A 144,179-nucleotide genomic window follows, 5' to 3' on the forward strand; every position below is an offset into this window, starting at 1 on the left:
GTCATCAATTTTTGTTTTAATATTTATGTACATTTTTACAGTGAATACGACTAGAAAAGCACCATCCGTGTTTTTTTCAATCCTTCTGGTGAAATTAATTAACACAATTTTAAGAAATTTGAAGGTTCATGTGTTAAATTAGGCTTGTTGAAAATAGGAGATAAAAAAAGCAAAACCTGAGACTCGAACTCGCGATCTCATGCTTGTGAAGCCGATGTTCTATTTATGCACAAAAAAGACTCATTTTTATCTTTATTATGTATTTTTGGTAAATCATCTGGTTTCGACTGCCAAAAGGAGGAACTTTCAACTTAATTTGGGATAACGGAGTTATTCTTTGCGCATGCGCATTGATTGCACGTGAAATTCCCCATATGCGAAATGTAAACAAAACAATTATGGAATGAACAATTTCGAGTTTTCTTGGAAAGTTTTTACCCTTTGTTGCTGAAATTTCACAGAGCTCTGGATTGCAGGGTAGCGTTATGGAAACAATCTCGACTTCGTTGTGAAGAACGTCACGAAACGTAAAATAACGAGTTGACGGATACTACTAGCCGACGGAATCTGCGTCGAAACCAGTACTGAAGCTTTTTAATAACTCCTTACTCTTCAGACATACAAAATATTGGAAAGATGTATTTGATATGAACAAAACAGACTGAAACCAAAAGATAAAATGCAAAAATATAACCGTTTAAGATCACAAATTTATGGTAGGTGCCGCGCAGCGGGTAGTGAATATGAAATATTTACAGTTGCAAGTCATGACGTATGTTCCGTCTATTTTTATAAAACAAATTGTAGTTGGACGCTTTGCTTTCTTTTTTTACGGTGAATGAGCTATACTGATATTTCAGATTACAAATTTATGGTAGGTGCCAAGAAGCGGGTAGTGAGTATGGAATATTTGAAGTTGCAAGTCATGAATTGTGTTCCGTCTATTTTTACGATAAAAGCTGTAGTTGGAAGCTTTGCTGTCTTTTTACGGTGAAAGAGCTATACTGATATTTGCATTGAGGCCTGTGTCATCGGTGCCTTAACAGTGTTCCTCTTGTTACTCTTCGATCTGCAAAGTCTTTGAGTACATGCACATTTCGAGCGTTAGATTTTTATTGGTTTGAATGCATTAATACAAGCATTAGAATAATGTTTGCGTACGTGTAAGTGTTCTGTCCATGTCATGTTCAAATTGTCATTCTCATTTTTCGCGGAAGGACCCAGAATCAATCAAACGTAGAAAACATGAAATGCAATATACTAGTATAGGTATGGACTTCACAATAAGATCATGATTATAAGCTCATACTGATCCTGTAAATACCAGGGCTAAGTATCATTCTGTTTCCTATAGAATGTTGCTGCAGAAAAAAAATATTTGTATGTTTGTTTCATTCTACTTTTCATTCAAACATGAATGGCTCTGTATTCGTTTCATTGACAAAAATTCCATTTCTGAAGTTGATTATATCTTATTTGTCAAGCTGTATAGTTAGTAACATGTTTTATTTTTATGATAATTATCTGACATAATTTGCATTGGTGTGTATTACCGAATTCAGACGTATTCGAAGTATTAAGACCGTAAGACTTATAATGTGTCTACCACATAGCATAGGACTCTACGCACAACTAATATTTGCGGGTGTCTTTCCTATGGCTGAAAACAAACATTTTTTAGTTAGTACTAAAGGCTTTATTTTCAGTTACATTAGACTCTATTTCTTCAGCAACAATATTCTTTTTGTATCTGGCCCTTTGTGTCTTAAAACGTCCCGGCTCTATCGCAATCTCTTTACCAAGATGCAGAGGCTCTTAATGTCAGAGAAATCACGATCATTATATTTATGTCGTTCGCCAACAGTAGAAAAGACTGTTACATAAGCGCAAGGACACATCTTACCACCGTGCGTTTAACATATCATATATAGTTTTCATGTTGTGCAAGGTTTTGTTACTTGGGCTTAGTGTCGGTGTTATCAAACCTTTTGATACATCTTTACGGGTATGGAACAAAATTATTTAAAAACAACAATACAGAGAAGATATTTACAACAGAAGAAACAATTTTCAATAAAATGTTAGAAGCAAATTTGTTGATGTGTTTTAGACAGAGGCTAAGCATTTCTGAAACGATTATAAATGTTTCGCAGACATTTATTCACTTCATGTCAGTTTTCACTGGGTGCTATATATATTTCAAGGAACAGCAATATTTCAATGAATTTACACACATAAATGTAAATGTGTCAATAGCGCCGATGTATGAATGTCACAACAACAACAATAAAAGTAGAAAGTAGCTGTTAAATGTCAAGTATGTAATATTTAAACCTATCACACTACCGTTTATACTCAAAATATCTTTATTTAATTAAAACATCGATAATATTCGAAAACTGTTCATACAATCAAACATGAAATTTGGGCATAATATATCTTTAATATCGTATAATTGACGTTCTTTCATTTCAAATAACATAATGCGAGAGAGTTATACATGTGTATGGTGTAAACTACATCAAAATCACTTTTAGCATCAGAAACAAACAACTCCTATCAATCATTTGAGGATGATAATAGATTTAATTTTAAAAAATGGCCGCCCTTTTGATGTCCAGTCGGCGAGATGACTTGAAAAGAACTTCAGACATTACTAAACAGATTGGTGTATGTTGGCATTTATCTTTTTTTTATAATCGCACGGGACACAAAATCTGGCTCTAAGCAAACACACTATTAGCGGAATTTATCGGTCTTACTGCGAAAATGCAAATCGTTAAACAAACACAAGTCTATTTGATAACAAACACTTATTGTGTCATCCATCACAGTACCGCAAGAAGTAGGACAACCATTCTTGGACTTACGCAAGGATATGTATTTTAGATTTCCCAAGAGAGTTGTCCTTCAAGTTGCTAAGTACAGAATAATAGCATTGATTTGCAATACAGATTTACTAGGACTCCTGGCAATTGAATTCTATTTGCAAAACCATGCCGAAATATTCAAGGCAATTGGATTACAAACACGGTCCTTTGGCCGATAGGTGAAAGCATCGAGAAAAGAGTTGGCAAACTGATAGTTTGTGTTTGTAGATCATTGTTTATGGATCTAAACATTAGCATTAGTAGTATAATCAATTTATTCGTTGAAAATTTCTCCAGAGTGTCAGGGTGACTTTTACAAGAAAAATGTTTTTCGTCTCGTTATCATACAAAGCTAAGGTATAGAGAACGACAGCTTATGCATATAATGGTGGGATAAAAAATTATTTTTATACATGTATATCAGTTTTAACAAAATCCGTCAAATATAAATCTTTCATTTCAGTACATATAATTATTCTATGGCACATATATATGCAAATACTTCACACTAGTCTTAATAAATTTTCTTACTGGTCATATTAATATCAAATTTTTGTCCTAGTTTATGCATTTATGTATATGTTTATTACATTCGTGATTGTGGGTTTTGACTGAGCATTTTCAAAATCCTAGTTCTTGATAGAATTATCACTTATTTTATTGAAAACAGAAAATAGTCAAAATCATTTCTTAAATAGGAAAGACATACTCGTTTATTGTATTATTACAGAAAGCATTTACTGGGGAAATTTGAAATGCTACATTTTCAAATTGCCTTCCTTTTATATAAAATAACACTTCACATTTTAGTTGGCGCACCGCTAAATCTGCATGGTACATGTAATACTGAGTATATACTGAAATAACCTTCAATTCATTAACTAGCTGGTAACTACTTACTCCCGAATAACATTAATGATAAGTTTCTTCAAAGATGTGTCTGTTTTTAATTAACCAAGGGTGGTCACATTGGCAAAGTGGTAACACTGTTTGATCACGAAACAAGGTGTCGTAAGTTTGATTTCTTGTTCTTCCAGCTTATAATTACAAACATTTGAATAAAAGTTTCGTGTATACATAAGTGCTTTACACGCTAAGGAGCAGGGTACCATCTGGAATTAGAGCGTCTTCTATATCTTGCACTATCCTCCCACTAACATTACTATCAGTCTTCTGGATCAGCCGCCCATATGGTTTACCTGTGGTTACTATAAATAAGCTAACAAACAAACATAATTACCCAGAATATCATTGATGTTAAATTTGGAATTGTTTGAATTTGGAGTTGTCCGCAAATATCCTCGATTTCCGGTTTTATCCAGTGAAGTGATCAATAAGTACATTTATTTAATAAATCTATACAGTGGCAAGGACGCATAAAGATATCTTCGACTTGAAAACACGATACTTGCAATAAAATGCAATTGGATCCAGTACTTATTGACAGCTAAAATCATGAACAAACTTACAGTTTATTTTTCATATTCAATAATGATCAAATATGACATAAATTTTACGCATTGATTATACTCTATTCAATCAGAGTGTTCCAAACCAAATAAACGAAATACTGTTTCAGCAAATTCCATCTGCCTACGACGGGCACCTAATTGGTTTATACAACAACTATTCCTTTAGTATGAATGTCACCTAAAATGTGTAAAAGAAAACGTGTGATGAAACATAATCGCGACTTATTTCTATTACATTTACGATAAATATATAAACACAGAACAAACATTTTACCTAGCAATAATAATATTAACGTAATAAGAGAAACTAAAACAAATATTTGTTTGGCTCGAAAAAATGAACATTTTACTTTTTAATAACATAATATTTCAACCATACTGATAGGAATACAAACCTACTGAAGTAAAACAAATAGAAAGATAAGAGAAAACAGTATCAAACGCCCATTATATTAACATTTGAAAGACACTTCAAATGGCAAGTATCAAACAAAAAGAAATATAGAGTTTCCGTGACATGTTGTGGCACGTTATGCGTGCCGTTGCGAAGGTAAATCGGAAAGGAATAGTTATCAAAATAAGTGAAAAGCCATGAAATCAAACTTATTTCTTTCTTTTTGGATGTAGGATTAAAATATATTTTACGCATGAACACCATTAATCGTGTAACTATATATCAAATAACTACGAATTTCAGATGATATATCAACTTCAAATTTAAAATAAACAGTTACTAAAGCTTCTGTCGTTGCTAGGAGGCATGAGGAGAGTCATGGACATACTGTATAAAGTTAAATACTCAAATATTTTGCTTTGTTGCATTCTATTCCTATAGACTTAATTAACTTTCAGAACTGAAGTCTTTGGTGTCATGTGGCGGTTGTATAAGGTCGTTTGCTTGTATCAGTTGCACTAAGTATTGTTATTAAAACTAGTAGTTTGGATTCATGAAGTCCGACACTATCAAATTAGGTTTGTTATCATTTTGCTTGGTTGAGATTTGTTTAAGATAATAAGAGACTAGATTAATCGAATATATTTGTTCAGCATTTTTAGATATACAGATTTTCGTAAGAGAAAATACACAGTAATAATATGGCATTCATACATATAAACATAGATTGTGGTTAGACGATTAAACGATTTGATATACGCTATTAAACATATTAGCAAATAAGCTACCGATTGGTCAATTTTGGCAAGGATCCAGTTAATAAAAGACAAGAGAAGGAATAGCTGATCACAGTAACGAAACATAACCTTTTAGCCTCTCGGTCATGCAATAGAGAAGAATGTTGACGAAGGATATTTAGTTGGGCTTAAATTGTCAAACAGGGCCTGTAGAAGAATAGTAATAAACACATTTATGTATTTAATAGTCTAGTGTGTTATATGATAAAGCATGCTGAAGTCTGAAAGGAACCCCTAATCGTGGAGGAATGTAGTGGAAGAATTTTCACATTACAGAATTATTATTGTCGCCCTGTCATGCAGTGTTTGTTGACTACTATGCTTTTAAGAAATGAAGTTGTATTCTACGACAGAATAATGAAAGATTTTGATGAGCTCTCTAAAAGCCTGTAAATCAATCTCTAAAATTGACAAGTTGACATAACGTTCGTGATGTTATGGGGAAAAACTCAGTAATCAGAATTGGGTTTGCTGACGATGTCGTATTCGCGGGATAATTATGTAACATTGGAAACAGTTTGATTAATCCCGTTAAAAATGCAACAGTATTCAGGTATTGGCAAAATCACTTTTTTGTTTCATAATAATCAACACTTTTTCTTAATTTAATGTTTTCGTTCTGTTATTGAAATATGGTTTATGGCTATAATGTACATCCTGATAATGATACTGGCAAATATACATAATATCACTTAACTGGAAGGAAATACTAAAAATTAGAATTAGAATTAAAACTAATTAAAAGATTTTATTATCAAAATATATGACTTTAACAAATCTGCTTAATTTATATAGTTTGTTTCTAAAAAAGCAATGTTTGGTGTTGAATGATGATAACATGTGTATTCATTTTAAAGCTTGAGAGGTTTCAAATTACTTTAAGAATCACTTTTACGTACGCAATCATGATATACTGGCTTTGAGTCATTATCTAACTGATGTGTTTGATCATTATAATATACACATCTATACTTGTTTCGATCATAAGGATTACTTCGTAAATGAAAGTACAATATCTTAGAATGTAGCTGGATGCTGTGTTTTATATTTAAGTATCAAACGCCGACCAAATGTTATAGGCCATATCTGGTGCTACTATTTTCTTTCTGTTTATATACATCAATCACAGTTAAAGTCGTTTCAAAAACTGTCTAATGCATATTCATTGATAAATGCTTTTAATGAACTCTGAAAGCAGAGTTCCTGTTATTCCATTATTTAAATGGATAAGATGGCGCAATATTCGTGATAATATGAAGACACATTCAATAATAAGAATGGATTTTGTCTGTTAGACTGTCTGATACGTTGTAACATGCAAGATGCGAATGCTACTTCAATTGTATATTTTTAGAAACTATCCAATTACTTTGGGGCATTTTTAATAAGTTAAACCAGGATTACTTAACACTTTCCAAATATAACGAAGTTTATGTCAAAGTCTAACTCACAGTAAAATGACATATTTACAGGCATCACTTCATTCGCATATGTCTCTACAAACAATAAAACCTAAGTATACGAGTATTGAGGAGAGTCTCGTCTTTGTACAAACAGCTACCAAGTCTATTTTTGGAAGTGTTAATTGCAAATGTATCACATCCAAAAAAAAAAAAAACACGGATGTGGATGTGTTTTTCTGCAGCGTGTAATGCTCTGAAGATGCACGCCGATCTGAAATCAAACTTGTTATATATATGTGTGTGTGTTGGTACTATAGAGTCTGATGTGGAAACAACATTTTTCTGGTGATTCAATCGTTAGTTTTGATTGACATATACGACACAAAACATTGTTCAAAAGATAATTTAATATGGACTGTGTACACTTACGACAGAACGGCATGACATCAGATAACACATTTTGAACTTGATGTTAACGTTTCAGTTAATATATCACTTAAGAAATATTTTGAATACTGGAATTTCAATCTTCATTTTTACTTTAAGGTTCTTGTCAAATGTTTTCATATTCAATTTTAAAGCTATTTCTTAATCCGATTTTGATGGGGATGTAGTTTACATAGCTTCATAAGATTTTTGGTCATGGTAATTTTTCAACTTTTCTTAAAATTAAAAACGTAGTATTAAAATAGGTTATGATCCCATTGTTTTTAAACACACCGCATGATTTATGTCCAACACTTTTACAATTGGACGTTATGTTTCCCTCTTTGATTGTGTCTGGCGGAAGAGTGGTTGGGAGGTACTATGGTGCCTTGGAAGAAATGGAACTGCTACATGACGCAATACCTCATTCACAAAATGCTGAGCATTCAAATTGTACCTGACGACAATAAGATTACTTTTGTTTTCCTCCCATAATTCCTTCCTAGACTGCGACATTCCTATTAACAGAACGGTCATGTTCAAGAAGTGAGTAATAAGCAAATATTTCCCCTCGTCTACGTAAAAACATGAATGCTACTGTTTGTAAATTGCACTCTTACCCATAACACAAGTATCTAGCGGAAATAGCGCCTCGCACGACAAAAACGTAACATACGACAATGTTCAGTTCTTTCACACTTCCAAAATACGGTCACCTTGGTCTAATAGGCCCTTTTCGGCTCGCAAACAGTTCAATTCTGTTCGCGTGCAGTTAGCAACCTGAACTGCCGTATCTGAAGCCGTTTTGAAACTTAATTGCGTAAGGGGCATGTCTTTCCGAGTCATTGATGCCCCCGGTTTTCCTGGCCTGGACCTGTTAAAATGTCTCCGGTTTGTCACATTTGAACAATGAGACATGAAATTGTATTAATATGACACTTTAACTGGCGTGCAAACGTCATAAACAGACGTTCTGGACACCAGCAGTACTAACGCCAGAATTATCTCTTGTTTGATAAGGCACCTTTGGAATAGTTTGTTGTATAACACTTGTATTCAAATACGCACGTATTGCGTATGATTTATATTAAAATAGCGTTTTGATGAAAATATTTCTCATTGTAGAACAATTATATGGCATCATATCTTGAAACATGAGACAGTACTATATCAAAGCACTATTTGAATAAAACCATCTTCTGTTAACTAGAAACGGCAGTTGGAAGAGATACAATTTTATCAAGATTTATGTAAGAACTATTAACCAAGTGCAGTTATATGATACAGCCATAAGTGGAATTTGATGGGTTTTGTTACAGTCTGGTATCCATAGAAACCAGGTTTTGTAACTGAACACCAGGAAAAATGATGCCTGATCTACTACTATTGTCAGACAATAAATTAGGTATGGAAAATACAAGTACAACATGTATATGTACATGTGTTATGACACCTACGACAAACTAGCCTTGTAATTCCTGTTTTTAAAGGATAGAGAAAAGAAACTACATGCGCACTTTCACAGATAAAGCAATCAGACAAACATAAAATATAAAGCAGTTAGATGTTATCACAATGACCAACGGTCCATATTCAAACACTCTCCTCATTAAATAAAGTTCGTACGAGGTGGTTGTAGGTAAATAACGAGATTATCTTCGTTTTTTTGTCGCAGCTATACTTTAGAGAAAACATCTAAGGTGAACAGCTCTGAATCGACCAATAAACTGAAGCCAATATAAAACAATAGTCAAAAGCGAAAGAAAAACTAAAAAGGACCCTTTCCAAACAACTGATCAGGCAGACAAATTTTGACCTAATCGTTGTTTTATATATAAAACATACACACTTTTCTCATGACTTACATTGAAAATTATTTTATAAGTTGTGCTGAGGCCCTTGAAAGTTTAGTCATGTATCAAAATTAAAAAGAAATAATACATTAATTTCTTTCAAGAAATTGTACGACATTAACTACCTCTGATATTTTAGTTCTGGCTCTTTAGCTAAAATTAGTTTTGTACACAGGGAAAATAACTTGGTTCACAAATATTTGATTATTTAAATGTAAAATGTATATTCAGCAATGAGAAATTACCAAAAAAAATGTTAAATTGGTATCACATATGTGTAACAACATAGGCAGAATGTTGTCATATTCATTATTCCAGTTGATCATTTTGAAACTGATTGTTATGCTTTACTCAGTTTAAAGTATTTGTCTTACTGTTCAGGAGTACTTTGCTGCAAACAGTGTAACACAAAACGTCACTGTCATCAAATGTTATTAAAAGATTTTAAAGTAGTGGATCAAAATTGACGCTCTCCAGCTTATGTGTAATTATGTATTTGTAAGCATTTCGCCATTCTCTAGACGTAACTATAGCTCAACACGATCATTGCTTTCCGAAAAGCAAAGATGTTGACGTTAGAGGTCCACTACCTTAAACAAGCTATTTTTGTTTGGTTTTAACGTCGCACCGACACGGTTCTAGGCCATGATGGTGGAGGAAGACCCCCAGGTGCTACTCCGTGCATTATTTCATCACGAGCGGGTACCTGGGTAGACTCACTGACCTTCCGTATGTCAGTTGGATGGCTTCCTCACATGAAGAATTCAAGGCCCAAAGTGAGACTCGAACCCACATCGGTAAGGGACAAGTGATTCGAAGTCAGCGATATTAACCACCTGGCCTTGGAGGCCCCTTAAACAAGCTATACGATGTTTTATTTATTGCTGTAAACAATGAAAGTGATGCTGTAAGATATTCACATCAATTTACAACATAAACTGTTTACACAACTTGAAAAAGGATTTTTGTAGGGTCCTCCCATTTAAAATTATATCAACAATTATCACCTGAATTAAGTGCATTCATCATGGTAAAATCTTGCTAGGGTTTATTTACATTAATAGATTTATAATAACTTCTTTCAGGTCACTTTGTGGCATGGCTTTGGTGAGCTTATAATAAAGAGCCTGTCATCATGGTCATCCTCTTTCACTTAGAATTTTTTCATGAAGTTTAAACTTTTGGCTATGCGTGGGTTTTGAATTTACTAAAAAGCAAACATATGTTCAACATAGGCTCTTTCAAAGTATTGGAAGTAGACTAAACTTACAATATACTCTATTAGATTTATTTAGCTGTGGAGACTTTTGATAATGACTATAATTTGGGAAATCCCAAAATCAATGAAAAACTGTCAATACAAGAGCTCTCTATATTACTTCAGATAGTTTAAGAAGGTCATTTTTTTTATATCAAATATTTCTATTTTGGCATGGAGAAGAGGTAAAAACATGAATGTATTTAGTAAATTGGTGCACTTAGTTATCATTTTATACTACGAAAATCTGCAAAAGACGAGTTTGAACCTTTTATGTACCATCTCTGATAATTACATACTATGCTGCATTTTTCAGCTTTAAGAAATTAGCCGTTTACAAACTGACTAACGCCGTGTCTGTATTATAACACCATTGTACATATGGTTATAAAACATTATGACATATTGTTATGAATGTATATGATAAAATGACTTGCATCGATTTCGAGTTGACAGATTTTTGTTAATCCATGAATTATAAAAATGCGTCGTCGCACTTTAAGGTAATGGCATCTTAATGAATATCATTATTGTGTACTGGGTTTTTGTAACAAATTCAGTGGCATACTCTATTAGACACATTAATCAGCTCTGGTCTAGAAGAACTGTCAGTTCAGACATTAAGGAACACATACTATATTGTTTAAACTACAGAGTACGGCAATCAACCATAAATATTATGGACTTTTGACATGACGTGTAGTTACTGTATTCTTAGAATCGACTTAAAGACAATCTGTTAGTTTTCCCAAGAGAAATGTTCTCAGAAATAGTAAATATGGATAAATTGATGTCATTTCTAACGCACAAAGGATATCCGATGCCTTACAAAACTGTCAAGACACACACGATAAGAAATGCAATGGAATGATTTCATGGAATGAATGTTTGGGGTAAATCAGTATGAAAGTGATGTATGTGACCAGTAAAATACAAACTTAACATTTACCAACCGGTACAGAATCGAAATCAGAATGGAACCTTTATAATAACCGTTGAAATGGTAATCAGGGGACAGGGTAACGAGTGGTAGCGACCATTATAATGTTAACACCGCGCGAGGCATTTTACCTGCCACGGTAATAACTGTTTAAACTGTATTATGTCTGCACGCTTGCAAAGATATATTGGACAGATATCATGTACATATTCCTGCTTAACGCATGTACATCAGAGAAAAGAAATGCAAAGATGTAAGCAAATGGTACAGACCACTGCAATCAAATCAAACCATTTGTTTTAAACTCATATTAAGATATATTTTTATATATGATACGCAGAACAGCTGGTACCTTTTTGCATCACATTTTAATGCGTCTGTCTACTTTACACAAGTGTTAGTGAAAGAACCTCATTAATTTCGGAGATTTTACACAAACCTAGCGGTGTGACTCTTTGATAAAAAACAAAACATTAATATGTTCAGGCTATTTTTCTGTGTATTTTTCTTAGATATTGAACATTGAACACTTGGTCGATAGGGAAACACTGTAGCGTGTCTCAGTTTATATTGAAACAAGATTTAATTGTTTTTGCAAACACATTTATTACAAGTCCTTCATCTAGGTCTCTGTAACAAAAGCATTATCTTGCCAGTTTGTGATCTAGATCTGCATGCTATTTCTCTCGACAAAGGTTATTCATTTAAAGCAATCATTTTGAGAGACATTTATGTACCAAAATTGTGAAGTAGTTCAATAAAAACAAGTTAAATTGCAAATAGATAAACGTGCTAGTTATCAAAAAGACGGAAACGAAAACAAAACCGAGGAATAGGCAGTTTCAAGAAAAACACTCTTTTGTTTCCTTTTATTCCTTTGTTTTCCTATTTACACGATATAATGTTGTTACACACTTCTTATCAGAAAGCAATGAAGTTCTTTTTATTGTATCCCTAAGAATTTTCTTTCTGAAATACAGTCTGTTACATAACCTGTCTTCAACTCCCCTTGAGTACGAAAAAATAACCGAAGATGGGAGTACATTCTTCCGTCGTGACGTCAAAATGACATCAGAAATTATGTAAAGATGGCGTCTCGACGTTCCTTGCATCGATATTGTCACTGTTTCAAACTAGTATTTCGCCTAAAATTATAATCCATTTTATTATATATAACGCTTAAACCAGGTAGAGGGGTATGATAAAAGGGGCATAAAATAATACGATGTACATTGATTTGTAATGATGCATTCATATTTTTCAGGTCTCGTATTCTCAAGGCATATCAAATTCTACTCATGTATACAACTTTGCAGACTAAGGGATGGTGAGATAATCCAATTGTATTACATACTATCAATGCATAAAACTTAAGATAACTACGGGGCTATATTTATTTCTAAGAAATTTCTTAAATCATAACAAACTGTAACTTTGGCCATTTTGTTCAAGAATTCATTATGGTCGACTATTTGTAGAAAACGTTTGGACAAACTATTGTGATGGCATTTCAATCAAAATGTACTTGAATACATTTTCTGAATAAATATGAAAATAACCTGTTTGCTTGACTATTACACCAGTCTTATGTTTTTTTTAAATGTAGCCGCAAAATAACTAGAAAATACTTTTGGCAAACATTTTCTTTTGTCTTAAACCAACAAAATTTTTAGCAAGTCTGATTAAAATACAATTTAAGTAAACTAGCTTATTTTTGTTGAAGTAAACAATTATTGTAGAATGTTCTTTCGAGAAAATGGTGAAATGAAATAACATTAATAATATTGACAACTGCCTTTTGTAATCAAATAAGAAATCTCTATAAATGTCATGGCGACTATCTTTTAAATGTCACCCTGTTTACGGAAACAATCTGCTTATTTATTAATGCACTGACGTTTTGGATAGATTTTATTCGAGAAGTCATATCTTCATAAATTACAAATGACACATTGTTAGAAAGAGTATTGTTTGACAACCATATTCATACACACTTGTGATGTCATCTTATGGCATAAAAGTACAATTTAACATTAACTCTGAGATAAATATCTTACGTTCTTGCTTACTAAATATTAAATATAACAGACAAATTACGGCAAAGCGCCTAGTAGTACAAACGAACACGCACATGCCACAGCAAGTCCACTAACCCAATAAGATTAGTTCCGATGCTGCTTTATGGCCATATTGTATTATTTGCCCTGATGAGTATAAATGAAACCGGTAGGCAAATATAATGTTACTCATGTAATGTTGCTTATTTTTTCTTTATATATATATATATATATATATATATATATATATATATATATATATATATATATATATATATATATATATATATATATATATATATATAACTTGACTTCACTCACGTTTTGCTGTTTTGCCCCATTGAACTGCTTTATTTGGCTTCGTTTGCCTCTTAAAATGCAATTGCCATCAGTAACATCTATGTGATAAATGTTAGCCTCTGATCATTAAATACTTTTAGTAAAAACTAAGGTTTTGCACGGTAAACAACATATAATAAGATTCCGCAAAGTGTTCAGACAAGAAAGCCTTTTTACAGAATAATTACTGTGTGCAAATTAATTATATGTTTGATAAATACTATTTGTCTAATTGCCAGTTACTGTCAACAGTTTTGTTCTTCCGGAGAAAATCATAATATATATCATATCAACTAGACAAGTTCACCTACGAAACGGATAAATATTGTATCATGTATTACGCTATTAACGAAAAAGACATTTCATTGCATGTACGTTCTAATTATACAAGTGCTAAACCGAGGTTATATTGATACAGTAGTGTTTTTCTTTTCTGTATAATTAAGTTATTGCCTCCTAATGTAAGGTTTCAATCATAATTGTAATCGTGTTTTGTTTGCTGGTTTAGATCGTTTAATGCTTGAACTGTAAAATTAATTTGCGATTCACTGCAGAATACAATCAGCGACATCATTGCTATTATCTTTGTTATCAACTAATCATAAAATTGATAAGAAGGAAAATAGTTTATAATAATGTTAACATGTTTTTGTTGCGTCTACCGTATAGTTTAGCCAGAGTAGCCAGAGTTTAGCCAGAGTTTAGCCAGAGTAGCCAGAGTTCAGCCAGAGTTTAGCTTGCGTAGCCAGAGTTTAGCCAGAGTAGCCAGAGAAGTCAGAACTCTGGTTACTCTGGCTAGCCAGAGTAGCCAGAGTTCAGCCAGATAAGTCATAAGTCTGTTTACTCTGGCTGGCCGGAGTAGCCAAAGTTCAGCCAGAGAAGTCATAACTCTTGTTACTCTGGCTGGCCAGAGTAGCCAGAGTTCAGCCAGAGTAGCCAGAACTCTGGTTACTCTGGCTGGCCAGGGTAGCCAGAGTTCAGCCAGAGTAGCCAAAGTTCAGCAAGAAAAGCCAGTTTCTAGGATGTTAAAATGTTCTGGCTTCTCTGGTCAGCCATAGTATCCAGAATAGCCCGAGTCACCTGGATTTTATTTGCTCTGGATAGTCTGGCTGGGAAGAGTAGCCAGTGTTTCTAGGATTTTAAGAGCAGCCAGAGTAACCTGGTTAACAAAACATTTTCCGTCTTAGCTGAGTTTGATTATGAAACTTAATATGTCATTTCTATCTAAATAGCAAGTTTAAACTGAATTTCAAGTTAATTACTTTTTTCAAGTGGTTATTTAGAGTAGCCAGATTAGCCAGAGCTCTGGTTAGTCTGGAGTAGCCAGAGTAACCAGAACTCTTGTTACTCTGGCTGGCCAGAATAGCAAGAGTTCAGCTAGAGTAGCAAGAGTTTCTAGGATTTTAACATGTTTTGACTACTCTGGTCAGCCAGAGTATCCAGAGTAGCCCGAGTCACCAGGATTTCATTTGCTCTGGTTACTTTGGCTGGCCAGAGTAGCCAAAGTTTCTAGGATTTTAACATGTTTTTGCTACTCTGGTCAGCCAGAGTAACCAGAGTAACCAGGTCCCATGTTCACAAATGCTTTTCAGTCTTAGCTGAATTTGATTATGAAATCTTATAATTGAGCCATGCAACAGACATAGTAGCTTTGCGACCAGCATGGATCCGCGCAATCTGGTCAGGATCCATGCTGTTCGTTATAAAGCGTATTGAACTTTGAGAAACTGTTAGCGAACAGCACGGATCCTGACCAGCCTGCGCAGGCTGGTCTGGATCCATTCTGGTCTCACACCCACTATGTTGGTTTTCTCATGGCGCGACTCATATGTCATTTGTATCTAAATAGCATGTTTTAAACTGAATTTCAAGATAATAACTTTTTTCAAGTGGCTATTTAGAGTAGCTAGAGTAGCCAGATCTCTGGTCACTATGGCTGGCCAGAGTAGCCATAGTTCAGCCAGAGTTTAGCCAGAGTAGCCAGAGTTCAGCCAGAGTAACCAGGATGTCAATTGCTCTGGCTACTTTGGCTAGCCAGAACAGCCAGAATTTCCGAGATGTCCACTGGTTCTAGCTACCCTGGCTAGCCAGAATAGCCAGAGAAAATACTATAATACCTATTGCGAAATGACCCTTTTGGTACTCTCGGTTTGATTTTTAGTGTTTTATATGTATCATGTATATCATCGTACCATCGTGCATCGCGGTTTAGTATTAAATAAAAAGTCGTTTGTCCAAAGTCAATTTACATTACTCAACAAAATTGATAGGTTAGACTAAGTCAGTTTAAATGATATTTAATAGTTACCATTATATATTGAATGACCCTCATACGCTATACTTGAATGTTTTAGCTCGTGTCACTGTGTGACAAGGTGAGGTTTTGTAATCAAATTTTGTCTTGTCTATCAGATTGAGTCAGGCTCCTTGACTGAACTCAGTACTTATTCCATTTTGTATTGTAAAACCTTAAAACTCTTCTCAAGTATCACAAGACCCAGAGCTTAGATATTTTGCAAGAAGCATTGGCAAGTACATCTCTTTCAAAATTGTTCAAATCATGCACTCCGGGGTCATATTGGATCTGCCTTGGGGCTTTAAGGTTCACATAGAGTAATATATTAAATCCTATAAAAATATTCTTATTTTCTTTTAGGCCAAGACTATATATATATATTGTATGTAGCATGGTCTAGTGAATGCCTCTCTTAAAATTGAGCAAATCATGTCCTCAATCTGTAGTAGTTGAAGGCTCACACTCTTTACCAGTTCCATCAGGCGGTTCCTCAAGGTTCAGTGTTGGGTTCTTGTCTCTTCCTTTGTTTTATCAATGACCTTCCTAACTCTGTTAAAGGTAGAATACGCTTATTTGCTGATGACACTATCATATACCTCAACATAGACTCGTTAATAGACTCTTACTAAGTTCAAAATAATTTGACAAAATTAGAGGAATGGGAACGTAATTGGTCTATGGAATTCAATCCTGATAAATGCGAAGTAATAGGAATCTCAAAAAAAAAGAGAAAAAATATCATCTTTCCATATAAATTACTTGATCAAGAACTAAAAACTACAGGAAATCTTAAATATCTTCGGATTACTATTAGTGATGACTTAACTTGGAAACACATATTGAAATTACATCTTCAAAAGCTAGTAACACTTTCAGATTTATAAAAAAATAATATGTACAATGTAATAACAATAATATTAAAGAAACTGCCTAAAAACATACGTTCGCCCACAATTAGAATACTGTAACACCATATTGCATCCATTGCAGAAAAAAAAACTTAGTATATGAGATTATTATCGTTATTATATTATTATCATCATCATCATTATTATTATTATTATTATTAATCCAGATTTGTTGAGCGCCCATTTAATATGAAATATACGTTCAAGGGCGCTTTTAAAACAATTAAACATGTGACATATCGCAGACATGTAGGAAAATCACAAAAACATGGCATATGCAATATTAAAACTGAAACTGAATGATTTTATAAATGGTTATTTGTACAACATTATTCGGGATGCGTGTATTCTTCTATGTTCTAGTGTCTGCCATTTAAGTTTCAAGCATTGGTGTTACGCTGCTTTGGTATGAGTAGCCGGAACATGTAAAAATCCTAATAAAGTTTTGTTACTCTGGCTGAACTCTGCCTACTCTGGCCAGCCAGAGTAACCAGAGTTCTTTTTTTTTTGTTGGATTTAACGTCGCACCGACACATGATAGGTCATATGGCGACTTTCCAGCTTTAATGGTGGAGGAAGACCCCAGGTGCCCCTCCGTGCATTATTTCAGCACGAGCGGGCACATGGGTAGAACCACCGACCTTCCGTAAGCCAGCTGGGTGGCTTCCTCACATGAAGAATTCAACGCCCCGAGTGAGGCTCGAACCCACATCGATGAGGAGCAAGTGATTTTAGTCAGCTACCTTAACCACTCGGCCACGGAGGCCCCCAACCAGAGTTCTGGCTACTCTGGCTGAACTCTGGCCAGCCAGAGTAACCAGAGTTCTGGATACTATGGCTACTATAAATAGCCAATTGAAAATAGTTATTAACTTGAAATTCAGTTTTAAACATGCTATTTAGAAAGAAATAACATATTAAGTTTCAAGATCGAATTCCGCTAAGACTGAAAATGTTTTGCGAACACGGGACCTGGTTACTCTGGCTAACATGTTTAAACCCTAGAAACTCTGGCTACTCCGGCTAGCCAAAGTAACAAGAGCTACTTTAATTAACCACTTGAAAATAGTTATTAACTTATAGTTTTAAATATGCTTTTTACATAGAAATGACATACTAAGTTTCATAATCAAACTCAGCTAAAACTGAAAATATTTTGCGAACACGGGACCTGGTAACTCTGGCTATTCTGTTACATGTTAAAATCCAAGCAACTCTGGCTGAACTCTGGCTATTCTGTTAGAAACAGCCAGAGTAAACAGAGCAAATGATATCCTAGTGACTCGGGCTACTGTGGCTACTTTGGCTGACCAGAGTAGCCAGCACATGTTAAAAATCTAGAAAATCTGCCTGCTCTGGTTGAATTCTGGCTACTCTGGCCAGCCAGAGTAACCAGAGTTCTGGATACTGGATGAACTCTGGCTACTCTTGCTGAACTCTGGCTACTCTGGCCAGCCAGAGTAACAGAGTTCTGGGTACTCTGGCTGAACTCTGGGTACTCTGGCCAGCAAGAGCAACCAGAGTTATGACTTCTCTGGCTGAACCCTGGCTACTCTGGCTAGCAGAACATTCCAGACGGAACATCTGTTGTATGCTATATACTTTGCATGTAATAAAAAGCAAAGAATGATTACTTATCACTGACTTGTTAAATTAAATATATTAGTATCCAGTTAGGCCCCTACTTTTCATCAAGGTTCTCCTTTAAAAATTGTTGTTGTACTGGGAAATAAAATCTGTGTGGAAGTAAATGTGTAATAACGTTAGTGTTGAGAAAGTCCGAATGGGCGTAAGGCATTTAGAATAATGCTTCTATATAAATGAAAACAAAAACATCGATCCCGTAGGAATAATGCAGCCGTTTTGACTTAATACTACAACAAAAGAGTTGGATGTCTGCGTACTGACTGAGAACACACAAGTACACATACACAGTAAAACGGCGATAAAAGGAAAAGCACATTTAGCACAATCAACTGGCCATTGCAATGGTAAAACTTTCACTGTGAAGTTTGTGCATTTAACCTTACTCAGTTCTCCCTCTCCTAGAGTACCGAATCTGACTTGTCATAAAATTTGTCCTTTTAGTTCTATCTTAAAAATACACCAATGTTCTAAAGACTATATATATAGACATATATATAAACTATAGACATTACAAAAGTAATAAATCTACTTGACGACCTAACTCTTATTATAACATTCCTCATGAAAGCAATTTCCTCGTAATGAAAGCCTTATTTTATTTACGAATCCCTGAAAAGTAATACGAACTTCTGTGTTTCATCCCATTTCCATCCCATTTCCTGCTGTCTAGAGATTTACGTACTCTTTAAAACGGTTTCATACTTTGAAAGCATAATATTTTATCTTTTAAGTTTTATATTTACATTTATTATTTCTAAGAAAGATGAAATAGCATATTAGGCAAATTGTATGAATATTACATTATCGTATGATATTTGCAAAATGTTATCAGTCTCAGTTTGCTTTTCCAATAATTCCTCGTAACCACAGGGTACACGTATTATCACATGATAATTAAGGCTTTTATTTTTTCAATTTTCTGCTTGTCTAAATACGTATTTTCCTTCTGTCCATAATATCACTTTTCATATTCTGCCATAAGCACTGTAGCCGAAGATGTGTAATGATGTGGAAATTATCACTGTATTCTCCATTTGACTAATTCAACAGCATTTTGCATTTTCCTTATGTATGTTATGAAAATGATAACACCATCTTAGCGATGTCTATTTCGTTTCTGTCCAATTCATTGCATGCGTCGTTTTTATGGCGGTTATGATTCTCTTACATATTTTTAGTACATTATTACAGTATTAGAAATATTTGGTGTTATCCAATATATTTTTTCATTTGCAAGAAACTATAGTACGAGTGAAATGAAGTTATTATAGAGCAAAACACGTCTGGTTCGTTCTACATGTACAGTCAATTGTGTCGGTGCGACGTTAAACCCAACAAAATAAAAATGTACAGTCAAAATATCTATTACGCGTGAACACGCTATCATACGTTTTCACACCTGCAAACATTTCATCTGGTGCTGACTTGGTTCAAGATATTTTAATTTAAACAAACACAATCGGTTATGTATTTCCTATACGTTCTTTTAAAAAGCCATGGCCTTTTCCTATTTAACGTTTATATATTGCAATTGGTTTTCTCGCATGGAAAATGCTATGAAAGCGTCACTGCTAAAAACAAGGATACAATCTTATAAATTTTATTTTACAACAGTCAGAAGTGACAGCCGTTTACATTAATTTGTTTCTAATATTTTATATGGTTTCGGAGTCTTTTTATCACAGTAATCTCTAAAGTTGCAATATCTTCGAGTGTTCGAATATCGTTCCGTAAGTTCCCTACATATAATATTAACATGCAAGCTATTCATCATTTCCATACACCATGTTTGTATTTCAACATCGAATTTATTGTCTTATGATGGTCGTAAAACACTGATCACTTGTCTTGGTAAAAAGAAGCAAATCATTGTTTTATGGATACCAGACTGTAGACATGGGCAAATTTCTGACCGTATGGTATAACCGAGTTGCATATAATTTCCAATGATTTGATACCAGATTACTGTTCAACATAAAAGATTTGCTCGCTAAAGCTTTTTTTGTTATAAATTATTCACAAAACGGGTTTTTTTATTAAGTAGTGTTGCCTTTGCGAGTGTGGTATGTACATCACAACAAACATGCACATATATGAAAGCTTTAATTTTATAATACCAGATAGTTAAGTTTAAAGCCTTGATTGTTCTTAAAGAGAATCAAACAGGATTGTTAAAGGTATATATCACCTTTATAGCCAAAAACATTCACTTAATAATTTCATACACAGTGTAGCTGAATATTGTTTTCACATGCAAAAATAAACACTGAAATTAAAGGATTAAAGATAAATGAAAACAATAATGTTATTTAAAACATAAAATGCGTTTCACCGAATGCACACCAAATGCAATGTTTTTTATAAGAAGTCACACATCCGCGTTGCGTAATGACTGCTTTCGATACTGAAAATAACAAGAAAAAACAACATTTTTGCAATAGATTGATTTTAAGTTTAATAGAAATTAGCGACTGGTTTTGGTCCATATTTCAGATGTGTAGTCCGGTCCGTTAAATGCAAAAGTAACAGATTTTGTTATTAATTACTATGCGTTATGAATACTTTCAACTATACCTTTACATTCATTTTCATATGCGTTTAATGTTCAGTACATTCGTAATTCTACCTTACAGCATTACTACTGTGAAATCATTTAAATTCGCTGGCATGAAATTTCGCGCAAACGTTAAAAAGGATTGTTTCGCGCGGGCTTTAATTCGCGTATTTTCAATTTTAGAAATGAAAAATTAAAATTAAAAAATAATAATAGCGCGGTCTTAAGTTCGCGCATCGGTCCTAGCCCGAAATACACGAAAATTCGTCCTACGCGAGTAAAAATGATTTCAGAGTATTTGAAAGAGTGAAGTCATGAAGGTGTTTATTCTGGTAAACATAGAAAACGTGAAAGTGTAACAGTTACCTATAAGGTTAGAAGGTATCAAATGTTTTGCAGACGCGGTCTGTCTGTCGGTTGGTCGGTCCGTAGAACAATGTTTGCGGTTGATAAGTCAAGAACGCTTAGGTTCATGAAAGTTAATAGGAAGGTTGGTCATGATCAGCAGATGACCCCTATTGCTTTTGTGCATAGTAGGTCAAAGGTCAAGGACACAGTGACCCAGACAAGTTAAACGGTGTTGTCTGGATGATAACTCGAGAACACTTTGGCCTAGGCTCATGAAAGCCTATAAGCAGGTTGGTAATGACAGTCAGTAGATCAAAGGTCGAGATCAAGTGTCCCTGAACATTTAAAACATTCCCGTACGATAACTTGAGAACGCTTGGGCCTAGGATCACGAAACGTAAAAGATAGGTTGGTAATGACCTCTGTTGATTTTGAGATCAGTAGGTCGAAGTGACTCGGAACAATTAAACCGTTTCCGGACGATAACTTAAGAACAATTAGGCCTAGGATAACAAAACTTTAAAGGGAGGTTAATCATGACCAGCAATTTACATCTATTTATTACGATGTCAGTAGGTCGAAGGTCAAGGTCACAGTGACCTGGAACATTTAAACCGTTTCCGGACGATAATTTGAGAACGCTTAGGCCTAGGATCACGAAACTTGACAGAGAGGTTGGTAATGACCAGCAAATGGCCTCTGTTCATTTTGAGGTCAGTAGGTCAAAGGTCAATAGGATCTAAAACTTCATAGGGAGGTTAATCATGACCAGCAGATATCATCTATTGAGTTTGAGGTTTGTAGGTCAAAGTTCAAGGTCACATTGACACGGAACAGTTAAACCGTTTCCGAACGATAACTTGAGAATGCTTGGGCTTAGGATCACAAAACTTAAAAGAGAGGTTGATAATGACCAGCAAATGACGTCTGTTGATTTTGAGATCAATAGGTCAAAGGTCAAGGTCAAAAATGACTCGTAACAATTAAACCGTTTCCAGAAGATAACTTGACAACGCTTGGGCCTAGGATTATGAAACTTAATAGAGAGGTTGAACATGACTAGCAAATGCCATCTATTGATTTTAAGGCTAGTAGATCAAAGGTCAAGGTCACAGAGACCCGGACCAGTAAAACCGTTTCCGGACTATAACTTGAGAGCGCTTGGGCTTATGATCACGAAACTTTATAGAAAGATTGATCATGACCAGCGGGTGACCCCTATTGAGTTTGAGGTCATTGGGACAAACGTCAACGTCACATTGAAGCATTTTGCCAAATGACTAGAGAATGCTTTGATCTAAGATCACATTTGATACGGAGGTCACTCATGACTCGTAAATGACCCATAATCATTGATTTGAGGTCAGAACGTCAAACGTCCAGTATACAGTGTTTGTCTTTACGCAATCAAAAAAAAATATCAAAAATATGTGGTTGAACATAATGGAGTGAAACCATTGTCATGTGACTGAGGCACGTAATGAACACGCTAATCTTCTAAAGGAAGACATCAGGAAATACCTACTTTCATTTTCATTTTACCAAACAGCTTCGACATAATTTTTGAAGCATATAACGTAGCTTCAAATCATCCGCAGACATTCCTCTTTACAATCAAGCATCAACAAAGCTTATATCTGACATGGAAATTGCCTTTACCAGGCAGGAAAATAGCACTAAATATTGATATGTACTGTACTTCATTCGAGGCATATCCGGCAAATTACTACCTTCGTACCTATAAGAAATGTCAAAGTTTTAGACTTAAGTCAATTGTCAACAATATTGCCAACTTTCAGTTTGATAGAATGAACTGTCGTCGGAATTATGCCCCTTTAACATAGGCTGTCCATTAACGGGAGTAACAGATGATTCGCATGTTTCAACTCCCGTGTGACATACAAACTACTACAATTAGTTTTAAGTGCTGTCTCGCTGCCAAAACTCATTTTGATTACTTAAGTATTTCTCATAAAAGTATGACCGTAATGTCAGCTTGTCCGTTTAAGAGATTGATTTACAGAATTCGTGTTACAGAGCTCGTCAAAAGTCTTTGTCTTTGCGTGCGCTAAGTCGTAAAATAAACGTAAAATTTTAAAAAAGCAAAACAGACGACTGACTTGGCTTAAACTATCCTCATTAGTGTAAATGTTTTGTCCTCATCATGCAGTGCCTGACAAATAAGATATAGTTTACGACTTCCCCATGAACTTTGTTGAAAGATACTAGACTAACCTTACCCTGACACTGTTTATTTTTACTACATGCTTTATTTACGGGACATGCTATAATAACAAGCCTCAGTAACGTTAATATTTTCTTCTATTGTATTGCTAATGGGTTAACAATGATCCATAAAGCAGTCACCTAAACGTATTTGCTTTGTTACTGTGTTCCACTTCTTCCTTCTATCAATTTCTTTGCTCATAAATGTTGATAAATCAGAAGCAATAATACATTTGTCTTACTGTTCTTCACAAATGTTATATAATTATATCAAATAAACGAATTCTTTGCATACAATTTATTTATATTATTCATTTTGATTATCTGAGTGAAATATATATGAAGATCTTTTAGCAATAAAGAATAACACCAAGCAAAATAATATGAAATAAGAAACTGTCTAAACTAGGAATCGATCTGTCTCATCCGAATTAAAATTGAGAAAGCATGTTTATGAACAATGTGTTTTCAGTCATTTTCATCAAGAAAGTATGTAACATATTTACGAAGGAAATTATTTTGTATTACGACACAAATGTTCCCATATTGTAGTGGTTATGACGTGATTTTTCCCCAGGAACAAAAAATAACACTGAGAACTCGTGATTCTTTTTTTCTGACATACTGTAGTAAACCATTGCTCCAGGAGATCTAGATCAAGTTTGCAATTTACATCTTTATTACTCTCGCACGTTTAATGAAATGTCAAGGAGTTACACTCTGCATATTTCTATTCAAGAACTTCTACAAATTTGATCTGTCGTAGATTAGATGTCATTAACAATACCCATCTTTGAAATTTCGCAGTTGTCAGATTGGTTATCTGTAAATAAAATCTGAAAAGTAACTGCATGGTCGCTAAATATCTCGTGTTCATTATGTACAGGACTCTCTCTAGATGGGAGACAGCTCGTGTTTATCACTTTACTCGTTTCTGTTCGTTCCGTTGAGGCGGGCCGCTTTCCAACACTATTAAGCTAGTCAACAGATGCAAATCTAAGATTAAAGCTAAAATTTGTTTGAAAGCGACCCGTTAGTCATTACTTTCATTAAAATGTACAAAACGCTGCGGTTCGACAGGTTGCGTAGACGCTTACTGACACAAAGAAAAAGCCTCTTCCAAGAAATCCGAAGCTAAACGCTCAGTAAACGTGCCCGAAGGAGTTTTTATTTGATAGCATAGTTTCATTTGGCTAGTGTGTTTGAATCGGACTCCATGAAGTAAACGAAGCAGTAACACCAACAATTATACGTCAAAGTACGGGTTAACATTTACGTTTTCAACGGACTTAAAATGTACACTGTCTTGAGCACATGCATCTTTAACACAAATGAATGCATTAATAAAAACGAGTAAAGGAAGCAAAATTGCATAAACATTCAAGAAGAATGAATACATCTGTCGTTGAATGCTCAATTGCGAACAAGTCACTGTGATGTTTAAACTAGGTTACTTCCGTTAACCTCCTTTATGTTCATACGTTACAAGACAGTGTAAATGAAATTACTCCGCGCCAGGTGAATATCCATTGGGTAATTGTTGACTGTGAACGTGACTGGCAGAACCGTGAAAACATTATAAAGTTAAACAAAACTGGTCTGTTTTAAAAAAAATCAGACACATTAATCAGATAGATTTAAACTGATAACAAGTAAATAATTATATTGATCGATTGTAGAAAATTGGATAATGCAATAGTGTTATCATAACAGTAGTTCGATCTGGAAAGCTGTATTCTATGGTGGCTGATTTCTGCCAGTGTCGTTCTTTCGTTCTTTCATTCAGATGTGTGCACTAACACTGGGCATGCTCTACCGGAACGCGCCAGAACGCCAGAACGATATTTTCACATTTGGCGTTGTTTCGTTCCGTCGTTCTGGCAGGGGGCGCCAGAACGACAGAACGCCAAGACAACGTTTATTGGGGCGCCGTTTATAAGTGTCATTCTTTCATTCTGTATGTTGCATTCTTCGTTATATCGTTTTGGCGGAGGCGCCATAACGACGGAACGAAACAACGCCAAAAGAGGAAAACGTCGTTCTGTCGTTCTAACGTGGGTGCCAGAACGACAGGCCGAAACAACGCCAAATGTGAAAACGTCGTTCTTTCGTTCGGCGCCAGAACGACATCACGACACTGGCAGAAATCAGCCACCATAGTATTCTGCTCGAGTGGATTTTTGCCTAATCGGATCTCACGAGGCGCGCAAGCGCCGAATGTTATCCGACCTTGTAAAATCCACGAGAGCCGAATACAATGTTCCAGATCTAGCTACTGTTATTATGACCCTATTATTATATACCTCTACCTTTCTGTTTGATGTTTTGTTATTGAACGAAATCTTCGATGTCTATCGATTTCAAAATGGAACTAAGTGAAGATTTTATAGGCACTATTTATAGAACTGTGTCAGGTCATGCATATTAATGAAAGTAGTCCGGCAGCATACAATACGGAAGGTACAATACGGAATTTAAAAGGTACAATACGTTTTTGTCTGCCAGTTTATATTCAATTGTGAAATACAAGCCGATTTTTTACAGAATTTATATAGGTATATAATAAAATAATTTCTTTCTGGACTGTCAAAGAAACGAGTGGAAAACAGGATGTACATTATAAAAGTACCACTGTTTAGGTCACAGTAAAAATTCAACCTTAGTTTAACAAGTCAATGTCGAAATTTTGTGTATAGTAACAAATGAAAACAAAATGATTATTAGATGGATAGAGGGTATTGTATATTAGCTCTAAAATTATACATATAATTCTATACTAAATTAAATTACCAAAAGAAAGAAAGGGCTATGAACTGTGTGAAACAGAACTATTATAATTGTTTCAAAGATAAGCTTAGAAAATATTTTATTATATGTGTTGACCATGTTGTACAATTACTAAATTTCCATCTCAAAATTATTTTACAAGACGCAAACATTGGTGTCAACGAGCTTCGAGTTGTTCGCTTTGTAAATGCATTTTTGAAATAAATATGTCAACATTCCAGTCCCTGTGCTGGTATTTGTAGCTGTATATTAATTGGCTTTCCCAGAAAAGCAGTTGAGGCATGTATGAAGATTAGAATTTTTCATATGTTTTGAAACAAAATTTTGTTTATTAAATTCCATTCAACAGATGGGTTTACAGTTTGAACATCAACTCTGCATTATTGCAGACTGATCCAATATACGTTAAAGCTACAGTTATATTGTTGCCGAAGTGCGAGATATGTCTGTATAGCACAGAGGATTTGATTAAATGTTTGCAAATATATCATACGTAATGTAGGCAAACTTCATATTGTGAACTGTTTAACACATTGTTAAAACCAGGCTTCAAGACCATCGACGAACATAAACTAATTTTAAGAAGAAAAATCTCAATAGAATTTCATCTTTTTTCACATTTGCAGAGAATGCACGAAAAGAGGTTTATATGTGATACACAAACACTCATGGATATGCTAAAGATGCAGCTTACGTTTGAACAAGATATTCGTCAAAATGACGTAATATTAAACCTAACACGTAGGACCAAGTTATATATGTGTATTGAATATTCATCCACGTGGAAATTGTTGAAACGTCCACTTATTTGCAAATTCCTATGATAAGGAATAGGGAAGAAGGCACGTTTCCGTACCAATACCGTTATATTTTGTGAATAAATTAAAACATAATTGCAATTGTGAGCACAGCGGTAAATTATATCAAGGAACATCATTTCGAGCAGATCAGTTAATTATTGTGCTATTAGGAAACGTTCCATATATAAGTTTAGAAGGGGTGCAGAACCCTTACCTAAATGGACCGACGTTTCTGCAGAAGTCATTTCATGTTTTGCAAATATTACTCTTTCGCTTAATTATGTGAAAAGCAGGCGGTGTCTGTGGCATATCACGCAACGGTCTTTTTTATAATTTAAGTGTTATTATTATCGAGGCCTTTGGGATCACGGAGTCGATTTATTGTCATTCTCTGCTTAAGACGGTTCTAGGAGTGTCACTGATGTATTACCTTTCAAAAAAGACTCTGGCAAATCTGATCAAGCTAAATATTTTGGTTTTTATCGACCTGGAGGTTTTACTTACAGATTTAAAAATCAAATCTTTCAAATTTCATTTCAAATTTCATTCAAAGAACGCAGTTGTTTTTAATTCTTAGAAAAGCAAAACACAAGAGAGACAGAGAGAGTGAGGTCATATTTTGCATCTTGCTGTAACGTATATTCTAGATAGAATGATAAATTTTGTGTTTATTAGAATAAGATGTCCAAATGACTCTGCTTGTACGTGTTATAATTACCAAAATGCAGTGAAGAGGAATTTAAGCACATTATCTTTGTTTTCTCTATATCTGTGCTTGAATAGCATTTTGCATTTCTCGTGCATTTCTAATGCGTGTTATGGTCAATATGACTCCTTCGGCATCTTAGCGTTGTTTGGTTTTGTTTCGTTATTCCTTTTATGGCAGTTATATTTCTTACAGTATACCGTGAAAATTTTATACAATTTTTAGACATTTGTTTAATATTTATTTAATAAAAAATCAGTGTTTTTATTAATTTTATGGCTCATGAAATATTTTCTGTTGTTATCTCCTCAGGCAGGAAAAATGGAAAAAGCTAGACAAGCACAGCTACAGCAAAAACGAGGATACTTTGTTGACAGAAGCGGCAAGCAACTACTACTAGCTTTAATTGATCCGAGTGAAATCTAAGATCTGTATATGTATGAAGTCCTTATAGTTCCTACTAATACAACAATAACAAGGCTATTTTTCACTGTTTCCTTACGATTTATACGTCGCGTTTTTGTGTTTTCCACACCTAATTAATTTTCTGATGATAGACACTTGTCTTGGTGTTCAGTTACAAATCTTGTTTCTATGGATACCAGACAGTAGATATTGGCAAATTACATAGTTGATCTAACGTGATAATAAACTTCTTACATAGATCTAAATGATATATTTATACAATATATGAGCCGTGCCATGAGAAAACCAACATAGTGGGTGTGCGACCAGCATGGATCCAGACCAGCCTGCGCATCCGCGCAGTCTGGTCAGGCTCCATGCTGTTCGCTTTTAAAGCCTATTGGAATTGGAGAAACTGTTAGCGAACAGCATGGATCCTGACCAGACTGCGCGGATGCGCAGGCTGGTCTGGATCCATGCTGGTCGCAAAGCCACTATGTTGGTTTTCTCATGGCACGGCTCATATATTCAAAGTGAAGCTTCTATTTCACATTTTTAGAACAGCAGTGCTAATACTATTATTACTGACTTAGTTACTTTTTAGTGCAATACCTGCACCGCAATGCACATAAAGGGGCATGAAGTCTTCGTTTCAAAATAACAACAAATGAGCCGCACCATGACAAAACAAACATATCATATTTGCGCCCAGCATGGATCCAGTTGTCTCATGGCGCGGCTCAAATTAGGTGTCAGGTCTGACGTTATGATTGATGGGAATAAAACTAAATAAACTGTATCCTTAAGTGGTATTGATCAAGTTAATAGTATATCCAATTTCAAAATTGTCTGATTTACATTTTGGTCGATAGTGAAGTTTTAAATGTTTTCTAAGAAAAAAACAACTTTTTATACTCTGCACTCAGAAACAAAGACGTATATTACTTAGTAAATGTGAGGCTTTGTTAATAAAAAGCCATTAAATTAATTACACCTTATACTTAGAAAATAACATAGTTTGGATTTATCTGATTCGAAGCAAATATTTAACATTAAATCATATGTTTTATTCCTTGCATTTCCACTTGTCAAAGGGACAGTTGATTTGCTTGAAAATGATTTAAGGCTTATCAAGATATTGATTTAACTCACTACATTTGTAGTTGTATTATACAAATACATGATTTTATATCCTTTTTATAAAATGCACAATTGACGGAAAGTTAATCAAATGATCTGTGTGTGAGAAATTAATTTTAAACACTTCTTCTTTATCAGCACTGTCAAGTAGGAAAAGCTATATTTCAAGCATTTAGTTCGTCAAAACGTTATTCTGTATCTATGTTTATATGCATATGTGCATGTCTAATATAACACAAATGCATAGACAGAGAAATACATTCAGAAAATGAAAACACGCCGATCAATGGTGGGCATCGCTTTCGGAAGGTCATATACCGAAATATCATTTAAAAGTAGCAAAATACCATTTTTAGCTCGACTATTCAAAGAATAGGTAGAGCTATTGGACTCCCCCGTGTGCCGATGTCGTCGTTGGCGTTGGCATCGGCGTCCGGATTTGGTTAAGTTTTTGTATGTAAGCTCGTATCTAAGTTACCACTTGTGGAAACTTCACACACTAATTCACTGTGATAAACTGACTTAAATTTGCACAGGTTCAATAATTCTAATTTGCTTTTTTACAATATTATGCACCTTTTTCCACTTAGATTTTTTTTCAGTTTTTGCATGTAAGCTGGTATCTTAGTACCCACTGACGGGAATGGATTAAAACAAAACTCAACACACTTATCCACTGTCAAAAGCTGATATGCATTGTACAGGTTTTATAACCCTGTTTTGCATTTTACAAAATTATGACCATTTTTCGACCTTGATATTCATCCTATTGACAAGGCTGTTGAATAGCCGAGCGTTGTTGTCCTCCGACAGCTCTTGTTAAACACAGTTCTTGTCCATGACTAAGGTAACTAGTTCGTATGTTGTATAAGTTTAAGATTACAATCTTTATACTTAATGTCATATTTCTATTCTAATCATCGCACAATATCAATATACTAAACTAATCATGCAAAACAATTGTAAGATCCACATTGACTTCGTAAGACTAATAAAGTGTATGTTTAGAAAGTCCGTATCAGGGTTCATCATTCTAAACAATGTTAACATATATACATGCATATGTTTTAACAAAACAAAACTTACACACAAATACTCAAAGTATAACGACGACCAAAACAACAGATAGGTTAGAACAATCAACTGGACACCGCCTCGCAAAAGGCAACGGCAAAACGTCTCCTATGTAGTTTGTGCAATAATCCTCACCCAAATAACCTAATCTGACTTGTTCTATCACCTCACTTTCTTCGTTCTAGTTATTCTATCTGGAAAATACATCAATATTCTAAGCTTGACATTACAAAAGTAATCAAATCTACTTGACGATTTTATTGTTTTTATAGCACTCCTCATTAAAGCAATTTCCTCCTAATGAAGGCCTGTATCTCATTTACGTTTTCCTGATAATAATACAAAGTTCACTGACTCAGAAATTATCTTCTACTTGGAAATTCAAGTACTCTTTATGACGGTTTCATATATTGTAAGCCTTTGGCAGGGCAAGTGCTATTTCATCTTTTAAGCTTTATGTTTACATTATACGGTTAAAACATGCAAAGGAGAAGTATCGTGCGACTTATGAAAAATAAATTATCGTATGATATTTCCTTAAGCAAAAATTGTTATCATTTCGAATTATTCCAAGTTACTATATGGTAGACGTATACTATTTATTATAGACGTGTGTTTTTGCTGTCTGCGTTTCTAAATATGTACATGTATATTTCATTTTAGGTTAAATTCCATTATATCAAAATAGAGACAAGTGGAAACTTCACAGGTCGCTCAAGACTTGTTGAACGGCTTTTTCAGAAAAAGAAGTAATCTAGATACCCATGGAATTCATGAAACGATTTAGATCTGGTCATGTAAAGACGCTGCCTATGTATGACTGTTGAAAGGAGTACTTTAGTTTAGATTCAACTTTAAGTAGTTGAAATAAAGACAACGATACTGGAAATCTGGGATTTCAAGAAGATAAACGACTGTTTGGTAATAGTGAGTATTTCAGTCAGATTGACCGGGATCATATCGATACATTTCAGCAAACGATGGTTGGCATCGCCTTCGAAAGGTCAGATGCTGAAGTGTGTTTAACATGTCGAGTGTGTGCAAAACCCAGAACTCCTATTCTGTTCAGCAGTTAAAGGTTAACTACGCAAATAAAAGTGATTCTTGTTAGGAGATACTCTAAAAACGGTCAAAAAAGCCAAACAAAAATACCTTTAAATTGAAACCTTGCGAATCATGTGCGTATAAACTAAACCCTAGTTAACACGTTTCAGGACCCGAAGATGCTGGACGCACGAAATATTATATTTATGATTTACTGTAAAAAATACGACTATCCAATACAATTTCTACTTTACCCCTAAAGTGACTCGCGACATTTATTTTTATCCGAAACATTTTTTTTCTAAATTTCGTCAAGAGGTAATTATATTATTTCGTAATTTGGGAATGATATTACGTTTGTGCGAAATATTTTCGCAACTACGAAATAATATTACGTTTTTACGAAATAATTGTACGTTTTGATGAAATGATATTACGTTTTTGCGAAAAAATATTTCATGATAAAAAATATTATTTTATGCTTATTGGTGAAATACTGGAAAATAGCAGTGAGATATAAATCGATATCACTCACAGGGCCGAACTTCTTTTTTTCCAGATAAATTATCTCCCTTGAAATATATTCTTTAATTACCTCCCTTTGCTGCCTTTAAAATTACTGGATTATACTAATACTCAAGCCATACAGTGATACACGAGTCATGAACTGCTAGACAATCCTATATAGAACAGGCTAGCTATAATTAAATCTGCAAAAGAAATTATGTTACCTAAATGTCAGCATGGTTGCTTGGCCTTGCCATTCGTGTATTTATGTTAATTTCCTCTACTTTTTTTCCATTGGTTCACTATCGTGTGGTAGATTTTACTGGCGACAGCACATTTAGTTGGTTGTTGTCTTAGTTAATTATCACAAGACATCAACTCAACCTTACGTAATATGCCAGCATTTTCGTCGAAGTACTTTCCCACTCCAAGCCAAGCCAGTTGTGTTCCAACTTCCATCCATTTTGTTATGCTATGCAGCTCCTAGATCAATATTTCCTAGCTATTTCTATTGAATCCATGATAATATTTTATTCTGCAGCTTGATTTTCCAAGGACTTACGCATATTCCACAGTTGTTTAGATTTTTCGTGTCGTTTTTTTTAATATGACCTTCAGCGTGTGTTTGGTAAACAAAGCAAGCTTCCGGTTATTCAACGAACTGACGGATTGACACGAAAAGTTTTAAATATGCCTCTACTTTAACTACCGGAATTTGCCAATGTCTCTGTTAGCCGCGGACTGTGTATTTTTTACACAAAATATTTAAATGCAGGTTTTTTTTTAAAAAAAAACAAAATGGCGTCGTGTTGATTAAATGAACCTAATCACCAATATTCGATATTAATGTGCCTAAGTGTCCATGGTAATTTAGCGGATGTATCATATGTAACACGGTAGCTTAAATAAATCCGAATTTCGTCATGAAATATTGGATTTATATGAACATTTATGTACGTAATAAACAGAAAATTCGTTGATCTTCACAAACTAGCATAAAATAAAAAGAAAATTTGTTTGTTTGCAGTGAGATATCGAAATATATCATCACCGATAAGGGAGACAATTCTGATATTTTCACTCAGGCTCCGCCTTCGTGAAAATATTCAATTGTCTCCCTTATCGGTGATGATATATTTCGATATCTCACTGCAAACAAACAAATATCCTCTATCTATTACGAAATTACGAGGTTAAAAGAATGATGAAAATAGATATGTTTCATAACACTTTAGGGGCACCGTACATTTCTGCAAGATATACCTGATAAAAAAGTTTATATCGTATTTTGTACCTATCATCAACTTCCTTCATATACTAACTACTAGTGAACAGTCTTTCGGAAACGAAGAACGACTATAATTCAGAAAATTTACGAAGATTTTAACATAAGAAAAGTGGGTCTGACTTGGGCTAGTTTCCTCGGAAAATTGATGGTAAGAAAAGCCCATGGTAACTACAAGTATGCGTTGAAAAAAATGTCTGCATAGTCTGTGTTGATACGGAGTTATAATGCTTGAAAATTGTAGTAAATACTATTATTTGGTGCTGGCTTAACATTTCATCATTCTATTAATGAATGACAACCTGTGGCAAAAGATGTAAAGTAGAAATAACAAATTCAAAATTTCAGCATTCCAAAAAGTATTGAAGCTTTCTTTTTTATGCTAATGTCTTTTTCATAACATGTTTGACGTCTTAGGAATGAAAAACAAACTGTATCAAATTTTTCATATTACACTATTATAGAAACATTTCGGCGCTGACGTCGTCCCGGGCTAAAAAAGACCTAGGTCGAAATGACTCTGTCAAGAAGATGTTTCAGCAGAAAAAAGTTAACATATGGTAGAACGAATCTAAGGTTTGTGTCTGTCCACATTGAACTGATTAAATTCGTTGAATAAAAATGATAAATGCTCGTTAGAGTCTCGCAATTCATCACTTCATTCAACTAATTTAGATGTGTTTCCAGTTGTCATTTATGTAATATTTGTCTTGGGTACTGAAAAAATTACCTGACGTTTATTAGCGCTATGCAGAACAGGACAACATGATGTTAAAATGAAGCAATGGAATCATAATGTAAACCGTACTTATTCCCTAGGGGGGAATGGCGGTAGAAAGCTCGGAATGATCAACACAGAACTCTCTCAAGATAACAACTTGTGTACATAAATTCTAAACAGACCCTATAATGTTACTGTTGCGAAATTCAGAGGTGGCATAGCTCCGAACAGGTTAAATACTAAGCAGATACAGTTGTGTGCCAGTAAGAAGGTGACCCTGTTTTTATTGTTATTTTGTTATTGAAGATTAAGAGCATTTATATATTGTATATCAATGGTTTTATTTTTAAACTTTTTACCGCTAAAACGTGTGTATGCATTCAATTTATGAAAATAAAATTCTTTAGAGTTTAGTCATTATGAATGTTTTATTTACGTCAACTAAAGAAAATTAGTGCCCTTTTTAAATAATTTGGTTTTATAAACTCATTGCTTAACTCTTTGTTGGCTCATACGTGTCCAATAAGCAATATCTCGGAGCCAGATTTATATGTTGCGACTATTTAAAGGCACTGACCTCCAGATTTGACTAAAAATAATCTTTCTTTCAAATTGAAGTTTTGTCATATTATGATTATGATATTAGAATATGAGTTTTTGTTTCTAAGATATTTTAAAAATTCCAAATCAAGAAAAAGAGGCCCGGACCGCCGCGGCAATAAAGACATTTCCCGTCGTCGTAACCAATAGCGCTATAGCTGAATTAGTGAATTATGACTTTAAAATATAGATATTTATAATCGAGATAGTTTACCTGGAGTAAAGCGTTATTATATTAGCTTTTCGATTTTTATCATAAAAAATGGTAAAAACAGCAAATTCTCATGTGTTTCCGTAACATATAATTTGTCAGTAATGAAGTTTTAAACCCTTCTTAAGAAATATAGCATTTATTTCCAGATATCTAAAAACAATATGTTTTGTTGTCGAATTGATCTGGAGGCAAGTCCCTTTAAGAATGCATTTCAATAAACCAGAAATAAAGTATGAACAAAAATAAGGCAGCAAAATGATTTTCCAATTACTGAAATAGCTGATATTTTTACACTAAGTATTCAAAGGAGTAATAAATTACCTACATTGTTCGAATCTTGCATGACCTAAAATTGATCAATCTATCTATGAGACACAGTTCTGCCTCGCAGACAAAAGCTATTCTGATCGCTTGTATATTTCCTCATAACGTCACGAACGTTATGTCAGCTTGTCCATTTAAGTGATTGATTTATAGAAATTATGTTCTCTGAGCTTGTCAAAAGCCCTTGTCATCGCGTGAAATCTGTCATAAAGTACATGTACAAATTATAAAAAGCAAGAAAGTCGGCCGACGAGGCTAAAATAATCCTCATTAGTGTAAACGTTTTGTCCAGTTTATGTATTGCATGACAACTACGGTATAGCTTACGACTTCTGCATGATCTGTAGTCATCCGTGCACAGTTCTTATTTTACTACCATGCCATATCTGTCAGTACAGGTCAAATTTCTTCTTCAATTATCTGGCTCTAATACTTTATTATACTTTCATATTCTTGATGGTAAATAATTATGCATAGCTGTATCATAGTGGAGATATATTTCTTATTATTCACATTAATACATTGGCGTTCTATTGTGGTTCCTTAAGACTGATATTATATAACCATGAGCGCAGTTGACGTTAGAGTCGTTTAAACGGCATAATTATGTGTGCATGTTTGATAGATCGCTAAACAAATCTGTTAAAACTTGTCCGTTAAGTTTATCAGAAGTGCTTACTGCACGTAAGTATTTAAATGTTCTAACAAGTACATTGTGCATTTTTACGGCCTTGTTTTTATTTTCTTTATGTCGACCTCATAGCTCAAGTTAAAGTGTAGCTCACCGTTACATTTCAGTCTATAAACAATTATATACAACTATAAAAAAAAAAAAATATCTATAATTGCTATAGTGGATTTTGTAACGCTTTAATACACTTTGAACAAAACTAACATCAGAACCCAGTAACCAGAAAATAAGTAGAACCTGAAACAAGAATCTGTATTTGTCTGTACTATCGGAAGAACGTGCTGATAAGGCGTAAAGGGATATTGATTTCAAAAGGTGAATTTCTTTTGGGTAATTGAATAGTGTCAACTTTCTTTGAGATGAAACACAATTTATCTTTTAACATGTTGACAATTTTATCATTAGAAAAAAATCTTTTAAAATGATTACAATTGAATCAGTGTTAATATGGTAATCAAATACATTTTGTAAACCTTTAATGAGGAAAAGCAATTTCCGCCGATGATATCCCCAGTTATGACCGAAACCACGAGACTTTGTACCAAGGAATGTTTGAAGTTTCAAATATTTATCATTTTTCTAGATAAGTCTTCTCACTTTTTTAAACTTCTAAAAAGTATTTATTTAAAAAATTGTTTCTATTACAGTTTTTATTAATTTGTAAGTCACATTACATAAAACATTACATTCATTGTTATGGTAATAATAAAATGGTTCCGAATTGCCAGTGGTATAAAACGATCGTTGCTATTTGTTCAAACACAAAATGCTCAATTTTACTTTACTTCAGACTTTGTACTAAGTGAACCTTCCAAGCCCACCGTCACAAAATATGTACCAGTCAGTCATTGGTTCATAACTAAAACTGTTCCGAGGCAACGAAGAGGTCATTTCAAAGAAATGTGTACTATAACAATCAGTTGCAGTGTGTCAAGAAACAGTCGCTACCATTAACAGTTTAATTATATATTTTAAACTTGTTTCTTCAGGTTACAAATGTAAAGAAATCAGAAAATGAATAATAAAGCTATTTTTATAAACCACATGTAAAAGATAGAGCATAGGGTATTTATAAAGCATATACATGTACTTCATTTTTCAACGACATATCTCACTCATTTCACACACAATGTTACACTGTTTAAACGAATTTAGATAAACAACCATTTATATGTAACTAGGTCAACATACACTCAAACTTAAAAAATATACTCTTTTTCAACTTGTATTTAGAATAGAAAAATATATTAATAAATGCACTCTGTTACAAATACAAGACGTATTCTCATCAAACTGAAAAGCTCTCCGAGTAAAACAAGAAGTGAAATCTCATGAATAAGAGGTGCAACATAGGTGTTCTTGTTATTGTTTATTCTCGAGCATATCGTAAGCAATTGCAGCCAAATAACACCTGTGCTATTACATCTTAGGGTGGGTAAAAATTGCACATAAAGACTTATTGGACTGATATTACACAGAAGTCAAAGACGTTAGGTTTTCCTACCTTAAAAAGTAAATATTTCACCATATAACATATGAGCCATGCCATGGGAAAACCAACATAGTGGGTATGCGACCAGCATGGATCCAGACCAGTCTGCGCATCCGCGCAGTCTGGTCAGGATCCATGCTGTTCGCTAACAGTTTCTCCAATTCCAATAGGCTTTAAAAGCGAACAGCATGGAGCCTGACCAGACTGCGCGGATGCGCAGTCTGGTCTGGATCCATGCTGGTCGCATACCCACAATGTTGGTTTTCTCATGGCACGGCTCATATATTGTTGTGGTATTTTCTAATCACCGTACTGTTTCCGAAACGTACATTCATATTTTGACGGACAATTATGGACATTTACAGACCCAGCTGCATTAATGTTGTAGAAGTAATATTTTGCGCACTTATTGTTGTTTATACATTTCGTCTAATGAATCGTCAATTAATGCGTCACTAATTTGTTTTTAAAAAGGTATATAGAGTAATACAAAATATTAACATAAAAGAAATCGTATATACAATACACTATGCCAGTAAAGAAAACAGCATAAATACCTAGATATGACTTGGCAATTCTACATTCTTAATCACTTTGTTGTAATTAGTGGTAAACCTTTAATGTGGACAAAAGCTTACAAATGACTTAATAGAACTATATTTTATGTCACTGATAATGTCCCTGCATTGGTCCGTGGCTAATGACTACGGTCTCTGTCTTGAATCACGTGATATTCATCTCTTTGGTCAGGATTGAAAAATGCTTACTTGTGAAGAAGCATGCGTTTGTTTTTCGAAAGGTCAGTGGTTCTACCCAGAGACCCTCCTCTGCCTGCAACACTGTCCGTTCAAGCGTCTAGGGCTGTTTTCAAGTAATTAAATTGTACTTTATATGTAGGGCTGTTTCCAAACATTTGAATTGTACTCAACTAACATCATTAGTGGAATATGATATTACTGGATAAAATCAGATTAATATTGTGTTCTATCTAAACTGAATTTTCGATTTTAATAAAAGGTTGTCTAAAGTGTACTTTTTCATGCTTTACTTTATAACACTGAAATGCGCATTCGGATTTAAATTTTAGCCAAAAGTTATTTACAGTATTCTGCAGGCATTAATTAAAACATTTAGATGAGTGAATGTCACATTTTTCTAAACTATCATATTTGATTTTGTGCACATCTCCAGACAGAACTTAAAAAAAAAATGAAATGTTTCTCCTAAAAACATAAGGAAATTTGTAACATAGGTATAGCGTTTAAAGTTACTACATTTTTATCAAATAAAATACACTGTTTCCCCTTCACACTAATTGGTACACTCTGTAGGTAGACTGACCTTCCAATAAACAATGAACTATATTGTGATAGTCATTAGCCCCCAACTTTGCCAATGAAGATAATAATCCCTTGGCCCACTGCCAAGATCTAGGCCTTAAAGGCTTTAAATAAAGTGTTTACAGCCTATCATCCGGAAAGTGAAGGTGCATTAGAAACAGTGAACAATATAATTATAGAACATATTGTTTTATGCGGAGAAGGACTAGAATGTAGGTATTCATTTATTGCTATTTGCGGTCAAATATCACACATATGTACACATATCAGTTGACTTCAGTCTGTTTGAATTAGTGTTTGGTCAGACTGTCCGTGGACCCTTTAAATTACTTAAAGAGAAATTTCTTACAGAATATGTATTGCGATATAAAAATAGTTTAGATACATTTTGGCATTTTTACTTATCCCTGATAAACAATTACAAGCTAGACATTATGGTCCTTATACCTTTGAAAAGAAGTAAAGTAATATAAACTGCATCATTTAACGAGTAGAAACAGTTATGTCATATAGATATGTTAGAAGAGTGCATTGGTAGAAACAGCTCTGTCCCACAACTTGTTAGTGTTATTTTATCTGTTAGTGTGGAAACTGAAACAAATTGTGATATTGAACATGATACAATGTAACAGCACTGTCCGTGGTCGAATAACTTCAGAATTCAGACATTATACAACACCTGTATGAAAAACGTTTCCGTTTGGAACCTTAGCAAAACGATGACCTGAAACAATTTACCCTTGAATATGAACAATTTTGTATTATAACATTGTAAATGGACATTGAACATTGTAAAGTGTACTCTGAAAAATATTTGTTTGTTTGATTTTGGTAAACATATTTCAATTAATGTAGTTAAATAGCTTAAATGCAAATACGCTGTATAGTTAGTTACATGGAATATGCTGTCAGGCACATTTGTTATTATTTTTCTGAACAATTATGAAATTAAATCTGAAACCAAAAAAACCTTCCCTGTTCAACTTTTATGACCGCTTGCTGTTCAATTTAATCCATCACTGTATAACAAATTCGGAATACTTGTATGAAAGAGTACATTCAGTAGCAAATCAATCCGCTATTGCCCAGAGATAACAGATGCAGTATAAGGTTTTGATACATATGTTAAGGTAATGGTGTACAATTTATTCCTGACATACCGCCATTTTTGTTTCAGTACTAGACATTTCTTGTCCAAACAACAGAGCGCCTACTTGACAGGAATGTTTAATTCCAAGGTCATACTGATGTACATTATTACTAAATGATTTACACTTCTACTCTTATATGCACCTATTGGGTAGGATTTATAGTAAAATGAGCCGTGCCATGAGAAAACCAACATAGTGGTTTTGCAACCAGCATGAATCCAGACCAGCATGCGCATCTGGGCTTTGAAAGCAAACAGCATGGATCCTGAACAGACTGCGCGGATGCGCAGGCTGGTCTGGATCCATGCTGGTCGCAAAACCACTATGATGGTTTTCTCATGGCGCGGCTCAAATGTTGTCTCATCATAACTGTTCGTAGATCAACTATCTGATATATTATATTGAAACCTGACACAGTGCTATTTGAGTAGCCATCTTCTATGAAACAGAAACGTCAATTTGAAGAGATATATTTTTATTGAGATATATGAAAGAACTATTATTAACTCTGTTCATTCATATGTAAAGTAGAATCAGGTGTTTTCATCAGTCTGGTTTCCATAGATACCAGGATTTGTAACTAAACACCCTGACAAATAATGACTTATCTACGACCCTCCTAAAACAATGAAATAAATGTAGAAATAACGAAAACTAAATACGGATATGTACACGTATGATAGACATTACGATCTTATTGTATTAGAATACACGCACTTTCACAGAAAAAGCAATCATAGCTTTTCTTAAAATGAGAAATGACCCATATTTGAAACTTGTTCAGATTAAATCAAGTTTTTGCTAGTAGGCTGCAGGTAAATAACAAATTTATCCTAGTTAACTCGTAGTTATACTTTCCATCATTTTGCATTTTCCTAGTCTGAGGAAATGTAGCCAAAATACAAATAGACTATGGCCGTGTCTGTATTCACTATAAAGTAATTACACAAGATTACTACGCTAAATGGGCTTATTCTCTCTCTAAATATGGAGTTTTGCGACGCATTTTCCCATAGGCTTATACCTTTATTGTTTTAAAAACAATGTTTTGCAAAATTCAGCTTAATCGAAATAAATAAACAAAGGTGCTTTGAGAATTCGCAGAGTGTTTAATTTGTGTACAATTTTCCCAGGCTTGTACTGCTTTTCTGACATTATTACAATAGTGAATTTAAACGTACTTGAAATACGTATTCTGTATGTAAGTTTTCAATTATTTTATAAGAAGAGCTTTAACAATATCGACAATTCCAAAGTGCGCGATTTCTGTTATGTTACAGACTTCCTTTCATTGTTGTTCCTTTTGAAAAAATGTTAAATATGAAACTGGTTAATGGTTACATCACTTGCGTCGATATCGAGTTTGCAACAATTGTTTTTATTCCATGAGCTATGAAATGAAGAATTTATCATTAAATTTTTCTTTAATAGTATCTTTCCGAATATTGTATAATCATTATGCATTTGTTACAACTTTTATTCAGTGTCATTTTCCGTGTAGACACATTCTTCAGGTCTTGACTGGAAATTAAGAAACACAAACGGAATTATTTAAATTGTCAAGTACGACAATCACCCATAAATAGCATGGGCTATTGACGTTGGGAGTAGTACGTCTTACGACTAAATAAAAAGTCTTAGATTTCCTGAGAGAATAGGCCTCTGAAATAGTTAAATCTGGATTACCTTTGTCATTTACCGCACAAAGTATATTCCCGATGCGCTAAGGATATACTGAGTCACTCACAGAAAAGAAATGGCGTAGGAATGATGTCTAAAATAATTGATTGAGGTAAAATAAATAAGAAAGAGGAGTATTCAACCATTTACATAAAGACATTAACAAACGGTAAAAAATCAAAGCAGAGTTGAACAAACACCAACTGGAACTAGGGGCAGGTTAACTAGTTATGGCATTTGTGACAAAAATTCCATAATATTGATAACGCCACCCAGTCCAAGTACGGACAGGCCTTTAACTAATAATAGCGTTCAGGCTACCTTATGTTTACGCCTGAACAAATATATTGACCAAGTATCATTTAAATATCCCTGTATATTTCATAAATGTATAGCTGGCAAAACGAAAGTCCTACAATAAGCACTAGGCACGGTTCTGAAATTGTAAAGCAAACCATTAAAAATACTATGTCTCGAGATTAACTTTAACTACTGAGGTGTTTTAAAATCAAATGGCAAAATCCATATCAAAACGATAAACTAAGCATAATGCAATGAACAGCTAATAGCTTTCTACATCACATCCGTAAGTTTACGTTGGTCTTCTTTACAAGTGTGTTAGATGTATCTCATGCCGAGTCGAACTCATTTAATATCTAAGTTTATATTTGCAATTACTTTGTGAAATCTCCCCTTTTCGGAAACGCAAACATATCAGCAATACCTTTCGAAAAATTAATGCCACACATTCAGTATAAGAACTCAAATACTAAAGTGATAACGAAAAAAAAAATCAATTCGTAAGCACAATGTTGATATATACTTTTTTAGGTATTAAGAACTTGCCACATAAGGAAACACTGTAGCGAATCTCATTTTATACTTAACCACGTATCATATTTGAAAATGTGTCTTTCTCTTTTCGAACAAACATGTTTTAACCATGTCCTTTATCTGGTACTGTATACTGTAACAACAACATAAATTGGCCAATTTCCATCTGATTTGTCTCGTCAAATGTTATGTATTTAATAAAATCATTCCATGGGACATTTATGTACCTCATTTGCGAGGCGGATCAATAAAAACAAGATAAAGGGCGAATACATAAGTGTGCTTGTTATCATAAAGATAACATGTTTCTGTGTCACTTCTTGGTATAATCCATTAAGTGAGACTTATGCGGCCAATTGTATTCATCATGTAGCTTTTGATTTTCCACTCTATTACTCTGACGCATTAAATGAAATTTACCCTATAGAAGGCGGCTGAATTAGTTCAACTGCATGTTTTGATACATAAGGCAGCGAGATAAAACTGGTTGTAATAATGTAGTCCAAGAGATCAGTTTTGAGATTTTCTCAAAGGCCATTAATTTTTGTAGTATATCCTGAATACTGTATTATAGCCAGTGTTGCATTATTTTGACGCATTGTATGAGACGAAACTATCTGAAACACACGCTTACGGCTTTAGCCTTTAATCAAAAGAGGATTAAATTGAGCGTCCGTTGTTTTCAAAGTAATTATTTCTTAATCCTGCATAGGACACTCCAAACGTTTTTGATTATTTGATTGCAGCTCTGGAAGCAAACACATATAAGACATTTGTTAGCTGTTGTTTTGAAAAAAGTATATATAGGAAAATCCTTTTAGGGTGTTGAATATGAATATACAAACTAACAAACTTGAAACTGTGAAATATGTCACGTGTAAATAAAAGTAAACAAGTTTGTAGGCGGCGTTTAATGTAATGTTTTCTAATTTGTATTTGGTTTTCTGCCATGCAAAATGCATTGCAAGCATCAAAACGGTAAAAAGAGGGTACAATTTACTAACTTATTTCACAATATTCAGAAGCTACAGCCTTTACCTAATTCATTAGTTTAACAATGACAAACCAGAGTAATGCATTTAAAAGTACCTGCCAGTTTCCATTTTGATAAAATGAAGCCTGTTTATAATGAATAAATAATGACTTTAGAAATAAAATATATCTCATTATTCCAGAAATCAGATTCAGTTTTTTGACAACACATAATCTAGAGGACGTTACAAACTACACAACTTCGAAGTTTCTTTGAATATCAGATGGATTTAAAGTTTGAGATTGTACACAGCTACGATTCTATGATGAGTAAAATGCGGTTATTACACAATTGAACTAGTATAATTATTACGCAATGTTTTGGACATGTTAAAACTATGAATTAACCTTTTTTATTTAGAATGTGGTTTACTGGACCATTTTCATCCTGGTTAAATGCTTTACCATATCTGTTTGCGTGCGAGTGTTGTTCCTGGTATCCCCTACTTATAAAAAATATCATGCAAGCTTTTCGTTATTTCCATACATCGTTTGTATATTTGCCACATCTACCTTATTATGTAATAATTATATTCATAAATCAGTGCTCGATTGTCATGGTGATCATTAATAAATCCTGGTTTCTATGGATACAAGACTGTAGCTACGAAGGAATTGTGTCAATAATACATCTTACATAGATCGTTATTTTAAGTGACGTTTCTATTAAACTTAAAAAAAGATGCAATGACGACGATAAACTAAATGGAATTTGTAAATGATATGTTACAAGATAATTGCTTGACAAAAAGGTTTGGTCGCTAAAACTATTTTATTATAAATAATATGCAAATCGTTTATTATTATTATTATTATTATTATTATTATTATTTGATAACATTGCCTTCTGAAGTGCGATTTATACATCATAATACACATGCACAGATATGGCAGCCTTTGTTTCAAAATATTAAAGATTTTGTAGATAAAAGTCTGGCATCGTTTTAAAGAAAATCACACTATTTATCACTTATATAGCCAATAACGTTCACCGAAGAACTCCATACACCGTGTGTGTAGCTGAATATTGTTTTAACACGAATTGGTATAACATACATATTTAAATATGTCAATACAAAATAGAAAAAAAAAATAGTAACTAATTATTCGTGACAATTTAACTCAAAATATGTGCCACCGGAAGGGCATTTTCAACGAGTAGCGTCTAGCAAATAGCACGTCAATGATGACTTTCGAACGTCTGACAATTATAACTGAGTCTAAACGCCCGATTATGTGAAAGAACACTATATAATGACAACAAAAACAAATTAGCCGGAAATGATTATTTTAATTGTCCACATACATTCATTTCCTTTACATATATTACCAAACCAACATATTTCTACAATTAGAAGCGTTGATAGATGTAAATGTTTCTGATAATGAAATTAACGATATACATTTTTTCTGAAGATTGATTTGCAACTAGAGGTTTACAGCTCACGGCTGAGTTGTTTCTAAATTACGTACATTGTATTTATGGAAATAAAAAAATGAGAAAATGTTTTAAATGTATAGGTTATAAAATAATATTATCTATGAGAATTAGTGTTACTTCCCCGCAAAATGATGTCAAGAATATCTCATAACATGACGAACGTTATGTCAGCTTGTCCATTGGACTGATGTACAGACATCGTGTGTACTGAGCTCGTAAAAAGGCATTGTCTTTGCGCGAGTTCAGTTGTAAAATAGACATGACATTCATAATAAAGCAAGATAGTCTACTGACGAGGCTAGAATCGTCCTCATTAGTGTAAATCTTTTGTCCTCTGTATGTAATGTCTGACAAACAAGATATAGTTTACGACTTCTGCATACTTTATTTGAAAGATACTAGACTAAACTTTACCCTCACCGGTGTATATTTCTATTTTACTATATGCCTTATGACAGGACATGCTAAATCAAAAATCCTCAGTGAAGTGAACATGTTTTCCATTGTATAACCAAAGGGCTAAAGATAACCCAGTTAGCGAATACTAAACGTGTCTGTTTAGATACTATGCTCTACTTCGTTCCTTTCCTTTCCTTTCATTCAAAAATATAACATGTTACATTTGGACAAAAAAGAGTATTTACTTATTACAGATGAATCGAAGGCAATGATACGTTTCAATTTCTTGACAAAGGATTTTGTTCTTTTCTGGTTACTTTATATCGAAATAAACGAAATCATTGTATACAATATGTTTATAGTATTAACTGGATCAAATACAAAGGAAGATTCTCTGACAGCATTGGACACAACAAAGCAAAATACTAACAGATTTAGTTTGATTGAGTCGGACTCTATGAAGCGGAGCGAAGAGTTACAAGAACAGTGATGAGTCAAAGTACGGGAAGACATTAACATGATTAAGTTTACAAATACAAGGACTTAAAAATTATAATGTATGTTTACATGTGCATACTGACGTAAGCACATGTATTCATAAATACAAATGAACACAAGAACAAAACATAAATGTAGTAAACTGGCACGAATAGAATGTCAGATATAAGGTAATGGTTGTTTTATATTTCGGGACGTCTGGAGCGTCGTTATGTAACGGGGGATTTAGTGAATAGATTTGGTATGAACCAGAAGTGTGTTGATTTCTTCTATAAAGTTCAACTGCCAACCCCCACAGAGGGAACATAACAGTCTTGAAACGATCATTGACAAAACAACTACTGTAGTGTTTAAGAGAGAGTAAGTTACTTCTCGCAAAGTAAATCCCTTAATCACGTAACTGTTCACTTATAACACTTAACATCATAACGTTTAACAATAAATGTCTGTTTTAAGGATTAACTAGTCAGACAGATTAACCAGACAATTATTAAATGATAACTGATTATATCATAGGACTAAATGAAATTAAATAATTTTAGGAAAATGGATGATACCCTCTTGACTTCAAAGTAACCAGTTGAAAACAGGATGTAAAAGTACCTAAGTTTTGATTGACCTTGGACTGTAGAACTTCAACCACTATTTAACATGTCAATTTTGAAATTCTGCTAAATAGAGAATAACAGGGTACTGTCTTTTGATATGAATGTTATCAGGTCGAGATTGATATGGTCTGGAAGGGGTGAGGGAACACGAGCCCATATCAGCCGAGACCTGATAACATTCATATCGAAAGACAGTATCCTGTTATTCTATTTATGATGAAACGCACACAAACTGCATAGAACAACACATGTCTTCATTTCTTATTTAGTAAATAATGTCTACTGAAGCAAAAAAATTAAATTTATATTTTACGGTTTTGAAAATTCATCCGCCCCTAAACATCTGAACGAAACAATTCGGCAGCCATATTGAATTCAACTCCAACAAAGTTTATTGACTTTCTGATATTCTTTAAAATAAATAACAATGAAATAAACTCTTACCAGCATAAAAAATCAAAAATCATCCTCTTGAATAAACCAGAACATGCTCTTTTTCCATATTATGAAACATTTGACTCAGACAATTACATATCCAAAGCGCTGAAAATTTCACTTCCATTTCCAGACTCAGGTCAGAGTCTCTAAGATACTTTAAAGTCAATCTGACTAAAGTACATCTCCTATTACGCTACGCATAGGATCTGACAACGAGCTATTGATGGCCTCGTTCTGACAACCCTTCCGCTAGCCAATCAAAAGCTAACTTACAACATTCTGCAAGCTTTTAAAAGCCTTGGTTTTTGATAACAACAATTTTTATGTCGAAAGTTGTCAGGTAGCAGGTTAGCTCAGTCGGTAGGGCACTTGCTCTGTAAGCGAGAGGTCAAGGGTTCGAGCCCTGGATTAACTGCAAATTTTTCTTGCTCTTTGACAATTCGAACAAGTTGTCTGATTGGTTCAAACAAAAATAGATTTGCGAAAATAAAAATAGCAATACTGGAAATCCAAAATATACAGAAGACGAATGTGAATGGGTCGTTCTCAGATCTTCGTTTAGAAGATCAAGTACTTAAGTCAGATTGCTTTAAAGTTTTTAAAATCACTTAATTTACACTGATCCAAGAATTATAATTAACTGATCCAAGAATAATAATTAACACAAATACTTTTGCTAATACTTAATAAAATGTGCATGCCTTAATTAAGGCATAAACCAAGAATAAGTATATCATACAGTGTCAAGTGTATTGTAAACCTTTCCAAGAATCGATCCATGTAAACATTGTGATGTCATGATGAACGTTTCACAATGACGTCATTCAGTGCTATTGTCTGTGACAACCATATTCGGGGAAATTTGTTGAGATTACAGAATCATTAGAAAAAAAAGTTGTGCAACATCGAAACTGGACTCTGTAATAAAATTCAATCTGGAATGATGTAAAAACTAGTCCGTCAATAGGCCTATGAGAGGGGCTTAATTTTGATATCAGGTCAATGACCTGATAACAAAATAAAATATCAGGCAAGTGATATCAGGCACTTTGCATAGTAGTTGCATGATAAAAGTCTTTAACTGAAAAAAATATTGTTCGATAAATGGATACAACTTCCTGTAAATTAGTTGTTGAAAGAATATTATCTACACGTCATGAAAATCAATAACTGAAAGAAAGAGATTATACATGTAATAAGCAAAGTAAAACAGAATTGCAGCTGCCAGTACAGCCGTAAAACGTATCTGAGCATATCAGTTCATCTGTCTGCGTTTTAGAAACTTTCTGTAGTTTTTCCCATTTTTCTATTTCCATAAAGGTTAAGAAGGACAAGACGTTACATAACTGGACCGACATGGTAGCCATTGCCTATTTTTTGCTTAAATTGTACATTAGTATATTCCTTTCTCGTATAATTACTTTAAGTTAATAAAAACAAGCTTTTGCAGTCTCATACCATGTAACGTTCTTTTACGTGCTTTAAGTGTCATAATTGTTATTTCTAGTCTTTAGGATCATGTGGTCTGCCTAGTATCATAATGATTTTATATACTTGAACTCTGCGTCAAACGGTCCTTGGGGCGTAACGGATGTTGCTTGGTTGTGTATTATGAAATTATGAATATTAATTTTAAACGTTGTTGTTTATTTCATTTTAACATCGCCGCAGTTATTTGTAATTCACAGAATTACGAAACACAAAACAGAAATATCAGCTTTAGCATATTGTTGAAACGTATTTCCTAGGATGATATAGCGTTGGGTTATGTTTCGAAATGACTCTGTTTGACGTATTAGAATTACAAAAATGCAGAGAAGAGGAGTTTGCAAATTCTCTTTGTTTCTTGCACAGGATTTTGCATTTGCGTTTCTTTTACATTTCTTACGCTATATTTGATGTAAACCCTTCGGCAAGTTGTCTGTTTTATATCGACGCATTCCATTACGTGATTCATTTATTATTATTATTATTATTATTATTATATACCACATTTATATAGCACTCTTTTCATATACATTCAAACGTGCTTTACATAAAAACATTTATATAATGTTCAATAAAACAAATGGTAATTGAACTATTATAGAAGAACTTAAAATTACGGTAATAAGATAGCAAGCATTTTAAATTGAAGGTAGGCAGATCAAAACATGAAACAAAAATACAATATCGTAAAACATTAACTGACCTATCAAAAACACAGGTTAGAGCAGAATAGAACAGAAGATATCTTACATTTTGAACAGACAGAATTAACCGGTATGATGTCTGCGAAATGCATCACAGCATGCAAACCGTCCCGGATGATTGGGTCAATCCCTACCTAAACGGTCCGGAGAACATCCATGATACATCCACAGAAAAAAACACAGCTAACATTATCCTGTCACACTAGAGTTCTTAATTAATTTAAAAGTAATTGACTGGCCGGCAAAGTACCTACATCATTTATCAGGTAATTCGTGAGATTAGTTCCCAAAGAATTGTATGAAATAATGCGTCTTTAGCGCTTTTTTGAAACTTTGCAAGGTCTTGTATTCTCTTATGCCAGATGGGAGGGCATTCCATAACCTCGCAGCTGCTGTCTGCAAGCTCCTGTCACCAAATCGCATTGTTCGACATTTGGGCACCACTAGTTTTAATCCATTATTCTGCGATCTCAGATTTCTGGATAGTGTATATATTTCCAACATGTTCACTACATAAGCTGGTGATTGATCTTTGAGTGCCTTATACGTATGTGTTATAATTTTGTATTCTACCCTACATTGCACAGGAAGCCAATGGAGTTCACGCAGCACAGACGTTATATGGTCGTATCCGGATGTTCTGGTTACGATTCTAGCTGCCGTGTTTTGGACATATTGCAGTTTGTTCATTGACTGTTTTGGAATTCCATATAGAAGAGAGTTGCAATAATCCAAACGTGATGTAACAAGAGAGTTGATTAGAGATTTGATTGCGTTTGCGGTTATATATTGTCTGATGTGACTGATTTGCCGCAACTGTGCATAGGAATTCCTACATACATGTGAATAACATGTTGCTCCATCCTCATGTTCAAATCCAGGAAAGCAACGAGGTTCCTGACACTGCCTGATTGCTTGAATCCAGAGCCGTCCACTTTCACAGATATGTTTGAAACAGATTTTGTCTTGTGTTCAGATGAAAATATGATTTATTCTGTCTTTTCTGCATTGAGTTTCAACATGTTGGTATTCATACAACTTAATCAGGGCTGTTATATTTCGATCTTCTCAGATCGTTCAGCACGGCTTTTATGTCGTGTTACTGGTACTGTTTAGTTTCTCAACATGAATATTTCGGCCTGGGTGGTTCCAATACTCTCGCTTTCATTGCTTTGGGTATTGTTTAATCACCCCTTGGATATGGTGCCTGCTTTTTAATTTTGTCTTTTGGCAGTTCCTGTGATATGCAGGCTCCATAACCTCAGATCCCCTTTCTAAATTACAGTTTGTTTAGTTCTGCTCATTGTTTTCTCGTTTAGGGCAAACCCATTATTTTAACTGGGGACCATACACCGCTTTTCATGGAATTACACGCTAGTGTAGCACTGAAGGTTCCATGTACACCGCCGTATGAGCACATCTGCGGATGTCTCTAAATTGTTTTTTGTACTTTTAGCATGTGTACATGTTGAGTTCTGCTCAACCAGGGGCTAGACGGCGTGGACGGTAGCATACATTTTAACTACCGTCCATGAACAGGCTCAATCAAACCGAGCCTGCAACATTTTCGTTTTTGTTGTGTTGAGCGCGACCTGTGGAGTTTCCACTTTTTCTATTTTACTATATCCTTTAAACAACTTTCAACGCGATGAATGGTCTCTTCAATAGACATTTTGTTTATTGGTTTGACGGATTGATATAACTGCGAATCGTCCGCATAGAAATGATTGTTCAGTCCGTGCTTTCTGCAGATAGCTCAGACTGGTTTTGTGTACACTGTGTAGTTCTTTGGCCCCAGTGCAGACCCTTGGGGTATACTGTACTCCATTAGCACTGGTTGTGATAGCTCGCCATCTATGCATACGGTCTGGTAGCGGTCACTAAGGTATGACATCATCCATGCGAGTGGCTTGCCTATAACACCAAAGTGACGTACAAGGCGATGAATCAACGTCCCGTGGTCAATAGTGCCAAATGCTGCAGAGAGATCAAGCATCACAAGAATAGTCACATTGTTCTTATCCAACGATTGAAGAATGTCATTTTGGATTTTTAATAGGGCGGTTTCGGTTGAGTGAAATTTCTTATAAGCAGATTGATTAACTTCATGGAGTTCATTGTTCCTCAGATGATTTTCAATTCGAACATCTACCACTTTTTCTAAGATTTTAGACAGAAAGGGCAGGTTTGACACAGGTCTATAGTTTTCTAGGACATTAGAATCTAGGCTTGGCTTTTTAGGAGAGGTCTTATTCGTGAATGTTTGAACGCTTTGGGCACATACGCAGAATCTAGAGATGCATTTATAATATTTGTTATCACTGGTGTTAGTTCGTCAAGACATTCTTTTAATAACCATGTTGGGATAGGATCTAGTTCAAGATTTGTTCGCTGACTTTTTAATAATTGATTTTACTTCGTCTTCTGAGGTTTGAGTAAACTCAACATAATTGACACCTGTCTATTCAGTTTCTTCGTCATCGAAATCAGATACAGATTGTGTTTGCAATGCTATATTGTTTCTGATTGTTTCGATCTTTCCAATAAAGAAGTCACTGAAATCTTTTGCGAGATGCTGTGGAGACGAATGTGATGGTAATATCAACTCATTTGTATCGCCAAGAAGATTTTTGGTAATCTTAGATAAACTCTTATGATCACTGCCACATGAGTCAATTTTGATTGTATAGTACTCAACACGAGCTTGTTTTAGCATCTTATTCACTTCAGCACATTGTGTTCGGTAAATTTGGTTATCGATTGTGAGTTTACTTTCACGCCATTTCCGTTCTAATTTTCGTTTCTGATGTTTTGTTCGTGGAGTTGCTCGGTATACCAAGGACATGAAGGTCTTAACACAAAAGTCTTGGTAGTCAAAGGGGCGTGTTTGTCTGCTATAGAAATTAACTGATTTGAATATTCTTCCACAAATTCATAGATATCAGTATCAGATGGAGTGCACTGTGTGTTAAAGAAATTTATTCTTCGTATGTCTTCTCAGAATGAGTCAATGTCGATCGAATGTTTCCTGTACGACACAGTTTTTCGTACTGGTGCTGGTTTGGAAGCTTTAGCGTCAAACATCACAGCAAACTGATCACGTGACATCTTTCCAGTTGAATCAGAGAGTCCAGGATCTATGACCTTGATATTTGAAACCGTGACATTATTATCGCTGGTTATCACTACATCCAACATATGCCCAGCAACATGTGTTGGTTCTTGTACATGTTGTCGCATGCCACATGCATCTAGACTGCTTGTAAACTTTTTTGCGTTCCTATTTTCCTGTAAATCAAAATGGAAATTAAGGTCCCCTACAATGATGGTGGTCTTGTCAATTTAAGCATATTTAGTTAAGACGTTAAGAAATTGGGCCATTCTTGCTCTAGGAAAATGTTTGTGTTTAAACCGTTTTCTTTGGAAGAGGGTGGCCGATATATAATGGCAAGTCGTAGGCCTATAGAGTGTCCGCCTGTAACTACATTGCAATCCATATACTCAGATTGGGAGAATTCGTTGTCTTTGCTTGATGTGACAATGTTCACTTATACGGCTACCTTGTAAATGATCGCTACGCCTCCGCCGCGCCTACCACTACGAGGGACATGTTTCATTTTGTAACCGTCGGGCCCGAGTTCGCCGATGCATGCTTTGTCAACAGAGCTACCGAGCCATGTTTCAGTTATGGCACAAATGTCGAATTCATTTGTAAGGATGAAGTCACATATTGAGAGTGTTTTATTTTTCACTGATCGTGTATTGACGGAGCAAATTTTGATGTTTTTCTGCCCCTTAACTAGTGTACAGTTTTCAGGTTTTATCCGTATCAAGTTGTTATTATTTACCCCATTGTAAGTGTCCCATGCTCGTCTAATCTGAATTTTCCCACCTCGAGTCCCTCTATATTGCATTAATCGAAACCCTTTCAATCTTTTTATAATCATGGGATAAGGTCTCTCTTGTGCACTTGGTAATTGTCCAATATTGTGCAACTCTGATCTTTCATAAATAATCCTCGGTGTCATTCGCTCACTGAAACACATTATTGCTGCAGGCTATGCTGATATATGAAAGTTTGGCAATTTAATTGCAATAATGATTTTTTTTAAAAATCAAAATAACTTCAAAACCACAATTATGATTCACCTTAAATTTACAACACACTAATCACGACAAGATGATATCCAATATATCCAATTTTCAGAATTCTGAACAAAGTATTAATGTCAGAAAACTATCAATATTTGAGAGCACTGAAAAATGCAGCCTACACCTGGCGCATAAACAGTTGTCTTTTCAAGGTTATATTTCTGACAGAATACCATGGTATTTTTAAATGTTTTCATACATTTGTATAATAATTATGTATAACAATAGCTATATCAAACATAAGTTTAAATGTTTTGTATTTGGTTATCTCGTTATATCCTCAGGAATAATAATTGGAATATGCTGGGCAAGCATAGCTACATGATACCTTGTTATTTATCTTGAACGGCAACCCACTATTACTTACTTCACTTAATGCGAAATAGGTCTAACTTTGGAACAGTTTTTTTCGGATTGAATCTAAAATAGTTTTATCTGCGAGTACTAGTTTGTCAACTTATACGCGAGTACTAGTTTATCACCTTATACAACAATAACAAGACTGGTTTTTTTATCTTTTCCCAAGATCCATACCTCGTTCGTTTTTCTGAATAAATTTTCTTATGATAGCTGTATATCAGTGATCATTTGTTTTGGTGTTCAGTTACAAATTTGGTTTCTATGGATACCAGACAGTAGATATGGGCAAATTCCATAGATGACCTAACTTGTTAGTAAAAACTTCTTTCATAAATCTGAATAAAAATATATGTATATTCCATATCAAATTTCTTCTTTCTTAAAACACCAGAGGTGCTATTAAGGCTACTGCTTTTGTTGTACTACTGTCTATTTGTTCATGATATGTTCTACAGAAATACAGATTGTACGAGACGATATTGTCTGCTTTTACTACTTAATCGCACGTAATAACTGTGTTTTGAAAATGCTGATTAAATATTATTATAAACTTATCTTTCTTAGTACTTTATTTACAACGACATGTATATGCCAATGATATCGCAGTCTTTCCAAGTTTCAACTAATAAGGATACAGGTCTTGCATTACTACTGATGACAAAACAAATTTGATAAACTGTACCTTGAATGGTATATATGAAGTTATATCAACATGTCTAATTTACAATGCCGTAAGACAGTGGAGCTTGACGACCTATTGTAAGGTATAATCTTTTTTTTTTTAGCTCACCTGAGCAATGCTCAGGGTGAGCTATTGTGATCACGCTGTGCCCGTCGTCCGTCGTGTGTCCGTGTCTCCGTCCGTCGTCAACAATCGTATTAAAAAAGACATCTGCTCCAAAACCACTGAATGGATTTTGATGAAACTTGGCATGGATGTTCCTTGGATGGTCATCTACCATAATTGTTCAAACGGGTTCGCTTGGTTGCACATAGGGGCGGCAAGAGCTAAAAATAGATAAATCTTCAAACGACATCTCCTTCTAAACCGATGGTACGATTTTTGAAATAATTTCACACAAATGGTCCTTATGTCACCTCCTACCAAGATTATTCAAATTATACCGATTCGTCAAAGAAAATGGCCGCCAGAGGGGGTGGTCACTTTTCCCTATACAGTATGTATATAGTGGAAACTTTAAATATCTCCTTGTGTGAGACTGTTCGCCCGATTTTAGAATAATTTTGCACAAACGGACCTTGTGTGACCCTCTTCCAAAATTGTTCAAATTATTCTGATACGTCAAAAAACAAGTCCGCGAGAGGGCGTGGTCACTTTTCCCTATATATATAGTGGAAACTGTAAAAATCTTCTTGTGTGGAACTGCTGGTCCGATTTTAGAAAAATAATTCACAAATGGTCCTTGTGTGACCCTCTACCAAGACTGTTCAAATAATTTTGATTCATCAAAAAACATGGCCACCAGAGGGCGTGGTCACTTTTCCCTATATGTATATACTGTTCTCCGCAAGTAACTGTCAACTTCCCAACATGAATTATCAGAGGTGGAGGACGAATGATTTCAGACACAATGTATTTTATCAAATCGTCACGGAGAACATACGCCCCGTCCGGGGATCGAACTCGCGATCCGTAGACCAAAGCTCTCCCTACTGAGCTAAGCGGGCGGGCTAGTATATAATTGTAGAATGTTTTCAAAGTCGGCAGTAAAGGTTGCTGACTTTGAATCATTTGTCCCTCGCGGATGTGGGTTCAAAACCCCGCTTATATTGTAGATTGCTTCGGCAAAAGAAGTCATCGAGTAGGCTCAATAATATTCTCCTGCAAATTGAGAATAGAAATTAACCTTCCTATCTGTTTCGTCGTTCATAAAACGATTTATAAGCCACCTGAGCACGAAGTGCTCAAGGGTAAGTTTTTGTGGTCAGTGATTGTCCGGCGTCCGTCGTCGTCCGTAAACACCTCCCAGTCTAAACCACCAGTCCTATTTTGACAAAACTTCACAGAAATATTCCTTGCATGATCCTCATTGAAAATTAGTCAAAGAAATGAATTCCACAGAACTCTGGTTGCCATGGTAACCAAGGAAAAATTTAAAAATCTTCTTGTCTAAAACCACAGTAGCTAGGGCATTGATATTTGGTACGTGGTATCATCTTATGGTCCTGTACAAAGTTTGTTCAAATTATCCCCTAGGGTTAAATATGGCACCGCCCTGGCGTGGGGGGTGGGGGGTGTCACATGGTTTACATTGATTTATATAGGGAAAAACTTATCCTAGGGTGAAAAGAGGCCCCACCCTGGGGGTAACAAGTTTTACATAGACCTATATAGGGAAAAACTTCTTGTCTGTAACCACTAGACCTAGGCCTTTGATGTTTTGTGTGTAGCATAACCTTGTGGTCTTCTACTAAGTTTGTTCAAATTATGTCCCTGTGGTGAAAAGAGGCCTCGGCTCGGCGGTACAAAGTTTTACATAGACTTATATAGGAAAAAACTTTAAAAAATCTTTTGTTCTGAAACTCCAAGGCATAGGCTTTTGATATGTTGCATTGCCTAGTGGGCCTTTACAAAGATCATTCAAATTATGCCCCTGAGATGATAAGTGGCCCCACCCAGGGGGTCCCAAGTTTTACATAGACTTATATTGGAAAAATACTTGTATAGGAAAAAAACTTTAAAAATCTTCTTGCCTGAAACTGCAAGGCCTAGGCTTTTTATATTTGGTACGTTGCAATGCCTAATGTTTTTTTTTTTACCATAATTATCCAAATAATGTCCCTGGGTGAAAAGAGGCCCTGCCCCGGGGGCACTCAGTTTTACATAGAGGTATATAGGGAAAAAATCTTCTTGTCTGAAAGTTCAAGGCTTAAGCCTTTGATATTTGGTATGTAGTGGTTCTCTAACAAGATTGTTCAAATTATGCCCCTGAGGTTAAAAGAGGCCCCCGCCCCAGGGGTCACTTGTATATGAGTTATATAGGAAAAATACTTCAAAAAGTATCTGATCATATTTCCTAGATTGTTTAATTATAATTGATGACCCTAAGTAATAAGGGGTCGCTTGACTGTGACCTTGACCTACTGACCTACTTTCTTGTGTTTTTCATAAAGATACAGCCTTAAAATTTGGGTGACATGTACAGTTTTGCATACCGATCATAAGAGCATAGAAATTTGGACCACGTCAGTAACTTTCGATAAATATTTCAATACTCATCTTTAATGTTCTTAGCACTGACCAACTGACCTACTTTCTTGTTTTTGAAGCTTTAGCAAAGAGATGTGTATATTTTTTTAACATCTTTCATTATTTCAGTACTTATCTTGAAGAATCTTTACCATGGCCTTCTCACCTAGTTTTTTTTTTTTTTTTTTTTTTTTTTTTGAAGCTTTAGCGAAGAAGTTTGTTTAAGCAAGCAATTAAGAACAGGTGAGTGATATAGGGCTATCATGGCCCTCTTGTTTGATTCATTATTAGTTGGATTGTAAACAGACTTTTCGATAAAAAGTTATTAAGCTGCGACAGTGCTTGTCGTATATTGCCTACAACCTGACATGCTAAGTAGTTGCCATGATAGATGTGAAAATCTTGTTAAACGTTTAATAGTAAACAATCAATTATATGATTTTGTAATACCGAAATTGTACAACGGAGTATCGGCATTATTTAAGCTGTAGTTATAATCTAGGAAATGTATTTGAAATAACTGTAAAATATCGACCATCAGTTTTTCAATGACGAATTTGTGCCCATTGAACATAAAAATTGCATCTACATTATATTTATGTATTTATTTGGGTTTTACGGCACACCAACACAGTATAGGTTATATGGTGCCAAACAGGACTACAAATTTTGGTTCCACATCTCATTTACATCGAAATGAAAACATGAGGTATGGAACTTTATAAGTCACCAGTTTCAAGCCAATAGAGGTATATTGCAAATGATTCAAATCATGATACCTTATCAGCTCTGCATTAGATTGGCAGTAAATTACATATGTTAACATGCACAAGACTATTAGTCCATCTTACAATTAATGTTAAAGTCAATTATATAAACAATTAAGATAAACAATGCATGGTTCATAAAATTGACATATTTTGAATTAAATTTTATATAAATAGCGATTGTAGCTGAGTGATTGATTAAATGAAATCGTTATTTATAGTGCTAATAAATGTCGTTATCAATGCGTTAGCTCAGTCGTATGGTATGTGTGAAATGTATAAAGTCAAGAACGGTTTATGAGATGACATTTAAACTTGTGATGCAATAATTATGATGTCAAACTGATAAAAAAACAACATTAGAAATAATCAATAAAATGTTGTTGGCTTTTTTTGATGAAACGTACAAAACAAAATAATATAGTATTAAACTGCCTTCCTACGTGTTTTACATTCAGTCATTGGGTCTATTCAGGAAATACAACATAATCGCATGCATGTATGGAATCTGCATTATATTGAATTGACAATTCTACAATTGATTACAGTTAGATCAACTTTTTTATCAACCTTTCTGTTCCTATTAACTTGTACAGTGTCTATCCCTTGCTACAGCGTAAATGTTAACTGAACGCTTTTCATCTTTATAACTTTAACTGTGAAACATTAATGTTCTTATCATTTGATTGTCATGATACAACCTTAATGCTTATGTGATACAGATTTAGCCTATCGGTTTAACAGTCCCTTAGAGTAAGATATAAAATGATTCGGCAACACAGTTTAACGATTCCCAGAGTAATTTAAAACATCTCAGATTCGAAGTGAAATTCGTTTGTATCACGCACGGCTAGATGTAACGCGAACATAGAAAATCAGTACAAATGTATTGTTAATGCCTATTCAAAGACAAATTGTTTTTCATATTCTTACGCATTTAAAAACCATTTAAAATCCATTTCCTTGCCGTTAAGTGAAACTTTCTGTTAAAATACAGCAAAACTATTAGTATGTAACCCAAAGACGCATGTCAATAAACTCGGATGAACAATAATGAGGCATTAAAGCGTTGAAAATAGCTACATGTAACTTTACTCTATTTCTTGATTTCATTTTTATATTCTTGATCGTTTATGTGTGCATCTATTTTTATAGAAGTACATTTTTGAGTACTCATTATTAATAGTTTGGTGTTCTATGGAAGTTTCAAACTAGTGCTATTATATTACCATGAGCACGTGTGGTATTAGAATCGTTAAAAATGTACTTTTGATCGATCTCTTAACTATTTCTGTTACAACTTGCCTCCTACAAGTGCAGTGTGCTCGTTTAATATTGTGGCTTAATTTTCCATGCGTTTTATTGTTTTCTTCTGCATATTGACCGCTTAGCTCAAGTGCAAGTCTAGTCCCCCGAATAAACATGAAACAATCTATAATTAGTTTTGGGAGCTTTGTAACGCTTTAATACACTTTGAATTTAAACCAGTATCTGAACCAAGTGATCAGAAAATGAAACCTAAAAGATAAATCTTGCTTTTTATGTACTTTTGGAAGAACTTGTTGATTAGATGAAATATAATATTGATTTCAAAAGACGAACGTCTTTTTGGTAATTGAATGCTGTCAACCCTCTTTGAGATAAAACACTATTTAACTATAGGCTCATAATTGTATAACAATGGTATCACAAGAAACATTTATCAAATGATGAGAATGTATCAGTTTTAAAAGAGGGGATCAAACTATTTTTAGTGGAGACGTTAAGAGAAAAACACAAAAAAGTTACGTATTGTACAATGATGCTTTCAAAGTTTCTCTCTTGGAAATTTACACTTGTATATATAATACTAAATTTTGTTGTAACCAAATAATTGTTAGTAGCGGGACACTATTTTAATGGTTTTTGTTGTCAAGTTTATTCGCAAAATTAAGTCCAATGAGGAATCGCAACTTCCATTAAATTAATGTTATCTTTGATTTTTGCTTCAACCATGAAATTTTATATCAAAGAAATTTCAAAAGTATCGGTTACAGGGTACACAGGACTGACAGAAAAGTAATTTGTTACATTAATGTTTGATCTATAAGTATAAACATATAAAAGTCCTTGGCTATAGTTGCACATTGCCCTAGGCAATTATTGCCGTTATTTGCACGGTCTTACCTACTTCCTCAAAATTTGTTCTGAGGGAATAATCCTTCACAAAATATTTAACTATCAGTCATCAATTCAGAGCTTAAACTGTAAAAGACTTTTCATGACAGAGGGCTTTTTGCAATGAAATTTTAAAGATCTTGTTTTGTGTATTTTTTTTTTTTTTTTAACAAAATGGCAGAACTGAAATGATTAATGTGACTGTTAAGGTTTTATTACTCTATATGACATTATTTCTTAGTGTAGACACCAATGTAATCAAAGTATAGTTGTCTCAATAATTTTGAGGGAAAGTGTATTGCCCGTGTAAATCCTACATTATCCATTAACTATGGTTTCTCCTTCTTTTTCCTGAATATCTTTATTTTATAATTCTAAAGTACTTCAAAGTCATTTCTGTGTTAGATTCTGTTTTAATAATGAAAATCAGGACCTTTAGAGTAGATGGTTTATGTGTACATATATAACAAGTCATGCATACTTCTTCAGCACATACAATAAAATTTACCATGTTTATAGAATTAAATAATTAAAACCAAAAATAGAATTTACATGCAAATGTAGCCCTGATCATGTTGATTTTTATGAACTTTAACAATCATTTAATCATATATTATCAATGCCTGCAACACCAAATGGAAGAAAAGATGATTATTAGAAAAAAATCAATATTAACAGCAGATTAACAGATAAGCTGCTTAACAGCGTAAAATACGCAGAAGAATTTTTTTAAAACTCATATACATAAAGAATCAAAATACTCAATTCTCATCCCGATGCATGTGTATCATCATAGTGACCCGCGGACTTAAAGTTGTCGTTCGTAGTCTTAGACACTCACTTACCACGATGAAGTCCAAAAATATCCAAACTGAGTGATCTGAATCAAAATGCATTTAAAATAAAGCGTCTCTGTGTACTATTGTGTAGATATGGGGAAGGAAAGGGGCAAATTCATAAAGATTTAAAGCAAATAAAAAAACAAAAACAGAAAATGTCATCATAGTTGTCGGCTTCGGTTGGGGAACAGGATGTAAAAAGTATTTTGAATGACATTATATCGAGACGTAAATATAATTGTTGACATTCCGGCGGTGGTGTCAGTCAAACACTTTTTAGTGAATGGGCAAGAAGGAATCGGTGGCTGCTCAAAAACTGTTTACAAACCATGTGAGTAGTTCAGCTGAATACACATAGCGATCAGGTAACCTTTATTTGATTGTGCTACAGTTTCATCCCTGTTGAAAGCGTGAAACATTAATCAGCTGCTTCTGATTCAGAAATGAATGAATACCAAATTACTTTGAAAAAAAAGGGATAACGTGATTTAAAATGCCCAGTTCAGTTTAGCCAATATCCAATTCATACTAAAATTATGGGGCAATACCCAAATCGTTCTTGCTCTGTTTACAGACCTTTTAAGTTTATGTTTCTGTGACAAATAGTAACAGTGTCATGAAAATCATTTCCTAAAAGAACAAATATATGCTAAAAGAAACTCAAGTAATGAAAGAAACAGATCGTTATCAGGTGCATTGATTCCTGGTACATTTACTTCGAAATAAAATCTAAAACATTGCAAATAATACTTAAAACTTGTAGTTCTAAGTCACAAATTAAAACACAATCAGCAAATGGGATATTACAAATTCTTAAAAGGCACTACATATTCATACATGTATAACAATAATAACATTTATAACTATCAGTAACGATTTTGGAAAATTGTTAGAAATTCAAAACTTATTAGTCTTTTTTTTTGTATTAATGGGTATTAAACTATATGTACACAACTTGTTTTAAACTGCTGAAAAATTTGCAGTTCCTAGCAAGCCCTTGACGAACTGCATAGCAAAGCTGGGTTCAAATCTAAATTAATCTCTTTCATATAAAATTGTTCTATTATCCCAATATTCTCTCACTACACAAAACCTGAGGTCTTCGGACATTACAGATTGTGGGTACTACATTGTTCCGTTTAATAATAAAAAAGACATTCAATGAAGTTTTAGTACTGTAGGTCCGTGGATGTGGAATAACATACCCTTGAGTGTAAGGTAGTCTGAATCCTTAGATATTTCAAGAAGAATCTGAAAATATTTTATTCTAGAGTTTTTCATGAATGTTTTAATACACACCTCTTGGGCTTTGTGTATCCCAGAGCTATACCAGCAATATTGTTATGTTTTCCTTTCAATGTAGATTTATGTACCGTTTGTACAAACTAAAGCCATCTTATTGCTTGAAATTGACGCTCATTATGAATGACCTTTAACTTTGCAATTACTGAAACTGTAAACTGTCTTAATTTATTAAACAACCTTTTCTACAAGTACTAGTCAATGTCGTAACACAATAAGTTTTAAATCTAAATAAGTCATTACGATGCATCTTGATAATTATAAAGGCAAAAAATAGCTAATATCTCATGGCATTCAAATGCTGGTCAAAGCACTTTGTTTCAATAAAACGTCTCAGAATATTTCGACATTGGATATAGCAAGAGCGGCTGAATTGCAAATCAATGCTATTGTTCTGTGTTGAGAAACTTGAAGGACAGTTCTCTCGGGAAATCTATAACTATTGTTCTTAAGTAAGTTCTAGAATGTTTGCCCTGCTACTGTCGACATTGTGATGGATTGTGTCGAGCTGTATTTAAACAAAGATACACCTTTTGTTTGTTTAGAATAATTGATGACAGTTTTGTGTTATACGGCAGATAATTAGGTCTGCATATAAATGTTTAAATAACATGTAATAATTAAATCAAATGTATTATAATCTTCAAGCAACATTGATTCAAAGAAGCAAAATCGTTTAAACTTAAATATTCTATGTCCAAACAATGGTTCGAACGTTTCTTTCTGTGTTCATATAATGAATTACAGCTCATGTCCCGCCAAATGACAACTATGTTAGATATACGTTATTCAAAGCAACATAAGCAGACTTTTCATATTTTGAATCAAACTTATTTTGGTCTGTTAATCAATCGAACTTGCAAAACGCTTATAGTTTTAAAACAGTAAAAAAATGTAGTGAGCACTTGCAACGGTATGCACATACCTTATCAGAAAAAAAAACACACACAAGAATTAATATTTGAAAGCTAAGATTCACACAGATCCTTTATAGACAGATTGTGAAACTTTCCTCTACAATATAAATTTGATTGAAAAATGGTCTACAATACACATCATGCAAGTGTCTGTGTACCTATTTTGTAATAAAATGTCCACTTCCGGTTCTATATTTGATGTCAGTTATTCGTAAATTCTACAAAAAATATAAAAAAGAAGGTGTAGAACACGGGAACTTCAATACAAACCATCCGACACAGCGTCTTTCTAAACACATGATTTGACATTAAACCGATCATTTGTTTCTTATCTGTACATATCATGTCCTGCACATATTCTAGTACTAGCAGTATTACAGGTTTTTACTAGTTTGATAATATATAAACATTTTTGCGTTGATATTAGTGGTTGAGGATTGGCTTTGATAAATGCTCCCGCCAATACAAACGTTCCCAACAATTCAATGGAGTGAGTGGCATCGGTTTACGTCTTTCTGGAGTGCCTCGTAGCAATGGTAAACTATAAAAAAAACTACAATATTTCCCATTTTGCGTCATAAAAAACGGGAACTCCTTCAAATAATGGAAGATCTAAAATGAATGAATGAAAGTCGTTCGCTCGTGATGTGAACGTCCTTTCTCTTCTTTTATTGGAAGGAGATACACCCTAGTCATTCCCCGTATATGTAGGCAAGACAACTGCTTCGTGTGTACGTCTTTATAGTAAAAAGCAACGTTATCGTATATCAGTTATAATATACTATATAAAGTAATTAAAAAATAAAGTTTTTTTCAAAACAAGGGACCCATTTGACCATCGCTGTCATATGTGAAAATAGACAAGTTAAATAAATATAGAAAGAACTGATATCGTATAGGTTAAACAGCGCTTTGTGTGCATAATTATGCCACTATCTTTGGAGTATTTACGGCCATGAATACATGTATAGATGATTGATAAAAGACAGCAAATCGTTTCACAGCCGAAGGGCCATACATACGATTTTTCATAACCGTATATATTTTAACGGGTTTGACATTGACGTCATAAATCATTAAATTTATGACATAAAGTGCACACACCTTTTGAAACAATGGTGTCGTTTGGAGAGACTTGAGAGCTCTGCTTATTGTATTTGCAATTGTTTCCAGACGTGCAGCAGGATTTAAAAATGCAGTTTTAGTTTCCCAAGCAAGATTAATACAAAAATATTTCCGTAATATGGCATCCCAGGCTAATCCAAATTAAATTGAATTTCTGTAAAAGGATTTATGTTAGCTGTGTGCTCATAAAAGAAACTTTTGCAGCATTAAGTGTTTAATCAAAATTGAATACTACCAAATGTATTTATGTCTTATTTTCTGGCAGATACTAGTATGGTGACAAAAACATCTCAGTTAAATAGGACACACTATCTGTTAAATCGAGAGATAGCAAAACATTCAACTTTATTGCGTAGCAAACATTGTACAGATATCAATGGTATACAAACAAAAATAAACAAAATTGCAAACTAAAAGCAAAGTAAATCACAAACGTATAACAGAACACAGTAGGAGATGCGCAGCAAAGGTTACAATCAAATTTGATGGTATAGAGTATGTCTGTCCGACCAATCTGGTTAACATCATTTTTTAAATTATGATATGCATTATGATGTCTTATAATACGTTTTCATATATTGAAGTTCAATATCTCTAGCATTTTTTCCAAAAAATCTGTTTTAAAGTTGATATCTATATTTTTTTATTTTCCCAATAGACCTACTACTACTGACGACGCCACACTTTCTTACATATAAACAATATGGCGGTACCCTGTAATGTTTTAATTAAGAGCCAACTTGGAAACGACGTAAATATATTAGAAAATTCCTAGTTAACAATAGTAGCGATACACAAGCTATACAGTTAGAAAAAGTCTAATCTCAAAAACAGTTAAAAATAACCAGGAAAGTAGTTGGCACGTATAACTTCCAGTGTTATAGACCAATTTAAACATATGTTTGCTCTTTAACCCTTAGCATGCTGGCGGCAGGTGATTCTGCCTTAGCGACCAGTGGAGATCAAGATCATGGTACTGTCCAAATTTAAAGATAGACAAGTTCATTATAGACATTTAGTAAGGTAAAGGTTAAGTAATAATCGAAAATTAAAGGCACTGACCTCTATATTTGGATAAAAATAATCTTTCTTTCAAATTGAAATTTGTCATATTTTGAACATTAGATTATGGATTTTTGTTTCTAAAATATTTTGAAAATTCCAAATCATGAAAAAAAGATGACCGCGTCGGGAATCGAACCCCGTTGAACATTTTCCCGTCGTTGTAACCAATAGCGCTATAGCTGAAGTAGGAATATTGACCTCAGAATATATATATTTATAATCAAATCAGTTTACCTGGAGTAAAAGCGTGACAAACGCTTTTCGATTTTCATCGTAAAAAGTAGTAAAAACAGCAAATTCATTGAAATTCTCATGTGTTTCCGTAACATAAAGTATGTCAGTAATTAAGTTTTAAAGCCTTCTTAAGAAATAATGCTTTAATGTTTGTACTAACTTTCCTTAATTTGGTTTGGTTTGAAGACTAATGTAAATTCTCGTCAAGTGAATTTCCTAACACGAATAAAGGCAATAAATCAAGGTGTGTAAACACCAGAAATGTTTTGGAAATATATATTAACAAACGAACCAAATACTTATGAATTTTTGTCCAGAAGGCATAACAAGTTTACAGCAATACACGAAACAACACCATATGGTCCGTCGAGACAATACAAAAGACAAATATCAAATAAGCGAGCTTTGAGAACTGCCTGCGATGGGGTCTGTCACTTGTCCAATCAGACACAATCACAGTTGGACTCATTCAAAGTGAAACTTGGGTTATCTGAATTTTTATAAAGGGTATAATCTGAAGTGGTTTTATTTGTATATAATAGCATTTATATATACATATAAAAACAATGATATTTTGATTAAATAAATTATTTTACAAAGGAATATTTGGTATTTAAATAATCTTGGTTGATATGACTTAAAATTTAAGAAACGCCCACAAAGTGTATTGGTAAAACGTTTTTTTGTTGTTTTATTTTCGCAAGAGGTAAACATAACACACAAGTTCAAGCATAATTGCACTTGCATCTTTTGTTCTTTAATATATTATATCGTATGTTTTGTGTTTTCGTATTGTATAAACTTATCTGGCTAAACATTTTACATGACATTTTGTGATTTTTATTCGCGGCCGCGATTACAATCTCTACTAGTGTTCAGCTGTAGATGATTCGCTTAAATTTTTATCGACCTAGACTGGATACTGGAAGTCGACTAGAAATTAGTTGTTCTGTTCACAAAAAGTGGACTTTTGTCGACGCAAAACAAGAAAGCTTTACTTTTTCTCTTTTAACTTGATATCCAGTGCTGATAGATCATTATTTAAAAGCAATTGCATTTCAGGAGGAAGAGGGACGGGGAATACTAACTTCTTAATTTTTTTCTTGTTGCTGATGGTATCCCACACATAGTAGATAGATAGATAGATAGATAGATATCTTTATTGCCTCCTCATAGGAAGAGTATTGCTGCAAATGCAAAAACCAGTGTACTCTTCTCTTCTTGTTCTTTTCTAAATACGTTGTTCTGCATCTAAATAAGGACACAGCCTGAATTCGCCATGCAATATTACGAGTACTTGCCTGATCCTTTAATCAAAACATTTCATACCGATTGTTTCTATCTTTCTCAACGGTTTAATGAGACCTTAAAACGAGGGTGTTGTATGAAAACAGTGTTATCAAATAGTAATTTTAACTGCGTAATTCATTCTTTTTGCATAAACATAAAGATTATTTCCTCCAATATGTATTCATGTAGGCATTTCCCCTTAATTGGACAAACGACGTCAATCTTAAGTTACTGTGATAAATGTCAAAAACAATCTGACCATAACAAGAAGTATGACAATTTCCATTTTTATGTATGCACTAAATAGAAATCAGTTAGCTGTACCCGCGAAAAGTTTCGTGGACTTATACTGATGATACATTTTCCATTCTGTATTCTGTGCAGAAAAGTTCGTGGATTATTTGAAAACGTAATGTCTTTGCAAGATTAAACCAAATGGTTTTTTATGATTTATCGATAAAATTACGTTCAATGATTTAGTCTATTATAAGAAGATATAGCGGCATTTAATAGAGAAATTTTAATTTGAAATCATGTAATATCAAATTTTCAAAAAGAAAGTGATACAGGTCGTTGGGAACTCTTAATAAATATACTTAATACTAATAAAGATACAAGCTTTAATAAAACACTGCTTATCTATGTATATATATACAATTTTACTATACAGACTGTACGTATCAGGTGTGTAATTTTCAGCAACGCGAAATTTCAAGGAGTGCAAACACATTGAGTTTCAGGTATTTCGAGGTACTATATAAATAAGAAACTGTATTTAATATTTCAAGTTGTATAGGTTCTGGCTAAGATTGTGTACCATGGGTAACCCTCCAGTAGTCATTGAGAGCCACAGAAGATGACCGCGTAGCATTCGTTCTTACATATCACTATGTTAGCCATGTTTATGTGAAGGTGTTTGACCGAATTATAGCCGATGGGGCACAGAAATACAGACCAACCTTACATGAATGTGTAATATCAGTGATTTCTAACCTTTGATAAATGAATCAGGTGCTTTGGTAGATCCGGAGGTTTACATGAGGCCATAGAATGTGACCAGTTTATAAATTTTGACAATATCTGGAAGAAGTTTGACCTAGTTTGAGCCCCTACCACAGCATAGGCGTAGGAGCAGAGGGGGCCAGCGGGGGCCAGCCCCCCCCCCCCCCCCCCCCCCCCCCCAAAGCTAGGAGTATAGTTTGGCCCCCCGAATATTTTGGAAAAGAGATATAAATTGCAGTCTAATATAACATTTACTTAGCATCATATAATTCTTTTCAACCTGATTTCTGATTTGCATTTGGCCTTCCCTTGTATTCCGACTTGTCTCTTTCCGTAGTGTGAGTACTGAAATCTGTACGCGCCACGCCAAGAATTGTTTACATTTTATAAAAATAATATATCATTGAGCGCAGTCACTACAGTTCCGGTTTGAGCGTCTGCAAAATCAATGTAGGCCTAACTATTAAGCCTGTTTACGCATGTAAACGCTATGTATTTTTTTTGTTTTTCATTGTCCATTCAAGGGAAATGATATTTCCACAACTTTATACCACAATTAGACAAATGCAGTGCTAATTGATTGTATGTCCAGGGCTTCCACAGAACAATGTAAAAAATGGCACACTTAATTAGAACAATACATAATATGACTTATTAGACTGATTAAGACAGTTCAGTGCCTAGTCGTATGTGCAATCTGACTGAAGTACATCTCCTATTACGCTACGCATAGGATCTGAGAACGACCTATTCATAGCCTCGTTCTGACGACCCTTTCGCTAGCCAATCAGAGCCTAACTTACAACATCTTGCAAATCTACCTGTAGCCTTGACTTTTGATATTTACAGATCAGCTCACGCGGAAAACCCACTTTCCGTTTTTCCTCGAAGGAAAATCTTGCATAGCGAGGAATTTCTCCGAGTACTGCCTAAATCTGACTCGGAGTACCGACTGTTATAGTTTTATTACTTTAGCGGAATTTCGTCGAGTCACTCTGAGAAATTACTTGATGGAACTTCGAGTCAAAAATATACAGGTAACACTTTAATGATTTCCGGTACTTTATGGCCACTTCGCGCGACTCCGAGTCTGTAATAAACAATAAATCGGTCATTTCGAGTGCCGCGAGATGATTTGACGAAACTTCGAGGCAGTATTTCCTTACTTACGGATTGTTTTTTTACATAATTAGCTATTTTTTAATGTATGAAGTTGTTTTGAATTTTGATATTGAAATAGTTTCTGACCATGCGAATTAGATTAAGAAGTATATTTATTTCTAATAAACTAAATTATTAATCATACGAAATTAAACAAACTTTGAAATCACCGCTATTAAAGGAAAGTGATTTGTTAAGTTTTAATATTTAATTTCGGACTTTGCGAATTAAATTTAGGAAAAAAGTCGTGTAATTATTTATAATTTATGCACTAAATTAAAAATAATTTATAACTAGATAAACTTTAAAATAATACCCGCTAAAAATAAATTGAATTAGATTTAGAAGTAAATTTATGTAGAACGGAATAAATTATTAATCATGTATAATTAAACAGATTTCCAAATGAGCGCCTTTAAAGGAAATTGCTTTGTTGTACGATGATACAGAAATAATTTCTGACTTTGCGAATTTAATTTAGAAATAAAGTCATAAAAATGCACTAAATTATGAATATATTATAACTAGATAAACTTTTAAATTACGCCCGCTAGAAAAGTAAATTAAAAGTAAGCAGAATTTCAAATAACTGCCGTTAAAGAATAGTGATTTGTTAAACGTAATATTAAAATAGTTTCTGACAGTGCAAATTCAATTTAGAAATAAATTGATGTAAAATGGACTAAATTAGAAACTATGATACTAGATAAACGTTAAGATAATGGCCGTGAAATAAATGTGATTTTTATTAATTAATGAAAATTAAAGGAAAAATGATGAATTTTCATCATGAAAGTGGTCTTTCTTTTATTCATTTAGAAGGAATTTTAAATAGGATAAAAAATACTACTGCAGTATCCACTCAAAAAGTAAAAAAATATCTTAAGTAAACAGAAAACTTTGGTTTATCTTAAAGTAAAATACTTCAGTATTATTTTTATTTACGATTCAGTATTATTTTTATTTACAAATATTGTGTTATTTCGCGTATCACTATGTAGAATATAATCACCTTGCTCCGAGTAATCTTAAATCTGTCCTCGAGGCTCATTTAAATTTGTATAGGTAATTAATTATTCGTCTCGGAGTCACTCGAAGGAATTCCGTCAAGTGACTCGGAAACAAAAGAAACCAATATACAAATGTAGGTGTGTATTCCGCTAATTGGATTTCATCTCGAGTCACTTCGAGGATTTCCTTCGAGTGACTTCGCATAAATTCTCGGAGTCAGATATCGAAATTCCTTGACGGAAAATGGCTGACTCGAAGAAACTTCGAGTCGGAGCCTTGGTACTCGTTTTGGCCATCCTCCGAGGATCGAGTAGAATGGGTTTTCCGCGAGAGCTGATCTGTACAATTCTTATGTCGTAATGTATCAGATAGCCGGCTAGCTCAGTCGGTAGGCCACTTGCTTTGTAAGCGGGCGGTCCCGGGTTCGAGCCCTAGAATGACTGCACATTTTTCTTACTCTTTGACATTCGAACAAGTCGTCTGATTGGATAAAATTAAAAAATAGCAATACTGGAAATCCAAAATATACGGAAGACGAATGTGAATGGGTCGTTCTCAGATCTTCGTTTAGAAGATCAAGTCCCTTAGTCAGATTGGTCGTATGTGTATCATCAGAATAACTCAATGATTGCTAAAACATGAAGGTTTGAGGGGCCTATGGCCCAATTAATCCCTGTACAAGGCTTTGAGGCTTTGTCACGAATAATGCACCGAGGATACCTTGCTGCTAACCCCACACCCCAAACCACCGGTCGAAAAGGTTTGCCCCCCCCCACCCCCCAAAGTTAAACTCTCTCCTACGCCCATGCACAGGAACATAATACACAATAAAATGTACATGTAATGTACATGTAAAGTAAATGTAGCTAGATATTCTAGATACTGTCTTGAATCTACCGTTGCTCCAGAGGATAGGACAGTCATACATTTATGCATGGTATGTGGTAAAATCACCACATGATGGGTTAAATATATATGTATCTACTTAACAGTCTTACTCTCAAAGAGTCAATGAAATATGAGTTTTAGAAATAACACATTAACCTTTTGGCCTTTGTCAGACGGACAGGTCAATATTTGTGGATAAGACCACAAGACACTAGGTCAAAACGTCTAACTGTTTACTCGAATTTGCTAGTTAATATCACGACATTCCGACTTAAATTTCAATATTTAGAGTTAGTTGATTATTTTAGTCGATATTTCATGTTACTAACTCAAACTTTCGAGTCATAAAATTTTTTGCGAGTTTAAAACTAATTAATAAGGCAATTTAGCTTCCTTTCCATATAACATTATTCCATGATTACATCCGATAAAGCTAGAGCATGACATAAAATAATTTTAATTTCTCTTCCAACATACCTCATTGTGCTATAGTGAATTATTATATTAAATTAAATCGAAATACTAGATGGAAGACATTTACTTTTTCTTTTTAATATTTTTCATTTACGATAAATTGCTTGAGGTGAGGTTAAACATTAACTTCCGCTTTTATAATATTTGAGACAACGTTTGACAACCTTTTATTTTTATTCTTTTCATCGACCTTTGACGTTTAAAGTCTGCCACGATGCTAAGCATGAATAGTAGACATTAAATTGTCCAAAACAAGCAGTTATATGCTAATAAAAACTTTTTGGGGGATATTAGTATTTCTTTGTTAGGATTTCGTTCTATTTACGGCAGCAATTACTTTGAAAAACAAACCTTTAACATTTTGGTACTCAGTAGTTTCGAGTCGCTACAGACATAAGACAAAAGAACTATTTATTTCTGAGACAACAAAGAAGAAAGATATCCCCCTTTCTGGTTGTGTCATTCGTTGTGATAAAATATGTACAATGTTAAATCCGAGGAGTTATATTGCTGTCTCAGAAAACATAGTTCTTTTGTCTTATGTCTGTAGCGACTCTATCGAGCGTGTCATCTACTCTCAAATTATAATGTGTATATTTTACGCGTCATTGTTAATAAGAAATGTATAACTATGTCAGACATTTTTCTAGTAAGCAGCTTAGAATCAGCACTTACTCTAACACAATTCATTGTTTGCTGCTTTTACAAAATGACACCATTTTGACGTACATGTATTACTGTATCAATTCTTTTGGATTTAATTCAAATGATCCGCTGCAAAAAGAAATATTTATCGCTATCAGAAAAATGTATCAAGCAGAACACACCCATTTTAGGATATAATCATAAATTTCAAATCCATACAATATACTTGAGTGTATATATGTGAAAAAAATAAAACAATGCCATGTTTCTTGCACGCGTCTTAATTTCAGTTACGTTTTCCCAGCAGTTAACTTAATTCAAGCGGATTTTCTTGTGATGAAATGTTAATGTTTTCATTCTAAGATATTACACAAGATTAAGCCTAAAGATTTTACGAATCATCAGTGAAAATACGGGTGACGTCTAAAATCTTTCACAGAAAAAGTTATTAGCATCTAATTAAAAACTCGCTTCTAACTTGAAGAACAGGATTTAATGCTCACAGTAGTTTTTTGTTATTCGTTTACGCTTAGCTTTGCGAGAAGTACGCGTAGCTAAGAATTTGCCCAGAGAAAATATAGTTTGCTTTGTTTTTTGTCTTTCTATAATAGCTTTACTTATTTTCCATCTTAGGTTCGATTATTTCGCCGTGAAGTTTTGTGCATTTCTAATGAAATTATTATATGTATGATATACTTTTTAGCTCTCTCTCGCGCACTATCAGGTTTTTAGTTTTTACCTCCATTTTTATAAAATTATACAGTTTTACGCTTTAATACATTGATACACGATCTTGTTCGATAAACATGGCTGGTAATCCATTAGCTCACACTTTCAATCAGCATTTTTAACATTATAGCATGACCAATCACTACTATTATATGTTTCTCTTTATGAATAGTGCAATATCATATTGTTACGCAAACGGACGTAATGCTTTGACGCCCGTATAAACATTGGAGGAATGTCGGGCACGTTTCAAAACTTACGTATACTTGTAGTTCAGACGTATATGACAAAGAACATATTCATTGTGAACAAAATTTTTCCTCATTAAGTTTTAAAATTGTAAAAAAATGACAAATTGCTTGTTAGGTCTTCAAATACGGGCTACACAATCATTTTGCCGTGTATCACTGCCTTGCTATCTTGCTAATACAGTGTCTACATTAAGATCAGTTTTGTACAAACAACAATGACTCGAAGAATACAGATACAAAACAAATGTCACTACGTATTTATCTAAACATGCTAAATAAAGCTATATCATAATGATAAAGACAATAAATGTCACTGGATAAATAGTTCCTTACATTTACGGACATCGTGCAGAACTCATTAATTTTATTTTTTGTCTCCAGTTTATTTCTCCAATAATGACCACAGAAGCTGATATTTTCCTTCATTAATTTCCTGCATTTCTATAGAAACTAAAATTACAGATTATTGAACACACTGAAACCTGAAACTATCTTTGAACAAAAATATCGTATAAAGTATTTAAGGATAGTTATATGAGATGTCTCGTATTGCAAAGACAATCAAATTAGTTATTACAATCTCTTCTTTTTTAGCTTTATCAGGCATATTTGCATCTGTTATTGGAACAAAATGAGATTACAAGCCAGAGATAGCTATGTAAACACTAAAAAGCCAAATACAAAACGGGACTTTATGCAATTGGAATATCTTTGCTTCACTTTATGCAATTATTTTGTTCCTTTATTGATATTGTTTACTGCGTGAGACTTTTGATTTTATGTAGAATGCATCATCAAGACATATTTTTGAGACAAGACGGAACAATAAATTGATTCATTTGGTCGAGATTTTTTATATGAAACTAAATTACACCAGAGAGAACTGCACTTGCTCCATTTAAAATGGTCATTCTAAATATTATGTGTGCTCGAAAGAAGTACATATAGTTGTCGCATCCTTTTTAAAGCAGTTGACAAGCATTTGAGATTTGTCAATGTTGCCATTAAACTACAAATATTTTCAAAACGTTTAAGTTGTTAGAGATTCGAGATACATATAGTTGAATGCTCCTAGATGTCGATGAATCGCATTGAGAAAATGACACGCTCGATAGAGTCGCTACAGACATAAGTGTGAATATTTATGGATCTCGAACAAGGATATTAACCAGCTAAATTGACTAAAATGTAGGAAAGTAAAAGAAATTGTTGATTACCCTTTTCCTTCTTTTTAAGTTTTATATCTCTGCATATTTTTTGTGAAGTCTTCATTAGAGAAGAACTATGATCTGTCATATATAAAGTTATATTACTTAGTCCGTTTGACCATAATTCTATCAAGTATACTTGATGAGAAAATAACAGATTGTTAAATACTTAAAAAACAGTAACTTTCTGAAATCTATTCTAAACATAATAGTGAAATTGATTAAGCATCATTTGACGTGTATTTGGTCGGTAATTCTACCGGTACCCGCCCGTGCGTGCATAAAACAATGTCCGAATGCTTACCTCGTGTATTTTTCTAATATAAAAGAGCTGGAATAACCTATATTGTTCAGTGTTACTTATGACCTCAAAAATAATTGCAACTCTGTGAAAAAAAAATCCACAAAATGTGTTAGGAATCTTGGTGCACAATTTGACAACATTATTGATATAGAACAACAAGTCATAACGACAAGCTAGATATGCTCAACTACGCAGAATAGGTCACATCAGATGGTATCTTACCAGTGCTGCCACAAAGACCCTTGTCAACAGCTTGATTACTTCACGATTAGACTACTGTAATGCCTTGTTAAGTGGCATTCAAAACAGCACACTTAACAAGTTGCAACATGTCCAAAACATGACAGCTCCCGTCATTACTAAGACGCTCCGTCGCAATCATATAACACCGGCTTTGAAGAGGCTCTATTAGGTCCCAGTGAAATACATGTGCAGTACAATATTCTGACCAACACCTTTAAGGCTTTACACAATCAATCACCTGCTTATATATAAGGCTTATGATAGAAGTGTATAAACCGGTCAGAAACCTAAGATCACAAGACACGTTGTCACTGGTTATGCCAAAAACTAAAACCATGATGTATGACAATCGCAGCTTTTAGTTCAGTGCTCCAAAGCTTTGTTACCTCCTTTCCATCAAGATCAGGGAAGCTCATACGCTACCTGTTTTCAAAGGCCTGCTAAAAACCTACTTCTATGTACAACAATTCGTTAACTGACCGATACATTTTTCTCTTTTCATAAAACAGCCTAGAACTGTATTTTATCCTAGGGTCACATAAATGTATTTATTCTAGGTTTAAAGTAATCGAGATTTTACTGTTTTGAAAAGTTATTGAAATGTTGGTTGCACGATTAGTTCGTGCAAATTTCAGTTGGTATATAGCTGAGTTGAATAGTCAGTTAAGTCATTCGAGGTTGTCTGCATTGCTTAACACAACACACACTACTTACATGTATACAAACTGGATTATAATGGCTGGTGAACAAACGACCACAAGGGAATTCGGTGACAAATTTAGTTGCAGTGGAGCCGAAAGAACTTTGATTCCGATGAAAGTGTTTAACCAGCTTCAGTGAACATTCTCAGGGAATTGAATGACAGCAATGCTCGTCAACATTTACATTTCAGCTAGATGTTTGTGAAAAATTGCATTTTTAGAGTTGGATCTACCCAAAGTTGTAACAAAGACTGCCACAGTGGTAAAATTGACGAAATTGCTGATGAAATCAGTAGACAAGAACTCAGTACATCAGTATGATAAAGTCAAGGATGAGAAGATGAGAAATAATTTACGGCGAGTCAAGTGTCGGACACCGTCTACACAGAGAGTGAATAGACATAGTCTGAGCGACGACAAATTTATCCATATGGTCCAGAGAGAGGCTTAACGTTTTGTAAGAGATGAGTATTGTTTTTACGATTTAAGTTGCGATTAGACTAAGCAGCCCGACGTCAATGGAGAGCGGCTTATGCTTAGGTTCTATAGTTATTTTGTTAAATTTTATCGCAGTTGCACTATCCATACTTATAGGATTATGATTTAGCAAGTATATAGTTGTATGACGCCAAGCCGAGGGCAAGGGCAAACGCCAGTGGCCGAGATTTAAAGTTTTATTACGTCAAGCCGATGGGAAAGGACGAGATTTGTGGTTCTATTGTTATTTTGTCAATTTAATCGCAGTTGCACTAGCCATATTTTTAAGATTATGATTTAGCAAATATATAGCTGTATGACGCCAAATCGAGGGCAAGGGAAACCTCCGATGGGCGAGATTTATTGTTGTATTACATTAATCCGATGGACAAGGACGAGATTTATGGTTCTATAGTTATTTGTCAATTTTTATCGTAATTGCACTACCCATATTTATAGATTATGATTTAGGAAATATGAAGTTGTATGACGCAAAGTCGAGGGCAAGGGAATCCTCCAATGGGCGAGATTTATTGTTGTATTACGTCAAGCTGATGGGCAAGGGCGAGTTTTTAGTTCTATAGTTATGTTGTCAATTTTTATCGCATTTGCACTCTGTATTTATAGTATTATGATTTAGCTAATGTATAGTTGTATGACGGCAAGCCGAGGACAAGGGCAAGCGCAAATGGGCGAGATTTATAGTTGTATTACGTCAAGCTGATTGGCTAGGGCGAGATTCGTGGTTTTATATGTGACAAGGATGGACGTACCGGCGACAATAACTATCAGAACAAATCAACACTCTTTACAATATTTACAAATTTATTTACATAAAATGATTATTAACAATGAATATATGATAAATAGAAAAAAAAATGATTATAAGAAAGAAAAAAGAAAATCAGAGTTCAGTATCTCTAGTTACAAAGTTCTATCACTGACAGTTTCGTTGTAACGTGACGTGGCACAGATGTTTCAGTTAATTTCGAACTTTAAGTAGCACAAAAAAATATGACATATCTTCAAGTAATGTCCCTTTAAACCGTGAATACGTTGACTCCGTTTTGGCTCCCTATGATAGTAGGTGATTGCATCCCTGAGCTGACATTAGAGGATAACAAAAATCATCGTCTTTGCGGTTTACGGCACAACCATGGGACGAAAACTCTGCGCTGGGAAAATCACATCCAGGCGAGTGAAGACAAGTGAGCCTCGGGTATTGTACTTCCGGGTTATGACACCACCAGATAAAATCGTCTGGCGGAAGAAGCTAAAATATATAAAATATGGTAAGCACCATAGCAAAACAAATAAGTCAGGGCATAAAACTGCTCCTTTGGGTACACCAAACCTCCGTAGGCTCCCATAAATAATACGTGCTACTTATACGAAATATATGTGCTACTAAGTTCAGACGTCACGGGATTAAATTACGTCACTTATTACTTCCATTATTACAAAAATTACTTACTTAAAAGACTAAAGTTAAAGTAGGAAAAAGATATGAAAAGTTTATGATGAAAAATGATAGATACGGAAATGATAAACTGCAGCTATTATTTACAACTACAAATTAACAAAATTCAATGCAAATCAAACGTTATACAATAGTTAGTATCGATATAGCATCAAATGGCATACAACAAAACGACGGACATTGTATGTATATGCTATAGACTGGCACACAATTTCAAATTACCATAATATATTACATACATCGTACTAGACTTGCCACATAGATTAAACATTACAATGCAATGCAGTATCGGCGTTCCATAACAACGAAATGTTTGACATATGTTTTTGAAAAAGAGTACTTTACAATTATCATGTTACACAAATTTCAGTACAAATCTTACAGCTTATAAAAACGAAACATTTTAGACTCCTCTTTCGAAATAATTTACAAAAGTCTGAACAATTTAATAAATTATCCGGACATACCGAAACTAGCCAAAATCACAGACCGAAAAGTAAATGTTACAGAATTCTGTAGAATGAACAAAATTTACCAAATAAAAATCATAATGCAAAAATCATACAAAAATTTAATGAATAAATTTCTTATCTCGATCGAGCATAAATTTCTAGCAAGAAAAATCAATCTGACATAGATTCGTCTAATGTCGAAATGTGGTGTGTGCTAGGCATATCTAGTCAAGTCTATTTGTAGGGTAATGTCCCGCCAAATACTAAATTTCATGGGACTCACGGCTAAGCCGTGGACTCCGACTATTTGCTTTTCCACGGGAATCATGATATAGCCGGGAAATCTCACTACTTTGGCGCGGATTGAAATTGACAATGTTAGGCCCGTTATAGTGGTTTTGGGGATAAAAACATAAATTACTGAAGTTTATAAAATATCAACTTTCTTATTACTGAACCGAATTTAATAAAATTTACATGAAAATTTAAGTTATGAATACAGAAAAACATGAAAGGTATTTTATGCGTAAAATCTGACATTTACCTCAATAACCCAAAAATTTACAAAAAGATGATGCAATACCTGCATTTACACTACAGATACAATAAGGCCCGTATGTCAGTTTGTGACACTATAGTAATTTTGTCAATTTTCTTTGCAATTGTACTATATGATTTAGCAAATATATAGTTGTATCACACCAAACCGAGGGTAAGGGTAAGCGCCGATGGGCAAGATTTATTGTTGTATAACGTATAGCCGATGTGTAAGGGTGAGATTCATGGTTCTATAGTTTTTTTTGTGAATTTTAATCGCAATTGCACTATCCATATTTATACGATTATGATTAAGCAAATATATAGTTGTATTACGCCAAGTCGAGGTCAAGGGCGAGCGCCGATGGGCGAGATTTATGGTTGTTTACGCCAAGCCGATTGGCAAGGGTGAGATTCATGGTTCCATAGTTATTTTGTCAATTCTTATCGCAACTGCACTATCCATATTTATATAGATTATGATTTAGCAAATATATAGTTGTATTACGCCAAGCCGAGAGCAAGGACGAACGCCAATGGGCGAGATTTTGTTGTTGTATTACGCCAAGCCGATGGGCAAGGGCGAGTTTTATGGTTCTATAGTTATTTTGTCAATTTCGTTTATCTGGGTGTCTTTTGAATATTGAATACTTGATCAGCACAGTGGCTACTTATAATCAAGTAGTATTCTAAAAGGCCTCGCATACACTATCTATTATGAAAATTGAACACAAAATAACGCTTGTATCATTTCATTAAGGTGCAAATAGGTATTTGTTCTAAACTTTATGCAGTCAGTAAATCGGCTGTTTGTTAAATCTTTGTTCAGTGTTCAAAGGCAACTTCAGGCATGCAAAGAACAAAAGTCATTCAAAATGTTATGTCTGTATACAATTTCTGACATTGACTTTGCGTAACATCATTTGCATGTGGATCAATAATGCGTTTCAACAACTTCAGTTTTTCTTGAACATCTCAGTTTTACTAACATTAAGAAATATATGTGTTTTGTGCTTTTAGGACATTCTGATATTTTATGAATATAATGACGGCTATGAAGTAGATATTTACTGTACAGTAATAGTGAAGAGGTCGATTTAGGTTTAGAAACGATAAAATTTATCAGAAGTCTAACAATAATTGCATCTTACATTCAAAATTATATATTTAATCCATTTCCTTCTTTGTTGTTCGATGCATGACAATGCTAACAACAAATCCTAAAATGCATTTATGTAATTTTTCTTCTTTCTTCCCTCGATTTAATTTGATTATGGGATAAAAAAATTATCTACGTTTGAGCGTAGCGAATTAGGAAATAAATGTATTTATTCTAGGTTTAAAGTAATCGAGATTTTACTGTATTGAAAAGTTATCGAAATGTTGGTTGCACGATTATTTCGTGCAAATTTCAGTTGGTATATAGCTGAGTTGAATAGTCAGTTAAGCCATTCGAGGTTGTCTGCATTGCTTAACACAACACACTCTACTTACATGTATACAAACTGGATCCCATCCCGCCCACCCATTAAAGCTTTTTTTGAATTTTAATAAAATATTGAAGTCTTGAAAAGATATAAAAGTTAAAACAAATAATAATAAGTTGGTCGATATACATGTTGTGCATTTTGTACACGGTTGAAGTGGTTTTTATTTCAATATTTAAAACAAAATTATACAATAGCCATGCATAAAGGGAGGCAATCAGAATTAGAAAATTCAATAATAATTTCAGTTGAATTTGTATATCAGTTAATCATCAAACTCCTGACAAATTTTCAAATGTTGGAGAAAACAATTATCAAAAGAAAGAAATTATGAACTAAATATAAATTAGAAGTTTATGTTCATAAAAGCATAACAGCCAGATCATAAACAAATGTATTACGAGTTTTAACGTTATTTCGAGTATTAACAGTACATAGCACTTCATATCTTCTGGTTACACTTTCGCCTAGATTTCTCGGGATGGATATGTGTTTTACATTGATGCATATAGAGAACTGTTCTACAATGGACTGACGTACCACGAATGATACATTGCCTCGTTTAAAGATCCTTTAAAATAGAAAGCTACTTTTTCTTGTAAGATAGAACGATAGAGACAGTATTGTACCAAAAGTACAAAATCGATTTTATCATAGTCTCATTAAGATATAAATATATTGTAAGAATTCAAATGAATTTATAGGTACTCGTATATTATAAGTTTAATGAAATGATATGTTCGGAAGACATACATGTAATGAATGTACATGCTTTTGGCTAGCATGGACTACATTATCTTCACTGAGGATAATATTTTTTGGCAATAAATTGTGGGGTGGGGGTTGTCAGGCCGCCAGAAGATGGTAGCTGGTCTTGAGACTTGGTATCTTTCTACTTCTCCCTCCCAGTTAGGAGTTAGGGTTGGGTAGCCGCCTCGCAGCACACTGACAGGGAACGTATATTCACATATGTAAGTTTTCCGTGTAGGATATAATTATAAAGAAGGTTTAGTCAGTTTTTTGTATATATTATGTATATAAATATGTGCAGTTTTCGCTCAGTTAAAAACAAAATAATATTAAAGTTCATGCATGATGTGTTGTGTTAAAGCTTGAAATGTGTTAACAATGTGGATACATGACAATGCAGACAACAAATCCTAAAATGCATTTATTTATTTGTTCTACTTTCTTCCCTCGATTTACTTTGATTATGGGATAAATAATTTATTTACGTTTGAGCGTAGAGAATTAGGAAATAAATACTGTTAGATATGTATGTATGTTTGTCTTGTTTATCTATGTTTTATATTCATGATTTTTGTTGAGGTGGAATGCATTCTTTGTTTGCGTTGATTGCGTATTTATTTGTATTTTTGGCAATTTATTCTGTAGAGCACTTTTGAACGTGTACGTGTGCATGAAAAGAGTGCTATTTAAATGTGGTATAATAATAATAATAAGAGTGCTATTTAAGTGTGGTATAATAATAATAATTATAATACAAAACATCAAAGTAAACTTTTATAATTTCGTTAAATATAAAAGATATGAAATCTTGAAATTGTTCGCTTACTTTTTGTAATTTTTCTGATATGCACTGTATGAATGCCATCAGCAACTGTATATTTTCCGTTTCCAATAAACGTTTTGTCATGATTATTATGAAAATATGATTACGTCTTTTTGTCAGATGTTCGGTATAAAGTTGCAATGGATTCGAATTGCCTCAGTAAAAGCTAAGATGATGACACTTTCACAGAGATCTTATAAACCGAAAGAGTGATCTGTCCTATAAAGTCGTTTAATTTTCAACTGAAATCTTACAATATCGATCACAAATCTGTATTCAACGGATCAGACATTAACTGAACAAAAATGAGATTCTTCTTTTCCTTTTTTATTGCATTCATATGACGAAACTCTGTCGGCGTATTAAAACGGCAAATCCTTTGAATTAGGAAAAGCAATATTTACTAATGTAAGCTAATGTCCGCTATTGGGAACAAGCATCATAAATCTGGTGTCATAAACGTCACGGCAATCAGATTTTATTAAAGAGTGTAGCAAATGTATAAGCTTATTTTCGTTTTCCTTTAAGACGTTCAACGTAAATAAACAGTCGTGTAAGTATCATGTTTCCGCGCTATAATTTTGATACTCTTTTTTCAATTATGTATTTTAGGTGAAATGTAATCACGTAATAATTGACTGACACTTTCATTACGAAATTTCAAAATGGTAAGGAGAATGTGTTTCACCAGATGTAACTTTCACTAAAACGGACGGGATCTCTACAGAGCAAACTATCATTTAAGGTATTATCGGGGATGAGGAGGGGAATTTTATTAATGTTTGGATTTTCTTGAAGAAAAAAAACGATTCTGCCTCAACACATTGAAACCTAGTTCTGGCTTCATAATCACCGAAAAACAACAACAAATTATTTCTATTACAAGCCATATGTTTTTCTTTTGAATTGCTTATTATTTTATAGTTACATAACCGGGTTAGTAGATATATTTTTTTTCTTCGTTATGAGGGAAGAGCACAATTTCTATTGCCATGTTAATATTAAACAAAGCATTAAATTTTGCTTATGATTTTAATAAAATTATATGAACAGTAACCGATACAATATAGATAGGTGTAATAGCAGATGGGTGGCGGCACCATTTCCTGAGACAATTGTTTACTTGTATGTTTTTATATCTCATTCGTGTTATTAGAACATACTGATCATTTTATCAAAAAAAACACATTACAATTCAGAATCTGGCTATTGGAATATTCAAAATCATTTATGGTAAATCTTTCTACAAGGGTCTCACACCCTAATAAAAAATTCTGCTTTATTTTTTTTCTAAAATATAAATTAAACCAAGAGTTAATGACAACACTATCAACAACGTTAAACGTTAAAACATTTTTCCAGCATTGTCATGGTCTGCGCTGTTCGCTATTCAGTCAGTAAATTTTCAGTGAAACCGCTTCGAATGATAAATGGTACTGCCGAAATTGAATGACAGACCAGTCCAGTTTAGAAATTTAGCGGGGTAAAAGTTAAAACACTACTCTTTGTAGTAAGATAGTGTTTATGTTACTTAAATAAAAATTGGCAACAATACGTAAGCGGTATGTTACTGATACATAATTGCGTTAATTCACAATAAAACATAAACTAACTTCTTCTCAGATAGAAATTACAAGTTTTGTGCTAAAGAACACAGTATGCAAAGTATACATCCGTACAGTCAGCGGCACTTGACCTTTCTATGGTGCAATGTTTACAAACATAAAACATCAAAACCTAATTGAACTTCTCAGCAATGATTATTTTGTTGCTAGGTTTTATGTCTGCAAGTACATCTCATTCCTTCAAAGCAACAATAATGTCTGTACTTTATTAAAAATACAAGAATCCCTTTTATAAGATACAACAAGAATCTATTTAAAATAAGATTGCTGAAACATTTTCTTCCCAACATACTCATTGAAACTGTGCAGAGCTTCAAAAAAAGCATCAATTTAAATATAATTATAGTCTTATTTTCCTGTTGTTCTTGTTTCTCAGGAAAATTTACACAAATAGCTTATATATCGATTGTGGTTAAAGGCTTTAGTTTACCGAATCAGCTTTTTAAGGAAAATGATGTCATTTTCACGCACCTAATTTCATTATTTTGGCTATATCTTTTTTTTAAGACAAAAGCTGAGTTCGATTGAGAGTTTGTTTGCGTAAGGACAATTTTCGCGATTTAATTCCATTTAAATGTCAAAAGTGAAACAATTTTATTAACTATCACAACAGCAATCTTTAAGTGCCGTGTGGCGGCTGTAAAAAGTCTCCCCGTACTTGGATTCAGGTTTTGTTATATTTTCTGGTCCTTTGGGATCATGGAGTCCATTTAATATATGTGTAATAAAGTTCCGCTTAAGCCGGTGCTAGGGGTCGTGAGAGGTGTTGCACATTTCATTACCTCTCATGAACAGACTCAATCAAACCGAGTCTGCTGTTATTCTTATTGGTTGCATTCTTTGCTTCCAAAGGATCTTTTTACAGATTTTATTAGAAAACTCATGCCAACGGTCATATTACACAATTCTGAAACGTTCATATAATATTATGGAAAAGCATTTTCACCGTTACAAATCTTGTTACTGGTAAGTTTTGTTATTTGAACTGTCATATCCTTTCTGTAACTACCATATACCATCGTTTGTCTTTTTATACCAATTTTATACCATGCAATTGTAACAACACTTGTCACGATTTAACTGTTTCAGACCCTATATGTTAAAAAAGATCATTTTTATGCTTTTATAGTTGTTCTCAACGTAAAAAGTCATAAGAATTATACCATACATATATATTAAACCGTACAGAATTTCCTTCTTCATACATCAAGTATCCACAATTGCTACGAGACATTGCAGAAAATTACGTCAAGAAAGTGTACTAATTGTGAAAGCAGTGTTTCTAAACTTGCGGCATAATGTTTGACCAAATTAAAATTAGGGCAAGAAATACTTATGAACATTGCTACATACACTCTGCAGATTAAAGCTATTTTTTGCCAAAGAAAAGTTCTACAAATACTAAGGGAAACCGAGTGCTAGTAGAGAAAAAAAGTTAAAATATATCATTAAAGACTAAAATGTCTGGAACTGTTAGGAATAATTGAAATTTCTGCCCTTTTTATTCCAGACTACAGCTTATGATATTTTTAAACAACTAGCATTTCAAATTCTGCATGTGTTTTTCACAAACAAGTTATAATGTCACAGGGAGCATAACCCTTTAATGTACACTGCCTATACAATACCCAATATGGATAGCATTTTTACTGTCGCTGTAACACAAACCGTACACAATATTCGCATTCCATGAATTTAACAATAAAATAATACGGGCAACGCTTACATGTACAAGGAAAAATCATTTTGCGTTCATATAGATAATTTTAAAATAAACCTAAAGATAGATACTTGGCTAAAAACGTTAGCATATTTCTGACGCTGTAAGTTACATATACGATGGACGTTTAAGCGAAAGTTTGACGTAATGCATAGAGAAGCAATGCAGTAGAAAGCAATTGAAACAGGCACACCGAAGTAATTAAAAATACACTGAAGTAAAAACATATGGAGAATCGTGCTTTGGCAATTCTATATGAATTGTATTGAACATGTTTGTTGATCAATTTTCGTATTTAAGCATTTCGTTTTAATGTCCACCACCATTGCAGTAGTATATAATGTTCTTCTTACTCAAGACATTTAGAATTTCATAGAATGTTAACTTATCATTTTGTCTTTCTTTTATAAAATGTATCATTTATTCACACATTCTATGTAATATTATAATATTGAATTGAAACATACATCCCTTTATATAATTTGAATCTCAATTCTCTCATTAATTTTGTTTTCATGTTGTTGTTGTTTTTCAATTATCAATATAGTTTCCCTCTTTCTGTCCTACCACTACGTGGCATTTTCTTTGCAATTTCTCAGTTTTGTTTAATTTGCTGTATTTTTAGTTATTTTTAGTTTCTGTTTTCAAGGGTATTTGATTTCTTGATGGCACAATACTGTTGTTTTCTAAATGTAGTCAGTCCTACGCTTTCTCGGACATTTCTCCCACACGAGTTTTTGGCTTGAAGCTACGGTTCCAAGCCATTATATTGTTTTCGGTTATTTTGCGTCTCCGAATTTAGTTCAGTGTGATATAAGAACCAAGAAACAAAATGTATACTGGGAGGAAACCATTAGGACTTCATTATTTAGTCAACACTACCTGTTTCGGTCCAATTAAACCACCCATTTTATGAGAACATTCCTATTTCAGGGTCATGCAGGCTATTTGCAGCCAATCTCCGGTCAACTGCGGAGCATTTATATTTAGAGTTATTTGGTATTTATAATAAGATCAGGGGCCTCCGTGGCCGAGTGGTCGCCATATGACTTAGAATTGTGTCGGTGCGACGTTAAACCCAACACAGAAGGGAGTTATGATAAGATCGATAACACCTGTCGTTTATACTGCTTGACAAGCCAACACTTCTAACTGGTACCAAATCTAAAAACCCACTGCCTCAAGGAAAGCCTAATAATTCATTGGCCGAAAACTTTGCTGACTTTTTCATGGCAAAATCTCAAACATACGTCAATTCCTAAGTGAATATGAAAGCTTTGAACGTCAAGTAAAGGATATATAGAATTTAAACCAATTTACTAAATTGACTTAAGATGAAGTGAAAAATCATCAGTGAATTGAATACTAAGTCTTCAGAGTTAGATATTTTGCCAACACGTATTCTGAAATCACATGTAGATGAACTTCTCTCTAAATTACCGAATCTAGATCTCTCATTACAACAAGATGTTTCCCTGTAAAATACAAACAAGCAGTTGTAAAGCAAGTCTTTAACTAGAGCTTTCCAATTATCGTCCTGTGAGTAATTTATCATCTCTATCAAAAGCAAGCTGTTCTTTACAGATTAAACAAACATGTAAATCAAAACAGTCTTTTGTGTATAGGAAATACCGCTCCTGTGAATCTGCGCTACTTCGGTTGGTCAATGATCTTTTATGTGGTATGGAAAAAAAGGAAGACACGGCCCTTATTGCGATTGACTTAAGTGCAGCATTTGACCCTGTCGACCACGATATTCTTCTAGATGTCCTAAAAGCACAAGATGGTGTCTGTTATACAGCTCTTCAATGGGTAGACTCCTATTTAAGACTTCGTACTTGTAAGATAAATATCAACAATGTATATTCATCAGACCGCCATCTTGAATGCAGTGTGCCCCAAGGCAGTTGCCTTGGTCCATGGCTGTATCTCACCCATGCTGGAACTCTTCTTATTTCATTCCAAAATCTATATCAGACCACGGTTTTGCTGATGATCATATAGCAAATAAAAACTTACGCCCTACATCTGTTTCCGTAGAATCACAAGTGATCGGAGACCTTGAAAGGTGCGCAGTTATAATCAATGACTGGGTGAATAGAAACAAACTGAAAATGAACACTTCAAAAACTGAATTTATTATGTTGGTTAGCAGACCTCAGTTGAACAAATGTTTTACAAATCCCATTTGCATTGCTGGTGATGATGTCAAACGTGAAAGCACAATTAGATATTTCGGTGCATTTCTTGACGAAACCTTGAACTTTAAAGATCATGTAAATCGCAAATGTCGTACAGCCATGTTGAGTTACCTACGAATTAAGAACATCCCAAAATATTTAACAAAAGCACCCACTGAAATTTTAGTTCTGTCGCCCGATATTTCAAATCTTGATTATTGCAATGTCATCATGTATGGTGTAGCTAACTGTGAGGTGCGTAAGATGCAACGTATTCAAAACATGTGCGCAAAACGTGTCCTTAACAGGAGGTAATTTGACAGTTCTAAACAAGCATTGTATCACTTACATTGGTTGCCGGTGAAAGCAAGGACTGAGTTCAAGATACTTTCATGTATAGCTGTCACACTGGCAGAGCACCTATGTATTTGACAGAATTGCTTACAGAATATATTCCTAGTAGACCAGGTTTGAGATCGTCAGAAAATTCTGAATACCTTTATGTTGCAAAATAGTGCAAAATATTCAATGATAGAAGTTTTTGTACTATTGGTCCAAAACTGTGGAATGAACTGCCGTTAGAACTACGCAAAAGTAAATCGCTTGACACATTAAAAACAATCTTAAGACACTGTATTTCAGAGATTTCGTGGCATTGTTTCAAATTTTTTGATAACTGTTTAATTTGCGATAACAGCAGGTGATAGTTTTTAAATTTCTGTAAAAGGTTTTACTTTTCAACTTTTATATTTCCAAGGTTTGTTTAATTAAACGCACTTGTTGGTACAGGCTCGATGGGTAGGGTAATGTGTAGTATTTCTTTTTTTAGATAGTATATGATGGTACCATTAACCGGTGGGTGGGGGGGGGGGGTGAACCTATATATGCAGCCCGTCTGGGTGTACCACATAATGCTTTAAGTAATGGTGTTCACATTAGGGGTAAAATGACCTCAAGAGGAGGGGTCCGTTCATGACTGTTTGTTAAAATAAGGCTGCGGCTGTTATTATTGATATTATTATTATTGTCGTCATTAATATTGTTATTATTATTACTAATATGTACAACGCCCTTGAATATGTCTTGTATAAAAATAGGCGTTTAATCAAATTATTAAGTTTCAATTTAAGTTTCTTTATATTATTCCAGAAATAAAATTCAGTTTTTTGACAACGCATAATCTAGAGGACGTTACAAACTACACAACTGTGAAGTTTTCTTTGAATATAAGATGGATTTAAAGTTTGAAATTGTACACTGCTACTAGTCTATGATGAGTAAAATGTGGTTATTTCCCAAGTGAACTAGTATAATAACGCAATGTTTTGGACATGTAAAAACTATGAATTAACTTTTTTTTAAAATTTGAATGTGGTTTATTGGACCATTTTTATCTTGGTTAAATATATTATTGCTTTATCATATCTGTTTGCGTGCGAGTGTTGTTCCTGATGTTCCCTACTTATAGAAAAATAGCATGCAAGCTTTTCGTTATTTCCATTCATCGTTTTTTGTATATTTGCCACATCTACTTATTATGTTATGATAGCCGTAAATCAGTGCTCAATTGTCATGGTGATCAATAGCAAATCATGGTTTCTATGGATACAAGACGATAGCTACAGGCAAATTCAATTTATGTCCACAGAATATGAAGGAATTGTGTCAATAATATTTCTTACATAGATCTTTGTTTTTAAGTGACGTTTCTATTATGTTTTAAAAAAGATGCAATGACGAAGGTAACGAAGGATTTTAAAATGATATGTTACAAGATAATTGCTTGACAAAAAAGTTGGGTCGCTAAAATTATTTTATTATAAATAATACGAAAAACGTTTCTATTTGATAAGTTTGCCTTCTGAAGTGCGGCATATACATCATAATACACATGCACAGATATGGCAGCCTTTGATTTAAAATATTCAATTTGGTTTAGATGAAAATCTGGCATCGTTTTTAAAGAGAATCTCACTATTTATCACTTATATAGCCAATGGCATTCACCAAAGAACTCCATACACCGTGTGTATAGCTCAGTATTGTTTTAACACGAATTGTATAAAATACAAAATTGAATATGCAATACAAAATATATCAAAATAGAAATTTATCATTTGTTGTAATTTAACTCAAAATATGTGTCACCGGATGGGCATTTTCAACAAGTGGCGTCTAGCAAATAGCACGTTGATAATGATTTTCTAACGCCCAAACGGCGGATTACGTGAAGGACCACACTACATAATGACAACAAAAGAACACACTATCCAGCAATAAGTATTTAGAATGTTCACAAACAGGCGTTTTCTTTGCATATTATACCAATCCAACATGTTTCTACAAGAATTGGAGACGTTGGTGGATGTAAATGCCCCTGATAATGAAATTAACGATAAACATTTTTTTCTGGAGATTGATTTGCAACTAGAGGTTTAAAGTTTACGGCTAAATTGTTTCTTGATTACGCAATTAATGTTTCAAATATTGTATATCTAATAAACTAATATGATATATGAGAATTTGTGTTGCTTCCCCGCCAAAACCAATTCTGATTAGGAAAGGATTTTTCCTCATGACGAACGTTATGCCATCTTGTCAATTGTACTGATTTACAGACATCGTGTGTACTGAGATCGAAAGCCCTTGTCTTTGCATGAGTTCAGTTGTAAAATAAACATGAAATTCATAAAAATCTATATAGTGGACTGACGAAGCTAAAATTATCCTCATTAGCGTAAATCATTTGTCCTGTTTATGTAGTTCATGGCAATCAAAATATAGTTTACGACTTCTGCATTCTTTATTTGAAAGATACTAGACTAAACTTTACCCTCACCGGTGTATATTTCTATTCTACTTTATGAGTTATTTGACGGGACATGCTAAATAAAAAATTCTCAGTGAAGTGAATATGTCTTCCATTGCTTTACCAAAGGGCTACAAATAACCCATAAAGCAGATACATAAACGTGTTTGTTTCGATACTGGTATTACCTCACAAATCATCTAAAATATCGCATGACATATTTGGACCAAATAGCGTAATTGATTATACATGAATCACAGACAATAATATGTTTCAGTTGCTTGCCAATTGTTTTTATTCTTTTCTGTTTTCTTTATGTCGAAATAAACGAAATCACTGCATGCAAGTTTGTTTATAGTGTTTACCTGGATCAAATATATAGGACGATCCTTTGACAGCATTGAACACAACCAAGCAAAATATTAACAGATTAGGTTGATTGAGTCGGACGACATTGATGAGTCCAAGTACGGAAAAACATTTAAGTTTACAAATACAAGGACTTCAAATATATGTTCACACGTGCATACTGAGCACATGTATTAATAAACCCGAATGAATGTAAAAACAAAACATAAATGTAGAAAATTGACATTATATATACATGAAGAAAATGTCGGAAACAGCGCGCATTTCTAAAGTAAAGGTTGACGTTATTTTGACGCGGTTTATTGCATAACGTCAAGGATGTCACAGTTTATCTTTATTATGTAAGGGGGATTTAGTTAAAAGAACCAGAAATGAATTAATTTCTTCTGTAAAGTTCAACCGAAACCCCTAAAACAATCATTGGTAAAACCACAACTGTTGTGTTTAAAGTAGTATACTCCCGCTAAACATCAATCTTGATCGTATAAGTTAAGTTACTACCCGCCAAGTAAATCCCTTAATCAAGTCAACGTGATTTGCTTAACATCATAAAGTTTAATAAAAATTGTCTGTTACAAAACAAAATTAAACAAATTAATTAAACAAATTTATGTTTGTTTGTTTGTTTGTTTTGGGTTTAACGCCGTTTTCAACAGTATTTCAGTCATATAACGGCGGGCAGTTAACCTAACCAGTGTTCCTGGATTCTGTACCAGTACAATCCTGTTCTCCGCAAGTAACTGCCAACTTCCCCACATGAATCAGAGGTGGAGGACTAATGATTTAGGAAAATGGATGACATCCGCTGGACTTCAAAGTAACCAATGGAAAACAGGATGTAAAAGTACCCATTTTCTGATTGTCCTTGGACTGTAGAACTTCAACCACTATTTTAACATGTCAATTTTGAAATTCTGCTTATAGTAAGTAAATATAAAATACTAATGTTAGATAAATGGATACAGTGTCCTGTAAATCAGTTGTAAAAATACATATTTACACTTAATCAAAATCAACAACTGAAAGAAAGAGATTATGTATGTGATAAACAAAGTTAAATAGAATTGCAACTGCCAGTCCAGTCGTAAAACGTATCCGAGCAGATCAGTTCATTTGTCAGCGTTTTAGAAACTTTCTGTAGTTTTCCCCATTTTTCTATTTCCATAAAGGTTAAGAAGGGTAGAAGCAGACATTACATAACTGGACCGACATTGTAGCAGGAGCCTTTTCATGTTTTGCATAAATTGCGCATTAGTATATTACGTTTTCGTATAATTACGTATTACTAATAAAAACAAGCTTTCTCAGACTTATACTATGTAACGTTCTTTTACATGCTTTAAGTGTTTTAGGATCATGGAATCGGCTTAGTATCATAATGATTTTTATATAAGAACTCTGCGTCAGACGTTTCTAGGCTCGTGACGGATATTGCTTGGTTGTGTATTATGAATCATGAATCAGAAGGTTATACTAATTATAGATTTTAGACGACGTTGTTGTTTATTTCATTTTAACATTGCCGCAGTTATTTGTAATTCAAAGAAAAGCGAAACACAAAACAGATAGATCAGCTTTTGCATATTGCTGAAACGTATTTCCTAGAATGATATAATATTGGATTATGTTGTCCAAATGACTCTGTTTGACGTATTAGAATTACAAAAATGCAGAGAAGAGGAGTTTAGGCAAATTCTCTTTGTTTTCTCTATATCTCTGCTTGCACAGAATTTAGCATTTGCATTTCTTTCACATTTCTTATGCGTGTATGTTATATTTGATGTAAACCCTTCGGCAAGTTGTCTGTTTTATATCGACGCATTTCATTGCGTGATTCGTTTACCTTTTGACGATTATATTTCTGACAGAATACCATGGTATTTTTAAATGTTTCCATACATTTGTATAATAACCATGTAATAATAACCATGTCTTTATCCACTTGAAGGTTCATGTATTGTATTTGGTTATCTCTCCTCAAGAATAATAATTGGAATATGCTGGGCAAGCATAGCTACATAGCACCTTGTTATTTATCTTGAACAGACAGAGTGGCAACCAACTATCATAACTTCAATTGATATAAAATAGTTCTAAATTTGTAACAGCTTTTCGCGGATTCAATATAAAATACTCATCCTTACTTTCCCAATTTATAAAACAATAACAAGACTGGTTATTCGATCTTTCCCTAAGATCCGTACCTCGTTCTTTTTTCTTAATCAATTTTCTTATGATAGCTGTATATCAGTTATCATTTGTCTTGGTGTTCAGTTACAAATTTGGTTTCTATGGATACCAGACAGTAGATATGGACAAATTCCATAGATGACCTAGCTTGTTAGTAAAACTTCTTTCATAAATCTGAATAAAAATATATGTATATTCCATATTATGTTTTTCTTATAACACCAGAGGTGCGATTAAGGCTACTGCTTTTGTTGTACAACTGTCTATTTGTGCGTGATATGCTTTACAGATATAAAGATTAAAAGAGACGATATTGCCTGCTTCTACTATTTAATCACACGTAATAAGTTTGTTTTAAAATGTTGATTAATTATTATTATAAAAGACTTATCTTTTTTAGTACTGTACCTAAGACGCAATGTATATGCAAAACATATCGCAGTCTTTCAAAGTTTCAACTAATAAAATACAGGTTTTGCATTATTACTGATGAAAGCTGTACCCTTGAATGGCATTGATTGAGTCATATCAACATGTCTTGATTTACATTGTCGTAGGACAGTGTAGTTTGATAAACTATAATAAGGTATAATCTTTTTCCTGGCCATTGTACTGGCTATTAATGTACGGTCTTTCGAAAACAAAGCACAACTATTTCTGGTTTGATTTAACTAAATATAACCAAGTCATAAATTTAGTACTGTGAAGGATTCATTTTGACAGACATAATCTGTGTTCAAACATAAACGAAAACATACTGCTATATATTTCTACTGAAATGTTTACGAAAAGCTTTCGGTTACTGAAAAAGTACATTGAAATAATTTTGAACCATTTAAGCTTATTATGGTGACATTGTATGATGATGACGTGAATGTCCAATTTATGGACTTGGCCAAGTTGATATTCACCTCAGCCTATTGGCCTCATTGAAAACACTTGGATATTCACAAATTCTATCATATAACAAGTGTTTAATTTTATAACTACACTTCCAAAAGAGCAGTTTGGTTAACCCCTTAGTTAGATTGTTCCCGCGGTCGATCAACAATTGAGGCTGCTGGTTTGATAACGTGTTTAGAGAAACCAGACATATCAGGTGGCGTTGGACACATCTATTTCAGTATAGCGCGTGATTTTAATTAGACGGATAGTTGCTCGTTAAAGTGTTTGTAACAAGAATATCACATTCTGCGGTAAATATGGCTTTCTATGGACCTCCATGTGACCAAATTTGACCAATTAGATAAGAGAAATTTACGAGTCATAAAATAAGTATATATAGGCTAACAAAAATAGACGTTGACGTCCTTTCGAGTATAGAAAACCTTGATAAAACTGACTTTGTATTAATAAGGTAAATAGCGAAGACATTTCGATATTTCAGTAGTAAAAGCTAACTTGCGATCGAAAGAATCCAACAATCGGCTCCTTCTACTTCGAATTATTACATTCGTTGAAAAGAAACGATAAAGTGCTCGTCAGAGTCTCACATTTCATTATTTTAGTCAACCCTTAAAATAAATTCAGTATCATTCATGTTCGCAACTGTTCTAATGATAGATCAGTTTAAATATTTCAAACTTGTAATGTGTAATTGAATTATATAGTTCAGTATAAATATTTTGGTTTGTTTCTCAATGAACATTTTGATTATTCAGTCACGGCTAGATCTGGTGAACAGGCTGCTAGTAGGGCATTAGAAATGTTAATTGCCAAAACAAAAACATTGGGATGGCAACAATACGAGGCATTTACAATTATATGAAGCCACTGTGCTCCTAGTTATACGTTATGCAGCATCTGCATGGGGAACTGAACCATATGCATGTATTAGTGTTGTGGAGAATGGAAAAGTAAGCAGAATGTAAACCGTGAGGATACCCAAAGGGGAGAAGGCCGTATGAGGCTCAAAAATATATTTTAAGAAATTAGACAGAAAACTTAAGTTAATTCCAGTTGTAAGACTATTTATAATAGGTATTAGGGTTGCATCTGCCACATTCAGACGTGGTAGAGCTCCGACTGGTATAGAACTAGGCAGTTACACTGGTCTGCCAGTAAGAGATCGAATGTGCTTTCGTGAACAGACTCAATCAAACAGAGTCTGCTCTTATTCTTCTTAGTTGCATTCTTTGCTTCCAAAGGATCTTCTTACAGATTTTATTATTTATTGTAACTTTGTTATATTTTATAATGAGAATGAGAAACATTTATTATTGCTTTGACCGTTTTTTATCTTCTTTAATACAAAATTGTTAGAGGAACGTTAAATAATCTGAGTAAGGATTTCAGCCATTGTAATGAAAACAAAAGAATGATTTTTGTTACTTTTAAGTCCTGATGTAATACGTTAAATATCGAAACCTGTTTGAACGTTTTAGATACGATAACGGTTTTTATAGTCAGACCATAATATATAACTGAATAATGAATTTTAAGCCGGCCTACGAGACCACGTAGTAAAGGTTGCTGACTTGGTATCATTTGACCTTCACCGTTGGGGTTCAAAACCCCGCTTTTGATGTAGAATGGTTCGGGTAAGGAAGTCATCGAGAATATGCGAGTAGTATTCTCCTGCAGATTGAGACTATAACGTGACACTTCTTATCTGTTTCGTCGATCATATAACGATTAATGTAATTCAACTTTGTAGATAAACATTTTGATAAAAGTTACTAAGCTGCGACAGTGCTTGTCTTAAAAATACATTCAACCTATTATGCTAAGTAGTTGCCTTGTCAGATGTGATAAACTTTTCAAACGTTCAACAGTGAAAAACCAATTATATGATTTTGTGTTACCTAAATTGAACATTATTTAAGCTGTAGTTGTAACCCAGGAAATAATGACGAATTGGTTGCCATTGCACATAATTACATTCTACATTTGAAGTCACCAGTTTCAAGGCCATAGAGGTAAATTGCAAGTGATTCAAACCATGAAACCTTATAAGCTCGGCCACGTATGAACAATCATGCATGGACAATAAATTACCTATATAATAATAGTCAATCTTACTATGTATGTAAAAGTCAGTTATAGGAACAGTTAAGATAAACAAGGCATGGTTCCTAAATGTGACATATTTTGAATTATTTGTTCATAAATAGCGATTGTAGCTGAGTGATTGATTAACTGAAATCGTTATTTATGGTATTTGAAATAAGCAATAAAATTTCGTTGGATTTGTTGCTAACGTGTTAAACAAACAAAATCACAAATTATTTAACTGCCTTCCTATATGTTTTACATTCAGACATTGGGTCTGTTCAGAAGATACAAAATAATCAGATGCTTGTAAAGAAACTGCATTATATTGAATTGACAATTCTACAATTGATTACTTATATAATAACCCTATTTTATCAACCTTTCTGTTCCTGTTAACTTATAGTGTCTATCCCTTGCCACAGCGTAAATGTGTAACTGAACGCATTTCATCCTTATAACTTTAACTGTAACTAATGTTCTTATCATTTGATTGTCATGATATAACCTTAATGCTTATGCAATACATATCTAACCTCAGTTTAACAGTCCTTTAGAGTAAGATATAAAATGATTCGGCAACCCAGTTTAACGATTCCCAGAGTAATTTAAAACATCTCAAATTCGAAGTGAAAATCGTAGTGTCACGCACGGCTAGACGTCACGCGAACATAAAAAATGAGTACAAATGTACTGTTACTGCCAATTCAAGGACAAATTGTTTTTCATATTCTTACGCTTTTAAAAACATTTCCTTACCATTAAGTGAACCTTTCTGTTAAAAACAGCACAACTATCAGTATGTAACCCAAAGACGCATGTCAATAAACCCGGATGAACAATAATGAGGCATCAAAGCGTTGAAAACAGCTACATGTAACTTTACTCTATTTCTTGATTTCATTTTTATATTCTTGATCGTGTACAGTGCAACCTCTATAGAGCAACATCCTTTGGGAGATACAAATATTGACCATTATGTAGAGGTGTAAATTTTGATGATGTTGTTACAGAGAGGTTTTTGCTTTAGAGATGGCCGGTCTGGAGAGGTTTCACTGTATGTGTACATCTATTTTTATAGAATAACATTTTTGAGTACTTATTATTAATAGTTTGGTGTTCTATGGAAGTTTCAAACCAGTTTTATTATATTACCATGAGCACGTGTGGCATTAGAATCGATAAAACTGTATCCTTCTGTCTGTACTTTTGATCGATCTCTGTACCTATTTCTGTTAAAACTCGCCTCCTACAAGTGCATTGTGCTTGTTTGCCGCTTAATTTTCCATTCGTTTAATTGTTTTTTTTTTCTGCATATTGACCGCTTAGCTCAAGTGCAAGTATAGTCCCCGGAATAAACATGAAACAATCTATAATCTGTTTAGTGAGCTTTGTAACGCTTTAATCCACTTTGAATGTAAACCAGTATCAGAACCCAGTGATCAGAAAATGAAATCTAAAAGAGGAACTTGCTTTTTATGTACTTTTGGAAGAACTTGCGACTACACGTAATAAGATATTGATTTCAAAAGACGAATCTCTTTTTGGTAATTGAATGCTCTCAACCCTCTTTGAGATAAAACGCAATTTAATTAGCGGTTCATAATCGACAATGGTATTACAAGAAACATTTATCAAATGATGAGAATGAATCAGTTTTAAAAGAAGGTATCAAACTACTTTTAGTGTACACGTTAAGAGAAAAATACAGAGAAGTTACGTATTGTACAATCATTATGATGCTTTCAAATTTTCTCACTTGGCAATTTACACTTGTATATATAATACTAAATTTTGTTATAACCAAATGATTGCTGGTGGCGGGAAACTATTTTAAATGGTTTTTGTTGTCGAGTTTATTCGCAAAATTAAGTCCAATGAGGAATCGCAACTTCCATTAAGTTAACGTTATCTTTTTTCTTCTTTTTTTTTTTTTTTTTTTGCTTCAACCATGAAAACTTTCAAAAGTATCGGTTACAGGGTACGTAGGACCTACAGAACAGTAGTTTGTTACATTATTGATTTGATCTGTAAGTAAAATCATATAAAAGTTATTGACTATAGTTGCACATTGCCCTAGGCAATTATTGCCGTTATTTGTACGGACGCAAAAGAAACTGTCTAACTTACTTCCTCAAAAGTTCTGAGGGAATAATCCTTCACAAAATAGTTTACTATCAGTCATCAGCTCAAAGCTTAAATTGTAAAAGACTTTTCATGACAGAGGGCTTTTTACAATGACATTTTAAAGATCTTTTTTTTTTTCTATTTCCTTTTTAATAAAGTGGCAGAAATAAATGATTAATGTGACTGTAAAAGTTTTATTTCTCTATATGACATTATTTATTATTCATTAGTGTAGACACCAATGTAATCAAACTTAAGCATAGTTGTCATGAAATACTGAAAGTGTATTGTCTATGTGAATCCTACATTATCCATTAACTACGGTTTGTCCTTCCTTTTTCCTGAATATCTTTATTTTATAATTCTAATGTACTTCAAAGTCATTTCTGTGTTAGATTCTGTCTTAATGATAAAAATCAGGAACTTTAGACGAGATGGTTTATGTGTACATTTATAACAAGTCAGTCATACTTCTTGAGCACATACAATAAAATATATCATGTTTATAGAATTAGATAATTAAACCAAAAACAGAATGTAGCCTTGTTCATGTTGATTTTTATGAAATTTAACAATCATTTGATCATATAAATTCATATAAATTATCAATGCCTACAGCACCAAATGGAAGAAAAGATGATTATAAGAAAAAATTCAATGTTAACAGCAGATTAACAGATAAAATACGCAGTAGGATTTTCTTTTAAAACTCATATACATAAAGAATCAAAATACTCAATTCTCATCCCGATGCATGCGTATCATCATATTTGTCACGCGGACTTAATCTTGTCGTTCGTAGTCTTAGACACTCACTTACCACGATGCCGTCCGAAAATATCCAAACTGAGTGATCTGAATCAAAAATGCATTTAAATTAAAGCGTCTCTATGCACTATTGTGTGGATATGGGGAAGGAAGGAGTCAAATTCATAAAGATTTAAAGAAAATAAGATAAAAAACAACAGAAATTGTCATCATAGTTGTCGGCTTCTGTTGGGGAACAGTACGTAAAAAGTTTTTTGAATGACATTATATGGAGTCGTAAATAAAAAGGTTGGCATTCCGGCAATGGGGTCAATCAAACACTTTTAAGTGAATGGACAAGGAGGAATCCGTGGCTGCTAAAAACTGTTTACAAGACATGTGAGTAGTTAAGCTGAATACACATAGTGATCAGGTAACCTTTATTTCATTGTGCTACAGTTTCATCCCTGAAAGCATGAAACATTAAACAGCTTCTTCTGATTCAGAAATAAGTGGATACTAAATTACATTGAAAAAAATCATGGGATAACGTGATTTAAAATACCCAATTCAGTTTAGCCAATACCCAATGCAAAAAAAAATTATGGGGCAATACCCAGTTCATTCTGAAAGTTTATCTGTCAGACCTTTTAAGTTTATGTTTCTGTGACAAACAGTTACAAGGTGTCATGAAAATCAGTTCCTAAAGGAATAATATATGTTAAATGAAGTCAACAAAGGAAAGGAATAGACAGTTATCAGGTACATTGTACACATTGATTCATGGTGCATGTACTTCGAAATGAAAACAGAAACATTAAAAATAATACTTAAAACTTGTAGTTCTAAGTCACAAATAAAAACATAATCAGCAAATGGGATATTACAATTTTTTAAAAGACACAACATTTTCATACATGTATAACAATAGAAACATGTATTACTATCAGTAATAGTTTTGGAAAATTGTTAGAAATTTAAAAGATATCAGTATGATATTATATCGGCAAATATTGCTTTTTGTGAAACACTGTGGTGTTAATTGAGTATTCAAACTATATGTACAAAACATGTTTCCAACTGTCGAAATTTTAGCAGTTCTTAGCAAGCCCACGACGATCTGCATAGGTTACATATCAAACCCGGGTTCAAATCTAAATTACGCTCTTTCAAACAAAATTGTTCTGTTGAAAGTGCGTCCACCTTTTTGGCTGAGCTATTACCCCGTTATTCTCTCAAAAGACCAAACCTTAGGTCTTCGGACCTTACAGAGTACAGTAGGTCCGAGAATGTGGAATAACATACCATTGAGTATCAGGTAGTCTAAATCTTTAGACATTTTAAGAAGAATCTGAAAATATTTTATTCTAGAGATTTTCCTGTATGTTTTAAGACACAACGCTAGGGCTTTGTGTATTCCGAGCAATATTTTATGCTTTCCTTTCAATGTTAGTTAGGACTTATGTACCGTTTGTACGAACTAACGCTATTTTTTGTCTTTTATAATTATCAAGATGCATTGTAATGACTAACTATGATTTAAAACTTATTGTGTAACGCCATTGACTAATACCTGTAAAAACATGGTGCTTAATCCATTAAGACAGTTTACAGTTTCAGTAATAGCAAAGTTAAATTTCATACATAATGAGCGGCAAACACAAACGATAAGATTGTTTTCTAATTTCTGATGACATTCAAATGCTGACCAAAGCACTTTGTTTCAATAAAATTTCTCAAAATATTTCGACATGTAAAATAGCCAGAGAGGCAGAATTGCAAATCAATGCTATTGTTCTGTGTTTAACAATTTGAAGGACAGTTCTCTCGGGAAATATATAGCTATTATCCTTAAGTAAGGTCTAGAATGTTAGCCCTGCTACTGTCGACATTGTGTTGGATTGTGTCGAGCTGTATTTAAACAAACATATCACCTTCTGTTTGTTTAGAATAATTGATGACACTTTTGCGTTTAATATACGGCAGATAATTAGGTCTGCATATAAATATTTAAGTAAAATGTAATAATTAAATCAAATGTATTATAATCTTCAAGCAACATTGATTCAAAGAAGCAAAATCGTTTAAACTTAAGATTTCTATGTCTGATCAAAGGTTCGAATGTTTCTTTCTGTGTTTATATAATGAATTACAGCTTTTGTCCCGTCAAATGACAACTATGTTAGATATACGTTATTCAAAAGGCAACATACGCATACTTTTCATATTTTGAATCAAACTTATTTTGGTCTGTTAATCAATCGAACTTGCAAAACGCTCATAGTTTTAAAATAGTAAAAAAATGTAGAGAGAATTTGCAACGGTGCACATACCTTGTCAGAATAAAAACAGCAAGAATTAATGTTTGGAAGCTAATATTCACACAAATGCTTTATAGACAGAGTGTGCAACTTTACAATATAAATTAAATTGAAAAATGGTCTACAAGACACTACATGCAAGTGTCTGTATACCTATTTTGTAATAAAAATCAGCTTACGGCTCTATATTTTATGTCAGTTATTCGTAAACTCTACAATTAGAAAAAAAAGAAGGTGTAGAACAAAGGAATTTCAATACAAACCATCCGACACAGCGTCTTCCTCAACACATTATTTGACATTAAATCGATCATTTGTTTCTTACCTGCACATATCATGTCTTGCACATATTCTATAAAGAGTACAAGCAGTATTACAGGTTTTTACTAGTTTGATAATATATAAACATTTTTGCGTTGATATTAGTGCTTGATAAAAGCTCCCGCCAATACAAACGTTCCCAACAGTTCAATGGAGTCAGTGGCATCGGTTTACGTCTTTCTGGAGTGCCTCTTAGCAATGGTTAACGATAAAAAACTACAAGATTTCCCATTTTGCGTCATAAAACAACGGAACTCCTTCAAATAAAGGAAGATCTAAAATGAATAAATGAAAGTCGTTCACTCGTGATGTGGACGTCCTTTCTCTATTTTTGTTGGAAGGAGATAAGACGGACGTTTATAAGTACATCGTATTCATTCCCGTATATGCAGGCAAGACAACTGCGTTCATGCGTACATCTTAATAGTGAAAAGCAACGTTATCGTATATCAGTTATACTATATAAAGTAATTAAAATATAAAGGTTTTTCAAAACAAGGGACCCATTTGACCATCGCTTTCAAATGTGAAAATAGACAGGTTAAATAAATATAGAACTGATACCGTATAGTTTATACAGCGCTTTGTTTGCATACTTACACCATTATCTTTGGGGTATTTACGGCCATGAATACATTTATAGATGATAGGCAAAAAACAGCAAATAGTTTCACAGCCGAAGGGCCACACATAAGATTTTCTATAACCGTATAAATTTTAACGGATTCGACATTGACTTCATAAATTATTAAATTGATGCACGCACCTTTTGAAACAATAATGTCGTTTGGAGAGACTTGAGAGCTCTGCTCATTTTATTTGCAATTGTTTCCAGACGTGTAACAGGATTTAAAAATCCAGTTTTAGTTTCCTAAGCATGATTATTACAAAAATATTTCCGTAATATGGCATTCCAGAATAATCCAAATTAAATTGAATTTCTATAATAGGATTTATGTTAGCTGTGTGCTCATAAAAGAAACTTTTGCAGCATCGAGTATTTAATCAAAACTGACTACCACCAAATGTGTTGACAACAACATCTCAGTTAAATAGGACACACTATCCTTAAATTGAGTGATAGCAAAACATTCAACTTTATTGCGTAGCAAACACTGTACAGATATCAATGGTATACAGAGTTTTGTCACAAACAAAAACAAACAAAACTGCAAACTAAAAGCAAAGTAAATCATAAAGACAAACTTATAACAGAACACAGTTGCAAAGGTTAAAATAAAATTTGATGGTATAGAGCATGTCTGTCCGACCAGTCTGGTTACCACCATTTTCTAAATTATGATATGCGTTATGATGTCCTATAATAGTGAAGATCCATATCTCTAGCATTTTTTTCCAAATATTCTGTTTTAAAGTTGATATCTGTGTTTTTGTTTTTTACCAACAGACCAACTACTACTGATGACGCCACGCTTTCTTACATATAAACAACATGGCAGTACCCTTTAACGCTTTTATTAGGGACCAACTCGAAATTAACGACGTAAATATATAGAAAATTCCGAGTTAACAAAAGTAGCGGTACACACGCAATACAGGTAGAAGAAGTTTAATTTCAAAAACAGTTAAAAATAATCTGGAAAGAAGCTGACATGTATAACTTCCAGTGTTATAGATCAATTTAAACATACGTTTGCTCTCTAACCCTTAGCCTGCTGGCGGAAAGTGATTCTGCCTTAGCGACCAGTGCAGACCAAGATCATGGCACTGTTCAAATTGAAAGATGGACAAGTTCATTATAGAAATTTAGCAGGGTAAGGATTAAGTATTAGTCGAAAATTAATGTTTTTTACTAACTTTCCTTAATTTGGTTTGGTTTGAAGACTAATATGAATTCTCGTTAAGTCAATCTCCTAACACAAATAACGGCAATAAAAATCAAGGTGTGTAAACACCAGAAATGCTATGGAAATATATATTAACAAACAAACCAAATACTTATGAATTTTTGTCCAGAAGGCATAACAAGTTTACAGTAATACACGAAACAACACCATATGACCCGTCGAGACAATACAAAAGACAGATATGCTCGTATCAAATAAGCGAGCTTTGAGAACTGCCTGTGATGGGGTTTGCCACTGGCTAGTCAGACACAATCACAGTTGGACTTCAAAGTGAAACTTGGGTTATCTGAATTTTTATAAAGGATATAATCTGAAGTGGTTTTATTTGTACATAATAGCATTTAAAGAAGTTAACATATGTCTGGCTTTCACTGAGGCGTTTTCAGATCAGAACGACCGTTCTAGCCCCTTAAATGCAATTATCTAAGAGGGAAATTAAAAATATTTGACCTCAAACAATGATATTTTGATTAAATAAATTATTTCATTTAAATAATCCTGGTGGATATTACTTAAAATTTAAGAAACGCCCACAAAGTATATTGGTAAAAAGTCTTTTTGTTGTTGTTTTTTTTTTCGCAACAGGTAAACATAACACACAACTTCAAGCCTAATTGCACTTGCATCTTTTGTTCTTTAATATATTATATGGTATGTTTTGTGTTTTTTCGTATTGTATAAACTTATCTGTCTAAACCTTTTACATGACATTTTGTGATTTTTATTCGCGGCCGCGACTAAAATCTCTACTAGTGTTCATGCAGCGCTAGATGAGTTGCTTAAATTTTTATCGACCTAGACTGGATGCTGGATGTCGACTGGAAATAAGCTGTTCTGTCCACAAAATGTAGACTTTTGTCGACGCAAAACAAGAAAGCTTTACTTTTTCTCTTTTAACTTGCTATCCAGTGCTGATAGATCATTATTTAAAAGCAATTGCATTTCAGAAGGAAGAGGAACGGGGAATACTAACTTCTTTATTTTTTTTCTTGTTGCTGATTGTATTCCACACATAGTAGGTAGATAGATAGATAGATATCTTTATTGCCTCCTCATAGGGAAAGTATTGCTGCAAAAGCAAAAACCAGTGTACTCTTCTCTTCTTGTTCTTTTCTAACTACTAACACAGCCTGAATCCGCCATGCAATATTACGAGTACTTGCCTGACTCTTTTATCAAAACATTTCATACGGATTGTTCCTATCTTTATCAACGGTTTAATGAGACCTTACAACGAGGGTGTTGTATGAAAACAGTGTTATCAAATAGTAATTTTAACTACGTAATTCATTCTTTTTGCATAAACATAATCTTCAAGATTATTTCCTCAAATATGTATTCATGTACGCATTTCCCCTTAATTGGACAAACGACGTCAATCTTAAGTTACTGTGATAAAAGTCAAAAACAATCTGACCGTAACAAGAAGTATGACAATTTCCATTTTTACGTATCCACTAACTAGAAATCAGTTAGCTGTATCCGCGTAACGTTTCGTGGACTTATATTGGTGATCCATTTTCCATTCTGTATTCTGTGCAGAAAAGTTAGTGGATTATTTGAAAACGTAATGTCTTTGCAAGATTAAACCAAATGGTTATTTATGATTTATCGATAAAATTACGTTCAATGATATAGTCTATTATAAGAAGATATAGCGGCATTTTATAGGTGAATTTTAATTTGAAATGTAATGTCACTTTTTCAAAAAAACAAGCGATACAGGACGTAGGGAACTCTTAACAGATGTAGAAACTTTAATAAAACAGTGCTTATTTATGTATATGTGTAGTTAACTGCAACAAATTTTACTATACAGAGTATACGTGTCAAGTGTCTCGAAATTCCAAGGAGTGCAAAAACATTGAGTTACATGTTCGAAATTTCGAGGTACTATTTAGGGAAAATAAGATACAATACTCAAGATTTCCGGTTGTATAGGTTCTGATAACCCTCGAGTAGTCATTGAGAGCTACAGAAGATGACCGCGTAGCATTAGCTCTAACTTACATATCACTTACTTAGCAATGTTTATGTCTTGAAGGTGTTTGACTGGATTATAACCCATAGGGCAAAGAAATACCAACATACCTTACATGAATGTGTAGATACCAGTGATTTCGAACCTTTGATAAATGAATTAGGTGCCTCGGTAGCTCCGGAGTTTCAGAGGAGGTCATAGAATGTGACCAGTTCACAATTTTGACAATATCTGGAAGAATTTCAACCGAGTTTGAGCCACTACCACAGGAACATACTACACTATACAAAATGTACAAGTAAATTTAGCTAGATTTTCTGGATACTGTCTGGAATTACCGTAGCTCCAGAGGCTAGGACAGTCATACAATTATGCATGGTATGTGGTAAAATCTCTGCATGATGGCTTAAATATATATGTATCAACTTTACAGTCTTACTCTCAAAGAGTCAATAAACTATGAGTTTTAGAAATAGCCCATTACCATTTTGGCCTTTGTCAGACGGACAGGTCAATTTTTTGGATAAGACGACAAGAGACTAGATCAAAATGTCTAGCTGTTAACTCGAAATTGCTAGTTACTATCACGACATTTCGACTTAAATTTCAATATTTAGAGTAAGTTAATTATTTTAGTCGATATATCATGTTACTAAATCAAACTTTCGAGTCATAAAATTGTGTGCGAGTTTAAAACTAATTAATAAGGCAATTTAGCTTCCTTCCCATCTAACATTATTCCATGACTACATCCGATAAAGCTAGAGCATGACATAAATAATTTTAAGTTCTCTTCTAACATACCTCATTGTGCGATAGTGAATTATTATATTAAATTAAATCGAAATACTAGAAGGAAGACATTTATTTTTTAATATTTTTCATTTACGATAAATTGCTTGAGGTGAGGTTAACCATAACTTCCGTTAAGATAATATTTGATACAACGTTTAATAACCTTTTATTTTTATTCTTTTTATGGACTTTTGATGTTATAAGTCTTCCGTGATGCCAAACATGAATAGCAGACATAAAATTGTCCAAAACAAGTAGTTATATGCTAATAAAAAAGCTTTTCGGGGGAAATTAGTATTTCTTTGTTTGGATTTCGTCCTAAATACGGCAGCAATTACTCTGAAAAACAAACCTTTAAACTTTTGATATTAGTAGTTTCGGTAGCATATATATATATATATATATATATATATATATATATATATATAACTTCTCGGATTTTTTATATATATTTTGTCACAACGAATGACACAACCAGAAAGGGGGTATCTTTCTTTTTTGCTGTCTCAGAAAACATAGCTCTTTTGTCTTATGTCTGTAGCGACTCTATCGAGCGTGCCATTTACTCTCAAATTATAATGTGTATATTTTACGCGTTATTGGTAATAAGAGTTGTATAACATGTAAGATGTTTTTCTAGTCAGTAAACTCAATTTAAGCGGATTTTCTTGAGATGAAATGTTAATGTTTTTATTCTAGGATATTACACAAGATTAAGCCTAAAGATTTTACGATTCATCAGTGAAAATACGGGTGACGTCTAAAATCTTTCATAGAAAAAATATTAGCATCTAATAGAAAACTCGCTTATAATTTGAAGAACAGAATTTAATGCTCACAGCAATGTTTGTTATTCGTTTAGCTTTAGTATGCATAGCTAAGAAGTTGCCCAGAGAAAAAAAAAGTAGTTGGCTCTGTTCATTGCCTTTGAATAATACCTTACTTATTTTCCATCCTAGGTTCGATTATTTCGCCGTGAAGTTTTGTGCGTATCTAACGAAATTATTACATGTATGATATAATTTTTAGCTCTCTCTCACGCACTATCAGGTTTTTAGTTTTTTTTGTACGAACAGCAATGACTCGAAGAATACAGATACAAAACATATGTCACTACGTTTTTATCTAAACATGCTAAATAAAGCTATATCATAATGATAAAGACAATAAATGTCACCAGGTAAATAGTTCCTTACATTTACGGACATTGTGCAGAACTCTTTAATTTTATTTTTTGTCTCCAGTTTATATCTCAAATAATGACCACAGAAGCTGATATTTTCCTTCATTAATTTCCTGTACTTCTATAGAATCTAAAATTACAGAGTATTAAACACACTGAAACCTTAAACTATCTTAAAGTTTGAACAAAAATATCGTATGATTCAAGGATAGTAATATGAGATGTCTCGTATTGCAAAGACAATCAAATTAATTATTACAATTTCATCTTTTTTAGCTTTATCAGGCATATTTGCATCTGTTATTGGAACAAAATGAGAATACAAGCCAGAGATAGCTATGTAAACACTAAAAAGCCAAATACAAAACGGGACTTTACGCAATTGGAATATCTTTGCTTCACTTTATGCAATTATTTTGTTCCTTTATTGATATTGTTTACTGCGTGAGACTTTTGATTTTATGTATGCATCATCAAGACCTATTTTGAGACAAGACTTAACAATAAATTGATTCATTTGGTCGAGTTGTTCTATGCTACCGTTGCTGTTAAACTTTTTTTATATGAAACTAAATTACACCAGAGAGTAATGCACTTGCTACATTTAAAATGTTCATTCTAAATATTATGTGTGCTCGAAAGAAGTACATGTAGTTGTCGCATCTTTTTAAAGCAGCTGACAAGCATTTGAGACTTGTCATGGTTGCCATTAAACTACAAATATTTTCAAAACGTATTAGTTGTTAGAGATTCGAGATATATAAAGTTGAATGCTCCTAGATGTCGATGAATTGCATTGAGAAATTAGCAGTGTGAACTATGTATGGATCTCGAACAAGGACATTGACCAGCTAAATTGACTAAAATGTAGGAAAGTAAAAGAAATTATTGATTACCTTTTTCATTCTCTTTACTTTTGATATCTCTGCATATTATGTGTGAAGTCTTCATAAGAGAAGAACTATGATCTGTCATATATAAAGTGATATTACTTAGTCCGTTTGACCTTAATTCTATCAAGAATACATGATGAGAAAATGACAGATTGTTAAATACTTAAAAAAAACAGTAACTTTCTGAAATCTATTCTAAACATAATAGTGAAATTGACGTGTATTTGGTTGGTAAGTCTACCGGTACCGTCCCGTGCGTGCATAAAACAATGTCCGAATGTTTACCTGGTGTATTTTTCCAATATCAAAGAGCTGGAATAACCTATATTTTTAAGTGGTACTCAGGACCTCAAAAATAATTACATCTCTGAAAAAATCCACAAAATATGTTAGAAATCTTGGTGCAGCATTTGACAACAGTATTTATATAGAACAACAAGTCAATAGCTGGATATGCTCAACAACGCAGAATAGGTCACATCAGATGGTATCTTACCAGTGCTGCCACAAAGACCCTTGTCAACAGCTTGATTACTTTACGGTTAGACTACTGTAATGCCTTGTTAAATGGCATTCAAAACAGCACACTTGACAAATTGCAACATGTCCAGAGCAAGGCAGCTCCCGTGATTACTAAGACGCTCCGTCGCAATCATATAACACCGGCTTTGAAGGGACTCCATTGGTTGCCAGTGAAATACATGGTGCAGTACAATATTCTGACCTACACCCCTAAGGTTTTACACAATCAGTCCCCTGCCTATATATAAAGGTTATGATTGAAGTGTATAAACCGGTCAGAAACCTAAGATCACAAGACACGTTGTCACTGGTTATGCTAAAAACGAAAACCATGATGTATGACAATCGCAGCTTTTCGTTCAGTGCTCCAAAGCTTTATTACCTCCTTTCCGTCAAGATCAGGGAAGCTCACACGCTACCTGTTTTCAAAGGCCTGCTAAAAACCTACTTCTATGTATATTTCATTATCTGACCGATACATTTTTCTCTTTTCATAAAACAGCGTAGAACTGTATTTTGTCCTAGGGTAACTTAAATACTGTTAAATATGTATGTATGTTTGTCTTGTTTTATCTATATGTTTTATATTTATGATTTTTGTTAATGTGGAATACATTGTTTGTGTTGAATGCGTATTTGTTTGTAATTTTGGCAGTTAATTCTGTAGAGCACTTTTGAACGTATACATGTGCATGATAAGAGTGCTATTTAGATATGGTATAATAATAATGATAAGAGTGCTATTTAAATGTGGTATAATAATAATGATAAGAGTGCTATTTAAATGTGGTATAATAATAATAATTATAATAGTTTATACATAACATCAAAGTAAACAATTATAAGATCATTTAATTTTATAATTTCGTTAAAAATAAAAGATGTGAAATTGTTTGCTTACTTTTTGTAATTTTTGTATATGTTACACTGTATGAATGCCATCAGCAACTGTATAGTTTCCGTTTCCAATAAACGTTTTGTCGTGGTTATCATGAAAATATGATTACGTGTTTTTATCAGATGTTCGGCATAAAGTTGCAATGGATTCAAATTGCCTCAGTAAAAGCTAAAACGAAGACACTTTCACAGAGATCTTATAAACCGAAAGAGTGATCTGTCCTATAAAGTCATTTAATTTTCAACTGAAATCTTACAATATCGATCACAAAAACTGTATTCAACGGGTCAGTCATTAACTGAACAGAATGAGATTCTTCTTTTTCTTTTTTATTGCATTCATATGACGAAACTCTGTCGGCGTATTAAAACGGCAAATCCTTTGAATTGGGAAAAGCAGTATTTTCTAATGTAAGCTTATGTCCGCTATTGGAACCAAGCATCATAAATCTGGTGTCATAAAAATCACGGCAATCCGATTTTATTAAGAAGTGTAGCAAATGTATAAGCTTATTTTCGTTTTCCTTTAAGACGTTCAACATAAATAAAAATTCGTGTAAGTATCATGTATCCGCGCTATAATTTGGTACTCTTTTTTTCAATTATGTATTTTAGATGAAATGTAATCACGTAATAATTGACTGACACTTTCATTAGGAAATTTCAAAATGGTAAGGACAATGTGTTTCACCAGATGTAACTTTCACTAAAACGGACGGGATCTCTACAGCGCAAATTATCATTTAAGGTATTATCGGGGATGAGGAGGGGGATTTTTTATTAATGTTTGGATTTTCTTGAAGAAAAAACGATTCTGCCTCAACATATTGAAACCTAGTTCTGGCTCCCTATTCACCGAAAAACAACAACAAATTATTTCTATTACAAGCCCTATTCTTTTGTTTTGAACTGCTTATTATTTTATAGTTATATAACAGGGTTAGTATATATCTTTCTTCGTTATGAGGGAAGAGCACAATTTCTATTGAAATGTTAATATTAAACACTGCTGAGTTAATCTGACAGTATTAAAGTTTGCATTTTATTTCAATATATGAACAGTTACCTATAAAATATACGTAGGCGTAGTAGCAGAAGCACCATCTTCTGAGACAATTGCTAACTTGTATGTTTTTATATCTCATTCGTGTTGTTAGAACAAATTGATCATTGTATCAAAACAACACATTAGAATTCAGAATTTGGCTGTTGAAATATTCAAAATCATTTATGGTACCTCTTTCTACAAGGGTCTCTCACCCTAATAAAAATTCTGCTCTATTTTTTTCTAAAATATAAATTAAACCTAGAGTTAATGACAACACTGGACATTACCAACGTTAAACGTTAAAAACGAATTGTCCAGCATTGTCATGGTCTGCACTGTTTGCTATTCAGTCAGTAAATTTTCAGTGAAACCGCTTCGAAAGATAAATGGTACTGCCCAGACTGAATGACAGACCAGTCAATTTTAGAAATTTAGCAGGGTTAAAGTTAAAGTTAAAACTCTTCTCTTAAGATAGATGTTCAAGTTACTTTAACAGTAATGGCAACAGTACGTAAGCGGTATGTTACTGATACATAATTGGATTAATTCACAACAAACTTCTCAGATAGAAATTACAAAATTGTAGAATAAACATTTGGTCCTAAGAAACACCTATATAACCCAGCAAGCAAAATATACATCCGTACAGTCAGTGGCACTTGACCTTTCTATGGTGCAATGTTTACAAACATAAAAGATATAAACCTAATTGAACTTCTCAGCAATGATTATTTTGTTGCTAGGTTGTATGTCTGCAAGTACATCTCATTCCTTCAAAGCAACAATAATGTCTGTACTTTGTTACGGATACATGAATCCCATTTATTAGACACCAGAAGAAACTATTTAAAACAAGCTTGCCGACACATTTTCCTCCCAACATACTCATTGAAACTGTACAGAGCTTCAAAAAAGCATCAGTTTGAATGTAATCATACAGTCTTATTTTCCTGTTGCTGTTTCTCAGGAAAATGTATACAGATAGCTTTTATATCGATTGTGGATAAAGGATTCAGTTTACCGAATCAGCGTCTTAAAGAAAATAGTGTACATATGCCATTTAACTGCGCATAATTTTGATGATAGTCACGCACCTAATTTGATTAAGATAAAAGCTGAGAGTGTCATGACATGTGCGATTGAGAGTTTGTTAGCGTAAGGACACTTTTCCCGATTTAATTCCGTTTAAATGTCATAGGTAAGTTTACGTAAAACAAGGTTTAGAAGGCGCGTGCCACTGATCATATTACACAATTCTGAAAACGTTCATATGATATTACGGCAAATAACGTACACGATAACAAATCATTTTTCTTGTAGGTTTTGAACTGTCATATCATTTCTGTTACTACCATATATCGTCGTTTGTCTTTTTAAAATGTCTTTTCAGTATCTGGTAATTCTTAGCCCTGATATATAGTGTTTGCATGTTAAGCTTAAGTACTAGTTTTGGACATGCAAATTAAGCGGTGTGTTTTATTTTTCAGATGACGTATGACCCTGTACTGAAAAAATCAGATAACGCATCTTTATAAATTTAAATTATAAATTCTTCCTACTTAAGTTTATTAACTTATATTTTTACGCACTTTAAACAATCATTTATTTCAAAATTCAACATATATAATATGCACTTTAAAGCAGAGTTCACAGTGTAATATTTTATACCATGCAATTATAACAACACTTGTCAGATTTAATTGTTTCAGACCCTATATGTTGAAAGAGATCATTCGTATGCTTTTATAGTTGTTCTCAACGTAAAAAGTCATAACAATTATACCATACATATAATTATATTAAACCGTACAAATTTTCCACCTTCATACAACTCTTAGTATCCACAATTGCTACAAGACATTGCATGAAAAACATACGTCGGCGAAGGTGTACTTATTGTGAATGCAGTGTTCCTGAACTTGCAGCAAAATGTTTGAACAAAATTAGGGCAAGAAATACTTATAATGTTGCTACATATTATGTGCAAGTTTAATATATCTATTTATTGCGGTTTATTTGTTGTTTTTTGTTTGTTGTTTTTTGTTTGTTTGTTTTTGTTTGTTTGTTTTTGTTGTTGTTGTTGTCTGAAATTTCCGTCCTTTTATTCCAGAATACGGCTTATGATTTTTTCAAACAATTAGCATTTCAATTTCTGCCTGTGTTTTTGCACAAACCAGTTATATGTCACAGATAACATAACCTTATATGTACACGACCTATACAATACCCATTAAGGGTTGCGTTTTTACTGTCGCTGTAACACAAAACGTACACAATGTTCGCATTCCATGAATTTAACAATGATATAATGCGGGCAACCCTTACATGTACAAGGGAAAATCGTTACTTTCAATAAAATTTTAGTAGTACTACATGTAAGTTACTTGCAAATTTTTGCCATATTATTATTCATACCGTCTAAAAGATACTTTTATGCAACTATATAAGATTAAGTTTGTTTTTAAACACGTTACTTTTATTTCATCATGATATATACTAAGAATTGAATTTGCATATTTTAGAGGGACATACAGTGTATTATGCTCGATGAATAGTGTTATAATGATTATAATTACTATTATTCCCATTATGATTTTAACTATTATTTTAAGTATTCATAAACCTCTTTAAATAGAGATTTGTATCTTCCATCAAGACAATGCGCTAAGCGCTCCGATGACGCAATGATTACAGTCAATTTCTTTGAATTCAACCTTTCAATCATTCTTCATATAGTCCGGGCCTGGAGCCCATGATCGTTGCTGTACAGCTAAAACTGAAAGCTGGTCTGTGCTCTTTCTAGTTAAACTAACGTTGTTACACATGGGAAGCTCATAATGAATGTCCAAAAAATGTGTCTTGGTTGAATTAGAAAAGGCAACCAAGATCCACACGAAGTAAATTCAGTAAGAAGGGACGTGTCTTATCGTCCATATATAAATCGTTTTGATTTACCTGTCCTTACCTATTAAATAGTCATCAAAACTTTGCACATTAAACAGAGACAGTCCGACTTTAAACCTGATATTGTATTACTTTGTAGTATTTCAAAACATAACGAATTTATTCATATAGCCGGGAACCAAATTACCGCCCCTCATACATGACTAATATCTGACTCCGTGACTGCAATCAGAAACGCGTTTATTTCTGAAATAAACACTACCCAACGTTAATAATTATAATGATTTTGATTCTAGAATATTGCACAAACTAAAGCCATAGACATATATTTGTATAATATTATTTCTTAAAGGACATTCAAAAGGTAATATTGAAGACACAATAATTCTTATCTCTGCATTTTATCCTTTATTGAAATCAAATAGTTTACATGCCTTATATTCTATACGGAAACTTTGTAATACCACTCCCTGTCTCTGGTTTTATGTAATTGAAATATCTTTGCTTCCTTATAATCAAGTATTTATTTGTCCTATTATTAGTCCCCTACTGGTTGAAAACCAGTTTCGGGGACTATAGGAATGCGCTTTTCCGTCATTCCGTCCGTCCGTCTGTCCGTCCGTCCGTCCGTCCGTCCGTCCGCAATTTCGTGTCCGGTCCATAACTCTGTCATCCATGAAGGGATTTTAATATTACTTGGCACAAATGTTCCCCATGATGAGACGACGTGTCATGCGCAACACCCGGACCCCTAGCTCAAAGGTCAAGGTCACAATTGTTGGTCAAAGGTCAACAGGGCTTTTTTCCTGTCCGGTCCATAACTCTCCCATCCATGAAGGGATTTTAATATTACTTGGCATAAATGTTCCCCATGATGAGACGACGTGTCATGCCCAAAACCCGGACCCCTAGCTCAAAGGTCAAGGTCACAGTTGGAGGTCAAAGGTCAACAGGGCTTTTTTCCTGTCCGGTCCATAACTCTCCCATCCATGAAGAGATTTTAATATTACTTGGCACAAATGTTCCCCATGAGAAGACGACGTGTCATGCGCAAAACCTAGACACCTAGCTTAAAGGTCAAGGTCACAATTTGAGGTCAAAGGTCAACAAGGCTTTTTTCCTGTCCGGTCCATAACTCTCCCATCTATGAAGGGAGGGGATATTACTTGGCACAAATGTACCTCATAATAAGACGATGTGTCATGCACAACTTTCAAACCCCTAGCTCAAAGGTCAAGGTCACACTTAGCAGTCAAATGTTAACATAGCATGAACAGGGTCTGTTTCGTGTCCGGTCCATAACTCTGACATTCATTAAGGAATTTTAATATCACTTAGCACAAGTGTTCCTCATGATGAGAGGACGTGTCGTGCGCAAATCCCAGACCCCTAGCTCAAAGGTCAAGGTCACAATTGGGGGTCAAAGGTCAATAAGGTTTTTTCCCTGTCCGATCCAGAACTCTGTCATCCATCAAGGGATTACAATATTACTTGGCATAAATGTTTCCCATGATGAGACGACGTGTCATGCGCAACACCCAGTACCCTAGCTTAAAGGTCAAGGTCACACTTTGAGATCAAAGGTCAAGAGGATTTTTTTCCTGTCCGGTCTATAACTTTGTCATGCAAAGCAGGATTTAGATATCAGTTGGCACAAATATTCCCCTGGATGAGACAACATGTCATGCGCAAGAACCAGGTCCCTAGGTCTAAGGTCAAGGTCATATTTAGAGGTCAAAGGTCAAATTCAAGAATGACTTTGTACGGAACATTTCTTCTTCATGCATGGAGGGATTTTGATGTAACTTGGACCAAATGTTCACCACCATGAGGCACCCTTGTTTTTAGAATTACGTCCCTTTGTTGTTACTATAAATAGATTTTATTGTAACTTTTTTATTACTGGCGGTAGAGAAAAATCGTGACCACTTTTCTGTGGTACAGCATGCATGTTAGATCCAATTTTTAGGTGTATTTTGACCTATATCTACCTGGTAAAGAGTTTCTTGTGGACTTATATTATATAGATTTTTTTTTTTTTTTTTTTTTTTTTTTAAAGATTAATTTCCCTTTGTTGTTACTATAAATAACTTACATGATAACATTTTTATAATCAGCCAAAAAAATTCAATATGAAAACAACTATAGGTTTTTATATATATAAATTTTAATCCAAGTGTTTTGTTATAACATATTGTATATATAGTACAATATTGTTTATACATCATTGACAGATATCAGTTCATTATGTTATACTGCAGTAGAGAAAATTAGGTGCCTTCCAGTAGGGGACTTTGTATTGCATGGCAATACTTCATTCACTTGTTTGCATTGCCTTCCAAGGAAAACTTTTGATTTAATTTCAGTATTTATTCTACGAAATGTTTTATCAAAAGGTTTTCTCGTTTAGATAAGTCTTAGCAAGATATTGTCTTCGATAATGCTAGCTCTTTTGTGTAATTGAATGTTGGCAGACCTTCTTTTATATAAAGCAAGATTGATTCTGAGATTCTTAAACTGAGCCTGTTGAAAAATGCATCGTAAATAACCATACTATAATTGTATCAAAACAGTATTTCAAACATTGATGAAAAATTCGACATAAACTGTATTTTCGGTTCTAGAAAGAGCTTCTTTTCAGAATGCTTGCATCATAATGATGAAATAACACTTCAATGTATGGGTATAGCTTCCATACATTATTAAATCTATTGTTCGATACGAGCAGTACTTAATAACATCAACGGCTAGGGTAGATGCGAGACACTGTTTTTCAATTAACAAATAGTCAAGGTCTTCATGTACTCTGCAGTCTATTTTATCACAGTTTACGGTTCAGGTGCGTAGAAATTAAAACGGGATGAATTAACCCGTCAGTGAGTGGTTTGATATCTAAGCATCTGAACAATGAACCGAGATAAACTAGACCAGAAACCACAGGAAGGCCTTGATTGTTTTCATTCTTACATATTCACTGAATTTTTTTATAAAAAGTTTATCCGAGTAGTAATGAACATGGCGTTATGCGATAATTTTACGTCATAATTAACGTTATAATGCTCTTTTACGGGTCCACGTGTCGACCGTTGTTTATCGCAAATACAGAGAGCTTGAACGTCTGTTTAACCAGCAATCAAATCGAGCCATATAAGAATACCAAATAACTGCATAATTATATTGTTCTCTGACTAAGGACATAGACCGTCTCAGGTAACTGAATTTCAGACGGAAATAAAAACTAAAGTCTTGAATCTACACAACTCTCTATTTACCGTTTATAAATCGAAATTTAGAGATTTACAATCTTGGTATTTTACAAGTATAACCATCCTTATTCAGCACAACTTCAGATTTGTTGTTCATTTGCTCTAACGTTTTTCATGGCAAACGAGAACAATATCAAGGGAAAAATAATTACTTGCTTCTGTTTATGTTTTGTCATTACAAATGTTATTACATCTAAACGTTAATCCCGCACATAAAAGAAAAGTTGTTGCAATTTCGTGTAGTTTGTCTTTTGTTTTGTTGGGTTTAATATCCCACCAGCACAATTACGATAGTCCGCCAATATCTTAGGAAAATGTGACTTCTGATGGCATTTTTTTTTAATGCTCAGATATTGGTATATAAGTGATCCTTAGAACCAAACATGAAATTTAAAAGGGGCTGTCGCCTTCTAGGGTTCCTCGTTACAGAATAATGGGGTCAAAGTACAAATAAATTATGCCGCTTATGCCGCTGTGTACTCGTTTTATTTCATATAACCACCTAAATTGGTTCAAATATTGTGTCTCAACGCCCTTGAGTATTTCATTAATAAAATTGAAAATAATATAAAAGATTATATATAATATATATTATATTATATAGAATAATATATATCTGGAAAAAGTGATAAGCATATACTTGACATGTTTTCTAATCTTTATATATGGATCAACTGCAGAAATATATTTGGTACTCTCGCATCAAAGGGTTATTTTAATGTAATTTCAAGGTCACAGACATATCAAAGGTCAAATCTGAACTTTAGGAAACGTACTTCTACCGTATTAAAGATAGCAAAATGGTGCGTATATTAATAATATACTCAGTATATTAATAATATGTTCAACACCTTTTCTAACTCCACACCTGTTTTTTTTCCTTTTATCTCTGTCAAATTTTGACATATTTGAATGAAATTTTTACAAAATGTTTCACGATTATTTTATTATAATGAACCATAACAACATCCATAGCCTGAATTAAATTAATTTAATCGTAAGGGTAACAATAAGGTAGCCCTTAAATTAAAAGTCACATCATTGGTAAATTCCAATTCACAGCTGTGCACTTTGATCGTATGTATTTGATGAAATTCAAATTATTATACAATGTATACTGAATGTACAAATATGTTTAGTTGAAATGAAACATCCGTCAATATCTAAATATGAACATGTTGATTTCATATCAGGTTTTTGACGTCATTATTGACACAACATTGATGGTTGACGTGGAATCAAGAAGTACATTTAACTCAATAATTATCAAATTTTTATCTCCTAAACCCCTTGAAGGATTTTCATCAAACTTGGGTCAAATGATTGCCTCATCAAGACAATGTGCAGAATTCATGGATCAGCCATGTCAGTTCAAGGTCAAGGTCACAGCTCAAGGTCAAAGTTTTACCCTTTCACTATCCATAACAGTGGCGGGGGATTTAGCTGTCTTTCAGACTGCCTTGTTATTTTTGGGTTACCTTATTTGAACTGTCATGGCTCTTAACGAATGTACTTACAAGTGCTATCACTGTTATGTTTATTTAACAGAACTGGTCATTACACAATGTGTCCAATTTTCAGCTAAATCTGTCAAAATTTGGCAGATATAAAAACAAAAACAGGTTAGGAGTTAATAAAAGTTGTTGATTATAGGATTATTAAAAGACACTGCAAATGCATTTTTCGCTCTTCGGGCAGCAGTACAATTTTAACTTAAGCTTTGCACTGAGTATAAAAAGAATATTTTAATATTTACCTGTTGTACACTTTATGAGAAATGTGTGCGAAAGGTTAAATATCGTATGTTTTGAGGAAGAAGACTACAAAGGAAAATGAATTACATGTAAATATTATATAAAAATTCTCATATCAACAGTTTAAGTCATTTTACTGTTATATATAAAACCAAGACTTTTTAGCTCAATAAGAAGAGCGCAGATCTAAGGATCGCGAGGTCGTGAGTTCGATCCCCGGGAGAGGTGTTTTTTTCTCCATGACGATTTGAGACTAGATATTGTCAGGATTAATTTCGTCCTCCAGTTTTGAATCAAATGGAGAAAATGGCAGTTACTTGCGGAGAAAAGGCTAGTACTTGTGGAGAATCCAGATACACTGATTAGGTTAACTGACCGCCGTTACATGTCTGAAATACGAAAATGATAAAATATGGTGGTTAACTAACTTCCTGCAGGATGAAAAATGCATGAAGGAAATATTTGAAATTCAAAACGATGAATTTAAAAAATTAACAAATACTGCCGATTGAATATTTCAGGCTAAAACGTCTATAGCTTATGAAGTTGGACTATAATGGGGTTTATTCATTTTTTGTATATGGATAAGAAGAATTTTAGTTTATTTTGGCATTCCGCACTGACTTTCATTGACAATGTACATATTTTTACACGTTCGTTCTACCCGGTTCTGTCACCAACCAATCACTCAGATGCTGAAGGTGTTGTAACAGGAAAACAAATATGCGTTACTCTTATATTCACAGTTATAAAGAGCATGCTAATAAAATTCGATACACTATACAATTCACAGCTATTAAGCCTTTTTGAAGTTATGACATCCATAGAACCATCATAAACAATTAGTTACAAAACTGTATATGTTGATAACACTCGAAGAGCGGTTACCAGTTCTTTTAATAGCCTAATGTTATACCGGTTCCTATAATAGCCTAATGTAAATGCGCAAAGAAATTGTTTTAGCTGATACAATGATATGAAGAGTATCATTTTCATGCTAATGGATTGAGAAAAAAAAACAACAACAAAAACATAATATTTGCAGTTTTCTAATATCTACATTTAAATTTTGATGTCGCTTGATTTTTTGTACATAGATAGTATATGTATTTCTAAATGCCCAAACATTCCTGAAATTACTACAGCACATGCGTAAACTACTGGAATAGAGATTTTATTGACAGCCTAGGCCATTTTAGATAATGCTTGAGAGATTTGGACATTTAAAACTATCTCACGAACAGACTAATCAAACCGAGTTTGTTATTTTTACGTCGTTGCATTCGATGCTTTAGATCTTTCAACAGTTAGTACAGTCGAACTATATTCGTTAGAACACGACGGGACAAGCAGACTTTGTTCGAGATATAAGTAGTACGAGTCAACATAAAATATACATTATATAGATATTATGCCGGGACCTGACGATGAGTTCGAGTCAAAATTAGTGAGCGAATAATCCGAATTAAAGCAGACGAAGTTTGACAGTATTAGTCTTTACAAAATACGCGCCATACATTTTCACCTTGTACTGTTCAAAAATACAACAAACCAGCCTTTATATTATTGTTTGCCTGAAAATGGAAGTTCTACAAACATGAGAAAGATAGCTTCCGTAAATGAACAAAATATCAGAGCATACGAAAAGTTTAGCTCATTCTATAGAAATAACTTTAGTCTTTTTGAATTTTGCCAGTCTCAAATTTTATAAATCTACACGACGCGATTTGTTTTACTTCTCAAATTCATAAATATCACCAAAAACGTACAAGTTTGTATTAAAAGGAAGCAAAAATGGCGAAAATCTGACGTTTATAACAAAAATACACTTACTGACCTTTGACCTTGTGCTGTGACCTTACTACGAACCTTAGAGGGCGACAGCCCCCCTGAAGTTTTTTTATGTTTAATAAAGTTTACAAATAACATGGCTGTCGGGCATTAACGAAAATGCCATCAAAGGCAATTTCTAGGCCTCTTTTTCTGATATATTGGCAGACTATGAGTCATGAGGCGACTTTCCAGCATTTTATGTTTGGATAAGACAACGTGGTCTATCCGAACATCGTTTCATCAAGGACGGTGACCCGTGTAGAACCGCGGACCTTCCGTAAGCCAGGTGGATAACTTCCTCACATGAAAGAACTCTACATCCTAAGCTAGGGTTCGAACAAACAGTGGCGAGGAGCGAGTAATTCGAAAGACAGCGACCTTTAACCACTCGGCCCCGAAGGTCCCTTCCTGTATCAATTACACCCTAAGCGAGAGTTCGAACAAACAGTGGGGGAGAGCGAATTTTCAATTACACAACTAAAATCAACATGAAAACGTCAACATTCCATATTTATATTCATTGATCGTCACCACTGTAAAATATCTAACATTAATTAAAGGATGAAAACGAAACTGTTCTAAAACACTAGTTATCTATACCACTTTTGATCTGGCATCTCGGAGGACGTATTCTGAGAACGTTACATGTATTCGGTGTTAGCATGTCTCTTCGTCTTATATTTATTTCAGTTACATGTTTTGCCATATATTTGGGAGTAATGGAAAAGCATATCGGTTAAAATGAATAGTCATTCAATAAATATACATAATCCTTACATATATATTTGCTTAAGCCATTGAAGGAATTCATTTATAAGCCGAACGCATCTTAGGATTTTGATATTGTATTCACATAATCAAGAAACAATTAATTCTCTTCGAAGATTATATATAATTACTTCTTTGTTAAGCTTTGCTTTGTTATTACAAATGCAACTTTAAAACTTTTACTGCTAACATTAAAACATTTAATTTATCATTTGTTACATAATAAATTAGTCAGGATTACAAATGTTTCAATGTAAAAAATATCCTGATACATGTAAATAACCAAATATATGTGCAGAAGGGAATAATCCGTTGCACCGCTTTTAAATTAAAATGGAGAAAATCAACTTTCTTTCTGCTTTTTATCAATATCTAACACTTACTCCTTTAAATGTAAACGTAAAGAGAACGGATACACTTCCAAAGAATTAACTGACAGACTGAGATTTTGTTCATAAATTTATCAAGTATAACGCAACAGTATTGATTATTGACTACATATCAGTACTAAACAATAATATAACTGAATTCAAAAAATTCGGATACATTTGCATTTACCCAATAGTTTTATTTCGACGACATTTCATATAAATTGAAGCGTGTCTCTTCCAGAAAAGTAAACATTTATCAGTGAAGTTTTGATAAATTGAGTTAACAACGTCGATTTGTTGCAATAGTTATAAAAGCCTGATCGTAAGCATCGTTTTTATGTATCCATGAACGTAAACCCAGTTGTACCTGTGTTACGTGAATTTTAATTGATACTCAATGAGATTTTTTCTTAAATGAATTTATCAGAAGAAACATATTTTACTATTCATCAGTAAAATCAAGGGCTAAGTTATTTTTTATCCATTACAGAAAGCTGTAACGGCATTTAATTGAAAAGTCCCTCTTTCAAATAGTCACATTGAGAAAAGAAATAAGTTGATGTCGAGTTTTGTTCATTGGACAGATTTGAGTGTTATGCCAGCCATCTTTATACGAATTTTTATTACAACGCATTTATAATACGCGATCGCATAGCTACGCTGATAAGTCTCACAAAGGTAGAAGTATCAGTGTTTCTTCGTTGTGTTTGCATAAAAAGCAGGGATTTGTTTTCATTTCATATATTCTATGTCCGAAAACTGCTGTGTTTAATGTTATCGTTATATTTTTGTCCGACATTCTAATATGCTTTTCTCTGTTAAAACACACTTTTGCTAGAATGACGTCACGTTAACGTGCGATGACGTCAATGTTTTCGTTGCGACCAAGAAAGAGCGCTACTATACTTTATCTACTGTTTTAAATTAAGGGCATATTAGAATCGAAATAATTTATACCAAAACCGTGTTTTAACACTATTTATACACTCGGGCGGTTATACGTCGTACAAATAATTTCACTCGGGCTGCGCCCTCGTGAAATTATTACGCCGGACGTATAACCGCCCATCGTGCATAAATAGTGTTAAAACACTCTTTTGCTATAAATTATTTCTTAAATATAAGCTTGCGATGCATGACCTCTCTCTAAGGGTTTGTTTTCCTACATCTTTTTATTATAATTTGTTTGCTGCACACTAAAATCATGTCTTTTTCTTCAAAAATAGATGTTGGTAAACGTAGACCACATAATGAGTTGGCATTTAATATCATAGGATAGAGACGGTACCTAAAAATTCAAATTCATCTTTACAGATTTTCTTCACGGTGAAATGATAGCTAAGTGCACCAATTTATTAAATATATCTGTAGTTTTCCTCTCCTCCATGTAAAAATAGAGATATTTGATATTTATAAAATGACTTTCTCAAAATATCTTAAGCAAAATGGACAACTCTTGTGTTGACCGTTTTTCAATGATTTTAGGATTTCCCCAAGTATAGTCTATATCAAAAGTTTCCACAGCTAAATAAATTCAATAGAATATAGTGTAAGTTTAGTCTACTTTCAGCACTTTGAAAGAGCCTATACTGAACTTCCTTTTGTCTTTTAATAAAGTCATATTCCAAGACAATCCAAGAGTCTAAAAGTCATGAAAAATATCTGAGTGAAAAGAACATGCTCTGTATTATAAACTTATCAAAACCATATCAAAAATTTACCTGAAAGAAGTTATTAAAGATTTTATAATGTAAACAAACCCCTACAGCATTATCGTATGGGATACCATCAGTGTTTTCCACTCATGAATGCGCTCAATTCAGGTGATAATTGTTGATATAATTGTAAATGAGAGGCCCCAACAAAAATTCTTTTTCAAGTTGTGTAAACAGTTTAAGTTGTAAATTAATGTTGATATCTGAAGTTACCCGCTTACTTTGTTTACAACAATAAATAAAACACCTTATAGTTTGTTTAAGGTAGTTCACCTGTAACGAAAATCATCAAATAAAGTAATCTCAATATGCTTTTTCAGCATTTATTCGTTTTTCATGGAAAACAGTGATCGTCATAGTTCCATCCAGGGAATGTTGAATTGCTTAAAATACACTGCATAGAGTCAATACCTATCAGTTACCTTAAAATGTTGTAATTACAACCACTACCTTTAAACTTTGTAATTTTATTTGATGACAATGACTTTTTTGTGTTACATTATTTGCAGCAAAGTACTCTTCAACAGTTACAGAAATGAATCAAAATGACTTAAGCATAAGAAACACTTTCAAAATGATTCACTGAAGTGATGAATATAAGCAGTCTAGCTACTTTGTTACACAAACGTGATATTTTTAACTTTATTTGTTATTTCTCATTGTTGGAGATATACATTTTACATTTTAATATATAAATTTTGTGTAAAACAATGTATCACCATTGAGAACAATAAATAATTTTACTTTATCTTCATGAACTACTAAACTTTCTATCAGGGCCTCACTACAATTTATAAAATAACTGTCAGTGTAAGCCATGAGAAAAGTGTGCATGTTGTATATTGAATACGAAAAGATTTTAACAAATGTAGGTGATGTTTTGTCTGCCTGATCAGTTGTTGGAAAAAGGACCTATCTGATTTTTCTTTCACTTTCGACCAATGTTTTATGTTGGCTTCAGTGTATTGGTCAATTCAGAGTTGTTCCCCTAAGATTTTCTTTGGGTAGGTACCATGTCTACATAGGATCTTTCACATTCAACTAAATCGTACAAAGAATAACAATTTCCGATTGTTACACACTACATAACAACTATTTGCTGTGTCATTATGACTTGTCTGTGTACATTTCTGACTTTTTCTTTGTAAAATGCCGAATGTTTGTTGAAGATATCTGACCTTTTATTAATACTTGTAAATTAGATTCAATTCCCTTGACAGAAATAGGCAATGTTATATCAATAAAGGTAATATCTGTTTATCTTCAAATTTGAAATCTTGAAAAAAAAACCTGAAAGATCCTAATGAAACTTATGCGGTCAATGGCGCTGATTCCGCATCATGGCGGTGGGAACATAGCCATTGGATTTTGAAAGATTGTGGTTCTATGTAGGCGGCCTTTCATGTAAGACATACAAATTGGAACCTACTGTCTTTTCTACACGCGTACTATTAGAATATTGAAAGTCATCATATAACCTTAATTTTGACAATTTCAATCTAATATTTAAAATCAAATAAACAAAATAAATAATAACAATCACGACTTATACAACATCAGTAAAGACCACTGGCACCAGATCAGAAAGAAAATGCCTCCGTACGTGTTATACCCTACCCCTAGGTATTCTATAAGAACCATGGTCATGAACGGGAAAATATACTAACCCGTTTCAATCGCGCATTTCATACCTAAAACACGCAGTGCGGTAAATGTGTACTATGGATATCAAACAAGTGGTAATTTATCTTCCATTGAGTACCGGTCACATTTCTTTAATACATCTTATCTTAGAAAAACAACGCGTAGTTTATAGTAATTTCAACGTAACACAAAAAACTTGCTTGAACTTCCCTGGTGAAGTTCCGTTCTAGATTAAAAAACCATTCCGATTGGCTGTTGTGAAAATGTATGTCAATCGTCACTTTACTACACGTGTTCGCTAAAATGTGAAAATGCAGCATTAATGTGCAAAATGAATAAAATAAACAGAACAGATGCAGACCAATGTACGATTTCAAATTAAATATCGTATACAAGATGAATTTCATTCATCATTTCGAGTTTTAGTGTAAAATTGTGATTTTTTTAAAATTCTGTTTTTGTTTGTTTACGTTTCGCCAAACATGTGCACACTGTCGTGACCTCTAGACCGGATGTTCATTAGGGAAGGTCAAGCAAGTTTTTTCTGTAACGTTGACGAAAGCATAAAATATGTTGATAATCTCAGCAATATGGAATATTGAGACAATGTGTCTGGTGCACGATGGAAGATAAATTATCGCTTGTTCAATATGCTACATACCCATTCACCGAACTGCGCGTTTAAGTTGAGAAATGTACGATTGAAACGGGTTAGTATAATTTCCCGTTCACGACCATGGTTCTTATAGAATACCTAGGGGTAGGGTATAACACGTACGGAGGCATTTTCTTTCTGATCTGGTGCCAGTGGTAAAGACACATTAAATATGTCTATCAAAATACACGAAGAGGAATGAAATGTAGCATAACAATAATAAAGACAAAGAAACATGAATAACAAGACATTGAATAACAAACACAAATATAAAATAATGAAAACATAGATAAATAATTTAAAAACTTTTGATTTACAACTCATATTTCTTTTCCTTTTCGGTAATTATCACATAATTAACAAGAAATATCTTATAAAAAGATGGACGGCGAAATGGTTCTCTTTTATTTTTTCACAAAGGTTTCATAGGGTTGCACTTTTGTTTAGTTTATCCTTAGACGTATAATTACAGCAGTAGTTTGATGAAGATTCATCAAGCGGTTCATGAGAAGAGGTCATTAAAAGTGTTTATAGTTTTAGCTAAATTGGTCCCTATTCCCATTTGTAACAAAATAGCAGGAGACCTTACGATATTGATACACACCAAATTTGATAAAAAATCCATTACATTTTAGTGGTTAATGCGAAGAAAGGCATATCTACTTTTAGCTATAGTGGTCCCTAATAGGGCCCAAATTCCTATATAAATAAATTTGGAAGAGGACCTTATAATGATGCTCCAGACCAAGTATGCAAAAGATCCATCAAGCTGTTCATGAGGCGCTGTCTAAAGGCATTTCTAGTTTTAGCTCTAGCAGCCCCCAAAAGGGGTCAAATGTCCCAACTGAACAAAGTTGGCTGCGGGCCTAATAAAGATGCTACAAATCAAGTTTGATGAGAATACATGAGAAAAAATCAATTAAAGGATTTTTTTTTAGCTTTAGCGGCCCCTAAAATAAGCCAACTGATCCCGCTTTAACAAATACATATTCGCTATTCATGAATCTTTGGACAATGTCGTCACACCTATAAAAAAGTGAAGGTCAAGGGACACATACAACTGTAATTATTTCAATATTTCTGTTTCATAAGCTAAGTTTGACCGTAGTCATATCACGTAGATAAACTGTATGCATCATACCTTCATCTGAATGTAATGAGATTCAGTCATTATATAGCATATACATAATAAAACAGATTTCAACTGAGTTCAATATTTGCATACCATACTAAAGAAAAATATTCATATATAATAAATCAGTTAAATAATTTATAACAAATATATCAACATGATCAAAGCAAACAAGTACTCATTTTAATATGCAATCTGAATAAGTCACAAAAGCAAGAAAACTTTTCATATACAGACGACAATTGTAACAAGGAAAATCTTTTAAAAAGCACTTCTCTACATAGAAGACTCTTATCACACTCTTATTCATGTGATACGCAGACCGTATTCAGCTCTTTCTTTAATTTGATATATGTTGGTATTTGAACAGGTTTTTATCATATTCATTAAACTTACTTATCATTTTGAAATATATCAATATTCTTGCTAAATATACTGAGCGAAAGTTAGCTTTAAAACTGTGAACAGCGTCGTTTAGGATAATCGCTTTGTCTACATTTCACTCAGCGTAGCACAATCAGCAGAGTGAGACAAATTGACACTCTCGTCCAATCAGGCAGAGTGGTGCATAAATCTTTCATTTTGATAAATTATTTATAATGCGTTATCAAGTAGATTGATTTGCAAACTGAAGTCAGGTAGCATGGGTCGGTCAAGGTCACCAATTCGTTCTTATAACGGCATTCGCCGAAAAAAAGTTACAAATATAAACATTCTCAAGGGGAATGAAAGTAAGAAATATTAGCAATATAATAGATGTGTTTGTTCAAATGTCACAGGGTGAGAAAAATGTGCAGCCAGACCGAGACTCGAACCCGGGGCCTCGGAATACCGTTCTGTTAACACGTTTGTACGAAAACTGACGTTTGAAACAAAAATGGCTTTTAAGAAATCTGTACATCCTTTCCGCAGCCTTAACGTATTAAAACGTATTAGCGTCTGATGGCCATTTCACGCTTCCGTAGAATCATCAACATTTATTACACGAAATTTATTTTGAAAATATTTCTGAAATGTCTAGGTCTGCAGCTCTCAAATACGATTATATTGTACATCCGAGGCATATACTGACACTCTCAGACAACATCAAAACACCATAAAGGGCCTTTCGAGCGATTTGATGAAGTTCCAAAATTATCAATGTACCCTTGGTCCGTTACGAACCCCTGTGGGATTTGTGTTTATTCCGAGCTCAAATATCTTTTTGAAGATGAAAAGCTGAAATGTAGTACTAATGCCCAGGTAGTTTCAATTCGTTAGAAAGTGCTGAAAATTGATTCCACAATAGCAAAAAATAAAAATAAAAGAAGTCCACGCGCATACACTTAGACGGGGTGATTCCTGCGCATGACCCCTGACTATCCATGAACCAAAATACGGCTTTCGTTTTCAAGTTTAACATTTCTACTTTCATTTTCTTTACTTCCGGAAATAGCTGAGGTCGAGTGACGTCATTTTATGTGTTGTCAAAAAAATATATATGCCTGGCAGGATCGCATAAATATGTGCTGGCCGTCCTAAGGATATAAAGGCATCATGAAATATTGCCAAAAGTAATGTTTTCATTTCATTGGAAAAACAATAGTCCACCAAATGTCATGGAAAGCATATGTATCTACTTTAATCAAAATAGAAGATAATAAATGACCTTAGTCTAGACAGTTTATCGGCTCTAGACTAGGAGGGTTGATGGTTTCCTACATGATATTCTATAGCCGCTACAAAGTCACTGAAAAACCTATTTTATAATGTGAACTGGTTATAATTGAAAATATATTATTTCTATAGATATGTCATTTCTTTTTAGTTCAGGTTTTTCTGTTCGTCGGGTCGGATAACCTTTTTGCTGAATTTCTACTTCTGCTTTGTTCGGAAATGAAATCACGTGTACTAAATTTGGCTATTATGGAGCTGAAATGTAAGCAACAATTTGTTCTATTGTTTGCATTGCTTGTTTAGAGAAAATTGGTTTGATCCAGTATTTTTTCTCTAGAAAAAGATTTCATCAAGAAGATTCCCATTGAGACAAGTCTTAACAAGATATTGATTTCAATGGGATTCACTCTTTTGTATAATTGAATGTTGTCAAAGCTTCTTTGACGTGAAACAAGATTTAATCGAAGATTCATCAAAATGAACAAATGGAAATGTTTATTGTAATTACTCTGATCTTATCAACATTGCATACAAAGTTATAATTGTATCGTATTCAAAGCCAGCCTTAGAGCAACAACAATATAGTTGTATGCATTTCACAAGACATACTTGCCGTAACATTGCATGTTTAGGTTAAAACACATAATTTCTAATCATTCTGTAAAATATTTTGTAGATGACAAACTTTGTTTCCAGTGTCAAAAAAAGCATAATGATTATAACTATTCATATAAAGCATTCATATTTGTAATTGCTTTTTGAATCAATTTGTTATTACACTAAAATATTGCTCCACTTACAGATGTGTGCGCATCGTTTATACACCAAAATCATTACCTTTTTTTTCCGTTTGCATGTAAACAAACAATACCAAAGTTTATCAACGACATATGATTATATGAGAAACTTGTCGAAATCACCGTTAAATTTTTATCTCGGACATAGGACATTGATCAACGACCTTACATTCTTGAAATAAAAATCTAAAAACAGTTATCATAGTGTTGTAGCTTCTTTTTGAAATCATTTAGTGATGAAAAAAATAAATAGAAATATCAAAAGTTTGCCCTATATGTATCCATTCAATTTTTGCCATTGATAGCGTTTTAAAGGTGGCTATAAACACATATATGCAATCATTATTTGAACGTTATTATTAGGCATAGAAAAAGAGAATTTGTAATGCAGATTATTTGATGTGACATGAATTTCAAATTTGCAGAAAGTAGCTGTTGACGTACACTAACCAACCCCACTTTCAGAGTTCTGCCATTTATGAATATTTTAACAGTTAAAGTTAAACATTTTTGGTTTTGGTTTCTTTGTTTCTATATTGGTGTTCTTCCCCATCATCCACCCCCCTCCGCCCATCCCCATTCCACCCACCCTTAAAAAGTGCGATTATTTTCAGATAACTTAAATGTTTCGGTCAAAATAAAAAAAGATGGAGACATGTGTTTCTAGTTATTAGCAAGGACAAAAGCTCAAGGTATTTTAGAAATACACAGAAAATAGTGTCATGGATTTAAGAAGTGTATTTTTAAATTTTTGGCGGCCATCCAGCGGTCGTCATGGATTTTCTTCGAGACAAACCATTATGCAACATTATCATTCTCAATTTTCATACAAGTTGAATGTCCCTTCATTTATTTATTTATTTCTATAGAAATTTTCTCTACACTATTCGTGTACACAGACATTGACTGGACTGCTTGCAAGTCATCAGAAACATACAAGACTCTAGAAATCTTCGAACAAATTGTCTATAGAATATTTGTTTTGAAATAATTATATCTATCTATGTATTCGATTTCAAATTAAATTTCAGTCCAAAATGAAGAGATTGGAAGTATAATTTTAGGATATGAGTCAACCATGCAGCTGGTTTACGGAAGATGGTAGCTTCTACCCTGGTGCCTATCCATGCCTGAAATAATGATCGGAGGGTCACCTCTATTAAGAGCTTGAAAGTGGTCTATCATTGTATCGGTACGTCGTTAAACCCAACAAAAGGTAATGTAGTTTTTTCATTTTCATTGCCATTCATCCTACTCAAACTTGGCATAATGAAAAAAGGTTTGCTGGAATAAAAGTCAAGTCCTGTAGACAAAACCTTCATACTGATATTTAATGCCAGTTCACACTTACTTGATGGCTGCCCGGTCAATAATCAAAACAGCTCTTGCAAATAGTTTTGACTTCTTACTGCCGAATCATGCAAAGAGAAACTCAATAGTTGAGTTACGAGCATTAGGTAGACAATGTATATTATCAAGTACGTAGCTAAACTAAGAATTTGTGTACAGGCATCGCTTCATATATTTATTTTTGTTACTTTCGCAAGAGGTAAAGCTTGTTTTTCATTACCATATTTTTACTTTCCATAGTAAGCTAAAGTAAAGTTGATGAAGCATTTTCAAAGTCAAAGCAAATGTTTTTAGTAAGCCTCTTCTTTGCTGTGTTCAGACTGTTGTTACATCCCACATAGTTACGTTCAATATAACCAATGACCATGAAAAAAATGCAGATGCAGATGAGCAAAGACTGAGCGTATTTTGAAGAATAAAGTACGTCATTAACTGATATCTTCAAATTTCAAACTTTAATTTCCAACTTAGGTAAACAATATAAGCATCATAGTTATACAGTGGATAATGGCAGCATATCATATTAACAAATTTCAGTTCAATGGAGAACGACAAACATATTATATATAGCAGTCTGATAAATGTATGTAATACTACAAAGCATATAAAATGGTGATAATGTATGTGTTCTACCAATGTTCCAATAAATATATTTGCGTGAAACGTTCTTCATAATTACATCGGCAAATATACTTTATTTGTTTAGTACAGTTTTATTTGTGCAAGAAAACAATTCTTCCAATTTGAAAAAGTTCGGATTAAAATAGTAATAGCATTTCAAATACTTTTTTCTTTCATTAACAAATTTTTGGCAGACAATGTTAGCGAAATTCATTTCCTACATCATTATTTCAAAAAGTACATTTTCTTTTAGAAGATGGCATTCCCTATCAACTTTCCATTTCCAGGATAATCTATGCAATAATCTAGTAAAAACGCATAATCGATAGACTACGTCTAAATGACAAAAGATTGATGTAAGCGCTTCTATGAAAATTAGTTTTAATAGCTTTGTAAATATCAGTGATTGATGTAATTTGTATATCAGATTTCCATTTCTGTATAAGGTTGTCTCTAGATTTTTGACAAATTGTATCAATCAACCATTTGTCATTTAAAAAACTCTGATTATATCATACTGTACACCCGAAAATCCGGATGAACATAATAAATATTTAAAATTGTCGATCTGCTGGGACCTTTCAGTACCTGGAATATTCATTTCATAGATCATTCTGTAAACTTTACAAGACAATTTTTCAGTATTTTCATTAGAACATTTAATAAGTTTTGTTCAAAACGATATAACTCTTCTATAGATATCAATACATACTGGAAAGCTACCAAGTCCACCATATATCATAGATGACGGTGTTGACTTCTTAAGTTTAAAAATATATTTTTAAAATTTCAACTGAACTTTTTCAATACAATCAACATTTCAAAACCCCAAATTTCACATCCATAGAGTAATACTGGTTTTACCATTTTATTAAAGAGATCAATTTGCGGCTCATATGACAAATTAAGGGGTTTAATTTTTTTCAAAGAAGAAAGCAATGCTTTATTTCCCTGGTCCGCTATATATTTCTTTGTTGTGAGAAAGGATCCACCTAAAATGAATGCCAAGGTACTTGTTATCCTTGACGATTTCTACCGGACTGTTTCCAATATAAAAATTCAAATTTAGTCTGGTTCTTCCTTTACCAAAAAATAAGTATTTTTGTTTAATCAACATTAATTTTCAATTTCCACTGGTCAAAATATGTTTTAAATACATTTAAGGCATTTTGTAAATCGTTTTCAGATTCCGCAAATATCACAGTATCATCTGCATAGAATCAATAATTCCAAGTATATATTTAAATTTTCGGCATTTGAAATTTAGCTAAATCCCTCAACATTTCATTCACATAGAAAATTTTCTAAGTCATTTAAGAATATACTAAATAAAAATGGCGACACATTTTCGCCTTCTCTCACACCGACATTACAATTGAAAAAGTTTGTATAGCCTTCACTGGTTACCACCTTCGACTTAATATTACTATATAAGTTATGTATGACATTAAAATATTTTACATTTATCTTTTCCCGTTGCAATTTATACTACAAGCCATTTCTCCAAACAGAGTCAAATGCCTGTTTGAAATCTACAAAACAATAATACAATTTATTTTTACTCGAATGTACAATATCTATCAAGCTCTTAAGTTATTATCACAAGTTGAGTGAAATTTTCTAAAACCTGCCTGTGACTGTGCACACATCAATTTGTAATACTGATATTTATTCCTCTGTCAGAAACAGACGTCTCTGTATATGCTAATGTCTATGTTCACTAATGCATTATATTTCAAATAGATTCAATTTCTTATTTATCTATCTGGCCTGGTTACACTGTCTAACATTGGTTGGCAAAAACGTCTTTTACCCAAAATGCATAACGACAGAACATATTTTAAATTTTAGATAATAACACTTTGTTTGTGCCGCCGATTAACTGCTCCTATAGACAATGTATATCGCTTTTGTTTTGTTTTTATCTTTTCAAATCCCGTTGGGGTTACGACCACGCTTTCTGAAATAACACCAGTAAAGCTTTTTTCCAGGAAGTAGATTCGAGAGTGGTTCAAATAAGTTTAAAGCTGTCATGACAATTGAGCTATTAAAATAATCAGTATAATCTTACTATAATTATCTCAGATTTTACCCTCATTTTACAAAGTTTATATTAAAATAATTAAGCGTTAGACATTGAGAAACAAAACGCTACATGTTGTTTTAATTGTTTTTATGAAGTATGAGGAATAAAATGAAATCATAAAGTTTAGTATATATAATCGAATTGATTTCAAGTGATAAGCCAAAGTCATCGTCGTTTCTGTCCTATTGCTTTGAAAGTATAAACTGGAGTATTTTTATTGAAATAACAGTACTGAATAGTACGATACCATGCAGACAATTGCACATACAATCTAGCAAAACTTGTCCTGACTTACAAAAGTACGTTTTAGAATTAACCTTATCTAATAGGTGCAAAAAATAAATACGAGAAAGGCGATCTAAATAACACAGAAACCCTGGTTCAGTTTTTTTCTGCATGGATATGTGGCTGTAAATATAACATATAAAACGACCGGCATCAGCACACGCATGCATTCTTCTAAAATATTTAGTAACATAACGTTATTTTGTTAGGGTTTCTTCGATAGAAATAAATTGCATTTTTGAAGCAGTCCAGTTAAATATCTGTCGATAACGATACAAGATAATTATGTCAATTATATACAGTACATGGCAACAAGACAGACAGAATAGACATAAACTCTATTAGAACATGCAGTTCGATGGATGAGCATTTGATGATAGAACAAAGAACCAGTAGGTTACTTGGCAAATGCACAGATATCGACTGACGTGAAATCAAGTAACGGCATGTTCCTTGTCAAATATAATGATCTCTTACGGATAGTGTTTCAGAATCAAATCCACAGACAGGCAAACCACTGACAGAGAAAGTGATAAGTATAGCATGCATATTACAATTCGACTGCCAAATATCTGTCACACTGTTACATCCAAATTTGATTCCATTGTTTGCTTTATCAACAAAGAAACAACAAACGCCAAAACAGTCAACTTAGTTAGTGACATATCTTTTTGTTTTTGTACTTTTTAATATACGTTAACAACGTAATTTATTGCATTATATAAATTCTCTGTAACAGGATTATATACCAATATCTTAACAAATAACACATACTTCTTTCGAATATATACATGTATTATTTATCTTTCATGTGTTTATGGGGCTTTTAGTTGTTTCTTGCTTTATTTAATACATATGAATGCCTGAGACGTGTTAAGTCATTGGTGTATTGTTGAAGTTACTAGTTTTCAATGGGATTACAACTTAACGCACATTATTATGACATATTCGTATTTAAACGTCATAGAGGAATGAAATGAAATCATAAAATTGAACTGTTATACTATTAAAAGCCCAATATGTGTACAGAAAGATATATTTTGAGCTACGAACAAGAAACATTCAAAATAAATGTAAATATTTGTTCATATGAAATATTGAGTATTTTTCTGCTATAGGTTCAGCATTTGAGACGCAACATTGTCAACATTGGTTAAATGTAATTTTAAACACACTGCTTTAAAGATATTATTTAAATTATTTTGTGACAGAAAATCTTCTTTTTTGTATTTTCTTTTTCATACCGTTTTTATCTTGACGGGGAATAGTGCTCATGTCTTTAACTATTTTAAGACTGCTTTTGCATTTTACAATAAAAATTTATATTCATGTATCAATGTACGAAAGCATATAATATACGTATATATTGAAATAAGAGAACACACAGACTTACCTGAGGAAACAATTGTATAATATGGCATAGGTATAGAGCATATTAGGTTACTGTCTTTCTTAAGTGAAAGTTCAGGAAAAGTTTATCCACCCCGAGAAGCTGGCCGAAGGGGGATAAACTTTTTGATGACGAGGCGGGAATATGTGCATAACATATTTTTGTTTAAAATTGTTTTTCGATGCTAAAAAAATTAGCACAGATTTCAGTTACAATATAACATCAATCCCTACCTATTAAATTGCCATCTGTGTATTATCAATCAAAGGTGCTAACAGGGCATTCGTGTACAAAACAAGCAAAGTGGTTTTGACTCGGATAAAATACAGCCGAAAACCACGCTTGGGATAAATTCAAGTGCCCGCTGTCTCTACATTAAATTAACTTCCTTCCTGTGCAACATAATGAGTGGTAAATGAAATTCCTTCCACCTCGAATAGTTTATTATTAAACCTCTCCTATTGTCTAGAAACTAGAAACGTGAAAACGGCACAATACACAATGTCGATTTACTCAGACTTAAAAATCTGTCACCGTACCATTCCGTATTGACGTATACTAGAACAGAGTAACCTACTTTTTACCGTAGCTGTTCTCATAAATCGACAAACTGTTTGAGCTTTGAACTCTTGACCCACTTTACACAGCCTATAGTACATATATTTGAAAAAGTAGTCCGTCAGTTGTATTGACCGTATAAACTTCTATTGACTGAATAAACCTCAAGTTTACACGGCATGCAGATATCGACCTGATACATGTTTAGTGGTGAGATAAATAATATATACTATGTTGTAATATGTACAAATGAATAAAGCTCTTTCTTTGTCTGTTACAACTGCAATTATTTCATTTTTTTTTTTTTGCTTTGTAACATTTTCTAAATTGACGCTCCATTTTAGGCTTGCCGAACATTCCATTTCAGAATTATGATATAAATTCCGTTATACAACGGGTAATCAATTTATTTTAAATTTTTTTTGTGGGTAAAATATTATTAATCAAACATCTTAAAATACACGGAGGTGTAATGAATGCGATTTCATCTCAAAACCAATAAATTTCCCCATGTTTTATTTAGAAAGTATTTAAATCCTGGATATAGAGTGGAATTAATCATCATAAACCTGTTTTGTAATTGTCATTTATATTACAACATTAACCTTAGAGAATCGCGCTTGATAAATATAAAAAGTGCGTCAACTGTAAGAGGTATTTTGTGCGTTTCTTTCGGAGAGATCTCAAGTTTGGATAGTTGCAAAACAATGATATAGCTGTTATCGCTAAAATATTGTTGTCGGGATATGCTATAAAATTACAATGGATTAGCAAATTTAATCAACGTCTCGGTATCGGTAACCGCCGTTTTAAAAATGGACGAACACATTTGCAAAAAAGGTAATATCACGTGGAGATCAAAACAATGGCCTTTTGAGAGACATGTGCTCCGCGCTAAAGCACTGATTTTTATGCTCCGCTTAATGTGTAGTTTACTACGTATGACGTGATACGATGTAAGTTAAAACTAAAAAGATCCATCAAAATATTATTTTACTTAAACCTTCTTCATAATACACCTGCGCCTTTTGGTGAAAACGGTTATATCTTAAATTTAAATATGTTAAATCAGCATCAACAAGTTCATGTTCAAAATTACCAACTAAACAAATTTCAACAAGATAAATACATATTAATTTAATTATTTAATATTCAGTATAATACCTCGTAACTGTGTTTTAGGCGTAATCCTTTGACCTCTGCGTGACTTTTTTTGTGCTGAGTTTGTAAACACTACAAAGTAAGTATGATTGCAATTCTGGGGAATCCTGGAGAAAATAATAACTATTTTCTAAGCTTTATGACTGTAATTACGTTTCCAATTATTTGTTGTGTTTACTAAGCGAAGAAGTAACCAAAATCATAAGAGTGTTTTTATTATGCCCAAAGTAACGAGAATAAATGTGTAAACTCACTAACAACAACCACGCATATCTTATTTAAAAGGCAGATGTCAGAGAAAGTGTAATATAAAATGATACTTACTCTTTGTTGTATTCTGAACTGAAAATGAAAGAAAAGTACTTATAACTTGGAATAGTGCTTGTTTAGAAAATAAAATAGCTTAAAGATAGCATATATTTGTAAGTAAGAATACGTCATTAATTAAGTCAAGTTTGAATCTGAATAGATACCTTAATGGATGTACAGGAACGATTTAAAACATAAAAGTATGTTATAAAACCAGTCATTCACCTGACGGGAATATCATTTATTTATATTGACTGTAACCTTAGAACATAGCAAAACTTAAAGAGTAGATACCGTTACCCGGCTCCAGAGTGGTATTTAAGCCATTGACAATTTTGTGATGGTGATACCCTACTGCAGGTTATCATTTTTTAGATAGTGCCTCCTTAGAACGCATTTCTTTCTACTGAACCATTGTTATTGTATTTATGTCAGAGGGAAGTAACCAACGAGGCCTCTGATCGGCTGAAAAAGTATATGGTATTCTGCAGTATATATCTATCATGTAAAGTGATCTCCCATTGGTGCAAAATATGTTGGATGTGTTTGAAAACTATCTTATTTCATAAACTGAAACTGTAATCCATGATTACTGGCTAAAATAATATGAAATGATGCATTTTGTGTGAGAAATATGCATATTCTATCAGTAGGGCATTTTTATGAAAAATAAAAAAAATCATTGCCGGACTATTGGTAACCGAGTTCAAAGAGAAAAAAGTGCCCAAAAGTGATAATCAAAATATATATTTCCTGCAGTTTTTCGATAGTTCTTGGATAGATCTTTCAACCTGAGTAGGTGGCACCAAAAGTTTAAATGTAAGGAAAGTCCCATGACCGGAAACATTACAATGTGGGCCTATGGAAATTTAGTTTGTTCCCTACGACCATAAGAACTTTATATTTGACTTGACAGGAAGTAACTTTCACTTGTCTGTCTCTAATAAAACGTACTTTCAATAGCTGAATATTTTTTTAGAACATCTTCAAGTACGAGGAAATGTTATTTCTTGTTCATAATTAAGATCGTAAACGACAAATCATAACTGTGTCTTAAATATAGTTTCATGTATCACAGTGTAAAAATCTGCTAAGTCTCTGTGAAAAGAAAATATGATACGTGAGTTTTGCTGTCTGTATGATTTAAATCTCTAGTGTATTTGTAGATATTGCTGCATTTTCAAATCATCTTTTAATACCTCTGGTTTGTCATTGTTTCTTTTTTCTGTCTTTATCAACACTAGTTAAACTGTTACAGCTGCAATGTTCTGCCATATGCATAGCTCTATTTTTAACTTTTTACATTTGAGACCTTTTAGAGCTTTATCTTACAGCTTTTCTGATAAATCTTCAGCTGTCTGATTGATATTGTTACGAAACATCTACAGTTGCAATTGGAAATAATCAAAGAGCCGTAATTCCGAACGAAAAACAACATCTTTTACTGCTGTGACATTTCGTACAGTAAGGATATTCTTCCAATGTTCTGTCAAAACCATCTTGGCAAATATTCCAAAAGAAAAAGAGGTTTTAATGTCTTTGCTAGAGCAAGACTTAAAATATTAACATTCATCATTCAAGCAAAAAACAAAACAAAAACATTAAATTAGTTTAAAAGCAATTACTGAAACATTCAGCTCATCTAATTGAAAACAAGCTAAAATATTACAACCAGATAATCAAAGCGTATGATATTCAGTAATCTCAGAAAGTTCAAATGCAATCTTATTATAGTTTCAAGTGCGATATGTTTTCAATGAATTATCAAAATAATTTATTTGAGTTAAATATATCTGGTATATTCACGGTAAAAAAATATCAAATATATTTTTCACTGGCAAAATTTATGAAATTGGAAAATCATGGACAGTGCATGCATTACAAGAAGTTCCATCTACGTCGTCTGCGCAGAGTACTAGGCATCAAAGACAAGGTGACCAACAATAACATCTTTACGAGACAAGGACGTCCTTCGATGTAGACGTTCCTCCACAGAACGGATGATGGACGCATGCTTAAGGGCCTGTATGGGCACCTCAAGTTGCTAAAGGAACTAGGAGCGTCCACATCTTCTGTTTAAGGACGTCTGCAAGAGAGACCTTAAATCCTGCGGCATAGGCACAGAGAAATGGGAGTCATTAGCATGCGATATATCTCTAGAAACAGAAGGTGACTAAGCGATTAAAGGAAGGAGAGGATGCTAACCGAGACGCGATTGATGAAAAGAGGACCAGACGCAAAGCAGCCAGTCAAGTCAAGGGACAGGTTCTGTCAACAGCAACACGGAGCATCAGCACCTAAATGCCAGGGATGTAACAGGGAATTCTTATCTCTTAAATGCTTTTACAGTCATGCCAAAAGATGTTCATCAGCTTCGACCAAGGGCACAACACCATAGTCGACGTCCACTGAAGAATGCCCACAAGCAACAACACAATAGTAATAATGTTGCATATACATTTTAAAAGCTGCAGTAAGCTCCATTACATGTCGGAATAGCTATGTTCCCCTGAAACGAAATGCTGCAACGGTGTAGGTATTTATTTGTGCATATTAACACAGACACAGAGTAAAGTAACTAGACAATAAAGACAGAACAAAAATACATGTGCATTTGTTCTTTGCTTGTTTTTAAAGAAAAAGATAGGTCGTATGAAGATACTATTTGCTTTAAAATACTAATTTCTGTCCTTCACATGAGTGAGTTTTGTACAGTAGTGTTAATTAACTATTTCAGGTGTTGTTATGCTGACATAAATCACGAGCGTGTGTTTTAAGAGTTTATTAATTGTTTAAACCATAATTATGTTGAGGTCTGAATGATCATATAATCAATAAAAAAGTTAATGACCAGAAATGAATAGGAAAACACTATTAAATGTTTGTTTCTGTAAATAAATTGTACTTCGATAGTCTTAGTATTTCAAATGTTTTTGAGCTTTTTGTCCTTTTTACGTTACTGTTGAATATCCGTTTATTTCATTAATCATTATCTGTAATCGACAGTGTGCAGTTTTTTTTACATTCCTGTTCTGCGGCTTGTTTGCTGATCGCTGGTAAAAACAAATTTGTATCATGTTTTGAGAAAAAATAAAACAGTTAAAGTTATCGACGTCTATGTACACATGTTATTTTATTTACTTTTCTATCTTGAAACTTAATCTTTACGTTTGCGTGTGTAAATAACACTAGAAAGCACATGACTTTCGCGGACCAAGCGCATATAACTGGTTTATTCTGGGAAACAGTACATCGTACAGCTTAACCCTACGGTGCAGGGTTACAGTATGTTCCACTGGTTAATGTTCCGTCTGTAAGGGATTTAAGTTTATTTGAGCCCACCCGGTTAGAGAGAGGGAGCAGATATACGGATCGTAGACTCTTGAGTTTAATTCCCGGACGAGACGTTTTTTCTCCGTGAAGACTTGATAAAAGACATTATGTCTGAAATTAATCGTCCTCCATGAAAAACCCCAGCAGTTCTTTCGACATGGATTGTCCATGGCTGTGTGTTACCTCTGTGTTTTTGTCGTTGCAATCATTTGTGTCTTTGTATACATGTGCTCAGTATGTATTAACATGTACCCCCACAATCCACGGGATGAGATTATGTAAAGGAGAAAAGCCGAAAACTGTCCATTATGTGAAAGAATGGATAAATCGAGGCGCAACGCGCCGAGATTGTCCATTCTTTCACATAATGGATAGTTTGGCTTTTCTCTGACTTAAAACACGGTCCTCACGAAATAATCAAGTTTGTCGCGATATTGTATAATGTCTCTAATATTGTCCTCTTTGAGGCAAAGACAATTCATTGATTTGTGTCTCTGTGCTAAATAAAAATACCAAGTCAAATGGAGTTTAAATTAGATTGCATATAAATATTTATTGCAATTAAAAGTTTTTAAACACTAATGATATTCAGTGCTAATTCTTAGGAAAGTTTCGAACATATCTCGTTATGTCATATTTATAAATGATTTGAAGTACCTTTACAAAAAGTAAAATTTAACTTGTCATTATGATGTAAGTATTAAAATCGTCCATGCTTTGTTCGTGCTGAGTTTGCAGTTTTCTATAAATAAAGTAATTTAATAAATGACGGGTCCAGGTGAAGACATTCTAAAACGTATGTATATGTATTTTATATCGTTATTAGAAAACAATCGTTCTTATCTCGTAATTACGAGATTTTCTATCAATTCTATTAGAAGAAAATTACCCGTATCACCATGTGATCACATGAGATCTTTACTCGTTATGACTCATATCTCGTTTTTCCAAGAAAATATTTCGTTACTACAATAAATAACATCGTTATTTCAAGACAATTATATTCAAGTTGAATTAAGATCATTACGGCCAAATTTTCTGGTAATACCGAAACGTGCAGTAAAACTTTAGGGAACTTGACATTGTTTTTTGTCTTTGAAGTAGAAAGCTGAAATTGCATATTTCTTGGTAGGACTGCAACAAATAGCAGTTATGGCACAAATTTAACTTATTTTACACAAACACTGCATGAGAAAGATAGGTCTGCAGCATTTGAAAAAGAAAGGAAAATTATTTGTTTTAGCTCGACTATTCAAAGAATAGGTGGAGCTATTGGACTCCAGTTTGTTTAATTCTGCCCACTGTTTTCTCGTTTAGACCATACGCCGCTTTTCATGGAATTGCACTCTGTGTATCGTTGAACGTTCCGTGTGCATCGTTGTATGAATACATCTGCGGATGTCTCGAAATTACATTCGGGTACTTCTAACAAATGTAAATGTTGAGTTCTGCTCAACCCGGGCCTAGAGAACGTGAACGGTAGCTTGCACTTCCGCTGCCGTCCATGAACATGTTCAATCAAACCGAGCCTGCAACATTTTCGTTTATGTCGTGTTAGGCGACCTGTGGTTTTCCACTTTTTTATTTCATCCATGCGTCGGCGTCGGCGTCCCGATTTGGTTAAGTTTTTGTATGTAAGCTTGTATCTCAGTAACCACTTGTAGGAATGAATTGAAACTGTACACACTTATTCACCGTGATAAATTGACAAACACTGCACAGGTTCCATAACTCTGTTTTGCATAATTTTTTACTAAGGTTTTATATGTAAGCTGGTAGTTCAGTACCTACTAACGGAAATGGATTAAAACGTCACACATTTGTTCATTGTGATGATCTGACATGCAGTGCCCAGGTTCCATAACTCTACTTTGCATTTTTAAAAAATTATGCCATTTTGTTCGACTAAGAAGTTGTAGGTTAAATTTTTGCATGTAAGCTGGTATCTCAGTACCCACTTATGGGAATGGATTGAAACTTGCACAATTGTCCATTGTCATTAGCTGATATGCATTTTACAAAATTATGCCCCCTTTCGACTTTAATATTCATTCAATTGACAAGGCTGTTGAATAGTCGAACGTTGCTGTCATCCGACAGCTCCTCTTGTTTTTACATTACGTTGCCTATTTCTATCTATTTTTGACTGAAAATGCCATACCTGGTGTATATCTGTGATACTTTTCTATTGCGATTTAGGAGTATACAAAGAAGACTTTATTACTTTCTAATGGTTGAAGATTTAAACTAACATTTTGTAACTACTTTTGGCACATTGTTTGATTTTCATTTGACTGATAATTTATGGGGCGATTTGGGTTAAAGTCATACGTTCCTCTTCAGGGCTTTTTTATTTACAGTTACAAGTTCTGTAAAACGTTGCAGTTTATATTTCGAAACTTTAGAATTCCATAGGTTGATGTACTCACACCTCACAACGTAAACGGTTGTTACTATACCTGTCCATTATTAACCTGTACCTGTGTATTCTTAAAGTATCCATTGTTTTAAGAATGGACAGTTACAGATTAATAATGGACAGGACTAGTAAAATAACCATGTGTATAGAACGGTATCGATACAATAACCTGTATAATGGACAAAACTAACAAAAGATTACATCACAACCGTGTTTTAAGTGCGGTTTTCTTTGAATGTAGCTTTTCCTTTCTGACTTTTGACATTATTTCTGTCAAGATACTTAAAGATTGAGAAAAAACTGATAAATATTAACATTAATTGACCCGCGGATGCTCCGTCAAACCCAGAGGTCAAAACAATAGCATCGCGACTGATATTCAGTCTGATCTAGCAAATGGCTAATTTGTTACATAAACTTTTTCCATATTAATTTATCACTGCGTTTATCCTATGTCAATAAGTAAAATGAACCTCCTGCAGAGTGTTTACACGAGTCAATTTGCGACCAGTGCAGACCAAAATCAGCCTGCGCCTGCACGTCGCTATTCAGTCAGTAAATTTTCAGTGAAACCCCTATCGAGGGATAAATGGTACTGCCCAAATTGAATGGCAGACGAGTCTAATTTAGAAATTTTGCTGGGTAAAGGTTAAAACACTACTTGTTATCGTGAGATAAATGTGACTGTTACTTTATAACAATAACGGCAACATTACGACAGTGGTATGTTTGTGATATATAATTGGATTATTTCACAACGAAAATTGAACTTACTTCTTCTCACCTAGAAATTACAAGAGTGTAGAATAAACATTTGGTGCTAAGAAACATTTATAGAACCCTGCAAGCAAAGTATACATCCGTACAGTCAGCGGCACTTAACAGTTCTATGGTGCAATGTTTACAACATAAACCTTCAAAACTTAATTGAACTTCTCAGCAATGATTATTTTGTTGCAATGTCTGCAAGTACAGTTAAAAGTTCCATTCTCATGCCTTCAAAGCAACAATAATGTCTGCACTTTATTACAGATACATGAATCCCTTCTATTAGATACAACAAGAAACTATTTAAAACAATCCTGCCGACACATTATCTTCCCATCATAGTAACTGAAACTGTACAGAGCTTCAAAAAGCATCAACTTGAATGTAATTATAGAGTCTTATTTTCCTGTTCCTGCTTCTCAGGAAAATTTACACCAATAGCTTATATATCGATTGTGGTAAAAGGCTTTAGTTTTAAAAAAATCAGCTTTTAAGGAAAATAGTGTACACATGCCATTTAAACTGCGCATCATTTTGATGATAGTCACGCAACTAATTTTATAAAATTTGGCTATATCTTTTTTAAGACAAAAGCTGAGAGGGACATAGCATATTCGACGCGAAAGGACAATTTTCGCGATTTAAATGTCAAAAGTAGAAGGCGCTTGCCAAAGATCATATTACAAATTTCCGAAACGTTCATATAATATTATGGCAAACAATTTACACTGTTACAAATCTTATTACTGATAGGTTTTGTTATTTGAACTGTCATATCCTTTCTGTAACTACCACATTCCGTCTTTTGTCTTATAAAAAAAGACTTTTCAGTATCTGGTAATTCTCAGCCTTGATATTTATTGTCTACATTTGAAGCTTAACTAAAAGTTTTGGACAGTTCAAAGCGGTATTTTTTTTTCAGATGACGTATGGATCTGTACTGAAAAGATCAGAAAACGCATTTTTATAGTTTATATATTCTTTCTACTTAAGTTTATTAACTTGTATTGCTTACGCACTTTAAACGATCTTTTATCTTAAAATTAAAGGTGTATAATATGCACTTTTAAGCAGAATTCACAGTGAATTATTTTATACCATGCACTTGTGACAACATTAATTTTGTCAAGATTTAACTGTTTCAGACCATATATGTTAAAAGGGATCATTAGTATACATTTATAGCTGTTTAAAGCGGGCAACGCTTACATGTACAAGGGAAAATCATCTGGCGTTCATATAGGTAATTCTCAAATAAACCTAAAGAACCTAGGCATGTATGCTACACATCAGCTGAGTAACTCTTGAAATACTTGAAATACAAATACCTTTTATTTCTACCTCTTCCATATACTTTGAATTTCTGATGTGATAGATGTCAAATCCTTTTTATTACATTTCATACCGTTTAGATACTTTCATGCAACTATATAAGATTAAGCTTTTTTTCAAACATGTTTCTTTAATTTCACCAAGACAGATATTAAGAATTGATTTTTGAAGTTTTAGATGAACATACAGTATATCATGCTCGTTGAATGAAGTTAATATGATTATAATTACTATTAATCTTATTATGATTTT

The sequence above is a fragment of the Mercenaria mercenaria genome, chromosome 2, assembly GCF_021730395.1.
Source record: "Mercenaria mercenaria strain notata chromosome 2, MADL_Memer_1, whole genome shotgun sequence".
Taxonomy (NCBI): domain Eukaryota; kingdom Metazoa; phylum Mollusca; class Bivalvia; order Venerida; family Veneridae; genus Mercenaria; species Mercenaria mercenaria.